Below are 144,179 nucleotides of genomic sequence, written 5' to 3' on the forward strand. Positions count from 1 at the left end.
ACTCACATATGGTTGTCAATTTTTTTAAAAAAATCAGGAGTTAACAACCTGGATTTTCTGAAGGAAAAAAATCCTAGCTGCCTGTCCCAAAGATCGACTAACTCAAAAACTGGCCTGTTCTAGAAAAAGCTTTCAATGTACAAATATTCAATTAAAATGACGTCGATATTGTTTTTGTTATTTTTCCCGGTTGTGGGAGACTTAACTCTATCCAGGTTGTCAACAGAACGAACTCCAGAATTATTCATAATTTATAGTAATTTATATGTTACGCTATTACCGATTATTTTTGTTTTCACGTATACAAGATATACATATTATACTATTCAACTTGTATAATTCAATGTACAATATTTTACAATACAATTCAATGTACAGTGCAGTATTATAGAATAAAAATGCAAGTATTACTATCCTATTCTATTAGTATTAACACTTACTATTGGCTATTATTTTATTATAGTTAATAAAACGTTTTCTCATATGCAAGTAGAGTATAATATATTTCGAATGGTTTAGTAGTTTATAATAAGTTACTGGTTTTAGTGATAAAGTAAGTTAGTTTTATGCATTTATGTATAATCAAGGGCCGTAGCCATACTGTTTACTAGAGAAGTGATTAACTCAAAAACAGTTACTGAGAGTCCAGGGAGCGGATCTATGAGGGCTACCTTACCGGTTATAACGATGTACATGTTAATATATTAATACCTAACTGAATGAACTAATTAGTATATCATATGAGTTATGATATATGAGTTATAATGATCTCTTATATAATACGTTTAAAGTAAATGTCAACGTCTCTAGATACTCGAAGGATTTATGAAAAATTTCTTTGTTTGCCTTGAGTACTATCAACATGTTTCGACCTCAGCGTAATCCATAGTCTACATTATATACCAAGAAACTTTCAGTGTTTCTTTTTACATATAACAGACAACCATAGAGATATAGTTTCTGAAATGGTAGAATATTATGAACGATATACAGATCATTGGTTGAATGTGCGAAGGGTAGTAGTTATGGCTCTAATTATTCTGTTTTGTATTCTTATTAATGGAAGCAAATTGTTATAACAGTCTCCGCCCCAACAGGTAATGCCATATTGTAGTGAGGAATAGCATAAACATCTTAAGAATGCTGCATTTACAAATTTTTTAACGTAATATATTCTGTTAATTATGAACCTAAACTTATTTGTTAAGAAAGTGATGTGGGAGTTCCACTTCTGATTGCTATCGATATGGAGGCCCAAATACCTGACCGATTTTTTTTTTCTTTTTTGATTAAGCTACATTTACAATTTAGAATGTCACTACATTTCCTTTCATGCCATTTTATAGTTATATTGTGATCTAACTTGTCTGTTAACGTGAAGTACATATATCTCGTTTTATCTGTATTAATTTTAAGCCCATTGTTGCTAAACCATGTACTTAGTTTTAATATATCACTGTTAATCCGATTTTTTAGATCTTCAAGGGTTGTTTCGGTGTATACTAGTGCAGTATCGTCAGTAAAGGATATTATTTTGCCCAAAAGTTTGTACTCACATAGATCATTTATATATATTATAAATAGGATAGGTCCTAATATCCACCCTTGCTGGACTCCGTATTTTATTGTTTGTTGCGCTTTTAAATATATCATAGCTGCTATACTGTTTTCTATTATTCAGATAGGATCTGAACCAGTCATTAGTAATTCCTCTGATGCCGTATTTTGGACAAATATATTTATTAGTTTATTTATATTTGATCATCAACAATCCTATACAATTCTCTTATTTTGTAAAAAAAATAAAAATAAAAATAAAAATCCATCTTCATAGCCAATCTTGCTTTGCTTCGGCTTTAATTCCTAAGTGACATATGCATTGATTATCTTCTTCCTCTTCTGCATTTTCCCCACATATATACTAATTTTAGGGGCATTTTAATCGCATATCACTTTTGGAGATTACGGGAACAGTTAATTATGCATATATTTTTTTCCTTTTTTTTTTTTTTTTTTATCTCGCTGCTTCTAGAGCTTCGTATCAAACCATGAGATAAATACTCCTATCTACAAAGTCCGTAAATCCATTTGCATAGTTTATCATGTTCTCTTTTCTTGAAAGAAAAAGTATTAAAAAAACATCTACTTAAAATTCAATTAAATTACATTAATGTAATGATTGACATTACATTTAAAACTCTGATTTTAAATAGAAATTTAAAAAATTATGATTTATAAAGGTTTAGTATTTCAAAATTATTTTTGCATCTATCAAACAGGAAACGAGCATCGCCACTGCTTTACAGTACACGAATTAATAATATTTCGACATAGGAATATTATTCACAGTAAATGATTCACCTTTGTTTTAAAACTGCAAGCATCCTAGACAATAATAATTATTAAATGCAGATTCCTTAGTATGAATTTATCTCTGCTACCCACTTCCGGTTGTGCGACTAGACTATTGACTTATTTATGACTCACGGACATTCATTTCCTTCAGAAGTGAGTCATAAAGGTAGGCTTTCCTTCCAGCCAAAGACTTCCACTTCAACCTACTTTTCTCCCCCCCCCCCCCCCACTCAATCTCCCATAATTCCAATAACTGGGAGAGCTGGTGTCCGCTCTACCAGTTACTGGTAAATGACCTTGAACACTTTGAATGTCAACACCTTTATGTTGACATTCAAAGATACAGCAGTAACTTTTACTTTCCTTTACTGAATATTTTATCGACCCATTATTTCGTTTGTTAATTTAAATAGGACATTATTTTAAAGTTTGAACTTTATTCTTGCATATTAGCTTGCTTTAATTATTTTTTATGCTTTTCTTTTACTAATTATCTAGTGCGTTATCTTGCTAAGTTTTTTTGTTTTTAATTTCTTATTTCAACGTTTTATCAAAAACTTGAAGATAATTGAGGGCAAACGTATACTGATAAGTGTGTGCGCGCGCGTGCTTGCTCATCTTGTATGTAACATGAATTAATGTGATTAATAATCCTCTCTACAAAGTCCGTATATCTGTCTGCATAGTTTATCAATGCTGAAAAGACATAATTGAAAAGCTATAACAAAAATTCCTCGTGTCCTGGCGGCATTTGCATCTAAATCTTTCCAGCCGGTCCGAGAGTATCTGATGCCCCTAGGCAAAGAAAACTTAGGCGCCCCTATACATTGTCTCTCTCTATATATTTGGTCATACTTACACAAGCATACGTACACCTACACATGTGAATATTTATAAAAATAATATCATTATGAACATTAAAAAAAATTATTAATCAAAACCAATACATTTGCATACATTATATGATTACTCCTAATATCTGTATAGCAAGAAAATTATTACATCTTAAATAAGTCTTAGCGTCCCTAGGCGATGGCCTAGTTTCGCCTAATGATAAAATCGGCCCTGTCAAAGAGAGAACCAAGTTCATTTCGTATGGCCGCTGTTGGTCATGAGAGAGTCTGTCTCATGCAATTCAAACAGACTGAGCTACAGACACTCGTCAGTTCAGTACACCCACCTACCGAGCTCATGCATTCTCATTTTCATTGGTTGGTAAGGTCAGCAGAAGCCGTCGAAATATTACATGAATCAACAGGCTTTGGTTTAATTTAGTTAAAATTTCCGAAGTAAAAAGACTATGAGGAGCCAGTATTATGCCTGTTCAGTGTGCGCATGCTCTGTCTAGTTTTCTGTACAGTACACAGATCGAACCTGTTCGAAGGGCAAAAAGTGGCAATTATTAAAAGTTGATTTATTTGAAAAGTCAATAATTTTATTGCTCCAAAATTCATTACTATCACAAATACTATCAACATAACCAAAAAAATATTGTTTTTTTAAAAACCATGAAAAATCCACGAACATAGAAAAAAGTATAGCAATTTGCGGTACGATTATAGTTTATAAAAAATCGGATTTGACTTGCTAAAAAACACTACAAATTAGGAATGCCTTGCGCGATCTTTTTTAAAAGTTTTTCGTAGGGTTTTCATGATAATTAGGCGCCGTTTGCACAGTTCTCACAAGAAATGATTTGAATTGCGTGCAATTATATTTTATTTGCTTCGCATACAACATTATTTTCATAAAAAATGGAAAACATCATTGATCATTAGATTCCTTTATAATAATAATTATTATGTGACACCTCCAGGAAGTCCAAAGACTCATCAAGGGAGAGTGCGCCAACAGCATCGAACGATTGTTCCCATTCAACTACTAACTGCGCACAAACTTCCTGAACTTTTTGCGTGAGCCCAGTGCCGCACCCAGGGGAAAGGGTGCCCAGGCTCCCCCCCCCCCCCCAAAAAAAAAGGAAAAGGAAAAAACACTAAAAAATTTCTAAAAATCTTTTCCTAATTAAAATATTTTTATTTATTTATGTTGTGTCGTGTCTTCTATTTCTATACCACTTATGAATTAGCAGTCACATAAGGTGGGAATTCCCTATAGTTTTCTGGAATCACGGCCGCTGTGAATGCAAGGCGAACGAAGTATGCTCGGGCGGACCGAGCGCTACTTCGTTTGTCAGAGCCGGGCCAGAGGAGATCATGGGTTTCACGTATTGGCGATCTCTGCAGATGCTCAGTCATAGGTCGTATGCAATGCGTAGTGTTAATTCTCAAATCGTCTACTAAACTCCCCCCCCCCCCCCGAAGATTAAATCCCGAGTGCGCCACTGCGCGAGCCATTAGTAGCAGAGGCTCTACCAATCGACCAACCTTTGCTGGCTAAGAGAAACATATTTTTTAATTTTTACTTATATATATATATATATATATATATATATATATATATATATAATCTCTCTCTCTCTCTCTCTATATATATATATATAGATTTTAGAACACGTGTCATGTCTTAACATAAGCTAAATTACATTTTCACTGCTAAAATGTAAACCTACGAAACTTTTATTGCTTTCATATTCACAAAATCAAATAAGACCAGTGTACTCTAATTTCTGACCGATTTCATGTTCGATTGAAATCATGGTAAGACTTTCCAATCGAGTTTCGGCCATTGTAGAACATAAATAAGTTTTAATAAGCTTTAGTTTTGAAAGACTACGCTAGCCGCATGGGAAAAGACAGCGTTTGCAAATGGAAGAGAATAATGACCATTGTCACGTCGTAGAAAATTCCAAATTAATAAAGTCATTCTGAAATTTTATAAATATAATCTAATCTTGTAATTCTATATTCATTAAGAATATGTTACTGTACCCTCATTAAGCAATTTTGATAAATATGCATTCATTTTAACCTCAGATCAAGGTCAACAATGGAATCGGAAATAAATACAAGATAGAAGATTATTATTATTTTTATTTGACACCTCCAGGGAGTTCAAGGACTCATCGAAGGAGGGCACCTACTCTACAACTCTGTCTCCACCACTCAATCCACCAACCATAACGAACCTCCACCACACCAACGCCATCTACCGCTCACCACCGCTACTAGTATTTTCACAGACAATCACAAACATCCATGCCCACCGCAGGATTCGAACCCACAGCCTTTTGGCTGGAGAGCGGTATAACCATTCGGCTAACCAGGCCAGCAGCCTGGTTCGCCGAGTGGTTCTGTTATTGCCACGTCATCTGATATTAACACTAACAGTGCGATATTAAATTCAACACAATACTACATTATTTTAATGATTATGATTTAAAAAAAAAATATACAGTACAGCGAAATTTTATTATATAAAAATTTAACTATCGACATCCTGAAGTCTGGTTTCAACAGAGAAGGAATAAATAACTTTTTTTATGATTTATTTTTCGTATAGTTTAGGCCAATTTTGCCGCCCTAAAAAACTTGTCCTCCCGTGCAAATGCACGTGTTGCACTGTCGGTAGAGCCGGCCCTGCCTGTTCTTAGAGATGAATCAAGACCACGAAATATAAATGCCTTTATTTTGTTGAGAAAGTTTTTCCTCTTGTAATTTTATGTGATACTAAAATAAAAATGTCAAAATTCTGAAAACCTTTGAATTACTCATAAGAAATACGAGTGACTAAACTACTAATTGCAGAGCCAATGGGATGGGGAATAGAGACGGATCCTTCCCTCAGTAAATCAGAGGACAAAACCATCTATAAGATATTTTAATTCTAATGCAAATTAAAAATTTTAAATAAAGGTTACTATTCAAAAATAAAGTATTTTATATTATATTAATAAAACAAGTAATGCTAACAAGGAAATATTTCTCAATACGTCCTATTTACCCTTCCTAATCTCTCTCTTGAAACCATCCTGGTCGGTAACGACAATGCCCTTTGGTTGGAAAGACCAGTGTTGGTATCCGGTCGGACCTGAATAACCATTATAAGACTTTTCATCTGAAGGTGACTTAGTCAGTCTCATATGGAGATGTAAGAATTTTTTCCTTCTGGAGAACAGGCAAACCTGCTTGAAGAATATCATCATTATCGCCATCATCAGAGTTCTACCAGGCACTTAGGCGCCCAAGACCTTCCATGTAGCCTTGGATTTCGTAACCCAGGATAAGGTGGTTGGTTAGCCCTATGTCTATAAGTATTCTTTGTCTGTAAATTGCGTGTGTTCTACTGTCCCATCTTCTTAGTTTGCTAGACAAGAACCCCCCCCCCCTCTACTTTCGTGTGAGACCGGCTAACTCACCTCCAGTTGAAAAAAGCCCTGATAAACATTCTTCGCCTCCTAGACGGGATTCGGACCCAGGTTTTTTCCAAAGGACTTCGTTTATATCGACTGAGCTCTTCAGCCTGAGAAACACATTCAGTTAACAGACATAATACACTAGCTTCATAGCCTTATTTGGTCAGCTATAATTCAAGTCAATCCAATTCCTGAAACCAAATATAATCCATCACTTACACCAGCACGCAGAGACATTAATTTTAAGAACATTCTGTGTGTTTCATCGAATGTACAAACACTCTGTAGTCTGTCTGTATTGATTGATATATAAATAACAGACCAACGCAGTAACTAAGAACTTGTGCGTCTGAGGAAAAGAAAAAAAAAATTCACTATTCTCCCTTTTTACTTTTTATTTAGAAATCGATTTCTTCAAAAACCAATGCATTAATAAACATTTATTTGTAAAAGAGCAAAATAGCTTTACTGTATATCTGTATTAATTGGTGAACGCCTTAGTTTACTACTCTTGGAATCAGGGCCGGCTCTACCGACGGTGTAACACGTGCATTTGCACGGGGCGACAAGTTTTTTGGGGTGGCAAAATTGACATAAATTATACGAGAAATGAATCATAAAAAATCATTTATTCTTTCTCTGTTGAAACCAAACTTCAGGATGTCGTTAGTTAAATTTTTACATAAATAAACTTAATTGTACTTTATATTTTTTAATAAATCATAATAATTTAAAATAATGTAGTATCGCACTGTTAATACCGCACTGTCATATCAGACGTAACGGTAGCAGAACACCTTCTATCTTGCATTTATTTTCGATTCCACTGTTGGCCATGAGTTGACCAACAATGGAATTTAACTTGACCTAAGGTTAAATCTCATTTAATCAATGAAACCAAACGATCATTATGAGATAATTGGTTAGGAGTAAACCAATTAAAGAAGTAGAATCAAAATACATAAATACAGTTGTATAGTGATTGTTAATAATGCTTTATTTGATACAGTTATTATGATTTGACTTTTAAAATAATTTTAACATTCCAATATGTCTGATAAAAGAAAAAAAAACTATCAGGCGCAGAATATCGCAAACGAAAATCGGAAGAAGAACGCGATATTCAGAAACAAAGAGGGGCTTTGCATAAATATCTAAAAACTGAAACAGCTGATGTAGTACAAGAGAAAGTAAGCGAAAGGCAAGTTCTTCTAATTGCGATCCCAGTAATATCTATATTAGTAACAATGAGGGCGCCAAAATATGTTACTGTACGTGGTTGCAAAATTCCTAGGTTCGGCCCTGCTTAAGATGAAGATTTCTTCCAATCCCCCGCCTTTATTACGGACTGAAGCTGCTATGAAAATAACAGCATCATGATATAACATCTTATATTATTTAGTGAATCTCATATATTTTATTCTTGGTATTTTTCTAATTCCTTGCCACTTACACTTCTTTTCCATCGACACATCTTATGTTGATGGTACCTGTCTTCTTTTCTGCTGTTGTTAAATTTCAGCTTCTTCCAGTAGCTGTCTTTTCAATGTTCATCCTAGTTACCACCTGACGAAAATAACACGGATATGGTATAAATGAGTGATATCCCAGCAGTCATGATAATTCATTCCATGATAAAGGTTTAATGGAGTGAAATAGCACTAGGAAAGGACAAGAAATGGTATTTTAATTCTTCCGACATTTCATATCAGTTACAGAAACATCGTCAGGTAGTACAAAAATTATACTTGTCACACACACACACACACGCACACGCGCGCGCGCGCGACAGCACAAACTTTAACGAAACACGTGAACGAATGACTCGAGTCCTGACTAGGTGGAGCGCCCTCTATGGGCACCTGTCGTCGGCCTAGGATGTAAACTGGGATCTCGAAGTATTAGTCTTTCCCATATTTTGAGAAGTTTTATGCAACTGTATTTATTCAAATTAGGCTGATTTATAAGAGCAGCAGCAGGAGATTCTAAAAACATTCTGTTCTAAATTTACTGATGGAGATGATGATCTTTTCCAATTGATTCTGTAAGGTGTATTCAAAGCATTGTCGACAAAGCTAGATTTATCCTAGTCATGACTGCTGATGTATTTTTTATGTTCTTCCACGCAGATGGTAGCTGATCTTCCTGTCTGTCCAAAGCAGGCTAATATGCAGGAACAAGGAACTCTGTATACACCTGGAACTGAGAGATGAGGGAGTTTGTCTTTAGTGGAGGGGATAAGGGTAGCTAGTTTTAAGTGGGGGTTGAAGGTGGTGAAAAGATTGTATTTCTTTAAGATTCTGGATATTTTGTCTAATGTGCCTGGGACATAAGGGATAGTAATTGCATTACAAAAATCTTTCTGAAGAGAATGTCGTGGATTGGAGTGAATTATTATTATTATTATTATTTTGACACCTCCAGGGAGTCCAAAGACTCATCGAGGGAGAGTGTGCCGACAGCATCGAACGATTGGCCTCCTTCCAACTACTAACCGCGCTCAAACTTACTTAACTGAGCCATTAGTAGCAGAAGCTCTACCAATCGACCAACCTTCGCCGGCTAATTGATTGATTATTTTTTTATACTGAGGGAACTGTTATAAAAAGTGTGATGTATATGGTTAAGTTTTTCAGCAAGAGAGGGCTCATTGGGACAAAGGCGACTTTGAGTTTTTATGACACTATATTGTTGAGAGGGGTGATGGGAAAGTTTGTGAATGTCTCTGCCTGTGTGAGTGAATTTCCCATATAATGAAAAGAATAAGTTACCAATAAGTAGGTAGGCGACCAAACTGTCTAGAAAAGTTGGACCATTATTAGTCTAATCTTTCCAGATTTTCTGCTTCTAGATCTCAATTTACATTCTAGGCCGCCTACAGGTGTCCATAGAGGGCGCCTCACCTAATTAGGACTAATCTTTCATTGACATATTTCACTACTTTGTACTGCCTTTGTATGTTTCACAAGTCTCATTTTGTACTCCTTGACGATGTCTCTGTAAAGAAGATGAAATATTGGAAGAATTAAATATATTTTATAATCCTCTCCTAGTGCTGTTTCACTCTATTAAATTTTTAACATCAGTTTTTCTCAGCACTTCAGCCTTAACACATGGATGATAATTCATCATAGCATATCAATATTCGCGTTTAGTTTAAGCCGGTACAGAATACAAATTAGTCGGCTAAATCCAAAATTGCCAGCCTATTCTCAAGAATAGGCTGGCAATTTTGAAGAGAATACCTAATAATGGGATGCACGAGAATATGTGAATAGAATACTGGTCAGAAGATCGGTCATTATCTAATTTTGATCATTAAGCTTATCCCGTATTATTAGTACTAGTAGTAGTATGCACTGACCTCCAAGAAGAAAAATGTTTCAACTCCTAAGGTCTACACTATTCGCATAACAACTATTCTACTTCGTACTGAACTTTATTATTCAGCATTCACGACAGTCTCTAGCAGTTCCTTTCACTCATTCGCTACTCTTAAGTAAAGAATTTTTGCCTAAACCTTTGACCACATTCTTGGACAACTCCGGTGATCCTGATCTTATCTTGTCCTGTCATATATTCGAAAATATTTTTCAGCATTCACTCTTATAAAACCCATTTATTAAGTTATTTCTTTCTTTCATATTTACTCGTTTTCACCTCTCAACTAAACTTTATAAATCACGAATATTCATCCTCATAGGAGCAATCCACAGACTACTCATTATTTGAACCACTCTCTTCTGAATCCTCTCTAATACTTCCACATCTCCAAGAAACCCAGCCAATCAAATCTGCACAGGACTTCGATGCAGCCGCACCATATTCTTAGGACTAATAACTTCCATATTTCTAATTGTCAGTGTGCTCTTCAGCATTCAACTGATTCTTTGAAGTATTTGGTCCATTTTTCCAATATTTCCGATGTGGCCGTGATAGCCTTATAGAAAGAAAGAAAGAAACAGTAAATTCCATATCTTTATATATCGTATGTTTTTCAACTTCCAAGTTATCTTTGAGTTATTCCATTTACGTTCGCAATATTTCATCTGATTTCAATTCCTTGTCCACCATCACTCTAAAATCATTAGTCTTATCATTAGTCCACTTGTCTTCCTAAAGTGCAGACCATATTAAATGGACAACCAGTATCCTTTCCCCCACTTTGTTAGTTCATTTAAATTGTATTTAAGGTTCTCTATACTACAGTTAGTAATTATTGCCTTTCCAGTTGTACGTCATCATCAAATAACGAGATATCCCCTCCCCCTCAAACCAATCAGTATATCAATAATATGTATATCGAATAAGGACTATGTACAGAGCAATAAGACACCACTGGTTGTCTGATTTCAGTTGAATTTTGCTTATTAAATACTACACTTTTATGTATGGCAGTTTTCTTATTCCTACCTCATATCCATTCAAATTTGTTTCAATTTATATAACATGACGCAAAAAAAGTATTGAATAACTACTACGATATATATTATGGAGTAACGGGTGTCGAAGTTCGGTAATTTTTTTTTATATTGGCGCGATATCGTATTATAGAATTTTATGTGTCCTACGAGATATACTGTATTTGCAATGTCCAGTAGTGTCATCGTATAGCCATTTCTGTAATTCAGATGGACTGTCGCTTAATTTGTCAAAAAATTAGTAAATCAATACGGCAAGACCAAACCTTCATAAGCCATGTTTTGTGAAGGTTAGATATTTATCCATACAGTATCGTATTCTTCTCCACCAGCATAGTTCCTTGGCAAACTCAGGGGCGGTCCCTGAGTTTTCCGCCCCTCTATACACACCAAAAATGCTAAAAAAAGTCAAAACCACGTTTAGGGTAAGGTTCAAAGTGCCCCCCTCAGCTACACCACTGCCATACCCAGCTTTTGCGATACCTCAACTACTTCTCTTGAGATTCTGATCGGTCTATAATTTGGTACCTCTGTCTTGGTGCCTCCATTTTCCAATGAAACAATTTTGTCCTCTTTTCACTCCTTGGAACTATGCTAGATTTGAGATTTAAGTTAAACAGCCACATCTGAGACACTAACAATTTCCAATATATATATATATATATATATATATATATATATATATATATATATATATATATATATATATATATATATATATATATATATATATATATATATATATATATATATATATATATATATATATATATATATACAGGGTGTTCGGGATAAATTTGACAGTTTCGTAAGGAAAAAGAAAATCTTCTTTGTATCTATTAAATTTAATGAATTGACAAAAAAACATTACAGGCAGAGTTAATTACAATACTATCAACAAGATTTACTCAAAATAACCACCATTAGCATCGATCACAGCTTCAATTCTGCTTCGGAACCCGAACAAGCTGATGCTACAGTCTCCCTGGGAAGGGCCGCAAAAACTGTTTTTATTTTATCCATTAACTGGGCTTTTGTATTACTGGAAGTGCGATTGGTGTCTTTTTCAACTGCGCCCCATACAAAATAATCCATGGGGTTAAGGTCTGGGGAGTTTGGAGGCCAAACATTTGGACTGGTGAAGTCGTAGAAATTTTCAGACAACCATTTTTGACTTTTCCCAGAGGTGTGGCAAGGGGCCGAATCCTGCTGCCATGCATACGGCCTACCATTGGCTACCCTTGTTATCCAGGGCTTGACTACAGTTAGCAACTCCACGAACAAAGCCCGAATTCGAATGCCAGGGTTCTTCAACACCTGTTCCTGCAGATTTGCGAGGAATTCTGCTGTGCGAACGCAATCAGATCGTCTGCTAGGGATCTTTCTTCTTGCTACATCCTCGTAGTCACCATTGCAAGTCTCTAGTTCATGCCTGATTGTTTTTACTGTATTCAGGGAGCATTGGGCAGCAGTCGTAATATCCTTATTTTGATGGCGGGCACGAATCATCATGATACAAGTTATTCTCTTCCATGATTCAGGTGGGTTCCAGCTATCCATCCTTTCTGACATCTTGTATATGAATGAAGAAGGGTCCAAACTTTTAAATGAAGAGAAGTGTGTGTTAATACATGTAACTTACGGAAAAATATAATTAATTATAAATATGTCAAATTTATCCCGAACACCCTGTATATATATATATATATACAGTATATATAATATCTGATCCGATCGCACTATATACATTGTGAGTTTGTATTATCCTAAGCCGTCTAGTTTCATTATCTCAACCTCAAATACATCTTCGCAAATTGATCATCTGGTAATTCTTCTGTCACTTCTCCACTTTCTGCAGTTCTTACATTTTTCCTATCATAATCAATGTTTTTTTTTTTTTTTTTTTACCTCGCCACACGATGAATAAACTCTTTGGATGGGATTTCTTTGAACCAGCTTAGTTAATTTCCTCTCATAATCCGATGTTGCATTACTTACCATCTTATAACCCTTCTTCCTTCTTTATAATGCTCATGGCTTGCTAGGTACCTGTCTCTTTATATTGCTTCAAGCATTTTGACAGCTCCTGCTAAATGATCATATTACTTATCCATTTAATTCTCACTTGAATTATCTTTCTACTTCTAGGTATGCATGTTGACCATTACACTACCAACATATTTCACTTGCAGTTTATTATGTCATGATAATGCTCCTAGCTGTCTTCTGAGTTGTTGCGATCACAGTTCTGCAATTCGCATACATGTGCCTTTCTTAATTGAAAGGCACATGTATTCGAATGCAAATATATGCTTTCCCATTCGTAATTAATGTGGTTGCCTTGGCTATGGACAGTTCCTCTGGTACTATCATCAGATCTTGGGCCTCGAAAGCCGTGGTCCCGTTCATGCCTTTTCAGGTAATTATCTCTTCGTATGTATATAAATTTCATTGCCTATCTAAAGGTACCTTTCCTCTTTCTCATCTCTGTACCCCTAGTTGAAGCTACCATAACACTAACTTGTCCTGCATTGTTGAGTTAATCTCTTGATGCATATTCCTGCATCTTCGTTGTACCCCTTCCTATACCATCAATCACTATATATTTTGGCTTGTTGGCCTTTATCTCACACTTTTTCCCATGTCTCTGCCTTTCTGGTGATCGTTTACCCTTGTTGGTTGCAATTCTTTTGCTGTTATTAATGGTATGCCTACCCTTCTCCTTCTGTCTATCTTCACCGAGACCACAATGGTCTTGAAATTCTCTCCCTATAACTACATCATCATCTGTCAATAACGTTGTCGGACAAGCAGTACTAAAAAGTGCGAAGAACTATATCCTGTTCCTGATGAATTTTCTCAATTCGCTCCTATAGACCTCAATCTTAGCTCGCTCAATCCACTTTTCGCTTCTTCCAGTAACTTTCATGTCCTCTTTCATCACATTCCTGTCACCCTTGAGATCACTAAAGTTGATTATTTGGTAACATCAAACGATCAACTTGTCTACCTTCTCCTCATAACATTCTAACAACATCAGCATCCTTCATCTTCGCACTTAGAAATCGCGATATCTTTACCATCAATTAAACCACATGTTTTATCGTATACTTTCCTTTTCTTCACTTATCTTGCAAGTTGTGGGAATGCACTCAATCTCTTCGATTGTGAGGACTGGAAACTGATTGTCTGTCATTTTCCAAAAGAAGTTGGAGCGTAAAAAGGTGTATTCATTTCTCTTTTTTAAAAATTAAAATGCATTAGGTTTTATGTGTTTATTTATTTTATACCGTATGCTGAAGAACCGGCATTTAAATGTTTAATTTAATAGTGGAAATAACTGATATCATTATGACGAGAATATGGGCTTTTTCAATTTAAGCTGAATGAACTAATATCATACGGAGATGAAAGAGTTTTTTTTTTTTTTTTCTAGTAAACTCGGATATTTCATCTCGCATGCAAGCAAATCTGCCAAAGAACACACACAATTACAGCCAAAAATGCAACAATTAGTGGGCGGCGATGACGTGTGTGTGTGTGTTTGGCACACTGATATAGGAGGTATCATGTAATAAAAATAATAATCGAAAGGGAACCACTTCATTCGTTAGAAGAGGCGCATGTCTTTCTATATGGTTGTTACTGAAATCATTAAAATATATTTTTTAAAAAAATGTTGTATTTGTTTCAATAATATGCAGTTATTTTCTCAGTGTATTAGTTTTCAACAATCCTTAAACCTGGTCTCGTAGTTATCTGAATTAAAAATTCGTCTGTTCATAAAAGATGGCGCTGTGTCCCTACTCCCCACCTGTTGTACTTAGTATATTGTGTTGTCGCTAAATGATAGCGTGATTTGTCCTTTTATTTTAATTGGCGAGTGATCATTACTTATGGTTATTCTCAATGTGCGTACGCAAAAGGGCGTGTAACAAACACCTTTACTGTGTCCGTGGATATTGGCGAAATATCATGCTTTCTCTTTGAAATATGTAGTTTTTGCTTTTGTTAAATTTCTGCTGGCTCAGGTGAAAGTACGCGGCAAATTTAGTTAGGTATGAAAGAGTGTTTATTACTTAATATTGTATTTAAAGTATTACAAATGCTGTGTAGTCACCAGTAGATACGTCTGTTGTCATGTGTCACGTTTCAAGACAATTGGTGTTTGACTAGAAATTTGCCTCCAGTGGACACTAAATTAGAAATCTAATTGAAATATCTATTTTAAACTGGTGTATTAGCGGAGATATGAAAAATGTTTGGAAGTCATTTTCAGGTAAGATGAAATTTGTTGTCTTTATTAGTTATCCGAAATAACAACCGTTTTGTGTACTCCGCTTCGAGTGGGACATCAAGGAGAGCGACCGATTATATTGCTCACTGTAACAGAAATAAGAAATTATGACTAAGAAACTCAGCCTCTTGTAATATTCTTAACTTTAAAAGCTTTCGTGGTTAGTAATTATTGTGCAATATGAACATAATAACAGCTAAACTCTCCAAACAATATGTGATGTGACCACGACTTTGAACTTGTGGCCAAATGGAAAATCGTGAGATTGCGGGATTTTCCATCTTGTCTCCTCGTCTGCTTTTCTCACAGATGGTAAACACCGATCGTTTAAATGCTCAGATTAACGTATGCAAAAACTTGATGTAGTTGTAATTGCATCAGTGAAGTAATCCAAACTTTGCATTCAGAAATATATGTAGGAGTACACTGTTGGGATTGGTTAATTAAATTGTCTAATATTTCTCAGGTATACTACAGACAGTAATAATAAAACAAGGTGACATTAGCGAAGTTTTTTCTCAAGTTTTTCATTTCAGTGATAAATGAGGAAACTGTTCCTTGATAACCCTATTTTATCAGTGAATAATAAATGCCATGATAAAATCTTGGCGTTTTGCCCTGGTAGAAGCAATAGCAGTGATGATTTTGATATGGAAAGCAATAATAAAAACAAACTGCTATTCACAGTTATCTTATTTGATATTAGTTTTTGTTTTATGACTACTTTGTGAGATTTCTGCTACATTAAATCCATTCATCTATTGATTATGACTTCAGGCATTATATATCAAGTAAGGAATTTTATAATGATGAACTGCTGTCCCCTTGCCAGTAAAATAAATTGGACATGCCCAGTTTGTGTTGTTTTAATTTTTATCATAACATACATGGCTTTCTCTCCTATTTATGTAATATGGGGTCAAAAACTCATCTGTTTTATTGAAATCATAATTACACATCACATTTTGTAGGATATATGTATATATGCAACAGCCATGTTGTGTTATTGGTGAAGTTTTAGCTATCTGCTAAATATCAAATGGCTAATACTTATTTTGCATGATAGTGTGGTTTCAATGAATAAATACCCATTTATTTTGAAAATTCTTAGATTTATAGATACACTAAGTATTGTATTCTACACCTGTACTTTCATTATCTGTACACAAATTAAACATATTTACTGAAAAATTGGCATGTAAGGAGCATACATAACATTCATAGAGAGAGAGGAGGAGCAGAGTTTGTTTACTCAAAAGCATAACTTTTAAGGGATGCTGTATTTTGAACTGTCTTTTTGGAGGAGAAAGATGATGATGGGCTTGGCTGTCCATTATTTTAAAGATAAGAGTTGTAACTACTAGAGAGTTAAGTAAATGCAATTAACAAGTTTGTTGTTTAAGAAAATAATCAGTGGAGCATAAAGTGTGCACACAATGAATTAATGTGGACAAACTTTATCATTCATTGATAGTTGTTGATATCAAGTCACTAAAGAGTGATTTTAGTCAGTCATTATCAACATCTTGATAATAACTGACTTTCTGAGATAGATAATTAGAAGCATTACTTTATCTCCCTGTATTAATTCTTCTATGTCAACTGAAATTGGCAACCGGTCACTTTCTGTACAATGGGCATCATATCCAAGAGTCTTATATTCTTCCTGCATGTTCCTACTGTATGTTTCATCCATTACCAAATGAAAATATATCAGAATGAAACATACAATAAACACAAATAGTGTCACTCTGATTAAAATGCCTCCCTTAAAAACTGTCATCAAAAATGGCAATCAAAATATACAAATCATGACAAAAATCCCTACAAAAAAAAAAAAAAAAAAAATCGCTTTCCCATGTATTTTACCAACATCCATAGCATAAATGGCATAAACAATTGCTTACAGCCATCCAGACCATACCTCCTATTCTTAACAGAAAACCCATTGCAGCTACAATCATGACAGTCTACCTTCACTGTCCAGATTGCACACTGCATCATTCTTCTCACCACATGGGTGACACTTGTGCCTTTGTGAGATCAGATGTTGCTTGCCACAGAATGTCAAATTTAGGCTACTCTGCTTTTAATTCCTCTGGCTTAAGGTTTGCTTTCCCCATACAATTTCATTCCTATGCTTTCATTTATTACTCTTCAAATTCCAAAAACCACTCTGACTTCTTCACTTTCTTATCAGCTTGACTTTCTAAAATCCAACCTTCTTAAGAGACTTTGATATCTATAACTCCAACTGGTTTCCTTTTTCTAACATTGCTGGATAAGATGTGGAAGTATTTGCAGTAAGCAATGGCCTCTACCTGCTTGAATAGCTCTCCACTCTCCTAAAACCCTTGGGGTATTAGGAGGTATTGGGAGTGTTCAGCCACAATGCAAAGGGCAATTGGGGAGACCACAAACTGTTAAACAACGAACCTTCCTGATATACTCTAGAGGTCACCTCTTCTCTCAGTGAAATCACAATCTTGTGCAAGTTTCCTCTTTCAATGGAGTGATCTACCCTTCCTATGGCATTACAAAATTACCAAGTGGGGACAGCCTCCTTAAGGTTTAACAAAATGTGACTTGCAATAAGAATTCAATTTCATAATCAGTCTTTGCTGAAGCATGCAGCAAATGTAAAACAACCTTCAACAAATAGTATTGGTGGTGGATTGAGTGGTGGAGACGAGAACTTGTAGAGTAGGAGCCTTCCCTTGATGAGTCCTTGGACTTCCTGGAGGTGTCACATAATAATAATAATAACAACAAATCCAAATCTGACTTCATAAAAGCCAGTTGAAAATCAGCAATAACAAGACAATGAAAATAGGCAGAAACATTGAAAATATCAACTGCATCGTGAATGGAGAACCTATAGAACAAGTAAAACATTTCAGTTAGTTAGGAACAATTTTTAATGAAGATGGTAAATTAAATATGGAAATATATAACAGAATCAACAAAGCTGGTATGGTAGGAAGTCAACTGAATAAATTTATATGGAATACTAGAGAAATTAGTCAAAATACTAATCAAAACTAGTGTTCAAACCAATTTTAGCTTATGGATCTGAGAGCTGGGTTAAAAATAAAACACTTGACCAAAGACTAGACCACAGATATGAGAGTCTTGAGAAAGATTCAGGGCATGAACAGATAGCATCAATGGTAATATCATATTAAAAATGAGGATATTAGGGAAGAACTTAATGTTGTTAGCATCCAGAAATGTGTTAGCAAAACTAATCTCAGGTGGTATGGTCACTTAAACAGAATGGGAGAAGAAAAATTAGCAAAACAAGTGTTCTCTGCCAGATTGACAGGAAAAAGACCCAGAGGAAGACCAAGATATAGGTGGATTGATACAGTAATAAGTGCCTTAGAAGACAGAAACATAAGATCTGATAACATTGTAGTCTTGACAGATAATAGATTCATTTGGAGGAAAATTGTTGATAGGAAGTGAGTAACGATATAAGTTACATGTAGTACTGTCATAATATCCTGTACACCCCTTGAGCGTATGTGACAAGAATTTTATGATGATGATAAAAGCCAATATCAGAAAACTTGCCTTCTGATCTCTTGCAAAGGATATCAGATGCAATTTCTGGTAAGCTGTGCTCCCACCTCTCTCTCATATCCATATGATGCAGCACCATTGTTCATCACTTAAAGCTGAGATTACTTTTCTAACTCTTACATACAGTATGGTGCAAAAAATACAGTACTGAACTTCAAGCCCCCTCTTCCCTTCAGTACCCTTGCTACGAGATATGCCATTGAATTGCATGCACATTAATAGAAGAGCATGTGTAGAGTTTACGCCATTGCATTTAACTGTGGCAGTGGTGTTGACATTGGAAGAAAAGATGTTTATTGTTGAATATTATTTTCATTCATACAGAGTTGATATTGTTATCATTGTCATAATAGAAATTCCAATGTACTGGGAGTGCTCTGCCACAATGCAAAGGGCATTCAGGGAGACCACAAACTGTTAACACAAATGAGAATCACAGGCACATGTGCTGGAGCAAGTCTACAAAATGCTTCAAAACTACAAGTTTTACCACTGTTCAGCACTGACTGAACAGTGGTAAGACTTGAGATGTTGAAGCAGTCACTACAGAGAATCCTTAAGGAGCTGGGTGCCTTTTTGTACATCATTCAGGTTGGTCAGTGTTTAATAGCAATGGATTATGCTGAATGATGGGAATACTGTGCACATGTGCTAGCTGATGTCTATGAAGATCTGTCCTACCTCCATAATGTCTGGTTTTCAGATGAAGCATATTTCCATCTAAGCAGTCATGTAAACAGATTAACTTACAGGTTTCTTGAGATCTGAATTTGTTCAAGAGAAACCTCTTCATAGCAGGAATGTTACCTCATGGTGTGCAGTTTCAGGCCATGGCATAATTGGGCCCTACTTCATTGAAGAGGGTGGTGTAACTGTGACCTTGAATAGCAAATGCTATATCAAGAAAGTGTTGGTTTTGTTCACCCGGGATTTGCATAGGATGTGTCGTGCAAAAAACATTCCATTTCATGAACAGGCAGGTATTCCAATAGGATGGAGCATCCTGCCACACATCATGTGGTTCTATTGCCTATTTATCAGAACACTTTCCCAGGAGGCTCATTTCTAGGTTCACAGTTCTCCTGATCTCACATCACTTGATGACTTCATTTGGAATATGTTGAAGGAATGGGTATTCCACCATGACCTGCTTTCATACCTTGATGAACTAAGGGATATGTCCATTTCGAGTGCCCATTTCGAGCACATAATCTATCATTGTTAATCCTTTATTTGACCAAGATTCCACCGATAGTTGTTGGATGTACATATCATTATAAACATATTTTAATAAACCTGTTTACTCTGTGAAATATATTGTTGTGGTTATTCAGTACTGTCCCCCCCCCCCCCCCCATTTTACTTTAAATGACAAATGAAAATCACATTTTAACATATCAGAAACAGTGCACCATATGCCTCCTATGTTTTTTTTTTCTTTTTCAAAATGATATCAGAATGATACTTAATAATTTGGTTACTAAACAGTCTTCTAGTTCGATGTCATCTCTCCAATTTTTTTATTATATATTTTTTTATGTTAATCCCACATAAAAGACCGATAACACTACAGTGCCATGTGTGGGCAAGTGATTAATGAGAAAATGTAGCCTGTTAATGTTTCTTAAAGAGTGGGTGGTTTTACTCAGTGGGAACAGCAGTATAGAAAAGCTTATTCCAAAGAACAGAGGTGGATGGAATGAAGGAAGCTGATGAGAAGTTCAGTGTGTTCGAAGCTAAATACCATATGGATGTTGGCCAGTAGCTGCTCTAGTTCTCACATGGTTAAAAGAAAGTGGAGGAATGGTAGCAGCAATTCAGAGGAACAATGCCTGGGAAAATACCTATAGAAAAGACACGGCACTAAAACAGAGCACATATGATAAAGTGACTAAAGGGAGTCTATGAGAGAAGATTCATCTATCCCTCTTCTGAATATCAAGAATTCTTAGGAAGGTCTTGGGTGCTTCCCCCAAAATGTAGGAACTGTACTCCATAGTTGGATGGATCTGAGACTTGGAGTGTTAGGAGAGTTGAGAGGAAGAGAAGTAATGTTTAGAATGGAAAAGAACATCAAGCTTTTTAGAGGCTATGTAAATAATGTCTGCACCAGGAACTGGAACATCATCAAAAATAAGGGGGGGGTGATGTAGGATTTTTCTTGCAGGTAATAAGACAGTTTTGTGTTGTTTTTTTTTGGCATTGAAATTTACTGAGTTGTCTTCACCCCATTTCAGGATATTGAGGAGGTCAGTGTTCAAGTCATCAGTTATGGTAGATATTGAGGCATCTAACATTAGGATACTACATGGAATTTGAAACCAGAGAAAGGAGGTAATTGATATAAAGGAGGAAGAGTGTAGGTAAGAGTACAGAACCCTGAGGCATTGATGGGGAAATCTGATGAGAGGAAGCCATCAACCATAACACACAGCAACCAGGGAGGAAGCTGGCAGTCCAGTCACAGAGTAGAAGGGAGGCCATAAGATAGCAGCTTGTTCAGAGGTTTCAATGCCAGACACAATCAAATGCCTAAATATTGAGAGCGATAACATGAGTTTCTCCAGATCTTTCCATGGCTTAAGTTCAAAGAAGTGTGAGATTAGCTAGGAGGTCGGCTGTAGAACGAGAATGATAGAATCCATGTTGGTGATTGCTAATTAATTGCTGGGTCTCTGAGTAATGAAGTAGCTGGTTAATCAAGCACTGTTTGTTTTGGGGTCATCCAGAATGAACTCCTGTCCTATATCGTCTTTATACTCAACGTCATGATAAAGTAATGCATAAAACCAAGCATGTATATCCAGTCTAGTCCAAAAAAATAGAGAAAAGTGGTCTGCTGACCAATTGCTGTCATCTGAATTCTCACCAGAATAATAGAGAAATTGGAAATATACAAGCAATTATCATAGACTTAAAAAGCAGTTTCCATCAGTAGAAGATGAAATTGAATTGAATTGAGATTGAATTGCATTTGAAGGAAAAGAGAGAGATCAAATAATGCATGGGGATACTTAAGAAAAAAATGTTGGCAGCAGTGGCAGACTGTGTACCTCACCTGAAGAAGATATATAGATTGGAATCAAATAGATGACTAGAGAAATAAAACAGGAATTGCAGATTAGATTATGGAAACTATATGTTAAAGAGATAGGTGGGGAATAGTTGCATGAGGAATATAAGACTCAGGCTAGGGAAATTAGTAGTATTGTAAAGAGAGAAAAATTAGGACACGAGGATTGCCACGGCAATCCAAAAAGAATCCCAAAGAATTTTTTTGCTATGTGACGAGTAGGAGAAAAATGATTGTGGATGGATTACCTTGCTGGGTGAAGATAGAACTCTGATGACTAATGCAGATGACATAGTTGAGCTTTTTAATTATCACTTTATTAGAGTGCCCATCTTTTATAGCAGGCTTTATTCCTAAAGGTAAGGAGTGGATGAAGAAGAGGGATCTGAATACTGAGTATCCTAAATGTCAGTAAGACAGGTGGGCTAGATGGAATTTCACCATATGTTTTAAGAGAATGTGCTGTGGAATTGACCATGCCATTAACTTGACTGTTTAATGAAAATCTTGCAACAGTAGAAGTCCTTGGATAAGATAGTGCCATAAAGGTATGATAGAATGGAGGTATCAGAATATAGGCTGTTTGTATTTCTCCTATAATTGTTAAAATTTGGAAGAAATTGCTAAGAACTCATATACAGAATTGGGCAGATAAAGGTAGTATGCACATCAGCATGAATTTGTTAAGAGTCACTCTTGTTTTAGGAATTGGTTATCATTTTTACAATAGAGGAACAAGAGCAGCAGAGAAGAATAAGGCATATACTTGTCATTCATATGGATTTTGCAAAGGCATTTGACAGGGTGTCACATAACAAGTTGGCTTTTAAGTTGAAACATATGGGTTTGTATATCAGGTTAGTAGATTGGGTTGGTAGTTGGCTTTCTGATAGATATCAGAATTGTTTATGAAGAGTAGAAAGGTTACAAGTGGAGTTTCATGGTCCCAATACTGAACCTATAATAAATTTAGTTTAATCCTTTATCCAAGTGTGAGCAAACAAAGTTTGCGCCTGAAAGTATCTTCAGGACTGGGGTAAGGTGGTACAACACCAGGGCAACTCGTTGCAAAGGTGGAGCAAGATACCAACACTCCTATCTCAGTATCTCCTATAATGCAAAACACATCTCCTTGCTGATATGTCTAATGTTATGCATTAAGGGAAGGGCCACTACCCAGACTAGTTTCGACCTTTATTGAGGTCTCTTCAGTGGGAGCCAGGCCCAAGTGGAAATACCAGGCAGAAGCATTAGCAGGTCATCTCTACCTATAGGAATTGCCAATTGATGTGCCACCCTTTTTTTAATAAATTACTCTGGATTTAGAGAAAGATGTTGAAAGTTTATTTTTCACTTGGTTAGAGTATAATAAATTTAGTTTAATCCTTTAAACTTAAAGTTACTAAACTTTCAACATCTTTCTCTAAATCCAGAGTAATTTATTAAAAAAAAGGGTGGCACACCAATTGGCAATTCCTATAGGTAGAGATGACCTGCTAATGCTTCTGCCTGGTATCTCCACTTGGGCCCGGCTCCCACTGAAGAGACCTCAATAAAGGTCAAAGCTAGTCTGGGTAGTGGCCCTTCTCTTAATGCATAACATTAGACATATCCGCAAGGAGATGTGTTTTGCATTATAGGAGATACTGAGATAGGAGTGTTGGTAGCTTGCTCCACCTTTGCAACGAGATGCCCTGGTGTTGTACCACCTTACTCCAGTCCTGAAGATACTTTCAGCCGCAAACTTTGTTTGCTCACACTTGGATAAAGGATTAAACTAAATTTATTATACTCTAACCAAGTGAAAAATAAACTTTCACCAATACTGAACCATTACTGTAAGTTTTTTTCTGTGGTATTGTTGCTGAACTACAGGAAGATATTCAGTTGTTTGCAGATAATATGAAGGTTGAGAGGATTATTAGTAATAGTGCTGCTGTTTTAGTCTTTTAAGAAGATTTTATAAGTTGGAAAGGTGTTCAAATGAATGGGGATGTCAGTTTGATGTAACCAGATGTAAGGTTTTGATCCACGAATGGGATGCTTCATACTCACTAGTGAAATTATACTGGAAGAAGTGGAGGAGGCAAGGAATCCTGTCGTGGTTGTAGATGGAAATAATTTGAAGTTTCCAAGGACATATTGCAAAGATTGTAAAGACATCTCAGAAAATTGTCCCTGTACTGAACCATTATCGTTGTCTTTTTTTGTGATATTGTCGCTGAACTACATGTTGCTACAGTATTGAGGAAGACATTGACCACAAGAGATAAAGGATGGTAGTCCTATTGTATAAAGTTTTGATCAGACTACATCTCGATTTCTATAATTAGATCTGGTCACCAGGATTTGAAGGAAGTGAAGTAACATTGAAGTAACTTCTATCTACCAAACCAAGCAAGCATGGTTTGGCAGATAGAAGATAAAGGGAGAAGGATATGATTGAGACATTTAGGCTGTTGAAGGGTTATTATTGGGTTAACACTGAGGAGATTTTTCACATGAGAACGAGGGAAGGAAACAAGGGAAGGGGCCATCCCTGAAAGTTGCAAAAGGAAATAGTGGGGATAAAAGGACAAGAAGTAAGGTTTTTGCATGGAGAGTGGTAGGAGCATGAAATGCATTGCCTGAGAGGGCAGTAAAAGTGCAACCAGTGGATAAGTTTAAGGTGTGGTACAGTAGACTTCCTGTTGACTGGTGTGTGATCCCCATGATGTGTCTTGTGACTCCATGGAGGGCAAGCAAATAATAGTCTAGTCTTTAATAGGCAATTTCCCTACTACCAGTTAATCGATGATCCCTTATATAGTTTCTACACTTGCAATGGAAAGATTTGGCGATGTGTTATTATCCTCAACATTTCTGGAGCAGTTGTGAATATGGTTTTCTCCTATAACCTGATTAACTTGTCCCCCCCCCCCCCCCCACCACACACACATTTATCCATCCGTATATTTATCCAGATTTTTCTCCTTCAGATCTTCCTCTACATTATCTTTCTACCTCTTCTTTGGTCTTCTTCTTCCTTCTTGTATTTCCATCATCATGATATTTGATCCATCATATTTTTCATTTCGTCTCCTTACATGTCCATACCATCTTAATCATTCTTCTTGTTTGTTTGTAATTGCAGTCACCTTTACAGTACCTCTGTTCATTACTTACCTAATCTTTCCTCGTTACTCCACACAGCCATCAAAGTATCCTCATTTCTGTAACACTAATCTTGCTTTCGTTGGACTTGTTCATAGGCAGTGTCTCCAATCCGTATAACATTGTGGGTCTCACTACCATTCTGTATATTTTTCCTTTCAATTTCACTGGAACTTTTATGCACAAAATTCCTGACATTTCTTTCCAATTCTTCCATCCTGCCTGAATTCTGTTATTGACTTCCCTATCCACTACCTAGACTTTTGAATTTATCTACTTTCTTAATAACCTCTCCATTCAGCACTACCTCTTTCTCATTGTTGACATTTTGACCACACACCAGATATTCGGTTTTTATTCTGCTAACTCTCAGTCCTCCTTCTAATACTCTGTTCCATTTTATCAGCTTTTGTTCCATTTCCTCTCTTGTTTCCACACACAGTACAATATCATCTGCATAACATACTTCAAAGTGCTCTCTCTCTCTGACTTGCTCTGTCAAAGTATCTATTACTACATTAAAGAGAAAAGGACTGAGTGCTGATTCCTGATGTAAACCAACTGTTACTTCAAACATCTGTTATTCCCAAACAGCTCCTAACTGTTGCCTGCACATTTCTGTACATTTCCTGTATCAGTCTAACATATTTTTCTGGTACTTTTTCTCTTAGACTTCTCCAAATCTCTTTTCTAGGTACCGTGTCATATGCCTTCTCTAGATCTATAAAAACAACATGTGGGACATGTTGGACATTAAAGGATAAAGTGGCCTTTGTTCTTCCATGTATTTTTCAATCATCTGCCTCAGAATAAATACCGCATCCATAGTTCTTCAGAGAGGAACTATGGATGCAGTAAAACAAAAAAAAAACCTGTTCTTTTGCACATTAACTTTTTCTCAACACCTTTCATCTATAATTCTTTCAAATAACTTTATTGTATGAGACATAAGTTTAATTCCTCTATAATTACTACAGTCCTGTATATCTCCCTTTCATGTATTTAGGTACCACCACACTCTTTTACTATTCCTCAGGGATTATAGATTTCCTTCAACAGATTCCATATTAATTCAATGACTCATCTCCCTAACACTTCCCAGACCTCCACCAGTATTTTATCTGGTCCAGCGGCCTTTCCATCATTCTTCATTGGGAACATTTCTTACAAAAAATAAATAAATTGTCCTTGAGATATACTAGTGTTTTTTTCCTCCTTTATTCAGAAAGAGACCCCCCCCACCTTAAAAAAATCGGATCTAATATATACCTCAACATACGTGCAAAAGTTAGACTTTATTGCCTTGGCATCATTTTAACACGAAAAACTGCTTGCTTGAAATTCCATACCCATCTATTTATGAAATGCTATTTCAGTAATTAAATCATTACCCGCCTCATCATCCTTTATCTTTCTGTCTTAAGAGAGCACTTAGATTTGATCATTGACTCTCTTTATCCATCTCTGCCCACTTCATCTACACAGACTGATCTTTAGTAGCTCGTATCAGTAAATCTACACTCTCCTCAGAAACCTGTGAAGAACTGGTAGCAATCAGTCACTGTTATTCCTATTCATTTCTGCTATCCATATCCTGTTGAACAGATAGCAGAGGTGAAAATGAACAAAGTTTAATAGCTTTATTTCTTTCATGCCTCTTTATTCTTGATCCACTAGTTATTTGCATACTATAGGTTTCAACCTTTTGTGAATGCACTTTCTGTGTGTATGTCAATAAATCTCACCCCAAAAAATTGTAATTTACAACCACATTAATAACATTAGTGGGTTAAAGGTTATATAATATAACCAGGTTATAAAGGTTATATAATATAATAATATAATAGAACCATATGAGAACAGGTTGAAGATTTGTAGGTTGCAGAAACTGGTTGATAGGCAGAAAAAGGGAGATATGATTGAGACATTCAAATTGCTAAAAGGTGGGAGAACTAGGGGACACCTATGGAAGCTGGGCAAGAGTGTGGTTAGCAGTGGTGTTAGAGCTGGGTTCTTTACTTTTAGAGTGGTAAATGAGTGGAATAAGCTGCCAGAGTCCGTTGTGGGTGCTATGACAGTGAGCGAGTTCAAGGCAAGGTATGATAGATACTGTGAGAATGTTGTATAGTTGTGTGGACATGATGTTTAGGGCCTCCCTCGATGAGTCTAAGGACTCCCTGGAGTAGCCCGAAAATAATAATAATAATAATAATAATCTAGAGACCAAACATTGTTTATCAAATGTCTCCAGTAATCAAGGCATTGGATTCATACCAGGGTGAATATCAAGATTAGTAGATTTATTCACAGAAATTGAAAAATACTTGCCTGTAGGTTGAAGAAAAGTGATGCTTTGTGCTTAGCAAACAATGTCAGCAGTATATACACACAAACTCAATAGCCAAAATATTAGACATCCTCATGCATAAATGGAATCAACTAATAACATTGACATGCTACAATTGGACAAATGACATACACAATACAATCGTAGGCTGCAAGAGAGTATGTCTGTTTTTTTGCGAATCCTCACCATTTTAGGTTATAAACCTCTTGCGCATTTTGTAGTATAGGTGGGCTAAGTTAGATAAATCTGTTCCCCAACTGGAGAAACCAGACAGAACTTTTTAAAGCCACTTTGGGTCTTTAGTAAGCAGGGTGATGGTGGTGGTCTCATTACTAGACACTGAAAATCATCCACCTGAAGACTTTTACAAACATCCACGTCATGTGGGATTTAATGCAGAATGATGTTCAGCATAACAGCAGGTGTCTGTTGCAGCTGCCACATCTGTCTAACAAATGCAAGCAACTATGGCTGACTTGAGCAAAGGAACTACAGCATTAGTCACTAGAGTACCAGAAAAATGCATATAGTAATGAATCCCAGACAAAATGACACTGGCATAGCAGTACAATTCCATGGACTCCATCATGCTTACTCACAACAGTAGCAAGCAGAGTTATTAGCTGAAGTGTGTTCCTGGCACTCCTTAGATCCTAAACAGTATTAATGATGAAGTATACACTTATTGGTGATCATTTCCACTGCATATGATAATTGTTTCCATTAAGATGACATGCTATGTTATTACAGGACACATGTCAACCATGCATGGTTATAGAAACATGATAGTAGCTATCCTAATGAGTATGGAACCTCTCTCACTCCTACTCCCATTGATTATCTTTGGAATGTTTTGGAGCCAAATGTTCAGGTCATGGATATATTGCTTGATGACCCGATACATGATGGAATTTATCACATTCGCCTAAAGTTGCATATAATGTTTACAGAACTTCAGAGTTGATACCCTGGCACAGTGATTCACCACACTTAGGTTGGTATTTCTGACTCCTTAGAGGATGAGGTGGTTGTATCATTGTACAAAGATTTGATCAGACCACACATGGGCTATTATGTTCAGATTTGATCAGCTGGCTTTCATTGTCATGAAAACACTGGAAGAGGGTTCAGACACGACTTAGCCTGTAAATGATGCTGTGGGGGAAGATTAAGAAAATATAAATAGTGGAGTTTAGTGAATAGGTGGAAAAGAGGTGATGTGACAGACATTTAAATTGGCATATGTTTATTCAGGATTAGTTATGGAAGCAATCATACATAGTGAATGACAAGGGAACAATGAATGAGGCTCTCTTCTTCAACTCATTCATTCCTTAGGACAGGTAGAGTCCCCTGCTTAGATCATGACGAATTAATGTGGATCTGTGTCTTCATGGTGCCAGTTTGCCTGTTCTGAGGGAGATGAAAATCTCAAATTTTCTGGAGAAAAAAACCCTCTACTTCTGTATGAGACTAGCTAACTCGCCATTTGATTGAAAATACCTGATAAAGGTTTCTCACATCATAGACAGGATTCAAGCCCGAGTCTTTCCAACCAAAGGGATCATCAATAGCAACTGAGCTACAGAGGCTCTGGAATTGAATAAGAGTGCATGAAAAAAAAGAGTTAGAATTTTTACATTGGATGAAGTAGGTGAGTGAAATGCATTTGAATGCACGTTTAAACTGGACTTTAAAATGTGACTTTAGCTTTTCAAATCAGTATTGGTGTTTCTCCTCTGCTTCCTCTATTCTTGAAGAATGCTTTAGCCTACATCTTCCATTCCAGTTAAAATATACTGCCTTTTTATTACCCATTTTCATCATAAAAATAAAATTCTAGTTTATCGATATTTGAGGTTAGAGATTTGATCAAAGAAAAATTTGATCCAAGTTTTAATTCATTGTAAAATAAGTAGCAGTTATCACAAATATTGTGAATGAAATTGTATATCACTGCATGATTATTAAAATGATATGTGAACTCTGATATTTAGTATTTAAATAACTGAATAACATAAGATATACCTTAAACAGATAAAAAAATAATTCAAATTAAGTATTTTATTATTTTGGGTAGGTGCTACATATACAAAATAATAAAATTACATATTGTTATAATTGTATTTCATTTAGAGCTTGAGTTATTTGTAAATTAATTATATCCTGTTGCTGATGCTTGCTTCTTATCATTAGTGAGTCAGGGGTAATGTCATATCCTTAAGATTTAACTGATATTCATAAATGTTATGCACATACACCCACGTAGACCTATCTTCTGGTATCTAAATGTATTTCATATGTATGCTATTCAGTTTGAGAAAACTCTTAAAGAACATTGCAATAACTGATCTGCTCATTTCCATAAATTGCAAGCAGATTTCAAATTCTGTGGCTTCTGATGTCATTAAAATTTTTGGACTGTATATGTATACAGCATATTTAGATTTTTATGTTAAAACAAAATCCAGTGGTAATTTGGTAATATTAATAACCATTTTCTGAAATTAATTGTCACAGCTTGCCAAGTCTCATTTTGAATTATTTAACTATTTACACATTTGCTCCTTGAAGCATGTTTGCATATAGGTAGCAATAATATTTAATGAATAATATTTATCACTTTTAATTGATGGTTAAAACGTTAGTACATTAATTACCAAGTGGTTCATTTCTGTTGCAAGAAAGGGAGTTGAGGAATTGTAAATCTTCAGCATGGATAGAAATTTATAGTTTTATTCATATTAGATCATTTGGTTAAATTATAACAGTTAATGATGTATCATTAATTTAGCATCTTCAGAATGATTAAACATGTTATTCCATTCTGTATTAAGATAAATTATTTTTTATTTTCAAAGTATAGCATCACAATATTTACATTATGACTCTAGCCTACATCTTCCATTCCAGTCAAACTATACTGCCTTTTATTGCCCATTTTCATCATAAAAATAAAATCCTAGTTTATTGATTTTTTTTAGGTTTGAGATTGAAGATATTTTATTTTAATGAATAAATATTTGATCAAAGTTTTAATTCATTGTAAAATAGATAGCAGTTATTACAAATATTGTGAATGAACTTGTATATCACTGCATGATTATTAAAATGTTATGTGTAAACTCTGATTGGGGTAATCTGTAATGGCAGCTGATAATTTTTAGAAGGTGTACATTAATCCCCATGTTTTTTGTTTTGTTTGTCTAAATACTACTTTCAGAAAGGGATACTGAGTTATGTAATTTCTCCATTATTATTATTATTATGTGACACCTCCAAGGAGTAGGAGGATTCATCACGGGAGGGCATATCTACCCATCTCTCCTACTACACACAATTACCATCAATATCATCTACCAGCCATCATCACCGATAGTATTTTCTATCTGTAAATTGTGTGTGCTCTGAAGGTCAATTTGCCTCTATGTGGGATGAAAAACCTGAGTGTCTGGGAGGAAAAAACCCTGCTACATCCATATGAGATCAGCTAATTCACCTTCAAATGAAAAAGCCAATATAAAGATTCCTCTCATATCGACAAGAATCAAACTTATCCTTTTCCAATTGAAGAGTGCAGCATACCATCATTCTTCCAATTGCGCTATGCTTTTATAATCATTCAGCCAAAATACTAAGTAATAGATTTTGATATTTCAGAAATAGTTGGATACGTTTTTTATTTGATTATGTTTTTAGTTTGTAATGTGGTATATGATCAGGTATAAAAACTTATTGAAGATCTGCACAAAAGGATCTACATTATTTCTAAGGGTAACCCTTATTTCAATGACCCTTTATAGCAAAGAATAATAAAGCATGAATTCACTATGTGTATAAACAAAAAAAAAAAAAATTCAAACTAGTTGTAATAGTTGTACCCAATTAAACATATCTGTTAGTACATCCCAAGGGATAGCTTTCAGTTTGTGTCCATTGGTTTACAAGGTCAGAGTTACACAGCATGTATAACAGTAACTGCACAACTAAGTGCATTTCCATCACTTGACATCTTATGTCAAGTGATGTCATCTAATAAATACAAACATATTGGAGATGCAATTATCTTGTTTATAGAAATAGATGAATGAATTAAAGAAGTCATGTTTTATGACAGTCAATCAAATGCATGCATAGTAGTCTGCATGTTGCCATACCAAAGCCTTGCAGACTGAATAATAACCTCCTTTTCTTTGGCAGTATGTTTTTCAATGGCCAAGTATTCCTTTGACATAGCTATTTTGCACACTTTTGCTGTATGCTCTCTCTCTAAACTGCAGACCATCATAACTAGTTATACATTCAATCAGGTATTTCTCTATTCAGTGATTATTAGTTGTTGCCTTCTAGAAAAATCACTCATAGAATTAGATCTATGATTAAATAAATTAGATGTGGTACATGTGAATGTCAGTAATTGTAATAGTAGAGAAAGGGATGAGAAAGTGAGATATCATTCATCAGAAGCTAGCTGCTTGACTGGTGATGTTTTATTGTGTGAGCACCTATAAACTTACTGTTTATTGTCGTGAATTTTACCAACACCAGCTATAAAGGAGGAGTATTTAATATTGGTATATACAAATTGACCAAAAATTGACATGTGACCTGGTTGGCAGAGTAGAATGCTTTGGAAGAATGTAGATAATACAGTATACTTAAGGACTGAGAGAATGGGAAAGGAAGGGAAGAGATTGTTTTGCTTAGAATTATAGTTAAAGCCTTTGGTCTGCTTTGCTGCTGCTTCTCATCCAGTGTTACCTTCCTTTCATCTTTCTTGCCTGTGCCATGTGCTGTTCATAAGCTTTCTGATCACATTTCTCTTTGTATTCTCTACATAGCTTTTTCCCCCATTTCCTATTTTTAATGATGCTACCATTCTCAATAACTCTTACCAGATTTATCCTTCTTATCCTTGGTGTGCTGACTAGCATCGCTTCCTTTACACCCCACCCTCTTGATCATTTCACAGATGTTTAATAATTTTCAGTGGAGAACTATAAATTACTTGATCTCAAGCATGTCTTATTTCAGCCAGACTGGTTAGTCTTTAATTTTTAGTCATAGAAAAATTGAAATGCTATACATTGCTTTTTTAAAAAAAAAAAAAAAAAAAAAAGTAATTTAAAACAATTTCATACTTTCTGTTGCACGAATTGTATCGCAAATCTGTTGATTAGTCTGTTTCCTGCTTCCTCCATTTTCTTGGAATTTTACTACCTTTATATATCCTGTGAAAATTGAAGTATATAATTTTACAGGATACTTAAGTGAGCATTTGGATGTAGTTTTGTAATGATATCATCTACATTTTGTTAACTTTATCTTAGTGCTTACAAGAACAGATTTTTTTTAAATTTATTATTTAGTTAAGTATTTTATATTTCAGAATCAGATTGATAAAGGTATGCAAACTTATGAAATTTGTAATTGAACGTTTCCTTAAAAAATGAATCACATTAAGCTTTAAATCTGTATGTATGTGCCAAAATTCATTCTTGATATTGCAATGTGTTCTCATAGGCGACTTACCTTCATTTAAGAAATTATGAACATTCCAAAATTTCCAACTAAAATAATTGCATCATATTTGGGGATGGCAATGCTAGTCCAAAAATAATTTCATTATTCATTATAGTAACATTTCATTAAATTTTACAAAGATTTGCTAAATTTAATATATTTTATACATTGATAGTTTTGCTAAAATTTTGTTGTCGAAATTTCTTTTTAAGATTATATGTGTGGGATGGCATATCTAAGTTTTATTTAAGAAATAATTTTATTTAAAATGTGAAAAACTAAATTCTAATGTAGTAAAATATTAAAATTATTTAAGTTTTTTTTTTTTTAATCAGTGTCCTCTACTACTTATGCTTTGTAGCTAATTCCTTTGCAGTATAGTTTTCTGTGTTAAAGACAAATGATGCTGAAATAACTGACATGAGCAGTAAAAAAAGATTAATAGGTTTTTTTTCCTTCTTGCAAAACTGCCCAATGAACATGTGTAATTAACAGACATGATGTACTGGTGGTGATATCTTAGAGGAGATGAAAGATATGGGAGTGATGGTGGATAGGAACCACCATCACTTCCATATAAAATTTTGGGGACATTTTGCTAAAATTGTGCAAACAGAACAGTGGATTATGGCAATGATGTAGAGAACACTCACATGTAGAAGTAAGGGTGTTGTGATTCCATTGTACAAGGCTTTGATCAGACTTTAAATGGATTACTGTGCACAGAGAGAGAGAGTAATCCATATGCGGTCTGATCAAAGCGTTGTACAATGGAATCATAACACCCGTCTACATGTGAATGTTCTCTACATCATTGCCATAATCCAATGTTCTGTTCTCACAATTTTAGCAAAATGTACCCAGAATTTTAGGTTTTTTCCCTCTTGCAAAACTGCCCTTAGTATGAGGACAAATTAAGAGAATGCAAATTGCAGAGCTTGGATAGGAGCAGGATGAGAGACATGATCGAAAGTTGGTAAGAGGTAATTACCAGATTAAAAATCTACTGAGGAGTGGATTATTTGCATGAAAAGTGGAGATTGGAATACATTGCCTGAAAGTGTAGTGAGTCTAAAGACATTGAATGCATTTAAGTCAAGGTACGATGAGCTGTACATGTGAGACCGGAGATGAGTCTCTTGACTCCATGAAGATCTGATAATAATACTTGCCTCATAATTTTAATTGCTTTAGCCATAATTCTAACTAGATTAGTCAGATGCAAGAATTTATTAAACTTACATGACATCAGTATCAGAACATAGAACAAAATCCTGAAATGCAAAATATTCATGCAGTAGAAAACACACCAAAAATAATAAATTGAGTAATACATTTGTGTGTTTGTGTAGTTTCATCCTGAGATTTAATAGTAAAGAGATGACTTATAACTGATGTATCAGTTAATAGAAATGTAATTCATACTGCAAAATATATTTTCACAACAGCATTTTCAGGTGACACATCCTTTGGCATCATACACATATTAGAAAGAATGAAGTAAGAAAGTAACCATGTACATTGTCAAAGTACATGACATAGATACTATATCAGGATAGTTGAAAAGGAGCAAAACAATTGTACAAAAAACTGTCTTCCTAATTAGGTATCCTCTTTGCCCTTAAAGATTACCTTAGCTGTAGAACTAATGGTATTATAGTTGAAGTTTTTCAAAATTTGGAGTACTGTCAAGATTTGGCTTGCATATTAAGATCACTGTTGATGTTAAGAATGTTTTACATCTGCTTTTTTGCAGAATACTGATTTTATTTTATCTAATTGTGTGTGAAGTATCCAGAACATTGTCTGCTATTCCTAATTCTCTGTAGTAATGGGAGTAGGCTTATATATATACACTTTTCAACAGTTCAGTGGTCTTTCTAGCCAAAATAGAACAATATGTTACATGCATGACACTGCACTCACTTCAGAAGTGAATGAATAAGGTTCTAATTACTAAATCACTTTAGGCTAGGGGATGAAGAGATGCTTCAGAATGCAAATAAAGGTTGCCAGCATTAAAAGAGGTAATAAATATCCATTATTTTTTAAATTATAGCCTTTTGGGCATTTTTCTTCAGTAATTAAGGATTGGTAGCCTCATGTGAAATCTGAATGTGAGTTTTTAAGTTTAGGAGTAATAAATATTAAAGATCATGGTTCATAAAATTAATCCTCTCCAAGTATTTCTTTAGGTCTTCTTCAGAAGTAAGTTCCATTAATTTACTATCTTTTGCTCAGTTTTTAAAAAAAAAATTTTTTCTTATTTTAATGTTTGGCATAATCTACATTGTCATTAAAGAATATTCCCTCTTGAATCAGAGAGAATGATTTAAGTGTGTGTGTGTGGGAGGGTGGGGTGTTCTTTAATTTAATTTTACTAGTAATATGCAGTTCTTTAATGAAAATAAAATACCCCTGTCCATTAGATTCACTTTATGTTAATAGTTTATAGATTTGAAAACTTCACTCAAATACTCCTAGTAAATGTCTTTTCTCTTATATATGCCTGATGAACTGCACATGAAAGTTTTGTATTATTATTATATGAAACCTCCAGGGAGTCCAAAGACTTATCGAGGGAGGGCACCTACTCTACAACTCTGTCTTCACCACTCAATCCACCAATTACAATGAATCCCAACTACCATCATCATTTACACCAACACCATCTACCGCCCACCACCACTATTATTTTCACAGACAATCACAAACATCCATGCGCAGCCTTTTGGCTGGAGAGCAGATACACTAACCACTCAGCCAACCAGGCCAGCAAAAGATTCCTCTCATCACGACGAGAACCGAACTTAGGCCTTTTCCTACCAAAGAGCACAACATACCAACGTTCTTCTAATTGCGCTACAGAGGCGCTCAAAAATTCAGTTTTCCCCAGGTTTTGGAGTTAGTTTGGAGAAAGTTGCTCAGTGAGAAATTGGAATGTTGGGTAGGGGAGATGCAGTCAAGCATGTATCTGACCACCTCTGGGACAACTGAGCATGAGTGGAATGAACTGCTAGGTACCTGAGGGTACCTGTGATCCCAAGGCAGGGGGAGGGGATGCTGAAATGCATACAAATGGCAGAAGCATTAGAAATAATGGGTGAGAAGTAAGCTAAAAGATCAGAAGGTTGGTAGTTTACAGCTTGTTAAGATTTTGTGTTTTATATAATATTATCCTAATGGAAGATTTTAATTGTAGCAATGTGGATTGGAAAGAAGAAATAGTGTATAGTAACAAGGAGAGTGAATTTGTTGAATTTCAGCATGATAACTATCTAAAGCAACATGTAATGGAAGCAACACAAGCTTTATCTTGTTAGATTTGGTAATATTCTCACAGGATGTGGTTGTGAATGAGGTATGAACATTACAACCTTGTTGGTGAAAGTGATCATGAGGTATTGGTTTGGAAAGTAGTCAAACAGGGAAAAGTATAAAACAGGATAAATGGGAAAAAAAAGGGACACTCCTAAAAGAAAGTAGGCTATATTAGCCATAAAAATAATAAAACAGGAAAAAGTTATCAAGAAGGTCTATGTGGAACGATAAGGTGGATGCAGAGTTGACTACGGAGCTTCTGATAAGAAGCTCCATAGTCAACTAGCATCAATACATTGGGTTGATGAATTATGTAGAAATGATGTTGACAGTGCATGGGAAATGATAAGGTAGTATCTAACACAAGCAATACAAGGTTCTTTGCTGTATTGCATGTCATTATTTTCACATGGTGGGACATATTGTGGCATCTAGTGTTGTCATTTCGTAATAAAGTTATATGACCAAAAATCGATGTGTTTCACTACATTATGACACTCACTTAATTTTGTACGTCTTCCAAATTATTCTCTGTTCTCCTGCAAAGTTGTATACACCTTTTTGAAACACCCTATATATATATCTGCAGTTGTGATCAAAGTGTTGGAAAAATTGGTTAGAAATAGAGTGCAGGATTAGATTAATCTACATAAGATTCTCTATGATGGTCTGCATGGATTTCTGAAGAGCAGGTCTTGTTTTAGCAATCTGCTTATGTTTTATGATAGTTGATGAATGTGTTGGATATAGGAGAATTATACAGTGATATTCTTGGACTTTGCAAAAGCATTTGGTTACCACATGATATGTTGGTGTATAAGCTGCAGAGGATAGGAATAAATAATATATTGGTTAGATGGATCGGAGATTGGCTCTGAACAATAGGTTGTGTATGATGGAGCCATGTGTCAGAAAAAGAAGATGACCAGTGGCATGCCTCAGGATTCTGTTCTTGGGTCTCTACTGTTTTAACTTATTTGTTAACGATATTTCATGTGAATTGACTGGGAATCTTCAAATGTTTGCTGATGATTCAAAGTTAGGTAGAATTATCAGGAGTAGTGCTGATCTACAAGAAGATTTGAATAGACTTTTAGCTTGGACGGATGAGTGGGATTGCAGTTTTAATATTAATACATACAAGGTGGAGGTGCTTAAGGGTCAAAGCTGTATAACTGAGAGGAAACCTCCACATAGCCTTTAAAGGAATGTGGAGAACCAACCAGGGCTTCTGACCTAATGTCCAATCCTCACCTTCTCATGGTGCACCCTGTTGGGTATCTACCTGGATGCTGAACGAATGAGGATGGGCTGGCAATTTGGGATTTAGCAGACCAAATTGTATTCTTATTGGATTAAACCAATATAGAAAATGATGGTACAACATGACAAAATTTCATGCCGGCTGGGGCGTCACCTTGTTAAACAAGGGCCCCGTTGTTTTCTCCAGGGAACCAGGGCGAACAGCGAAAAGTCAGCTACTGGAACAAATCTCAAAGCACACCCCAACTCAACATCACCAGAGTTAAAGATCGGTACTATCAACATAAGAAGCCTGAATGGCAAAGAAATGGAGCTAGCTGAAGAATTAGATAAGTACCAGATCGACATAATAGGGGTGACTGAAACAAAAAAGACCAAAACTGGTGAGATCTTTCTGAGCAATAAATACAACATTTTATATTCAGGCAATGACAATCAAGGAAAAAAAGGAGTAGCCATAGTTTTCAACACAAAATACGAGGCTAATCTTCTTGAATGGCAGTCAGTCTCAAGTAGAGTAATGTGGGCAAATATGAGAATGGGGAACTGGACAATGAGACTTATTTGTGCCTATGGTTTCACAGAAGGTTCTACTAGGGTAGAAGTGGAGGAATTTTTTGACGCTCTAGAAAAAGAAACTGACACAATGAAAAAGGAAAAGTTGGTCCTTGTTGGGGATCTAAATAGCAGAGTAGGAAATGATTGTGACATACAAAAATATTTTGGGAAAATTTGGAGAAAAGAGCAAAGCTAATAATAATGACAAATGCCTGTGGATTTCTGCTCAGGACATGGACTGGTTATTATTAACACCATGTTCCAACATAAAAATGTGCACAAATTCACATGGAGAGAAGAGGCAAGGAATAAGAAAAGTCTCATTGACTATGTTATTGTTGATAGTGATGTTTTCTTCCTGGTGCAGGACACCAGAGTGTACAGAGGATTTGAAATTGGAAGTGATCACTATTTAGTCTTGAGCAGGATAAAATTGAATTTCATATCGAAAAGAATAACATGTAAGAAAGTTTTAAAGCAAATAAAAGTTGAACAGCTCTCAGTTGTGAACTGTAGACTAAAATGCACAAAGATTATTGAAAAAAAAATGAAAGAGGTTGAGAACAGGAAACAAACCTTGGAGATTCAGTGGCAAGCCTTGAAGAAAACCCTGATTGATTCAGCCAGAGAGGCATGTGGTGAGGCTGTCTGCAAGGATAGAAAAATCAGAACTCCATGGTGGACACAGGAAGTTAAAGAGGCAGTGAAGGAAAAGAAGAAAGCATATCAAAAGTTCCTGGCAAATAAGTCAGCTTTTGCTCTTAGAGAATACAGAGATGAATGTAAGAAAGCAAAACACTGTGTGAAACTAGCTAAACAAAAGTCATGGGAGGACTTTGGCAAGAACTAGAAAATAAATATCAAGAAGGTGGTAAGATATTCTGGAGGTTGCTTGAAGGAGCTTAGAAATGGAGGAAAGAGTGCTGTAAAAGGAGTTAGAGATGATAAAGGTGACATGAAAACGGAAGAAAAAGATATCCTTGAAGTATGCAGTAATTACTTTGAAAAATTGCTAAATGAAACAAGCAGTGATAGCACAGTGGTAAAAAAATACTCTACAAGCATTCAGTCAGGAATACATATCCATGCTTGAAATGTGGAAAGGCAGCAGGAATAGATGATATTCGACTAGAAATGCTGAAGTATGGTGTTATAAAAGTCTTATAGTGTCTGCACTGCATAGTTCAGAAAGCCTGGACAGAGGGGCAAATTCCTGATGATTGGAGTAAAGGGGAAATAAAGCTGAATGTAAGAATTGCAGAGTATTTCCCTACTGAGTGTTCCTAGCAAGATCTATGCAAGTATACTTGAGAAATGGTTCAGAAGGATTGTGGAAGAAAAGCTTAGTGAAGAACAAGCTGGATTCAGGCCAAATAGAGGCTGTCAGGATCAGATCTTCACTTTACGACAAATAGTTGAGAAATTATGGGAATATAACAAAGGTCTATATTTAAGTTTTGTAGATCTGGAAAAGATGTATGACAGGGTGGCAAGAGAGAGAGAGAAGCTGTTTAAATTGGTACAGTTGTATGGTGTTAATGGGACATTATATCAAGCAATACTTAGTCTTTAATTGATATGTAAGTCAGCAGTTAGAATTGAAGGAAGTACAGGAAGATGGTTTAATGTTAAATCTGGTGTGAGACAGGATGTACATTAACCCCTCTGTTATTCATTATCTATATGGATCACATTATGAAGGAAAGTGGCATTAAACATGATATCAGAATTGGAGATGTTAATGTCAGCTCTTTGCTTTTTGCGGACGATGTTATACTTCTAAATAAATCAGCTACAAGTTTGCAAGATTCCCTGACTAAATTGAATAACTGTTGTAATAGATATGGTATGAAGGTCAGCATTACAAAGACAATGAAAATAGGTAGAATTGTTGAAAATGTCAACTGTGTTGTGAACGGGGAACCTGTGGAACAAGTAAAACATTTCAGCTAATTAGGCAAGATTTTTAATGAAGATGGTAAATTAAATATAGAAATAGACAACAGAATCAACAAAGCTGGTATGGTAGGCAGTCAATTGAATAAATTCATATGGAATAAGAGAGAAATTAGTCAGAACACTAAATTAGCTGTATACAAGACAGTGTTCAAACCAGGTTTAACTTATGGATCTGAGAGCTGGGTCAGAAGTAAAACACTTGACCAAAGACTAGAGACCACAGATATGAAAGTCCTGAGAAAGATTAGAGGCGTGAACAGATGGTATCAATATCATATTAAAAACGAGGATATTAGGAAAGAACTTAACATTGTCAGCATCCAGGAATGTGTTAGCTGAGCTAATCTCAGGTGGTATGGTCACTTAAACAGAATGGGTGAGGGAAAGATTAGCAAAACAAGTGTTCTCTGCCAGGTTGGCAGGAAAACGACCCAGAGGAAGACCAAGATATAGGTGGATTGATACGGTACAAAGTTCCTTAGACGATAGAAATATAGGGTCTGATAATGTTGGAGTCTCGACAAGTAACAGACTGATTTTGAGGAAAATTGTAGATAGGAAGTTAGTAATGATGTAAATTTTTCATGTAGTACTATCATATCCTGTACACACCTTGAGGGTACATGTCAGGAATTTGATGATGATGATATACAAGGTGTTACACTTTGGGATAAAGCGATATAAGACTACATACTGGATTGGTAGAGCCGTACTTCAGGAACCGGATGAGATCTGGGATCTTAGAGTGGTGATAGACAGTGGACTGAAGTTCCAAGCACATCACACGTGTTGCAAAGACTGCACATCGTATTGCTGATATGATAAAAAGTGCATTGACATATACAGATAAGGAGGTGGTGCCTCTATATAAGGTATTGATCACCTAGTTTTCATTGTTATGTGGAAACACTACAGGATGTCCAAAAACGAATAACCAAAGTGATGTCAGGACTCTGGAGTGTTGTTGGTTATGAAGAGCATGTGAGAGAATGTGAATTACAGAGATTGGTGGATAGGAAGAAAAGAGGAGATATGATAGAGACCTTCAAGTTAGTTAAGGGATTCTATCATAATACAGAAGAAATAAAAAGAGTGGGTGTTAAGATGGGAAGAACAACCAGTCATTCCTGGAAGTTGTATGATGTGGTGAAGAAGAGTATGAGGAGTAGATTTTTTTACGTGGTGAGTTGTAGTGAGTGGAGTGCATTGTGCCTGCAGATAGTGTAAATAACTTCAAAGCTCATTATGATATGTTGCTGGTTGAGTGGACCTCCCACGATGAGTTTGTCGACTCCATGGAAGTTACCAAATAATAATAAGAGAAATTTCAGCCAGACATATTGAAATGTGAATGATGTCCCTCCTGTATTATTATTGAATCAACTTGACCTATCATGCAGTGATATTGTGGTATATTTTGTTCTATATGACAAGCTGAGAAGTCAGTTTTCAAAAGTGCTATGGCATGAGAATTTAAAGGGGAGAGATGTTGATGGTGCATGGGAGATTATCGAGGAGTATTTAATGAAAGCTGTATCTGACTGTATTCCCAGAGTCAGGAGGAGGAATCAAGTAGGAGTAAGATGGATGAATGATATTATTAAGCGAGAGTTGCAGATAAAGAGAAAGTCGTGGTATAAGTATAAAGAAAAAGGTGATGAGCATTCCCATGAGCAGTACAAGATACAGGCAAGAAGGGTAACTGGTAACCTGCATGGTAAGGAAGGCCAAAGCTAATTATTAAAGGAAACTAGCTGATGAATCCAAAAATTATCCTGAGGCATTCTTCGCTATGTGGCAAGTAAAAGGAGGAATAACTTTGGAAAGATGACTTTAAAGTGTTGATGGTAAGGAAATTACAGAAACTAATCAAATAGTTGGTGATCATTTTGCAAAAGTGTACCATCTTGGTTGCGATATTGCAGTGCTGAATGTGTCATTGACTGATGAGAGTCTAGCGATAGAAGAATTTGAGGTGCTTAGTATATTACAGAACCTTAATGCTAACACTGCCATTGGGTTAGATGGCATATCAACCTCTGTTTTAAGGGAATGTGCAAGAGAATTAGCACCTCCTCTAACTTGGCTGTTTAATTTAAGCCTCAGTTCTGGTAAAGTCTCAATTGAGTGGAAAGAGGGGAAAATTGTTTCACTACATAAGGAGGAGATTCCAGGACTGAGGTAGCAAATTATAGACCAATCAGTATATCAGGAGTGGTGGTTAAGGTTCTGGAAAAATTGATAAAAATTAAAATTCAGGACTGGGTGGACAACAATATGATAATTTACAAGGGACAACATGGTTTTGTGAAGGGTAGATCTTGCCTTGGCAATTTACTCACTTTCTATAATGATGGAGTTGGATAAAGGAAATCCTTTTTCAGTGATCCTGCTGGACTTTGCAAAGGCATTTGACAAGATCCTGCATGGAACTCTGTTGCATAAATTGGAGCAAATGGGTATGGATCTGAGGCTAGTGATTTGGATTAGAGGGTGGCTAGTGGATAGATATCAAAGAGTGGTTTATTGTGGAGCAGAGTCCAATAGAAGGCAAGTGAGTAGTGGGGTGCCTCAGGGCTCAGTGCTTGGTCCTCTATTATTTAATTAGTACATCAGTGATATTCGGAATACTTTGAAACGAGATATCCACTTGCAAAACTGATGATGCAAAACTGGGAAGAGCGATAGTTAATTCAGATAATGTGGATATCTTGCAGGATGACTCAAATAGGCTGACGGTTTGGGCTAAACTAAATGGCTGCCCATTTAATGTGGCCAAATGTAAGGTGATGCACTTTGGAAGGATGAGATCACATGCTGTTTACCATATTAATGGAACTGAACTGAACTGCAAGAAGTTGATGAGACTTGGGAGTTATTGTGGACAGAAAACTTAAATTTAGGGCATATTGCAGAGGTTGCCAAAAAAAGGAAGTGATTGTCCCACTTTATAAGGCATTAATAAGACCTCATTTGGACTATTGTGCACTGGTCACCTGGATTTCTAGGTGATGTGGAAATGATGGAGAGGATTCAGAGGTAGGTTACAAAAATTGTTGCAGGCCTGTGGGATGTCTCATACGAGAATAGATTGAAGGTCTGCTCTTGTCTTCAAAAACTAGTTGATAGACGTAGGCGAGGAGATATGATAGAGGCATATAAATTATTAAAAGGGTTTTATAGGATTGATACTGATAACTTTTTTAAGACCAGTGCAAGAAGGGAGAGGACGAGTGGTCATCCCTGGAGATTGTGTAAGAGTGTGGTTAACAAGAGTGTTAGGACTAGATTTTTTGTAAATGGGTGGAATGAGTTGCCAGAGGTGGTTGTGAATGAGTTTAAGGGGAAGTATGACGGGTATTGTGCGAATAACGGTTAGCATGTCAATGTTGGGTCTCCTACGATGAGTCTTTTGACTCCATGGAGGCACCTTATATATAATTATAATAATATAATATTTTCATGATGTATGCACTTGCATTATATATAACTAGTAAGATAAGTTTTATAGTAAAATAATTTTCATTTTATTTATAGAATTTTTGAAACATTAAGGATTTCATTTAACCATGCCACTCCCACCACCGCCACCTCCTGCTCCACCACCACCACCCGCAGTATTTGGAAAAGCAAATACAGAAAAACCAAAATTGACCAAGTCAGAACATGTTGATAGAAATGCACTTCTTAAAGAGATCCATAAAGGTACTAAATTAAAGAAATCTGTAACAAATGACAGAAGTTCACCACTGGTAACTAGTGAGTATCCATATTGGTAAATGCTATTAAAGCTAGCTAGATAAATCAAACTGCATATTATACAGAATAATATTATGTAATACTATAACTGCACTTCATTTTAGTATAAATATGTATATTCTATTAAAAATTAGTCTGCAATCTAAATAATTCAAATTGAATTATTACAGTATTTTTCTGTGTAATGCTTTATTCTTCTTAAGCAAAAATATATTAAGCATATCATATACAAGATTGAGTTTTAAAGTGAACGTGGCTGTGGTTATTAACAGCCATGATGAACAGTATATTTATAACCATGTTATAACCTGTTTGATCACAAAAGAAACAAAGAAATTACGAAAGAATTAAACCAAGAACCAGTAATAGAAAAAATTTAAAAATATAAACATAAATGGATGGAACATGTTCAAAGAATGAAAATAGAAAGATTACCAAAACAAGCCTTGAAGTACAAGCCATTAGGAAAAAGAAAACCAGGACGACCTCTTAAATGATTCAATGATGACTTCTAAGGCCAGAACAGGCCATACTAGGCCTAAATCCTTGATATGCATGATGATGATGATGATGTTATAACCTACTGTGACAATTTCATACACCCCTTATTAAGCAGGAAGACATCCTAAAATTTTGGTTGTATAAAATAAGTCTTTACTAAATTGATAGTAGAATACTACCCCCCCCCAACATGGGGAAAAGAGGAGATCAAACAGATGTAATAAGGCCCAATGCTCCACACGCACATGGAAGATTAAATAAGCACAATGAATCGTATCACTTGCCATCAATTTAGTAAAGACTTATTTTATACAACCAAAATTTTAGGATGTCTTCCTGCTTAATAAGGGGTGTATGAAATTGTCACACCTCCCTGTTAAAATTATCTGATTACGGAAACTGCAAATATAGATGAACAAATGCTTCTGGCAACAGACGTGACTTGCGAGACCCCAGAATCCTGATGTGGATAATGTATATATGACACATCAAGAGGAAAGCCTTTCACAACCATGGAATCCAAAATGGAGACAAGATGGGCGAATTAGGTAGAAGCAAGAGCAGCTGCGAGGGACAGATGGAAAACCAGCATTGCAGCCTTATGTGCCAGTAGGCACAGAAAGACTACGATGATCTCTTTTGTATTCTTTCATCTTCATCCAGACTTTAAGGTCACCTCTCATTTTTTCTGAAGATTTTAATCATAGTGCTTGTTTAATAGCAGAACATCTTGAGTACTAGATTCAGTTTTTTTTTTTTATTTAATCCCATACATGAGAGGTCAAAGTACCTCTAGCATAGTGCAGTATGTGGGATGCAGGTGAAGATTGAGATTGAAGTTTATCTGTTTTGAAATGCTGGGAAGTTGTTGCTTTTGTTGTAACAGGCCCAACAGAAAGTGGAGGAATGATGATTGCCCCAGTTCTGTGCAACAGTGATCATTACAGGTATTTCAATGATCACTGCGCAACAGTGATCATTGAGGTACTAAAACATTGCTTCTGCGAGAAAGAGGTTGAAGTGAATCTGTAAGAGAGGAATCATCTATGAGCAAGATTGCTCCTGGACAGTATTCAGAATTTCTTGTTTTAGGTACACACCCCAAATGTGAGCAGTATTCTAAGGATGGGTGAATTTGTATGGAGTTAGAGTTCGGTGGATGTAAACAAAATTGAACAAAAGAGTGCCCAGTTTTTTGGATGCTGAGGAAGCTATTGATGTGATGTATTTATGACAGAAGAGACATGTAAACGTTAGTCCAAGCAGTTAATCCCAAATGAATACTAAATTTTTCATAAGTTACTTTTACTATAAATGAGCTAATTAATAATATAGCAGATACCATGTATTTCATAGTCGTCTTCAGTATGAAATGAGTAAAAGCACATATACATATCATATGAAGCATAGGTATTATTATTACATACACAGTAAACCAAAATTTTAATGGTACCAAGTTTTTGACATATGAATGATGGTGAGACTATGCTTGGGTGTGATGACCGGCATATATATATATATATATATATATATATATATATATTTTTTAATGAAAGATTGAAAATTGGAGTCCTCCATCAGGTTGATGAAGAATCAGAAGATCTAAGATTAGCAGATGGAGGTTTTCCTTTGTTTTAAAGTGAAGTATATCATTTGATGAATAATATCAGTCTTTGTAATAGGAATAGATTACTTATAGTAATACTTTATAAGGAAAGTTGTGAGGCATTATTAAATCATCCAAATTATTAAACAGATTACTTTGATAAATTTTTTTCATATCTTTGATATCTTTTTTTTCTTTTCATTAATTATTTTATATCCTTTTTAGAATAATCATAATATTTGAGACACATGATTCTTTTTCTTGATAAATTACAGCTTGGTTTAAACTTTGGAAAATAATTCATAAATAGTCCAAAGAATATTCATTTCTTTGGAATACAGTAAACCCTCGATTTAATGGACAAAATTTCCGATCTATATGTCACATGTGAAAATTAACACCCTGTTAATTTTAAAATGCTTTTAACCAAGATTTGCTTATAATTAAATTAGCAAGTTATATTTTGTTATTAATTTTCTGTTATTTTTAACAAATTTTGGCATATAGGCCATCATGTGTTGGAAAAACACTGTAGTAATTTAGCCGACATAAATGAGTCAGCTCATAAAACATATTCAGCGAATGATTAGGACATGATCACGCCAATATTGTGCATTGTAATTGGTTCTTTTGTCATGTGGCATGACTTTCTGTGGCAGTTTTATTACACACATTTTCGTAATTTTAGGGAGATAATTATAAAAAAACAGTAGAATTCAAAAGTTCAAAAAACTTGATAGTTTTTTCAAAACAGGATTACCTCAACATCGACTTATTTAACACATTAACTTATCTAAAAGTTTGAAAATTGTGCGTAAAACAAATTTTTGTTATTACAGTGCTAATATTGATAAAATTGCAGTATAATGTTACAGATATTTTTATTTTAAAAAATTTGCAATTTAACTTACTTTCGATTTAACAGACACCCCTTAGCCCCTATTAGTCTGTTAAATCGAGGGTTTACTGTATTTATAAATGAGTTTTTTTTTTTTTTTTTTTTTCCACTCGTTTGTGAATTAAATATGCCTAGAAATTATATTCTGTTTAATCATTTACCAAGGTATGAACATACAAGAGTTTGTACATGAAAGAATATTATTTCTTATCAATTATAATTTGCTTTATAATCAACCTAAAAAAACTTGCTACAGTAAAATTTTTATGGATTGTTTTCAGGATCTATTCTTTCAAACACTCACAATTTTTTTTAAAAAATATGCTTGCAGTATATAGAAGAATAGAAATGACCTGTTTATTAGGGTTCTGTTTATTTTTCTGTTTGAGAGATCCTGCATCTTTTATGTCACTTTTGTTGTTTCTATATTTAAAATTTCAGAAATTCTTGAAATATAAAAGTTAATTTCAATTAAAAATATAACATGCTTATTTGATTTCCTATATTTTTAACATATATTAGTTATATTTTTTAAAATGACATAATATAATTATTTTCAGTAAAATCTGCACAGAATGATCAAAGAGGAATAGAAAATACAAAACCTCTTAGTGGCAAAGAATCAAGTCCTGTTGGACTGGGAAATTTATTTCCTAATGGTATTCCAAAGTTGCGTCCAACTGGAAATAACTTTCAAGGATCTGGTAAGGTTGTATTGATAAGTTTGTAATGCTTAATATATGCTTTGAGCAATCTTCTTGGTTGTTGTATGTAATTTGTATTTGATTTCTGTTATAACTTTTAATGTAACTCCTGCCTGTGATTAAACATAACCATGTAAAATGTTTGGCAATAATATGGTGCATTATGGTCAGAATAAATGGGAAGAAATTTATTTAAATAAAGCTGCCATGATTATTTAAGTCATTTTTTCACTATTTCTTAATCCATATCATTCAAGTTAAATTTCAAATAGAGAAAAAGATACAACTCTGTGACTTAAAGCAATTAATTGGACATAGTGCTCAATCATGAGGGGCATTTCAAAACTAATGCCTTCATTGCAGCAGTTACCCACTAGTATGTTAGCCTCACTCAGAAATAAAAACCAAAAGATAGCCTGAAGTTTGTGCTTCATTTTCACACTGTTTCTTAACACAACAATATGCCTCCCTGCCTTTCAGTACATTTTCTCAACCATGCATCAGGCAGACCCTTCAAGTTGTTTTTCAGAACTATTTTCTCACCTTGGCTTTGATCTGTTTGGTTTCAGAATTTGAATACCTATTGAGATGTTTTCAGTTTAGAAAAGAACCAAAATATGGAGTCAAGTCCAGTCTGTAGGACGGTCCACAACTTCAAATCTGATCTCTTCAATAGCCATTGAAGTGAATTCATGTATGGTCTCATGTTCATCCACTGTTCAGAGTGATCTATGATTTACGTGTCAGTTTTCACAACTTTCTGCTAAGGAAAATCATCTATTGCAGTTTTTGGCTACCTGCTTTGTGAACCACCATTAATGTTAACACTGCCGTTAGTGTGTTTCTTGTTCTTCATGCCTCTTGACATAAAATATATCTCCCTTTGCTTTACAACAACAACAGTTAAATTAAATATTAAATTCTTTCTTAATATCCTCATTTTTAATATGACATTGCCACTGATACCATCTGTTCACCCCTCTAATCTTTCTCAGGACTTTCATATCTGTGGTCTCTAGTCTTTGGTTAAGTGTTTTATTTCTAACCCAGCTCTCAGATTCATAAGTTAAAATTGGTTTGAACACTGTCTTGTATACAGCTAATTTAGTGTTTTGATTAATTTCTCTCTTATTCCATATAAATTTATTCAGTTGACTTCCTACCATACCAGCGTTATTGATTCTGTAATCTATTTCCATATTTAATCTACCATCTCCACTAAAAATCGTGCCTAAGTAGCCGAGATGTTTTACTTGTTCTATAGGTTCTCCATTCAATGCAGTTAATATTTTCAATGCTTTGGCCTATTTTCATTGTCTTTGTCTTGTTATTGCTAATCATCATACAAAATCTATTACATGAGTTATTCGATTTAGTCACAGAATCTTGCGGACTCTTGTAGCAGTTTATTTAGAAGTATAACATCATCTGCATAGAGTAAAGAGCTGAGATTAACATCTCCAATTTTGATATCAGGTTTAATACCACTTTCCTTCATAATGTGATTCATATAGATAATAAATAACAGAGGGTTAATGTACATCCTGTCTCACACCAGATTTAACATAAAACCATCTTCCTGTACTTCCTTCAATTCTAACTGCTGACTTACATATCAATTAAAGACTAAGTATTGCTTGATATAATGCCCCATTAACACCATACAACTGTAGCAATTTAAACAGCTTCTCTCTTTTTCTTGCCACCCTGTCATATGTCTTTTCCAGATCTACAAAACTTAAATATAGACCTTTGTTATATTCCCATGATTTCTCAACTATTTGTCGTAAAGTGAAAATTTGATCCTGACAGACCATATTTTGCCTGAGTCCAGCTTGTTCTTCTCCACACAATCCTTTTCAATTTGCATATATCTTACCAGGAACACTCAGTAGAGAAATAACTCTGTCATTCTCACATTCAGTTTTATTTCCCTTTTTATATATGGGTACTATGTTAGAGCTCTACTCCAATCATCTGGAATTCGTCTTTCTGAACTATGCAGTGCAGCCACTGTAATAACACTTTTATACCTCCATACTTGAGCCTTTCTGGTCGAATATCATCTACTCCTGTTGCCTTTCCACATTTCAAACTTTTGGTGGCTTTTACTGCTTTAAGTATGGATATATATTCCTGATTTTTTTGGTCAACCTATAGTACATTAGTACCATGTATGGGTAGTGGGTTGGGAAAGGAGGAATTTCTTTACATTTGATTTGAATGACTAAATTGTATTCCTTGGGAGACTGTTCCACAGTGCAGCAGTTGCAGGGATGAAGGAAGAGGAAAAGAAATTTGTTCTGTTTGTTTTTAGGTGTACTGTGAAGGGATGTTGTGCAGCAACTGCATGTGTTCCAATGAGTTTAGTATTGAATGGAGGAATTATTGATGTTATTTCGGATGAGCATTTCCCATGGAAATATTTGTAGAATATACATACTGCAGAGACCATATGTCTGTATGAAAGTGGGGCAGAGAGAGTTGCTAAGGGATGGATCATTGATAAGTCTGATTGCTCTCCTCTGTATTGAGTTGAGCATTTTGAGAATGCTTTCGGGGCCCCACCCCATATGTGGGAGCAGTATTCAATAGTTGGGCAGATTTGTGACTTGTATAATGTTAATAGCTGTTCGGGAGTGAAGTAACGTCTTGAGCGAAAGAGAAATCCTAATTTTTTTGAGGCTGAGGATGCAATGTTTGAGATATGTTTGTGCCAGCAGAGGTTTGATGTGAGGGTGATTCCAAGGAGCAAGATCTCAAATTGCCTAGAAATTTGGGTACCATCAAAAAGGATACTGGGAAAAAATGGTTCTTTTTTTATGGAAAATAGTACAGAACTGGGTTTTATTGGTGAAATTTATGAGGTTATCCGAACCCCATTGTAGGATGGCTTCGCGATCGAAGTTGAGGGTGGTAGTGGTTGATATTCTGTAGGTTGAGGTGAGTTGTGTAGGGTAAGGCATTATCAAATGCAAGTGAGGAGTGTAGTGTGCCGTCATCTACAAAACTGTGTATTGGGTTGGAGGTCAATTGCAGTAGGTCATTGATATATAGCAGGAAGAGTGTTGGTGAGAGAACAGAACCTTGTGGGACCCCAGCATTAATTGGGTGGTGAGAGGATAGGGAGCCATCCACCATCACACACAGGGTGCGTCCAGACAGAAAACTGGCAATCCACCTATGGAAGTCCTGGGTCAGGCCGAATGATGGTAGTTTGCCTAGTATGCCTTTGTGCCAGACCCAGTCAAAGGCTTTGTAGATATCTAGTGCAACCACTTGAGATTCGCCAAACCTCTCCATTGTATTTGTCCAGAGATGGGTGACGTATGCGAGTAGATCTCCTGTTGATTGGCAGTGGCGGAATCCATACTGGCGGTCATCATTTGGTGAGCGTCTTCAAGATAGTGAAGGAGTTGGGAATTGATGATTTTTCCCATTACCTTTGACAAGACTGAGGTGAGTGAGATAGGGCAGTAATTGGATGGCAGTGACTTGTCATTCTTCTTGGGAATGGACTGAATATAGGCCAATTTCCAGTTTGTAGGATAGATTCCAGTGGAATAGGAGAGTATATAGGTGACATAGGATATGGTCAGTTCTGGAGCACAAACTTTCAGAACAACTGTGGGAATGCCATCAGGGCCAGGAGACTTTTTTTGATCCCCTATATCCTTTTGCCAGGATGATCTCATCCTGGCAAAAGGATATAGGGGACATTGTATGTTAGGTGTCTGGAATGGTTGTCATTTACCGTCGTCAGTTATGCATGCATTTGAAGCAAAGTATGAGGCCAGAAGGTTGGCTTTTTCTGTGGGTGATGGTGCAGTAGAGCCATCCGGGTGTGATAGGGGTGGGAATAGTGTTGGACAGATGTTATAGCCAATTGCTTTGGCAAGAGACCAAAAGGCTCAGCTAGTTTAGGGAAATGCTAGTTTCCTGCTTGTTGCTCTTTCAAACTCTGTTTTGGAAGCGTTGATTGTTTTTTTTGCATCTATTACAGGCTTTGGTGTAAGCTTTGAGGGAGGATGGAGTTCTTGATTTTTTAGCCAGTTGTGGTTTGTCTGGTGTTTCATCTCTATAGCCTTGGCACATCTTTTGGAGAACAACCAGGGTTTTGTTAGGGAATGGCAGTTCAGAGTGCTGTGTGGAATGTATGTATTCATGCCGGTGAGGATTACTTTGGTAATAAGCTCAGTGCATATGTTTGGGTTGGAAGGCCAAAAGCAATAGTCCAACTATGGGAATGCGGCATAGAAGTTGTGGAGGCTGTCCCACTTGGCACTGTTATAGTTCCAAACTACTCTTGTATGGGAGTGTCTGTGTGTAAATGTTGTTGCATGGGGGAGGAGATGAACACTAGGTTATGGTCAGAATTGCCTAGGGGGCTCACTGATTGCATGCCTTTTACTACTGTGCTGTCACTGATTGTTTTGTTTAGCAATTTTTCAAAGCAGTTACTCCATACATCAAGGATATCTTTTTCACCAGTTTTCATGTCACCTTTATCATCTCTAATTACTTTTACAACACTCTTTCCTCCATTTTTGAGCTTTTTCAACAGCCTCCAGAATATTTTGCCACCTTCTTGATATTTATTTTTTCTATGTTCTTGCTAAAGTCTTCTCATGACTTTTGTTTAGTTTTACACTAGCTAAACAAAAGTCAGCATGTGCTCTAAGAGCACAAGCTGATTTATTTGACAGGAACTTTTGATATGCTTTCTTTTTTGTTGTACACTGCCTCTTTAACTTCCTGTGTCCACCATGGAGTTCTGATTTCTCTGTTCTTGCAGACAATCTCACCACATGCCTCTCTGGCTGAATCAATCAATGTTTTCTTTAGGATTTGCCACTGCCTCTCCGAGGTTTGGTTCCTGTTCTCAAACGCTTTAACTTTTTCTTGAATAATGTTTGTGTATTTTAGTCTACAGTTTACATTTGAGAGCTGCTCAACTTTTATTTGCTTTAAAGTCCCATGGCAGAATATATTGCAGGGGAAAGATGTTAGCAGTGCATGGGATAAAATCAGCAGATATCTGAGGAAGGCAATATCAGATTGTGTCCCCATGGTCAGGAAGACAAACAAGGTTGGCGTTAGATGGATGAGTAGTAGTATCAAGTTTGATCTGCAAAAAAAGAAAATGTTATGGAGAATTTACAAGGAGAAAGGAAATGAGTACACCTATGAGCAGTACAAGGTAGGAAGCTAGGAAGATTATCAGCATAGTAAGAAAAGCTAAATCAGATTATGAGAAGACCTTAGCCAAGGAGATCAAAGCCAAGGAGATCAAAGAGTTCTTCTGCTATGTGGCAAGTAAAAGGAAGAATGATTTTGGAAGGATAACCTTAGTGGGTGCTGATGGTATCAAGGTGACCAATTCAGATGCAATAGTAGAGTTACTGAGTGATCACTTTTCAAAAGTCTATCACCCAAGTGAAAATATCTCTGTACCTGTAGCAATAACTAATGTGAGAATTGAAGTTAAGAAATCAGAAGTACTTAGTATATTGCAAAATTTAAATGTGAACACTGCTGTAGGTTTAGATGGGATATCAGCTTGGGTGTTGCATGAATATGCAAAGGAATGGTCAACACCTCTTACTTGGTTATTTAACTTAAGTTTGAACTCTGGTTTGGTCCCTAGGGAGTGGAAGGAAAGCAAAGTAGTTCTTTTGCATAAAGGTGGCTCTAAAACTGCAGTAGTTAATTACAGACCAATCACCATCTCGGGAGTGGTGGTAAACGTATTGGAAAAGTTGGTTAAAGACAAAATTCAAGAATGGGTTGATCAGGATATGATACTCTATAGGGGCCAACATTGTTTTGTTAAAGGTCGATCCTGCCTTAGCGAATTATTAGTTTTTTATTAGAATGACATCTGACTTGGACAAAGGAAATGGCTACACAGTGGTACTTCTGGATTTTTAAGGCTTTTGACAGGATACCCTATGGAATACTGTTGTGCAAATTGGAGCAGATAGGGATGGATACAAAACTGGTGATATGGATAGGAGAATGGCTCAGGGAGAGATATCAGAAGGTGGTGTATGGAGGAGCAGAGTCCAGGATGAGGCAGGTGACCAGTGGTGTGCATCAGGGCTCTGTGCTTGGGCCATTGTTGTTTAATTTGTACATAAATGATATAGGAAATGGCTTAAAGGGAGATATTCAGTTGTTTGCTGATGATGCAAAGTTGGATAGTGCAATAAAAATCAAGCTGATGTTGAGAGTTTGCAGGATGATTTAAATAAGCTGGTAAAATGGGCAAAAGGAAATGGATGTCAGTTCAATGTGGGAAAAGTGTAAAGTTATGCATTTTGGGATTAAAAGATTACCGGCTGTGTACTACATTGATGGAATGGTACTCTAAGAGATTGATGAGGCTAGGGATTTAGGGGTGTTGGTAGATAGGGAGATGAAGTTCAGGGGACACATTGCTAAGGTGTCTAAGATTGCACATAGGATTACTTGGTTATTGAGGAACACACTAACATCCAGAGGTAAAAAGGTTGATACTTCTACACTTGGAGTACTGTGCTCAGGTCTGGTCACCTGGATTCCTTGGAGATGAGGAGGCTGTGGAAAGGGTTCAAAGAAGAGACTAAGTTGGTGAGTGATGTAAAAAATGCTCCCTACATTGATAGATTGAGAGTTTTTGGATTGCAGAGATTGGTTGATAGGTGCAGAAGAGGGGATATGATAGAAACATTTAAATTACTAAAAGATTTTTATAAGATTGATGCAGGGGTAATGTTTCAGCTGTGATAGTGATGGAAGAACAAGAGTAATCCCTCGAAATTAAGGAAAAGTGTAGTTAACAAGGGTGTGAGAACAAGGTTTTCGCCTGGAGGGTGGTGAATGAGTGGAATGCATTGCCTGACTCAGTTGTGAGTTTTTTGTTTGTAAATGAATTTAAGAACAGATGTGATAGATATTGTTTTGATAGTTTGGGTCTCGCCCGATGAGTCTTCTAACTCCATGGAGATACCCGTAATAATAAATCTTTCTTACATGTTCTTTTCAGTATGAAATTCAGTTTTATCCTACACAAGACTAAATCGTGATCACTTCCAATTTCAAATCCTCTGTAATAGTGTCCTGCACCCAAGTTTGGATTAAGACCCCATAGAGGCCCTAAGCACTTAAAAGATTTTGGTGCCCCACATATATGCAATTCAAAATATAAACAATAATAAACCATAAAATAAATTATTTTTCAAAATGAAACAAAACTTATAGTAAGATGGAAAATGATGTTTATTTTTGTATATACTTCAACTTTATTTAGATTTGAAAAGTTTCTCCTACTTTTTTTAATTGCAAAGTCTTTGATCAGATCCTCAAAATTAATCTTACTTTAACACATCTGCTTCTATACTTAGTAGAGATAAGGCATTCAACCTGCTTTGTTGCATAGTTGTTCTGATGGTATTTTTAATATACTTCAACTGAGAAAATGAACGCTCAGCTGAGCAATTTGTGACCATTAATGTTAAAAATATACGAAAGGCAATGTCTACATTTGGAAAGGCACACTCAATATTGTCTTCTACAATTATTTTATAAAGTTCAGCATGACTGAATCTTGATTTTACATTTTTTGTTGCACTGAACTTATAGTGCACATATGAGTGAAATTGAATTTTATCCTGCTCAAGACTAAATAGTGATCACTTCCAATTTCAAATCCTCGTACTCTCTGGTGTCCTGCACCAGGGAGAAAACATCACTTTCAACAATAACGTAGTCAGTGAGACTTTTCTTATTCCTTCCTTCTTTTCTCCATGTAAATTTATGCACAATTTTATGTTGGAACATTGTGTTAATAATAAACAGTCCATGTCCTGAGCAGAAATATAACAGGTATTTGCCATTATTATTAGCTTTGCTCTTTTCTCCAAATTTTCCAAAAATATTTTTGTATGTCTGACAATCATTTTCTACTGTGCTATTCGATCCCCAACAAGGACTAACTTTTCCTTTTTTGTTGTATCAGTTGCTCTCTCTAAAGCCTCAAAAATTCCTTCATTTCTACTTTAGTAGTGGGACCATAGGCACAAATAAGTCTCATTCCAATTCCCCACTCTGATATTTGTCCACATCACTATTTGATATTGCTTGCCATTCAAGAAGATTAGCCTTGTATTTTGTGTTCAATACTATAGCTATTTCTTCCTTTCCCTGATCATCATTGCCTGAATATAACATTTTATATTTATTGCTCAGAAAAATCTCGCCGTATTTTGTCTTTTTTGTTTGTCACCCCTATTATGTCGATCTGGTACTTATCCAGTTCCTCAGGTAGCTCCATTTCTTTGCCATTCAGGCTTCTTATGTTGATAGTACCGATCTTGAATCTGGTGATGCATTGGGATGTGTTTATGTATTTGTTCCAGTAGCTGACTTTTTGCTGGTTCCCTAGCAAAAACAATGGGACCTTGTTTAACTGGGTAATCCTCTGGCATGAAATTCTGTCATGTTATACCATCATTTTATATTTTGGTTTATGCCAATAAGAATACAATTTGGTCAGCTAAATCCCAACTACAGTTTACCATACACAATAACTGAAGGGGTAATAAACGCTATTACTCAAAAATTCAAATTGTCTTACCAAAGTTTACATTTTAATGATTTTTCAAACTCAAAAAGCGCCGACAGAGTATTATCCCACTGGAAAAGCATACTTAAAAAATACTCTAAAGTTCAAAAACTTTAACATGAACACTCAAACATCAACTGCTTTGCCTTTAGCAACTAATACTGTCAAATTTTGCGTGACAGCGAAACAACTGATAGCGACATCTGTTATGTTCAAAAATTAAAAATGAACGATTTTAAGTAAAAAATATATATATATGTCCTGGAATCCTTAAGTGACAAATCTTGACAGAATTGCTGAAGGCCTCTTCAAGAAATGTTATAAACTTCATTATATCCAAATACTGTAAACTGTAATTGCAACAGCTTCCTCTCAATTCTACTTTGAATTAAAATTTGGTTTTTCCTCTCTCCTGAAAATATGTATATTTGAGTTGTGACAGCATTCTTCTAGGGGTGCAATATCACATTACTAGCCTCAAATTTGTTCAAATTACTTCTCCTGCTCAAGTCGTAACATTTTTGTAAATCCCCAATCTGACCAAATTGCCAGCCCATCCTCATTCATTCAGTATCCAGGTAGATACCTGACAAGGTGCACCACGAGGAGGTGAGGATTGGACATTAGGTCAGAAGCCCTGGTCAGTTCTCTACATTCCTTTTAAAGGCTATGTGGAGGTCTCCTCTCAGTTATACAGCTTTGACCCTTAAACACCACCATTGTAGAGATAACAAGATGATATTATTAATTCTCCTGCTGCTGTAATACAAACTGACATGAATGGAACATGGCAGTAGAGTTAGCCATTCAGTATTGCAAAGAATAAGGTTTTAAGATTTGGAAAACAGTAATAGGATGCACAGTATGTGGTTGACTGGGATATATTGCTTACTGACTGCATGAGTCTTCCACTTCCATGGGGTGTGTGATGATAATAGCTGAGTATTATCCACTCAGAGATTCTGTACATGTTGGAATAAAAGGTCAAAGTACATCCCTTTCCCAGATGTACTAATCATCATCTCAGAATACGAGTCACTAATAATTTAAATGTTTCCATCATATCCCTATTTTTGACCATCAACTAACTTCTGCAGTCAACACACCCTCAATCTATCCTTATAGGGAACATTCCCTATTATAGCCAGCAAAGGTTAGTCGATTGCTAGAGCCTCTGCTACTAATGTCTTACGCAAAATGTTAAGCAAGTTTGAGCGTGGTTAGTAGTTGGAAGGGATCTGTCGTTCGATGCTGTTGGCACACTCTCCATCGATGAGTCTTTGGACTCCCTGGAGGTTTCACAATAATAATAATAATAATAAATAAAATAATTCCAGAGACCACTCACCTTTGAAACTTCTCCACCACTTCCTCATCCCAAAGAAACCGGAGATCAGACCTAAGCACGATATCCAGATGTGTTCATATCGGGGACTTAAAAAGAGGAATAGCAACTTTCTTATCTCTACTTTCAGTGTGTTCTTTAATAACCAAGTAATCTTATGAGCTACCTTAGCAATATATCCTCTAAACATCTACTCTATGTCTAACACTACCCCTAAATCCTTAGCTTCATCCTGAAGTACAGTTACATCAATGTGATACACAGCTTGTAATCTATTTATTCCAAATGTGTAACTTTACATTGCTTTCTCTTCATTAAACTGACACTCATTATCTTTTTTTCCCGTATTGACAGCCTATTTAAATCATCCTGCAAGCTTTCCACATCACCTTGATTCCCTATTACTGTATCTAATTTTCAATCATCAGCAGACAACTTAATTTTTCCTTTCAGGGTAATTCCTGTGTCATTTATGTACAGTTACATAGTAATTGTCTTAGGACAGATCCTTGCAGCACACCACTAGTCACCTGCTTTCTCCTGGATTCTGCTCCTCCATATACTGATTTTGATATCTGTCCAGCTCTCCTCTTCTCCACATAACCAATGTCATATCCATCCCTGTGTTTTCAGTTAAATTAATTTGCAGAATTAATTAAATTAATTAATTAATTCAGTTATGATCCCATGTAAGTTTCTTATGTGGGAACTTAATGATGTCACATCATTAACCTCACTTGTATGATATATCCTTGCAAAATGCTCACTCAGTACCTCAACTATTTTATCTGCTTCTGTCACTTCATAATCATCAACACTCATTAAGGTTATTCTTTCATAGTCACTATTCCTCTTACTTGCCACATAGTGAAAGAACTCTGAGATTACTTTTGGCCTGCTCGCCTAGTTTCTTCTCGTAATCAGAAATAATCTTCTTGTGTTCAGGTCATGTCTGGCTTGTATGATGTGATAATTTTTTAATGGGTGGATAAGAATACGATAGTCTATGAGGTACAACATGGCTTTGTGAAGTATCAGTCATGCCTTAGTAATTTACTTACTTTTTATAATAGTGACAGTTGAGTGGGATAAAGGAAATGGCTACATGATGATTCTGCTGATGATTCTACAGAGCCATTTGACCAAATACCACATGGATACACAAATTAGTATAAATGGAGATCGATATATCTGGTTGTGTGGATAAGAGGGTGCCTGGTGGACAGATATCAAAATTAGTATATAGAGGACAAGGTTTAGTGCTAGACCCACTACTGTTTAATTTGTACATAAATGATATAGGATATAACCTGAAAGAAAATATTCAGTAGTTTGCTGAGTAATAGTGAATCAAGGCAGTGTGGAGAGCTTGCAGGATGATTTAAATAGGCTTCAGTATGTGCAAAAGATAATGGGTGTCAGTTTAATGTGGAGAAAGAAATATAAAGTTATTCATTTTGGAATAAATAGATTACAAGCTGTGCACCACATTGATGGAACTGTACTTCAGGAAATAGATGAAGCTAAGGATTTAGGGATCATGGTAGACAGAGTAGAAGTTTAGAGGACATATTGCTAAGGTAGCTCATAAAATTACTTAGCTGTTAAAGAACACACTGACAAGTAGAGATAAGAAAATAATATATAGACACGTTTACACAAGAATATTATATTTTAATTTGTCAAATATTTCAGTCTGAAAATAACAGACCATCTTCAGTGGCTATATAGGAACAGTTTTTTTTAACAGGGTGGAATACCAACAATTGATCATTCAAAAGTAGAACAAGCCGCATGATGTTATATCGCTAAGTATTAAAGAGAGGGAAACATTTTTATCAGAGTAATGATTAAATTAAAGATATTAATTCACAAATTCATATAATAATCTTAGACTAATGTAAGAATTAAAGTCTTAATTTAAAAAAAAAAGAAATTAAGCTGGAATAGATGATATTCGACCAGAAAACTCAAATATAGGGGTATCAAAATTTTGCAGTGGCTACACTGCATAATTCATAGGATCTGGTCAAAAGATCAAATTCCTGAAAATTGGAGTAGAGCTCTCATAGTTCCCATCTATAAAAAAGAATAAAGCTGAATGTGAGAATTACAGAGAATTTCTCTGCTAAGTGTTCCAGGTAAGATTTATGCAAGCGCACTTGAAAAGAGGCTGAGAAACAATGTAGAAAAGAAACTGGGGGTAGAATAAGTTGGATTCAGACCAAATAGAGGTTTTTGGAATCAGATTTTCACAACAAATAGTTCTAAAATCTGATATAGCCTGCCAGAGAATGGTTAATTTAGGATCTCTGCTTTTGATCTTCTCTGGCTCAAGATTTCCTTTCCCCATTTAATAACTTTCATTTCTTGCATTTACTGCTCTCCAAACATTAGCTGATCAGATCTCTTCACATTCCTTTCCATGGAACTTGACCACTTACAATCCAGCTATCCAAATAGTGAGGTCATCATCCTGGGCAACCTCAATGTTCACAATTCCATCTGGCTCTGCTACTCTAACACCACTAAGGAGGACAAGAAGTCTTTGCTGTAAGTAATAACCTAACACAAATTGTACGTCTACCCACCCAAATCTCTGATAACCCTCGTCACTCTCCAAATAATCTGGATCTCTTTTTGAACAGTTCTCCTTCCAGATACACCATAGAGGTCACCTCTCCTCTCCTCTCGGCTACTCAGACCACAATTTCATACAGTTCTTCTTTATCTTGCACAGTATAACCCTTAATCATTGATCTATATACTATCTTCCAATGGAGTGAGGACAACCTTGTTATGTTCAGTGCCATCAAAATACTATCTTGCCTTTTTTTGTGCAAAAAGAGATCCTGGCTCGCCTTCCATTACGCTCAGTAATACAGAAATCACCAGACAAGATTAGATCTTTGCTTGAACTAATGTTTACCTCCAGTCTTTTCTGGTATTAACACATTAAATCACATCAATAGCCTCCTCAGCATCCAAGAAACTTGGCATTCTCTTTTGTTCAAGAGCCTATTTTACACCAATCAATTCTTCACCATATAGAAATCCTAAATCCATCCATATTTAGAATACTTATATGTTTGGGGTAGTGCACTTAAAACTTCCCTAAAAATCCTTGATGCCAGAAGTGTGCATATAGGCTCATAGATGATCCTTCTCTTGCAGACTCACTTCAACCTCTATCTCACAGGTGCAGTGTTTCAGCACTGTGTCTATTCTATAGGTACTTCCATGGTCACTGCTCCACTAAATTTGGAACCATCATTCCTCCACTTTCTCTTGGATCTGTTAATACAAGAGCTACAGCTGCCCAGCATCCCTTTACTGTGCAACTGCAAACACACCAAACCTGCTTCTGTCTTTCACTTTTATTGCATCCACCTCTGGAATAGCCTTGTTCAAATAACAAAAAAAAAGTATTCCCAAATAACAACTACAATCTGCAACTTTTCAAAAAAAACCCTCAAACTTCTGAGTTCTCATCTGTGTGCTACATGGCACTGATGTGCCTATAGATCCCTTGACCTTTCATGTATAGGATCAATATTAAAAAATAAATAAATAAATAAATAATAGAAAAAAAATTAGTTGAAATCATGGGAATATGACAAGGATCTGTATTTAAGTTTTGTAGATTTGGAAAAGGCATATGATAAGGTGCCCGGGGTAAAGCTTTTCAAAATACTTCAATTGTATGAGATGAATGGAACATTATGCAGAACATTACATAGTCTATATTTAAGTTGTCAGTCAGCAGTTAGAATTGAAGGAAATACAAGAAGATGATTTTATGTAAAATCAGGGATAAGACAAGAATACACATTATCTCCACTCTTATTTATCATTTATATGGATTACATTATGCAAAAAAAAAAGTGGCATTAAACCTGATATTACATTTGGAGATAACAAACTTAGGTTTTTGCTTTATGCAAATACCGTTGTACTCCTAAACACATCCAGTACAAGTCTTTAGGATTCTCTGCTATTCTGGACTTCAGCTGTAACAAATTTGGCATGGAAATTGGCAATAAAAACACCAAAACTACAAAAATAAGCAGGAATATGGAAAACTTCAGCTGCGTTCTCGATGGAGAGCCTATAAAACAATTAAAATATTTTAGCTATTTAGGCACGGTTGTTAGTGAATATTCAAATTAAATTTGGAAATTGACAACAGAATAAGCAAACCTGGTATGGTGAGGAGCCAGCTGAATAAATTTATATGGAATAAGAGAGAAAGCAGCCAAAACACTAAATTAACAGTATACAAGACAATGTTCAAACCAGTTTTAAGTTATGAATCTCAGAGTGGGATCAGAAATAAAGCACTAGATCAAAGATTAGAGACCACAGATATGAGAGTTCTAAGAAAGATTAGAAGTTTGAACAGATGGCATCAGGATTGTATTATAAATGAAAACATTAGGATGGAACTAGACATTGTTTGCATTCAGGAATGTGTCAGCAATGCTAATCTTAGGTAGTATGGTTACTTAAACAGAATGGGAGAGGAAAGGTAAACGGGTGTTTGACGGATTTATCTAGGTGGATTCATTCAGTCAGAAGTGCCTTAGATTAACAAAATGTTAGATATTGGAGTGTAATATCTAACAATATTGCAATACTGACAAGTAATAGACAAATTTGGAAGAAAACTGTTGATAGAAGATTAGCAATAATATAAACTTAACCAAGTAGTGCTGTCATAGTAGCCTGAATACTCCTTGAGGGTGCATATTGGAAAATTGATAGTGATGCTGTCTTAAATTGTACATATTTGGTCTGATGTATTAAAATAAAGAACTTTTATTATTAAAAGACCAGAAGATAAATGATAAAATATACAAAGAGCCAACAAGTTCCACTAGCCACTGTCTAGCATTTTCAAGGTTGAACTGGTGTGAAAACAAATGCATTAAGTTACATTTCAAACATACACTTTAGTACATTTGCTCATTGCATTTGATCATTCTGTTTGAAGGCGTGCATGTGTTCGAAAGCTTCAGTCAGATTCCGGTACGTGACCACGTGTTGTGTAGTTTTTTGCATATTGTAATTCTGTCGAGCTGAGAGAGAGATGATGAGATTTTTCCATATGTCTTTAAGAATAATACCCTGATTTCTATTTAAATTATTGCCTGTGCGTAGTACCACAGCTGCTTCTTTTAAAGTTCTGTATCTGTAGTCATTCTCGATGTAAGGCATAGAACTGTTTTTCCAATCTATAACGTTTGATGTTGAGAAATGATGAGCTAAACCAGATGTGATGATTCTATTATGATTGACATCCCCCACATGTTCCTTCTGTCTTATTTCAAAACTTCTAAAAGTCTGACCAATGTAAGAAAGGCCACACGTGCATGGAATTTCATATACTCCAGGACATTTGAAGAAAGGTACCTCATCTTTAGGTGATCTTAAGATTTGTCAGATCATGGTAGTTGGTTTAAAAACCACTCTGATGTTATGAGCTTTTAACATTCTCGCCAGTTTTGTGGAAACTGAATTAATATATGGAATGACAGCTGTGGACACATATTGGGGCACCGTAACACGTTGGTGGTGGTTGTCTTTAAATAGCCATTTGTTTAAAATGTTAGAAGAGTATCCATTAAGAGATAGAGTGTTAGCTATTAGTGACAGTTCTCTCTGCACATCTGTTTCTTTTGAAATAGACCTTAAGGCTCTATTACGGAGCATGTGAATGATGCTGTGTTTTTGTGATCTATGATGGTTGGACGAATAATGTAGATATCTACCAGTATCTGTGGGTTTCTTGTAAATGGACAGTTGGAAATTGTTATCTTCTCTCCTCACTAGGATGTCAAGAAAAGGAAGTTCTTTGTTCTTCTCTAGTTCTATAATGAATTTGATCTTATTGTGTAGCGAGTTGATTTTGTTCAGAAACACGAGAAGGTTTTCCATGGTATCTTTCCAGATGATGAACACGTCATCGACATATCTCCACCAAATTGATGGTTTTGGTACAATGGTGGAAAGAATATCCTTTTCAAGTTTTTCCATAAAAAGGTCTGCACATGGTGGTGACAGAGGATTACCCATGGCTAGACCTTCCAATTGTTTGTATACAGTGTTGTTAAATTTGAAGAAATTTGATTTCAGGCAATGATGAAACAGCTATGTGATGTCTTGAGGGAAAAGATCTTTCAGAATATTAACCACCTCCACGATCGGTACATTAGTGAATTAGGACACTACATCAAGACTAGCCATAATGTCCATTTCTGATATTTTAATACTCTTGATTTTTTCTACAAATTGTTGAGAGTTTTTAATGTAGGTCTCTGTGTGTCTAATTGTTCCTTTCATTAATTTTGCCAGATGCTTTGCTAGTAGGTATGTAGAGGTACGTTTTCATAAAGAAAACGTACCTCTTTGTCCAATAGTTGATGGAAGATCCTCACCTACATACCTACTAGCAAAGCATCTGGAAAAATTAATGAAAGGAATAATTAGATACACAGAGACCTACATTAAAAACTCTCAACATTTTGTAGAAAAAATCAAGAGTATTAAAATATCAGAAACGGACATTATGGCTAGTCTTGATGTAGTGTCCTAATTCACTAATGTACCGATCGTAGAGGTGGTTAACATTCTGAAAGATCTTTTCCCTCAAGACATCACACAGCTGTTTCATCATTGCCTGAAATCAAATTTCTTCAAATTTAACAACACTGTATACAAACAATTGGAAGGTCTAGCCATGGGTAGTCCTCTGTCACCACCATGTGCAGACCTTTTTTATGGAAAAATTTGAAAAGGATATTCTTTCCACCATTGTACCAAAACCATCAATTTGGCGGAGATATGTCGATGACGTGTTCATCATCTGGAAAGATACCATGGAAAACCTTCTCGTGTTTCTGAACAAAATCAACTCGCTACACAATAAGATCAAATTCATTATAGAACTAGAGAAGAACAAAGAACTTCCTTTTCTTGACATCCTAGTGAGGAGAGAAGATAACAATTTCCAACTGTCCATTTACAAGAAACCCACAGATACTGGTAGATATCTACATTATTCGTCCAACCATCATAGATCACAAAAACACAGCATCATTCACATGCTCCGTAATAGAGCCTTAAGGTCTATTTCAAAAGAAACAGATGTGCAGAGAGAACTGTCACTAATAGCTAACACTCTATCTCTTAATGGATACTCTTCTAACATTTTAAACAAATGGCTATTTAAAGACAACCACCACCAACGTGTTACGGTGCCCCAATATGTGTCCACAGCTGTCATTCCATATATTAATCCAGTTTCCACAAAATTGGCAAGAATGTTAAAAGCTCATAACATCAAAGTGGTTTTTAAACCAACTACCATGATCAGACAAATCTTAAGATCACCTAAAGAATGAGGTACCTTTCTTCAAATGTCCTGGAGTATGTGAAATTCCATGCACGTGTGGCCTTTCTTACATTGGTCAGACTTTTAGAAGTTTTGAAATAAGACAGAAGGAACATGTGGGGGATGTCAATCATAATAGAATCATCACATCTGGTTTAGCTCATCATTTCTCAACATCAAACGTTATAGATTGGAAAAACAGTTCTATGCCTTACATCGAGAATGACTACAGATACAGAACTTTAAAAGAAGCAGCTGTGGTACTACGCACAGGCAATAATTTAAATAGAAATCAGGGTATTATTCTTAAAGACATATGGAAAAATCTCATCATCTCTCTCTCAGCTCGACAGAATTACAATATGCAAAAAACTACACAACACGTGGTCATGTACCGGAATCTGACTGAAGCTTTCGAACACCTGCATGCCTTCAAACAGAATGATCAAATGTAATGAGCAAATGTACTAAAGTGTATGTTTGAAATGTAACTTAATGCATTTGTTTTCACACCAGTTCAGCCTTGAAAGTGCTAGACAGTGGCTAGTGAAACTTGTTGGCTCTTTGTATATTTTATCATTGATCTTCTAGTGATGCTGTCTATCAACAACTTTTTTTCTAAAACTGTCTGTTATTGCCAAAAGATCTGATTTGAAGAGATTTTTTATTTCATAGTGCGCATAACTACATAGTTCTGCCTATATCTCAGTCTTCCTCTGAATTTTGTCTTAGTCAGTTTGACTAAGACATTGGCTTTGCTTACACATTCTTGAATGTTAACTACTTCCTTCTTTTTTATATATATTTCTACTATGAAACCATCTGTTCATTTCTCTACAGAACTCTCAAATTTGAAGTTTGAGTCTTTGATCAAATTCTTTATTTATTTCTAACATAGCTCTCAGATCTGTAATTCAGAACTGGTTTGAACACTATCTTTAAAAACTAAGTGGTGCAAATTTTTTCATTTGTTTTCCAACCGTACCATCTTTGTTTATTTTATTATCTGTTTGCTTATTTAATCTGATGTTGTCATGAACTAGAATATAGAAGAGTGGTCTGAACAGTTCTCGGCCTCGACCATAGATGGCAACACTATTGACAAGATTTTTTTTTTTTCTACGTTGGTACATCTGTCATAAGCATCCATGTGGAATTGCAAGTCAATCTATCAAGTAGTTTGTTTTATACTGTTGCCTAAAGCAAAAGTGTTGTCTGTATCCCTTGAAATGGATAAAATTGAGTATCGTGCGGTTATAAAATTCTTTGTGAAAAAAGTTTAATGCCAAAAGAAATTCATTCGAAGTTCATAAAAGTTTATGGGCACTCTTCTCCTTCGTTTTCGACAATTAAGAAATGGGCTGCTGAGGTTGAACTTGGCCATACCAGCCTTGAAGATGATCCATGTGAAGGACTTCTAAAAAGTGTAACGACACCAGAAATCATTGATCAATGAACAAGTATTGGATGACTGTCGAGTCAAAGTGCGTGAAATTGCTGAGACTGTAGGCATTTCAAAAGAACGTGTAGGATATGTTTTGCATGAAGAATTGCAGATGAAAAGCTTTGTGCAAGATGGATGCTGCGCTTGCTCAAAGCAGATCAAAAATGCACTCGCATGAAAATCTCTGAACAGTGCTTGCAGCATTTTAACAAGAATAAAACTGATTTTGTGCATCAATTTATTACTATGGATGAGACTTGGATTCACCATTACACACCAGAATCCAAACAGCAGTCAAAACAGTGGACAGAAGCTGGTTGTTCAGCGCCCAGGAAGACAAAGTCGGTTCCATCAGCAGGAAAGGTCATGGCATTGGTGTTTTGGGATGCTAAAGGCATTTTGTTTATTAATTATCTTGAAAAGGGTAAAACAATAATCAGGGAATGTTATTCTGATCTTTTAACCAGACTAGATGAAAAAATTTGTGAGAAAAGACCCGGTTTGCAGAAGAAAAAAAATCATCTTTCATGCGGACAATACACCTGCCCACAAAAGTGTTTTGGCAATGGGAAAATTAAGGGATCTACACTATGAATTGTTGGAACATCCACCCTATTCCCCAGATTTGGCTTCCTCTGACTTCTGTCTCTTCCCAAAACTAAAGCTCTTCCTTGCTGGTTAGCGTTTTTCTTCGAATCAAGAGGTGATTGCAGCTGTAGAGGGATACAGATCTTTTTTTTGCAAAGCTTACTGAGAACCACTACAGGGACGGGATAAATGTATTAGTCTTGAGGGAGATTATGTTGAAAACTAAAAATAATTTTGAAATTATAAATTCGTTTTTTCATTGTTAGGCCGAGAACATTTCAGACCATCCTCGTAGATATCTCAAAGTATTTCAGGGTTCTGTATTTTTGCTTGCATTCTTCTTCATATCTGTGGTTGGGAAAACCATGTAGTGCTCAAACATTTGAAGTTTCATGGACTTCCATAATCAATGCCTTAAACACGGAATTCTGTGTCATTCTCTTGTGGAGAATGACACAGAATTCCGTCACAGAACGACCTTGTGGACTTCAATGATTCTAAGGAACGTGGAGAACATCCTTCCCCCCTCCCATTTTGGAATGAACGTTCTCTGTCTGTGTGCATGCCTGCCTTCCTTGCAGACATGGCTTCAGATCAACACAAACAATACATCTAGCAGAATCAATGCTTCAACAGGTACAGGCATTATCCATGTTAAAGGCCAAGTGTAATATCCAATAGGTAGTAATGATTCTTTGTTACATTAATGTTTATGTATCAAAATTAAACAGTAGGTTATGAAGAAATTAACCCCTTTTTAATGTCCTTTTATCATGATACGTATATCTATTTTTTAATGTCATATTAGTATTCAAGTAAAGTTAAAGAAAATATAATTTTGTATTTAAACACCAAAATCAAAACCTTAGTCTCTTACAGTATTTGACTTATCTTTCTGTGGAAGCCATATGTACCATCTCTCCCTATGTAATTGCTATATCATGATATATTATTGTAGTTATGAGATGTAACTGGAGCTGCAAGATGCACTACCAACAAATATTCACAGTGCTGAGTGGTTATTTATGGCTAAAATTTTGCATATGTGTATTGCTTTACATGCTCTATAATTGACAGATGAAACAGCTGGAGGATGTATATAATTAACAGATATAGTATACTGGTTTCAGCCTTAGTCAGCTGTAATTCACATCAAACCAAGCTCTATAATTGAGAAAGGTTTTTACATAATAATAGTTTATCTTCTCTTGTTAGTAGCATGTTTGCTTAGTATAATTTTCTTGCTTTGCTTTATGTTCTGTGTTACTTCCTGTGCTCATTCTAATCTCAAGAAATTTGTTTTATATAAACTTAACAAGTTTATATAAATAAACTTAACAAGTTTAAGTTTACAGATGTTTTGTGATAGTATTATAATGTGTTTTTGTGAAGTTGTTGAGCATTTAAAAATTACAATGGAAGCAAAGATTGTCTCAGTATCAAAGATGAAATCAGTTAAAATATCCAAGTGTAACCAGAAACTGTTATTTTTAGTAACTAACAGTATGTTTTACAGAAATAACTTTAAAGCACATTGATTACTTTACGGAATGTTTATTAACATAAAGATGTCTTTTAAGAGATTCATGCAATTGTAACTGTTTGCATGTCTATAAACAAATGCCTGTGCATGCATATTCTTTTTGCAAAGTCAAAACTAATTTAACTGGTAAAGGCTATGATGGTCAAAGGATCCCACTAAATCTATGAAGGATTTGAGTATAACACCCATGCAGCAGATGAAGGGTCTTGATGGTACGTTGGTGCAGACTGGTATTTTCAAATTGTGTGTGGGAAGTGGTGTCCTGAAAGAAGAACATCACTAGTGGTGTGTCATAAGGGTCTGTTTTGGGATCATTATTGTGTAACTTTTATGTTAATGATATTGGAACAAGTTTAACTGGAGATATGCAGCTGTTTTACAGATGATACAAAGTTGCAAGAACTATAAGGAGTGTAACCTTACAAGAGGATCAAAATAGATTGTATGAGTAGGCATGTAAATGGAACTAGCAGTTGTGTTGCAAAGTGTAAGATTTTGATTGGTAGGCAAGGACAAGATGCAAAGTATAGGAGGGGAAATTTTGAAGGAGGTGATGTAGATGAGAAATCTGGGAGTAGTGGTGGTTGGCAGTGGCGGCTCGTCCATAAGGGCTGCAGTCCCCCCCCCCTCTCCCCCTCCAGTATAAAATGAAAGTTGCTGTTTTATTATTACAGGATATCATTATCCTCATCAATTGACCAAGGTGGTTTTGCATCTCTAGAATATGGTATGAAGACAGATTGAGGAAATGCTATTTGCAGATCCTCTGAATAGGTGAAGGGGGAAGGTATTGTTACCAGATTAATGTGAAAAGAGTTACATAACATAAAAGCAGGAGGATAAAATAAGTGACTATCCCTGGAAGCTGTATAAGAAATATGTGAGGATCAGGTTTTTAGTATTGAGAGTGGTTGATGAGTGTAATGAATATTGTCTGAGTGTGGTGCAGAAATGTTGAATGAGTTAAAGCACATTTGGATTTTTATGTGTGATAGTGAAGACCATCCCACGGTGAGTTTTTTTTTTGACTCCATGTAAGCTTTCCACTTAATGCCAAATAACTTAGCTTCATAGAAACCTAATGAAAGCTGTGCTAGGGTTGTTAAGTCTATTTGCATAATCTTCTATGTCTGTCAGCAAGTGCTCTATGGCTAGCTTGTTTGTCTTGTAAGATGAACTATTCTAGTTTTCAGGAGGAAACAGTTTTACTTTCTCCACATAAGGCTGGCTAAGCTTCAGTCAAAAATTTCTTATAACTGTCAGGGATTATGAAGAAAAGTGATCGGCATGCCCATGAACAGTATAAGGCAAAGTTTTACCACTTGGTTATACTAAATAATTTCTTGGCATCTTTAATTTATAATATAACCAAGTGGGAAAAATTTCAACATCTATCTCTAATCCAGAGTATTTTAGTAATAAGGTTTGACATCTTTTGGCTACTTGTATATGGAAATATGACTTCTGCATTACTTCGACCTTGGTATCACTTCTGGGTCTGGCTCCCAGTGATGAGACCTCAGTAAAGGTCAAAACCAGTCTGTGGTAGTGACCCTTCCCATAATGGATAGCATTATACATGACCATAAGGATATGTGCTTTGCATTATGAGTTACTAAGGCAAGTGATGTATAGTCATTAGCCTCTGTATACGAGTTGCCTAATCTTGAATAAAGGATTAAACCAAGAATATAATTTCTTGGAATCTTTAATTTTTAGGAATATGATACTCTATAAGGAACAACATGGTTTTGTGAAGGGTGGTCTTGCATAAGGAAGTTGCTACCCAGCGATATTGGTAGACTTTGCAAAAGCATTTGACAAGATTCCACATAAAATTATTGCATAATTTGGAGCAAATGGGGAAGAACATGAATCTGGTGCTTTGGATTGGATGGTGGGTGATGGACAGTCAAATTCCTGGCAGTATCAAAGAGCAGTTTATGGAGGGGTTGAGTCTAAGAGAAGGCGAGTGACGTGGTGTGCCCACAGGACTCAGCACTTGGTCCTCTATTGTTTAATTTGAATATTAATGATATGGGAAATGATTTGACAGGAAATATTCAGTTTGCTGAAGATACTAAACTAGGAAGAGCAATGGTAAATGAAGGTGATGTAGAGATTCTGCAGAAAGACTAAAATAAACTAGCAGTATGGGCGAAGGTAAATGGCTGCCAGTTTAATGTGGCGTGATGGACTTTGGGAAGAGATCAGAAGCTGCATACCATATTGATTGAACTGAACTGCAGGAAACTGATGAGGCCAGGGACTTGGATGTGATTATGGACAGGGAGTTGAAATTTGGAGGGCATGTTGTTAAGGTAACCAAAACAGTACATCAGATTACATGGTTGTTGAAGTAACACACTAATAATAATAATAATAATAATAATCGTATGATGATACATGCCTGTGAGTCTCCTTTACTGGGAGATACGGCACCATCTCAGCCCCCCCCCCCCCATTTTATCCAGGCTCCAGAACCAGCATAGCTGACAAATCAGACCTCTGGCTGTGTCAGTATTCCTGACTGTAATCCGTGTGTGTGTGTGTTCACTGGACCAATTTGCCTGCTTGCAGGATGAAAAACCCCAGATAAACTGGTGGAAAAAACTCTGCTGTCCACACCCAAGACCGGCTAACTTGGCTATGGGTGAGGAAGATCCTTAAGTTCCTCGCGTCGTCGACGGGAATCGAACCTAGGACACTCCTTCCCCACGCATATGGTTGCGAAGTGCATAGCCTCTAGGCTAACAGCGTGGTAGTAACACACTAACAAGCAGGGATAGAGAGGTTATTGTTCCCCTATATATAAGGTTTTAATAAGGCCACATCTGGACTACTGCACACAGATCTGGGCTGCAAGATTCCATGTTGATGAAGTCGTGGAGAAGATCCAGAGACAAGTGACAAAGATTGTGGAATGCTCCCTATGAGAATAGATTGGTGGTCTGTAGGCTTCAATAATTAGCTGATAGACAAAAAAGAGTGATATGATAATAGATGCATTTATGTTATAAGAGAGGTTTTATAGGATTGATACTGTAAACTTTTCAGTACATGGCAAGAAGGTAGAGAACAAAGAGTCACCAGTGGAAGTTATATAAGAGTGGTTAGCAAGGGAATTAGAAGTAGGGTTTTTTGCATGGAGGGTGGTCAATGAGTGGAATGGATTGCCAGTGTGGTGATGGGTGCTTCACCTTATTACTAAAATACTCTGGATTAGAGCAAGTTGTAGAAAGTTCTTTTTTTCTCTTGGTTATACATTAAATTAAAAATTCCAAGAAATTATGTTCTTGTTTAATCCTTTATCCAAGTGTAATCAAACAGAGTTTTGTGAAGTTTCTTCACAACTAGGTATGGCTCCCACTGATGAGATCTCACTGAAAGTCAAAAGTCACTTACTAATTGGTGTGTGTCTCAAAGTGGTAAAGAAAGTTTGTTTTTTTATTACCTTCTGCATTATTTCAAGAACTAAGGTGCAGGCAATGGGATGATGGTTTCAAATCTTTTCTTGTGTTATGTTGCGGTGATACCATCTGGTATCCTTCCATAGAAGCATCCAACAAGATGAATTCCACTAGAAGGCTCTGAGTGGTCTTTTGACTTTGTATGGGGAAGAGAGAAATAATTTAAAGTTTATTTTTTTTCTCTAAGATTTCGGCACAGCACATTAAATATAAATTAGGATAGTAATCTCAAGTGATAATTATCTCATGTATTTCTTCCAGATCTGTTGATAAGGGATGTGAAAATAAATTCCAAAATTATCTTATCTATTATGTAGTGAAATTTTTCATGTTTGATCACAAAATAGTGAAATTAAAAAAATGCCTTGATCTTATCTGTAGACAAATTGGTTAACATGTAATGTATGTATCTTAATCACTGCAATTTCATTCATGAATAAAAGTTTGCTTGCATTCTTCTGTTCATTATGTATATGTTATCGCTAAAATGCAGAAATCAGTTATTCTGCAGATTATCTAGGTATTGTACAGATTAACTAGGGTGATCCGTTAACGTGCGGAAAATTGGTTCTTTTCTCAAATTACCTAGGTAATCCGCAAATTACCTAGATAATCTGCACATTACCTACTAGGCACTCGTTAAAGTGAAAATAAGATCTTTGCTGGAACAACAGCAACGTTTCTGTATGCTTAAATTAACATAATGTTATTTATTTTTCGATATCTAAAGAATCAAGTTAATACAATCAAACAATCAACAAATTAGTTGATAGAATCAATCGTCAATCAATTAAAAAACTATAATACAAAGAATCAAACGGTTTAAAATATTATTACAATTATGGAAATTAATTTGCAAAACATATGACACTGGCGAAACCAAACTAAAAGTGGAGGGAGAGGGGGGAAGGAGTAGGGAAAGGAAATGAGAGAAACAAACTTTTGAACTTTAACGATACGGAAGCCGTTAATGTGCACATTACCTAGGTAAAATGCGGAAAACTCTTGATTCTGCACGTTAACGGAGCAAATCAGTTAATCTGCAGATTAGCTAGGTAATGTGCACGTTAACGGCTTTCGAGCTTTAGCGGTAACATATATACTCCAGTTTATTTTATAAATAAAGATTTCTGCTTTAAATTTATTTCTCAACTATGATTATATTGTCATCCAAAGAAAACAGTGTCATAATATGTGTATATTTGCAAATGAAAATTGCAGTTAAATTCTTTCTTATTGTGTTCAATATATTGTTAATCTGTGTGAATCCTTTTTTTTTTATCTTGTTAGGTTATGTGGATAAAACCAAAAATCAGTCCCTTCTTCCAAATGGATACTGTAATAGTGGAGTAAAAACAAACCAGAATAGGTTTGTATCTCATCAGACTATAAGCTCTAAGCCAGCGAACTTAAAAACTATTGACACTTCTACAAAATTTAATACTGTAGGACGAAGGCAAGGACATGTTAGTAACATTGCTAAAGATCTCTCTTCTGTAACACTCAAGCCAACCCTTTTGACTCAGTCTTCTGACAAGCCACCTATACACAGTAATAGATGGGCAGATAAAAAAGTTGTTAATGGTACTTGGACTGGTTCTGCACCAAATCTTGCGGATGACACTACTGACTCTCCAAAATGTTTTTCAAAATTTACAACACAAAATAAAATGCAGAAAAGTCCACAAATAGTAAAGAAAGATCACCCAACATTGCCTGCAAAACCTTCTTTTCTTTTACCAAATAATGTGAATTCCTCAAAAGAAAGTAAATCAACATGTGTGGAACTTAATAATAATAATAATAATAATAATGCCAGCAAAGAGTTAAAATCTAATGTTTCACAAAAGTCTAGTTCTTATAATAGCTTGCTTCAGAAGTTTGAGTCATTACCATGCTCCTCTAAAGCAAATAACAATACCAAAAACAATCAAGCAAAAATACGACCTGTTGGCACATCTCAGCAGACGTCTTTAACTCATTCAACAAATTCCCAAAATTTTTGGGCAGTGCATAGTGCATTGGAAGCAGGATTACAAATACAGGCCAAAACTACTCTAGTACAAGCACCACCTCCTCCATTACCCCCAAGGAATGAAGATCAGTCTTTATCCACATCTGGCATACAAGCAAATACTTCTGTATCTTCTCAACCACCACCTCTCCCTGCAAGAACTGCTCCTGTACCTTTCAAACTGCCTTTATCTCCACCTGTTTCTCAACCACCACCTCCAATGAAGGTTCAAGCTCCTGCTACAGCATCACCACCTGTGAAAATTCAAGTTACAACTCCTGCTCCACCACCACCACCCCCGCCACCTGCTTCTTTGCCTCCACCACCCTCACAAATGTCTCATCAAGTATTTCTGCAAAATAGACCTCTACCACCACCACCACCTAGTTCTTCACCAAAGATTTCAAGAATCAGGACTCCATCTAGTAAGACTCTATTTAACATTTACTTTTTTTTTAGTGAGAAACAGTTGTAATATATTGAAACTTTGTTTGCTCACACTTGGATAAAGGATTAAACTAAATTTATTATACTCTAACCAAGTGAAAAATAAACTTTCAACATCTTTCTCTAAATTCAGAGTAAATTATTAAAAAAGGGTGGCACACCAACTGGCAATTCCTATAGGTAGAGATGACCTGCTAATGCTTCTGCCTGATATCTCCACTTGGGCCTGGCTCCCACTGAAGAGACCTCAATAAAGGTCGAAACTAGTCTGGGTAGTGACCCTTCCCTTTAATGCATAACATTAGACATATCCGCAAGGAGATGTGTTTTGCATTATAGGAGATACTGAGATAGGAATGTTGGTAGCTTGCTCCACCTTTGCAACGAGTTGCCCTGGTGTTGTACCACCTTAACCCAGTCCTGAAGATACTTTCAGGTGCAAACTTTGTTTGCTCACACTTGGATAAAGGATTAAACTAAATTTATTATAGTTGTAATATATAGCTGTTATATATACAACTAATTTTGTGAATTTTTTTTTTCTTTTTTCTATAAACAACAGTCCCATTAACATAGAAATTGGTACTTGCAAGAGGCCTTTCCAGGCATCTCATTTTTGATCTGTTTCATTAGTAACCTTGATATAACCTAATGTATATGTAGCCTCTTGTTGTATTGTGTGAAAAAATTTTATAAGTGTTTTATATTGTTTATTATAATTTTTTTATCTTTCAGATTTTGAATCTAAATATATCGAAAAATTCCATAAACTTAATGAGTTTCCACCTCCAACTGAATGTATCTTTAAGAATAAACGTTATCCAAGCCATGGTAAGTAAATTAAGTCACCCAGTTTCTTCTTCTACTAAGGAATTTTTTTTTGTTTGAGATACCTCGTGTTTATTATGTGAAATTCAGAGCATTTTGTTTACCTTAAAAGTTAATTTATTATAATAATATTTCATTTATACTATCTTAAAATTGCTTGCACAACAGTATCTTATGTAATGTGATTTCTGTTGTAATTATTATAATTACTGATTTAATTTGTGCATATATTTTCTGTATTATGCACTGTATAGAACTATCCTGGTAGGTAGGTGTGGCTGGTGTAATATTTAGTTCTGTGATTAGTAAATTCATTAAAACAAATACTTGAACAAATTGTCCATAGGTTTTCCAGAGTTTCTTTCTGTGTACAGAAAACCCACACACACAGGCAGATACATTCATAAACTCTCCCACCACCACCCCTCTCAACAATATGGCATTATTAAAACTCTTACCAAGAGAGCCCACAATCTTTGTTCCAGTGGAACCGCCATCACTACTGAGCTTAACCACATACACAGCACTTTCCTCTCCAATGGCTACAGCGATCACAGTATCGAAAAAAAATCAATTCCTTCCCCATCCTTCTCGTCAACAAGATTTTAAAAATGCCATCACCATACCCTACATCCGTGGCACATCCGAAAAAATAGCCAAGATACTAAAACAGTACAACCTACACACAGCATATAAGCCCCACCGCAAACTTGCTACCCTTATCCGTTCTGCGAAAGATCAGCTCCCTCCTCTCTCTCTGCCTGGAGTTTACAAAGTACCCTGTTTCTGTAAGCTGGCGTACTTTGGACAGAACAGGCAGATCAGCATCCATCCGTCTAGAGGAACACAAGTCTTACAATCTTCAAACACAACTATGGCCACTCAGGCTTGGCTGACCATGTTTTGGACACCACCCACAGGGTATCATGGAAGAAAACCACCATGCTCCACCACAGCAAATTCAAGAAAGAGAGACTTTTCTTAGAAGCAGCAGCAGCTCTCAAAAACCAACCAAATCTCAATAAATACGGTTGCATTAAGTTTCCGAAGATTTGGGAAACACTCATCACCAGAGTTCCCACCTTACATTCCAGACCACTTACTACTGCCCTTAGAGGGCGCTCTACCTAGATAGGACTTTAGTGTCACCCACGTGGTTGGGCTTAGTATTGTTTGTTATTTGTGTATATGTTACATTAATTGCTTTTGTAATCCCCGTAGATGTCCTAGTGACTAGGACGAAATATAGGAAGTATTAAAGTCTATTTTAATTCTTTCTGAGTGTTGTAAAAAAATCCATTAAGCCTCCAACATGATATTGGTACCATGGGAGGACTAAGTGTTACATAATCCAGAAAGCCTACTCTAGAAACCAAACATGGAAATTTTTTTCAACCCATTTCAGGCCTCTAATAAGTATATACTGGTGGTCCCACACTCTGCTGTGAAATCATCTTCTACCTAAAGACATTCACAAACATCCATTATGCCCAGAGTGGGATTTGAACCCACAACCTGTTGGTTGAGGAGTGTACATAGGATATCTATATACACTAGCCACCCAGGCTGGCAAATGAAGAGAGAGAGAAATTATGCTATTATGGATATAAAGAATGCAATTACTTTTCTTTCAGATTATAATTGAAGTTTGATATCGGTTATCACCAGTATATCATTAAGACATCCTGGCATATTCTTTTAAGTTGTAGGATATTTGCTTTTAGCGATATCAGATTATCTTACATTATTTTTTTAGCAGTGTCTGATTTTGATTAAATAAATAAATAAAAAGGGAAGGATAATTTTCAGTTTTATTCTTTATCATGTATGTAAACATTTCCTAAATGTATAGCAAAAAAAAAAAAAAAAAAGAATTATTTCTCGTAATTAAAAATGTTTATATTAGAAATCTGTACATTTATGACCAGTCAAACTGTTTAATAGCGATATTTATTTGTAAAAAAAGGACTTGCCTCTAATTTAGTCTTTTATTTCTGTAATGTAAATTTGAGAGAATAAAATATTGAACTTTCCTTCAATATTTTCACACCATTAAAAAAATTGTAGTTTCATTTACAACAAACCGCTTTGATTTCACTATCATGTTACCTACTACATCACGTTACTTACTACATCTCAGATAGAATTTGAACCCAGGCCTTTCCATCAGTAATGCACTCGTGCAGAGTTTGTACTTGTACTTCAAAAGAGGAATTTGAATTAATGTGAGAGAATAATGGAACAGCTATTGCCTTGATGAAGAAGACATTCCAAAAAGTTGGAAGTTTAGGGAAAATTGAGTTTAAAGGAATTCTTAAGCCAAAAAGGTGGAAAAGAGCATTATTCTTTTAGTTTTCAAGGATAAGGAAGAAGTTTTCATAAGTAAAAATGAAACCTTAAAATTATCTTATATTTCAAGAAACTTTCAGAAAAGGAACTGATATTGGAGAAGATATAGAAGAAGAAGAAATATGTTCTTTTATAAGAAAAGAAAGGTTGCACACAAATTATCTTTTTGTTTTTCTTTTAAAACAAAAAGATAATTTGTGATATTAACAGGTATGAGCTATTAAAATATAATTACTTAGCCATTATTGAGAGCAAAAGAAACTGTCTTAAGTTTGAAGTCTGTGTATGCTCATCAAATCCTGTGATCTTGAGAAGACAAGGAATTTTATATGATGTTTATATTCTTTGTCTGATGTTATGTTTGTGGGCCCTTTTCTCATTAGGCAATAAGATTTTATTTATAATACAAATTTGTATTGCTTGTGAAACAAACATTTTACATGCACTGATAAAGCAATACCATACTTTACACTGATATTAATTATTTGTAAATAAACATATTATTATTTTTGTATTTTTTTTTTGTCTCTCACTCAATCTTTTAAGTTCACTTATTATAATAATAATATCCCAGATCCAAATCTTTGATATTAACTAAAAAGTTAATGAACCACTCAGGTACAGTCAACCCTCCTATAACGCGATTAATTCTTACCACGTTATATGGAAACCGTGTTATAAGAAACTCAGATTTAACGTGCAAACCAGGTTAATTCGTGCCGCGTTATATGGAAACCGCGCTATAAGAAACTCAGAATTAGTACAAATCAGATTGATTCGTACCGCGTTGAGTGAAACTCGGAAGTAAATAAAATCACTTGTTAATCAGTTTGATTCGTTCTGCGTTGTATGAAAATTGCATTCTCAGAGCGTCAAGTTTATGGTGCATACGGTTGTGGAAAAAATTTTACAAACACAAAAGGCAAGATAATACGTTAAGTATAATAAAATTATCTTTATTGAATCGAAGAGTTCATGCAAGGAAATGATAAAAAAAAAAAATCAAACTAAACTAAACTAAAAAACTGTTTTCCAACAAAACCAAGAAAATTATGTACAATTGCGTAACATAATTTCATGTAAATTGAACGCTTTTAACACTCATCCTCGCTTTCAAATATGAGTGGCCTAACTTTTAGTCTTTTAATGGGCCAAATGTCTTCCTCACTTGACAAATCTTCATGTTGATTTTCAATCGTAGCTTTTTTTTTCTAACTGTACTAAAACCTCTCTATACGGAGCTAAGCAGTTTCTTAACTCTCTTTTAAATTTTGCGCTGCGACATTATGCAAACCTGGGGTTAACAATTATTTTATTATTATTATATTACAACAAATAAAAAATATTATCTACAGTATTGTGTAATGTTGTCCAATTACGATAACACAAATTAAGCAAGCAAAAGGCACTTTATTGAATACTAATCGTGATATATACATCTGCACGGATTTACAGACAGTTCCCTACTAAGTAGCACTTGAAATTGATGATAAAGTGGGTGGTTGCAACGAAAGTTCGGCAGCGCTATTGGATAAAAAAATTCACGCAAATACGCAACAGCCAATCATACGGTCTATTTTAAGCATTAAAACAGAGCACTGTGAACAATCTCGCATCGTTTCTTCGCTTATAGGGGAATTCCCTGATAACTGAAATTGGAAAATGGTGATGTACCTTCACCAAAAAGAAGGGAATTTCCTGTTAATTTCAACTGTAAAAATTTAACACATAGATAAATTCATGCTATAGAGAATCTTCTTAAACCAATTAAGTTGAAATGTTGTTGAACGGAAACTGCGTTATAAGAGTACCACGTTATAGGAGGGCTGTCGCAATTTTGGCTCCGCATTATATGGAAGCCGTGTTATAAGAGTACCGCGTTGTAGGAGGGTTGACTGTATAGGTATACTATGCTGGTATACAATGATACCAGCCAGAGTAAAGACAACACAAAGTGTTACATAGAATATTGTGATAACCCAACACAATCATATTTTAATACTAGTTTCCTCTCAACAGTTTTTCTGTTGAATTAGTCTATTACAGTTCACTTTTACTATAGCTATACTGGTGACTAATGGAATAATTTGTTTTAGTGAATTTCCTTTAAAACAGCACTGTTGCTTTCAGACTTTGGCCAGGACTTCTTGTTACTTTCAATGAGTTTGCTGTAGTAACTGTAGTTTTGGATTCTGATTTCATCACACGCACCCTACTTTTCTGTCTTCTAAAGCAGGTTTTAATTGTCCCAGTCCATCGATGTCTAGTCTTTTTCCATTTATGCTTTCAGTGCCTCTTAAAATAATGTCACTTTTTTTAATATTTACATTTTTTTTTAATATAGCTGTGCCATTTATGCTGGCTTCTAGTTTTATGTGAGCATCTCCACCAACTCCATGAGCTCATCATGAGGGGCTCCACTAACATTTCACCAAACACTAAGAATAATTCGTGTAAGACCTTTTATACTTCACTTTGAACTCATTCACTGACAAAGCATGTGTAATTCTGGCAACTTATTCATGATAACTATCTAAGCAAAAAATCTAGTACTTTCTACACCAGTCATCTACTTAAATATAGGAACCAATCCTATAAAACCCTTATAGTAACTAACATGTCTATCACATCATCTCCTTTTCTGCCTATCAACCGATTTCTATAACCTGTAAATCTTCAGCTTATCTTCATATGGACCATCCCATAAAACCTGCCATTTTCTTGGTCACTTGCCTCTGGGGCCTCTCCACTCCTACATCTCCAATAAACACTTGATCAGATCCCTGCAAGTAGTCCATATGGGTGCTCTATCATGACTTTAATATTAATCTACTTATCTCTGTTTGTCAGTGTGTTCTTCATTAGCCAGGCAATCCTATGAGAATATAGAAATATATTCTCATAGAAGTATTATGAAATATAGAAAATAATTATAAATTTAATAATCAAAATGAATTCACCATTAATTATGATGAAAGAAAATGAATTTTTTAACATTTTTTGGAGGTAGCATATGTCTAATTTTCTCCATAATGTTTCCAACTAATGAAAAAAAAAGTTTCAAGAAATATGCTTGTAGCTAGTACCACAAAATTTTCTGAGATATTGTACTGCAGAATAAGTTTGTTTTAATATTAGTCTACTTATCTCTGTTTGTCAGTGTGTTCTTCATTAGCCAGGCAATCCTACGAGATATATTCATAGAAATATATTCTCATAGAAATATTATGAAATATAGAAAATATTTATAAATTTAATAATCAAAATGAATTCACGATTAATTATGACAAAGTTAAAAGAAACACATTATTTAACATATTAAAAGCAAGACAAATACCAAATAATATCCAAAAAGCTATCACAAGTATATATGACAATAAACAAATACAAATAAGATTAAATCACGAGCTATCATATACGAGAGAGATAAACCAAGGGGTCTGACAGGGATGTCCCCTCTCAGCAACTCTTTTTAGTATCTACTTAAATGAAATAATAATAAAATGGAATAAAAATTTACATCAAGGAATTAAACTTTCTCCTACAGTCAATTTAAACACTCTCCTCTTTGCCGACGACCAAATAATAATTACATATTCTGAAGATAAACTACAGAAAGCTATTTTAGATCTAAATGAGATATCCAAGGATTATGGTATGATAATATCAACAGAAAAATCAAAAACTATGGCCTTTAAAGGACAAGATCCAGCAAGAACTAAAATAGTAATGGATAACAAGATCTTAGAACAGGTGAATTCACTTAACTACCTAGGATGTACGATCACATATGAAAATGAAAAAGATATAAACGTAAAAATTGCAAAATATTTAAAAATAACAGGTGTAATTAACTCTATATTTAAACCAAACCTAGTTCATAAACAAACCAGACTAAAAGTATACAATACATTAGTCCTAGCAGTCTTAATGTATGGAAGCGAAATCTGGACAATAAAACAAAAAGACAAACAAAGATTAACAACAGCAGAAATGAAGTTTATGAGAAAAACTGCAAAGTATACCATATTTGATCACAAAAGAAATGAAGACATTATAAAAGAATTAAACCAAGAACCAGTAAAAGAAAAAATTAAAAAATATAAACATAAATGGATGGAACACGTTCAAAGAATGAAAACAAAAAGATTACCAAAACAAGCCTTAAAGTACAAGCCATTAGGAAAAAGAAAACCAGGACATCCTCTTAAACGATTCAACGATGACTTCTAAGGCTGGAACTGGCCATGCTAGGCCTAAATCCTTGATATACATGATGATGATGATGATGATGATGATGAGAATAAGTTTACTTATTAGCCCAGGGGAAGGAATGATACACATAACAAGAATTCTCTGCTCTTGCTGGCCAGTGCCAAATATTTGAAGAACACATTGAATCAGTCAAATACTAAAGCTAAACCAAACATTTGGTGCATCCGTATTATTAATCTCCTATCAACAGTTTTCGTCCAATTTAGTCTATTACTTGTCTGCACTCCAATATTTTTGTATCTAACATTTCGTTTTTCTAAGACACTTCTGACTGAATCAAGCTATCTAGACCTTGATCTTTCTCTGGGTCTTTTTCCTGCCATCTTGCCATCACTTATTTGGTAATCTTTCTTCTTCCATTCTGTTTAAGTGGCCATACTACATAAATTAAAGATACCAAGAGGTATCTTTAATACTTGATTTAATCCTGTATCCAAGTGAAAGCAAACAAAGTGTGCGCCTGAAGTATTTTCAGGACGTATATAATTTCTTGGTATCTTTAATTTATAGTATAACCAAGTGGGAAAACTTTCAACATCTGACCATACTACATAATATTAGCCCTGCTCACATATTCTTGATTGCAAACAATGTCAAGTTCCTTCCTAATGTCTTCATTTTTAATATGATTCTGTCATTGAGTCCATTGGTTCAGACCCTAATTTTTCTCAGAACTCTAATATCTGTGGTCTCTAATTTTTGATCAACTGTTTTATTTCTAACCCCACTAGCAGATCCATAACATAGAACTGGTTTGAACAGTCTTATATACTTGCTAGCTTGGAGGTTTGTCTAATTTCTCTCCTATTCCATATAAATGTATTTAATTGAGTCCCCACCATACCACTTTGCTTATTCTGTTGTCTATTTCCAAATTTAATTTACTATTGTTATGTTCTTCTTTTGTGTCGTCTAGTGTGCTGTATGACTATGTGACTGCCTTATTGTTATATCTCTAACTGTCTTTACTTTAACTTTACAGTTAACATTGATTTTTGTATCACTTAATATCAGATATTCGTTTGCCGACAAATTTGTATTGATTAAAGACTGCTCCAGCCAGTAACTAAACTCTGATACAATATCCAAGAGTACTTAAAGAAATTGTAGGGATCATGAGGCATGCAGTCATGTTCCCGATTCTTATATCACCATTGGTTCCCCCTTAATGTACGCCCCATAAATTTTCAAACGGTAGCTCAATCCTCAGAAAGCATGACAAACTCATTTTTGATTGTATATAAAGAAACACATTTATTATGGCACAAAGACAAGTATACATGTTAATCATATCCTTAATCTTGAAAGAGTCTGGGTTCCCTTTACTTAATTAATCACATCCAAAACTTCTATATTATAGTCCCTTACTTGACACAAATTTCTTGCTTCTGTATGTAACATCTATTCTCAGACTCTTATAACTAAGTTACCTAATATTATCACACATGTAATATTGCATATATACACAAGACAACTCAATAATTCTGACATAAACTTCTCTAAGGTAATATTTCTTATTCTTACTTAATCCTCCCTCCAAAATTTTAGCTAACATTTAATTACGTTCTGACCATATAACATTACTGTTCCTAAATTACACAAACAGTTCGGACCTCGGCCTCCTATTCGCCTGGTGCCTAATATGCCTTCTTCTCAACTGCAGACAAAAAGTGTCCAAATCGCTGACTGTTCTTATAGCACTACATGGAAGTAGTATACTTCCTTATTCCACAGTTACTTTAATCCAACATTTAACATAAGAAAATCTTACGCTTACTGTTCTTGCTTTGAACTGGATGTTCTGGTCTGCTTACAGTATCTTCACTGATGGCGGCCTTGCTATTCCTTTGTTTCCATACGAACTGAAAACACTCATACACAGATTTGAACACAGCCATTGATTTCATCAGTGGCTCTTTCTTCTTATGGATCTGAATACATTGTAGTTGCAGCCTTGGCCCATGCAGCATACATGGCAAGGGGGAATTCTTGCTACACGTGGCAGCAAGCTCTACACAGCTCTCCGACAGGAAACTAGGTGCCGACGAGACCCGGAGACAAGAGAAAAAGAGAGCGATTCGAATCCCCTCCGAAACCTTTATACCTCAAAACAGCTCCCTCACTTGGCGGTGTCGTCACGCATACGGCGGCTGCTAATTGGACGCCGTGGCCACGGACTGTTTTTTCATGGCTTAAAACATGCTCTAGCTTATACATATTTACTTGGCAATTTATACATGATTTTATATTCTAATTCATTTACAACTATTCTCTATTAAACTCATGGGTTATTTTAACACTGTTCAGAGCTTACACACTTGGATATTTACATGTTCTTGGGACATTAGTCGGTAGATTTCCCATCCGGAGGCATAAGCATGTCCTTATCCACTCCTTCTGAGACAACTTAATGTTGGGTGGGAAAAAAGGTGACTCATCATTTTTTTCCAACACAACACTATTTTCACTAAAGATTGTGCCTAAATAGCTGAAATGTTTTACTTTAGAATACTAGTGACTTGCACAGGATGTATTTAGGAGTACCTTGTCATCTATTTAAAGCAAAGAGCTAAGTTTGACATCTCCACTTCGAAGATTGAGTTTGATGCCACTTTCTTTCATAATGCAATCCATATAGATGATGAATAAGAGTGGAGATGAAGTGCATCTTTGTGTTATCCCCAATTTCACATCAAACCATCTCCCTGCATTTTCTTCAATTCTAACTGCTGCTAATATAGACTATGTATTGCTCTGTATAATGTTCCATTTATCCTATATATAATTGTAGTGTTTTGAAAAGCTTTTCTCTGAGCACCTTGTATTTCCAGATGTATAAAATCTAAGTATGCATCCTTGTTATATTCCTATGATTTCTTATCTATTTGTCGTAAAGTGAAAATCTAATCCTGGCAACTCTGTTTTTCCTGAACCTAGCTTGTTCTTCTCCAGTTTCTCTTCCACAATTTTTCTTAACCTCTTTTGAAATATTCTTGTATAAATTTTACCTGGAACACTTAGTACAGAAATTCCTTTGTAATTCTCACATTCAGCATAAATCCCCTTTTTACAGATGAACTATTTGGGCTCTACTCCATTCTTCAACTATTCGACCTTCTGACCAGGTTCTCTAAATTGTGAAGCCACTATAAAACCTCTTTATCTCCATATTTGAGCATTTCTGATCAAATATCATCTATTCCAGCTGCCTTTCCACATTTCAAGTTTTTGATGGCTTTTTCTCCCTCAGGTCGATACCTGATATGCACTTCACTTTGCATTCCTCTTGAAATTTTTTAATACAGTCATGTCACTGCTTTGTTGTTTAACATCTTTTCAAAGTAATTACTCCTGACATCTAGAATACCCTTATCTTCAGTTTTCACATTACCTTTATCATCAGATTCCTTTTATGTACTCTTTTCTCCATTTGTAAGCTTTTTCAATTGCCTCCAGAACATAGTGCCATGTTCCTGATGTAATTAACTCTATATTTAAACCTAACCTAGTTCAAAAACAAACCAGATTAAAAGTATACAATACATTAGCCCTACCAGTCCTGTTGTATGGAAGTGAAATCTGGACAATAAAACAAAAAGATAAATGAAGATTAATAGCAGCCGAAATGAATGAAGTTTATGAGAAAAACTGCAAAGTATACTCTATTCAATTACAAAAGAAATGAAGAAATTATGAAAGAATTAAACCAGGAATCAGTAGTAGAAAAAATTAAAAAATATAAACATAAGTGGATGGAACATGTTGAAAGAATGAAAACAGAAAGATTACCAAAACAAGCCCTAAATTATAAACCATCAAACATTAGGAAAAAGAAAACCAGGACATCCTCCTAAGAGATTCAATGATGACTTCTATGGCCATAACAGACCACTCTGGGCCAAAACCCTTAAAATATTAAGATGATGATGATGAATATAATATCATGTACTTGTTTAACATGATCTCACCTGGTTTTGTTTTCTCGGTAATGTATTTCTTTGTCTCGGTAATGCCAATTTTGTTCACGTGGTACTTGTGAAAGGAATCAAAAATGATAAAGGTGACTTAAAAACTGAAGGCAGATATTCTGGAGATATTACTTTGAAAAACTGTTAAATGAAATAAGCAGTGAGAGAACAGTGGTAGAAAATATTGAAGAGAAATGCAACGAGGAGTACTTACTAGAAAAAGCCATGATGAACATGAAATATGGAAAGGTAGTGGAGCAGATGATATCTGACCAGAATTGTTGAAATATGTGGGAAGTATAAAAGTTATTTGGTGGCTCAACAGCAAAATTCAGAAATATTGTGAAAGAGTAAAGTAGATTTAGGCTAAATTGGATCATATTTTTATTTTATGATAAATAATTAAACACTGATCCTTATCAAGATTTTTAAGTTTTGGAAAATCTGTATGAGGTGCAGAGAGAGAGAAGAAAAGAAAGAAAGAAAAGCTCTTCAAAGCACTATAGTTATATAGTATAATTAAAACATAGAAGACCAATGTATAGCCTATAGTCGTATGCAATAGAATTGATGAAGGTATAGCAAGATGGTTTCATATAAAATTATTTGAAGATGCATGCTACCTTCACTGCTATCCGTCATCTATATAGATCATGTTATGAAAGAAATTGGTATAAAAGCTGATATCAAATAGATATATTAAACTCAGATCCTTACTTCATACAGAGAGAGTTATACTCGTCAGTGAATCCAGTTGAAGTCTTCAAGAACTAACTAAATTGAATTGTAGTAAATTTGGCATGAAATCCTAGGGAATTTTTTAGCTATGTGGCCAGTAGGAGGAGAAATGACATTGTGAGATAAAAATGGGAATAGAGTGACTGATGCAGAGGACATAGTGGAATTGTTCAATGAACACTTTATTGGAGTATTTCATCATGGAGGAGTCAATTTGAATACTAGAGAGATATGGAAGTTTAGAGGTGCGTGTGTTCCACATACTGAGTACTCTGGATGTTAGTAAAGGCTGTGGGACTGGATGGTATTTCACCATGAGGTTTGAGAAAATGTGCTAAGGAACTGACAGTGCCTTTGACCTGGCTTTTCAATGAAAGTCTGACTGCAGGAAAGGTGCCCATGGAATGGAAGGAAGATAAGATAGTGCCATTGCATAAGGGTGGTAGCAGACTGGAAGTGTCTAATTATAGGCCAGTTTGTGTGTCATCAGTAGCTAGTAAGATCTTGGAGAAAGTAGTGAGGGACCGTATACAGCATTGGGCAGATGAGGGTAATGTTATCTGTGAGAGTCAACATGGATTTGTGAAGGGGTGCTCTTGTTTTAGCAATATGCTAGCCTTTTATGATAAAGTTTCAAGAGCATTGGATGAGGGAAAGGCATATACTGCCATTTTCCTAGACTTAGCAAAGGCATTTGACAGGGTGCCACATGATAAGCTGATATTTAAGTTGCAGCACATGGGTCTGGATGTCCGATTGGTCAACTGGATTCAGGATTGGCTGTCTGATAGGTATCAGAGAGTTGTGTATGGTGGAGCAATATCAAAGAGCCAGAAGGTTACAAGTGGGGTTCCACAGGGCTCAGTGCTGGGACCTATATTGTTTAACCTTTATATCAATGACATTGTCTGTGGATTGCAAGGGGATATTCGGTTGTTTGTGGATGATGCAAAGCTAGGAAGGGTTATTAGTAATAGTGCAGATGTGGTAGCCCTGCAAGAGGATTTGAATAAGCTAGACAGATGGGCAAATGAATGGGGGTGTATGCAGCAAAATGTAAGGTCTTGAGGTTTGGACACATCGATGGGACGCTGCATACTCTATGGGAGGAGTTAAACTGGAGGAAGTAGGAGAGACAAGAGATCTGGGGTTGAAGATTGATAGAAACCTGAAAATTAGGGGACATATTGCAAAGGTAGTGAAGGTAACACAGAGGATTGCTGCAATAATGGGAAGGACACTGACCTGCAGAGATAAAATGGTTATCATTCGTTGTATAAGACTATGATCAGACCACACTTAGACTATTGTTCTCAGATCTGGTCCCCAGGATTTGAAGGGGATAAATTAACTGTGGAAAGGGTACAAAGGCAGATAACAAAGATGGTGTTGGGACTGTACAATGTTAGTTATGAGGATCGGCTGAGGGAGTGTGGACTGCAGAGTTTGGTGGATAGAAGAAGTAGAGGTGATATGATTGAGACTTTTAAACTGTTGAGAGGTGGTTACAGGGTTGACACCGGGTAGTTCTTTCGCTTGGTTGAACAGCGGGAAGGAGTCATGACAAGGGGCCATCCCTGGAAGTTGCAAAAGGAAACTGTGAGAAAGAGGGTGAGGAGTGGTTTCTTTGCTTGGAGGGTGGTTGAACCATGTAATGCATTGCCTGATAGAGTGGTGAGAGCGAGAACTGTCAATGCGTTTAAGGAGTGGTATGATAGACTTTGTGTTTCCTAGGAGGGACCTTCCTCGATGAGTCTTGATAGACTTGTGTTTCTTAGAAAGGACCTCCCACAACGAGTCTTCTGACTCCACTTAATAATAATAATAATAATACTTTGAAAATAGGCCTAAACATTGAAAACATCAACTGCACTCTCAGTGGAGAACCTGTAAAACAATTAAAATATTTCAGGTATTTTGACACAATTTTTAGTGAAGTTGGCAAAGTAAATTTGGAAATAGATAGATCAATAAACATAATTTGCATGGTGTGAAGCCAGTTGAATAAATTTATGTGGAATCGAGATAGAGGTAAGCAAAAACACCAAACTAGCAATATATAATATGGTATTCAAACCAACTTTAGTTTTGAGAATTAAGTTGCACTTCACAAAGGTGCTCAGGATCCCATTGTGGATTTCTTTATGGCCATTTTCTCAAGCTATATCTCCACAGTGCTTGCAATGCAGTATGATGTTTCATCATGCTTATCTATATAATTTCCATCTGAGTAACACTCAACTGATTCATGTAAGTTTCTTGGTTTTTCTTAATCATCATTTCAAGTTAATAATTTTAATAAAGTATACTTGATTTGATTTCTAATAGGAATGTCCATGGTGTAGCATATGTAGTGATTTTTTTGGGATGGAGGAAAATTACTGAATAGTCATATTATGATAGCTAATTTTTGTAAATTTTGAGTAGCCTGTATAACATTATTTAATTAAATATAATTATATTTTTTCATATAGCAGCAATTCAGAGGATGAGATGTCCACCTCCTTTGCCAAGTCTTCCCAGTCATAAAATGGGAGAAAGTTAACCTGTTTGATTATGTGATTAATATGTGATCTTTGCATACATTTGTATAAGGATAAAATACCTAATATCAGTTGCATAGACCTGTGTTGTATGTCATTCAGTTATTTGAATGTGCTGTTCTCAATTTAGAGAGAGTTAAATTTTTAATGGAACTATAATATATTATTTTTCATTTGTTTTATATAGTTCGCTCTCACCATAGCAAGATTAGTTTCAGTTGATTTTTAACAGGAATAGATGCTATAGTGAATTTTCAGAAGTTTGTTATAATAGTGTTTGCTATAGTGAGTGTCAACTATATTCAGAATTTACTCTTAGTTTGAAAGCTGTATAGCTGCTGGTTAAATGTTGTACATATTTTCATTCATAAAGCAGCATATTTTATTAATTCCTTTTATCATGTATTGCTTTTTTTTTTCTGTTGCTTGTTGAGTTTATTTTATGATTTTTTTTTTATTAGTTTCTGTTACAAAGAGTGCCATAAAAAATGTGAATGTATATAATGCCTATGATGTACATAGTTCTTTTTTTTTTTTTTTTTGAAAGAAAAAGCGTTTGTACTGCACCGGCATCCCAACTTTGGAAACAGATCAAAAATTAGGATTTTATGAAAAGTTAATATTAGATTACTATTATTTTTGAAAACTGGTTATAGTGGATTCCATAGTCATTTTCATTTAGTATGTGCTTGAAAAATTATACATGAGTAAGTAAAACTTGTGAATTTTCTATCTGAAAATAATTAATTTGATTATGCTACCGAGCATATGTCTTTCTCGGATCATGCTTACCATTTCTCATATTGTGGGTTTAGACATATATCTTTCTAATCATATTAGTTACTTTTTTTTTTAAATTTTGCCTATTCAATCACACTTGAATGTATCAAGCCAACATAGGTTTCCATATGTTGGAAACAAGTTTTTCACCAGAATTTCAGTTATTTAAATTTAGCTTCACATTTTGAAAGTTCATTGTGATTGCTATTTAAAGAGCAGAGATTTATTTATCTATACAGAATGCTTTATTAAACATAATAATCAAGTTATAAGGTTGTAATAATATCTAACAATCCCAACTGTAAAAGGCTTGCATGACTGCTCCTGTGAACAGGAATGTAGTGAAATTGGTATGTGTTGATATTTTGTTTCAGCATTTTGATTACTGTTAATTGAACAAATTTAGTGTTATTCTTGACTAGTTATATAGTGATAAACCAAGAGCTGTTAAGGATTTATAAGAACTGATTGATTATAGATGTTATATCTCTAAAACCACCAAAGAAATAGTATACAGTCAAACAAACTTGATCAGAGTAGATGCCAAGTTTTTATTCCAAGTGTTGCAAGTTACAGGGATTTCATTATGTGCCCTCTTCTAGCTCAGCAAATAATACCCTGTTTTCCACTTCCTGCCAGGCTCAATGTAAGACATTCACTTATGCAATAACTTTGTGTGGCATTCTTCCAGTTCATTAAGTGTTCTTGGTAGTAGTGGTGAAATGTAAACACTTTTTTTTTTTGTTCAGTTTACTTTTTGTTTGATACAATCTTTGCAGAATAGTCTGATTTTGTAGCATGTACCAGAAGCAGTGTTGAACAGTGTTGTGCAGTGGATATTATTAGTTATCAGATATTTTATTTTCTCTCATTAATAATTGAGCGCTTTCTTTAACTACACAAACAAAATAAATTTAAAAATACCTGATGTGTTTCAAATTCACAAGGAACTGAAAATTTATTACTGTAAAAAATTTGTTTTTGAATTTTATTACTGTTAAAATGCACAGATAGTCTTTGCAGTTTATTAAACTAAATGGTATGATTAGAATTTAAAAAATTGAACTTATATATTTTAATGCTTTCTAAAATAAAAGTGCATTTCTCCAATTTCGGGCTATCAATTTTCCAGAGCTTCATTGGAAACTAGGTGGTTCTGATGGACTGAAATTTGGAACATTTTGAGGTTTAAAAAAAAAAAAAAAAAAAAAAAAAATCTTCTACTTCCAGACATGTTTTTCTCACTTAGCATTCATAATTTTTTCTGGGTTGCGGAAGTATTTGTGTTAATACTAGACTGTATCCTAATTTCTTAATACTTACCAACTTTCTCTCTTTTTTATTGTTTCCAGTCAATCTCACACACTATATCAAACTCATATGGAGTACAGGAATTGTTTGTTATTGTAGATAGTTCACTGCAGTGAATTTCCTTTAGCCAGCCTCACTGGCCGAGTGGTTAGCATATCCGTTCTCCAGCCAAATGGCTGCAGGTTCGAATCCCGCCATGGGCATGGGTGTTTGTCTGTGGAAATACTAGTGGTGGTGGTTGATGGATTAAGTGGTTGAGACAGAGTTGTGGAGTGGGTGCCCTCCCTCAATGAATCTTTGGACTCCCTGGAGGTGTCAAATAATAATAGCAGTTGTGCCTACATAGGATTCGGTCAAGACCTTTCAGTATGTGATTATGGCACATACATGCTGTGTGGTGTTTGTTATTGCAAGATTCAAATGTGATTTTTGAATCTTTCTTTACATATCAAAGTTAGAAAATGTTCTAAGATTCAACACCTGATTCATAAATGACTTTTTTAATACAGTTGAAAATTGTGTAGAAAGGAGTAAATGACAGCAAATCATGTAATTTGCTGCTTGACCCATAATCTGTGGGTATTTTTTACATTTTTGCAGTAAGATGAGAGAGAAAAAGAAACAAACTTTGACAACAGGAATATGAGAAGGATCTGTGACAGATACTTCTTGCAATCATGCCAACTCATGGGTCATCAACTGTTAATGACCTGACCAATAGATGATATTAGGGTTTCCTCTAATAAAGCACTTTTTTCATTCCATTCCCATTTTCCCATTGTTGCATGTTAAAGCTCTTTGGCCTGTCATGGCCAAAAGCTTGTCTTATTTGAAACTTAATTAATGCTCTGATAGGGTGGTTAATGCTATCTACACAGTTCATTATTACTTTGAATTGTGTGTTTCTCTTCTTCAAAAACACATGCTTCAAAGAATTCGAACTCTGCTCTTTTCAAACAAAGGGCAGTGTTAAAAACAACTGAGCTATGGTGGCTTTGTTTTTTTCATTATAGAAATGATTACTGTATATTAGTCAGTTTTAAACTGATAATATATTTAATAAATAGAGAGACAATTTGAGCTACTTATAAAAACTGCTTAATGATATAAATGCTGTAATTCCATTTCATAACTTCTTGAAAAAAATGTAATTATTTTTTGGGAGCAGGAGTAAACATTTTCTATTCTGTAGGTCATAATGTTGTTAATAGGCATTAAACCAGTTTCCAAACTATAAAGTGTGACACTGTCAAAGCAAGAATGTCCAAGTGACATAACAGTATTAACTAAAATTAGTAATAAATTAACTATTAACATTATTAAATAAATACTATTCACTATATATATAATTATTAGTAAATGTTAATATTAAGTTATTAGTATAATGCACAGATGATAAAATCCTTGTTACATCAATTATTGTGAAAATTATTTAATGAAAAACAGCACAGTCATAATATTCCTAACGATAAGAAAAGATTCCCTAAAATGAGAAAGCAGATGACTTTTGTCTTCCACTGTAAAAATCGTCATCTGTTTTATCCCCAAAGTGGTTTTAAAAAAAAAAAAATGTAATGAAATAATCAAGTATAAATTAACGTATTTATTTGGATTTTTTAGTTATGCTTATAGACATAGTTATTAGTGTTTAATTGGACATATATTTCTCCATATATACTATAGCATGTTTATAATTGCAAGATAATTAAAAAATAAGATTAAGGAAATTAAAAAAAGAGAGAAATAAATCGGAATTTATTTAAACTTGGATCTTTATTATAATTGAAATAATTGAAGTTAATATTTTACAAAATGTATTGATAAATGAAGTGATACAAAGGTAATTAGTAATTAATTATTGGTCTTAAATTTGGCATAAAAACATCTATCTATATATATATATATATATATATATATATATATATGTTCATGCTGGTTCTATAAAAATAAGCTTCCTATTGTAACTTTATGTTCACTCTTTGTTGAAAGACACTTTCATAAACAACATATCCACTATATGAAATACCACTGGTTTTGTATTTTTTAATATCCATATATCAGTAAGTAAATTCCAATATTGGCAAAATCAAATCCAATTACATTTGCTACTTTACTGGTTTCTTACCTTATCAAAATACAGCAGTACATATCCTATTCTTCCTAAAACTGGATCTGATAGTATCTTTATTCACTGCAAATAGTACATTGTGTCAGAAGTATGAATGACATTTAAAAGCTAGAAGTGAATTAGAATAACACTTGTCATTCTCCACCATAAATGTTCTATCTTAATGATTTAATGAAAACATGTTTATACCTCCATTCATTACTTCATTGATATTGTTATCAGATAGTAAACTTAATTTTCATATGCTCACAGTTTAAAAAAATGTTTCATTCTTATCATATCATCAAATTAGTTTTAGGCTAATATCTGTGATTGTCTGTACTGAAGAGAAACCCACCAATTACTAGTGTTTTTGATAATAAATAGTATTTATAAATGATTAATTGATAACATTAGATTTCATAATCCCTTAAGTCATGATTTCACATCTAGTGGTCAACTGAATGTTTGTCATCACAAATGTAGACTGCAACTTGCAGAATTGAGGAATAGTAACATTAATGTATATGATATTAAATGTAATAACTTAGTTTTTGTAGCACTTATTCAATATGTCAAAGTCATTATGATGTAACCTAACCCATATTGGTATATGTATGTGTTTTGACTGGGCAGTTGTTCTGTGGGAGAAAACTTTGAAAAATTAGCCATGTGGGTAAGCCTCTGCTTTGCCACTGTTAGGCTGTGTCTGAATAATCCCACAATGATGTGGATATTTGTAAACCAAGCAGTAGATACATTGATTTAATGGAAGATACGACTTGTAGGATTATAATAGACTGTGTTGAATTAAATATAATATTTTACCCAAATTATATCGACTCGTGAGGAATCAAAGCAACACTACTGTCTTAGATGAAGCTTACCATATACATTATGGCTTCCCCATGCTGTAAACTTGATTGTCTTGATTATCTGTCCACTGAGTGTTCTTGTTGTGAGCCTTTGACTGCTGGGTTGGTTGGGCACTGTTAGAAAGTAATCATCTATATAATGTTTTAATATATAATGTCTGAATGAAATATTGGATTTAAATAAAAATAAGTGTGCTGTAGATGGCATAGTACGTGGATGGTAGATTATATAGTGTAGTAGCAGGTAATAGATGGCATAGTTGTTTGGTGTAGAGTGCTCTCCCATAATGATTCCTTTGACTCCATGCAGTCATCACATATTAATAATAATTTATCATAATAATATAACTGTTGTCTTTCATTAAATCAGTGCCATGTCTGATAACCAACATGTAAATATTAGGATATGCTAAATGGTGGCGATTGCAGTGACCTTTAGGGTCTGAAATGACATTTAAAAAAAAATGATTGGTCATCAATTCCTGTCTTATCTGATTCCTTTGATCTGCTTTGTGGCACGATATAGGTTTCCAACATGTTTTAAGCAAGATTTGTGCTTGTGTGTGTACACACACACTATTCATTAAGTATTCATAGAATCAACCTTCAGCATACTGTATAGATTAGTGATGGCGAACCTATGACACGCGTGTCAGCACTGACACACTTGAGGGTTTCAGGTGACACACCTTGGATGTTGAAAAATATTGGTATTCTGATGAAAAAACTAATTTCAATAATTTCAATTTATTAAATTAATTGTATAATATGAATTCATAGATTGTATATCAATGTCCTATTAAATAAATAGCCTAATATGATATGTATAAGTCACCATCTATGATTAAGTAGTTAAATTTATAATGCAAGTGTGCCACTTGCACCAACAACGTCAGTATTTTAAAAAAAAAGATGTTTGACACACCTGGGTAAAAAGGTTCGCCATCACTGGTATAGATAATGGCAAAGTGAAATGCATAAAATGCCTTTTTTCATACTATCTAATATTTAATCATGTTTAACAAATATAAGTTAAATAGCTGTTACCTAAGATGGGGCACCTTAAATTACTTAGACACAATACTATCATATATTCCATACTCAGATCTGGTCACCTGGTTTTCAATGTGATGTTGAGATATTGGGAAGGGTCCAGAGATGAGTGATTAAGACAATATCAGGAGTTTGGAATGCTAGCTATGGAGAGAGATTGAAGAAATGTGAATTACAGAGTTTGGTGAATAGGAGGAAGAGAGGTGATATAATAGAGACGCTTAAGTTAGTGAGAGGATTTTATCAGATTAATCCAGAAGGGATTATAAAAAGAGTAGAAGGTGAGAGGGAGAAGAACCAGAAGTCATTCTTGGAAGTTATGTAAAAGGGTGGTGGTGAAGGGTGTGAGGAGTAGATTTTGTGATGATCAAGTTTCAACTATATTCATTCATCCTGGAATGTCTCTGATAGTTGTTAGCCAACTGGCAATAAATATTGCTATTTTACCTAAATGGGGCTTGCTATCATAGTATAGTTATTAGTCTTCTGTGAAAGAACTATGTAAAGGGTTGCATTCGAAGTGTTCCATTGGATGATAGTTGTCATTGATCATCACAATATGCTGGATCAAATTTTGGCTAATTTATTCATTTTTACCTACATCAGATAACTGAACTTGACCAGGAATGATGAGTTAAAAATGAAATGTGTTTGCTTCTGCTAATTTCTAAGAAATGTCTGTCGTCAAATATTGTCACATCAATAAATTTTTCATTCTTCTTGTATTCATATTTCAATAAAGTTGCAGCACCTTCACTCCACGTAATATATAGTATCTTCAATGTTTTATATAAATATTTTTTATTGGTATTGTTGAATGCATGTGACGCCATGGTTATAAAACCACATTGTTTATTTAAGTGAGATAAATAATTAGTCAAGGTAAACAATTAGTCAAATACCTGGACTCCATCCATCTTCAAGGCCCACCTTTCCTAATTGGGTTGTGGGGGGCAGCAGCTGCAAGAGGGACTTCCAATGGTTTACCTGGACTAATGATTCTTGATTTTCCCAGTAAACATAGTGGTAGTCTGCTGACTATTGAACCAAAGAACATTATGATTATGTAGTATTTCATTTTTTATGGGTTAATGGTGTAGCAATTCAGCCTACAGTACAGTATGGCAATTATGGTTTGTCATAGCAAAGTGTATATAAGGATTTGCCTGTCTAAAAGTAACTGAGTAGCTGTCATTCAAAGATGATCAGGCCACCCATCCATATCAACTGAAATGGATGGGTGGCCTGATCAACATTAAAAAAACCCTCCAAACTGCTTAATCTCTCAAAAGTAAGAGGAAGATGTTGAAGTCAGACAAACTGCAGATTAGTCATGGAGTTTAGCAGAATGGCTGATTTGGAAGTAGTCACTTTGACATTGACAAGCAATAAAAGAGATGGTGCATAAGAGACTTGCTGTCTGGCTGATTTTTTTTTTTTTTTCCTTGTAAGCATACAAAAGCTCATGCACTGCTAGATGAGGTGTATCCAAAACTAAAGGGATAATTATGAGAAGGTATTTACATTTCATATTGCTGTTATGCTGTATTTTTAATAAATACATCTGATTTACCTCTGTACTTCCATAGTTTTTACAAGTAAATGCAGAAGGAATAAATTTAAAGTGAATGTCTAATTATAGTGCTCTTGGTTACTTGCTATACAAGTTCTGCATTCCTGATTGGAATATTTGAAAAAAAAAAATGTTTGTTGTAAAGTTTAGTCAGAGATGTCAGAAGTTTCATAAAGAAAATATTTTATTGCTCTTCCATTATCTCTGAACTAGTTAGAACTTGGAAAATTGAAATTTGTGTGTGTATGTGGGGGGGAAATTGAATAAATTGAAGCAAGTAGTGTGTATGAGTGAAAGATTTTAATTCTCTTGGATAGGGATGAGGGGAAAACATTGCTTTCTTATGAATTGTTTATATATAAATATTATTATTATTATCGAAGACCCCATTGACTTAAAGACTCATCTAGGAGGTCCTTTTTTTTTTTCATACACATAGTTCATCATACCGCACCTTAAGCACACTCAAATTCTCTGAAGATGCCACACTCTCAGGCAAGAAATTCCAATCATTCATAACTTTGCATGCAAAAAACCTGCTTCTCACTCCCCTTGCTCACACTCTCCTTATACAGTTTCCAGGTATGACTTCTGGTTCTCCCCTGATCTCCTATCATTTTCTGTAAAATCTCTCCAACATTGATCCTATAACAACCCCTTACTAACTTGTAGGTCTCTATTATATCTCCCCTCTTCCTCCTGTCCACCAGACTCTGCAAATTATGTCTTCTCAATCTTTCCTCATACTCGACATCCAGAGGTTAGAAACTACCTTAGTCAGTCGCCTTTGGACCCTTTCAAACATCTCTTCATCCTTCTGAAAGCCAGGTGACCAAATCTGGACACAATAGTCCATGTGTGGTCTAATCAAAGCCTTATACAATGGAACAACAATCTCCCTACTTTTAGAAGTCAGTGTCCTCTGCATCATTCTCAGGTCTTTGTGTTGTCCTCACAATTTTGGCAATGTGTCCCCTAAATTTTAGATCCTTATCCACTATCACTCCACGATTTCTTATTTCCTCCACCTCTGACAATACATCCCCACCAAGCATCAATTCTACATTCTATCTTTGTTTCTCAGATTTTAAAACCTTACATTTCACAACATTGAACTCACATCCCCATTCATGTGCCCATTCGCTCAATTTATTCAAGTCTTCTTGAAATAAGTAGGTAGATTTGCGATTATTGTCATAATATTTCTATAAAGTTTTTGTATATGTTGTCTTTAAGCAAGCAGTTAAGTATAACTAGAATGTGATAGTTATGTATTAAATGTGGAAGAAAGAGGGTGATTTTTTAAAGCAGCAAAAATGTGCACTGTATTTTCATAGTGTAAGAAATCCTGCTGTGTTTAATATATGGGTGATATAAACAAATCCTGTCATCTGAAAATCCTATCTGTATTGCATTATGTAATATGCAAAACAAATCAGTAAAGTAATTAGCATATTGACAGCTGCTATAGATGAGGGATTTGTGACTGATGTCAAAATCTGTCCCCTTCTGGGAGGGCGAAAGTCACCATTGTATCACTTTCCAAGTAGAACTGTGCAATGCATTGGGATTCTGAGTTTAGTGGCTTTTGATTGTGCTGTGAATATAGGTAACTGTGCAAATGCATTTAAGAAATCTGTAGTGTAATGCATTGTTTTCTTGTATATGATTAGGCATATTAATACACTTAACTGTATGATGATTATTAGTAAATTGATACCATTAATAAATGGCATAAGTAGATAGCTGATTATATTAGAACTTGAAGTTGTTTGTAGCTCTACATGTATTCATCACAATTTTTGCAAGGGAAATCCCTTGCTAAATTGCAGAAACTCAATATCCAACCATGTTTTTTTGTTTGTACTGCGAACTAGTAATGCTTGCCAGTTGCATGTTTGATTGATTGTCTATGTGTGGTTGGATATTGTCACAATTTCAAAAACTGTGACAATATCCAAATTTTTCAAATGTTCAGTAAAGATAAATTAAAGATTGCTATCTTGAATTCATTTGCAGGAATGACAAGGATTTTTTTTTTTTTTTTTTTTTTTTTTTTTTTTTTTTTTTTTTTTAATTATAAGAATTCATGAAAATGAAGTATAGAAGACTGAAATTTGTTCTGTACCCCCGCCTTCAAATTGTGCATTTTGCCTTTTTCCTAGTCTTGCTAGTTTTAGTTTAGCTGAATGTTATAGAATATTTGCAGAATAGCTGTATATAAATTGGAATCTCATAATTGAGACATAATTATCTCAGAACTTAGCAATTTTAAAAGGTATAGTATATTATGGATTTCATCCATATTATTAAATAATGATGATATCCATATTACCAATGTATATCAGTGATTTACAAGAATGTAATTTCTTCTGTACATTTTAGTGTGTCATGCTCAATGGCCTGTAACAGCCAAATTCTTTAGTATTTTTTTATAATAACTGATGATACACAGTGCACCCATTAAGTAATGAGACAACAATTATATCAAAACAAAACTGTATTTGGAATTGTCAATTACACAGATACAAACTAATTTCCCTCCAACTCCACACAACGTTTACATCTGTCACATAAACGTAAACTTTGAAGGCACTGTGGACATCCTGAATGGGGAAACTGCCTTCAGTCTCTAGATCACACCGCATTGGATGTCCTCAGTGTCACTGAAGCACTTCTCTTTCGCACTTCATTGTGGAGAAAAGAAAACGTCTGCGGGAGCCAAATCTGCTGAATAGGGAGACGTCCGATCATACAGGCTTTGAAGCCAGAAACTACTTCACAGGCAGCATGGTGTGTTGGCACGTTGTCGTGCAACAGAAACCAATTGTTATTGTGGAACAGTTCTTTCCTGACACATTGCATGTGGGTGTACAGACATTGCATTACTCTTAAATAATACTAGTGGTTATTTGCTTGTCGTGGGCAACAATTTCCCTAGCTTTCATCACATTTTCATTTGCAGAAACTGGTTGTCCACAGCCATGGTTCATCTTCCCGGGACTCCCTTCTCTCTTTAAAAGTTGAAAACCAGCTGCACACCATGCCCAGCTCAGACAGTCATCACAGTAAACTTTTTAGGTACAATTCTGTAGCAGTTTTTCCTAATTTACAATAAAATTTTATCACACCTCCTTGTTCTGTGATGCTACTTCTGACATGTTCCACTCACACATTCTTATTTCAGCAATTGCTATATGTAAACTGCTGCGTCACCTGACTTGAAAGTTGCACTTGCAATTCTAGCAGTCAAAAATATATCAACATGTTTGTTACTGTTATTCAACGGACTGTCCTGTAAAAAATCGATTTTGTTACTTAACAGACAACTGTGTATGAGTTGGATAATCCTCTGTATATTTCTATTTTATAAATTAAGTAAATCAAAAGGATATTATAGCAATACAACTGACAAACTTAGACACAAAAATTTATTAGTTATTAACATTTTAACAGCATTAATACTTTTCGGTGTTAGTGCTGTTAAAAATAAGTATAATTAATTTATACAATTTACTTTCAAATATATGTAGGTATATAACCATTACAAACATCCTAAGAACCATACAAGCATTTGTCAATGCTTGCATGGTTCTCTAAAAAACTTACAGAATATATTACATAAATAAACTGGGATAGTAAAATTCTAACATTTTATCAGTGATGTTACTAACATTTTCAAGAAAATTTCCCCTATACAAGGGTAAACTAAGAAATAAAATGCCAATTTTGATATATAATACAGAAAATACCTGTGTACTAGGTAGATCCTGGCTGTTGCTGAGACCCTGCAGACAGATGTTTATACAGTGACTACAATTCAAATTAGAAATGATTTAAAACTGTTACTTAAAGAATCCATTGAAAGCATTATAAATATTTTCATTTAAATTGCAATGACTATTGTATTCTGTACATGCAACCATATCTGCTTACTAAGTAACCAAGGTGCTTAGTGGTATCATGCAATCAAAACTAGCACTTTGCTCATTATCACCTGTGTATTTTTTTTTTTTTTTGGAAAATGTCTGGTTTTGTTAATAACAGAACACTGGAAATTATGTATTTATTATTACTGTAAATGTATCTCTGTTGCACAGTTAGGAGACTCGTGTCCACTGGTTAGCGAAAAGTTCAAATCCTGTCAGAGCATGGTTTCCTCCTTTCCGCCACCAACATGTACAAACTGATCAGAACAAACATGCAACTGATAGACAAAAACAGAAATGTTAAAAGTTGAAAGTTTTTTTCACTTGAATCAAGTATGAACAAGACAGACAAAACATTCCTGTTTTTCTATCGGTTGCATGTTTGCCATTTGGTATATGTTAGTGGGAGGGGAAACCATGCTCTGATAGGATTTGAACTTTTTGTAATAATTTTTATAGTATTAATAAATTAAGGCTCCACTTTTTTTTTTTTAATATAATAAATAATTATTTCCTGTGTTCTGTTATTAACATAACCAGACGTTTTCTTACAGATATTACACAGGATAATAACGAGCATGAGTTCTAGTTGCATGTACAGCATAGTATAGTCATTGCAATTTAAATTGAAATATTTCTTATGGTTTCAACAGATTCTTCAAGTAACAGTTTTAAATAATTCTTAGTTTGAATTGTAGTCACTGTGTGAACTTGTCTGCAAGGTCTCAGCAACAGCCAGGATCTACCTAGAGCACAGGTATTTTCTATACAACCAAAATCATCATTTCTTTTCCTAGTTTACCTTGTACACATTTAACATCGCTGATAAAATGTTAGTATTATACTATCTCAGTTTATTTATATAACATATTGCGCAAGTTTTTTAGAGAACCATGTAAGCATTGACAAATGCTTGCTTGGTTCGTAGGATGTTTATAATACCTAGATGTATTTGAAAGTAAATTGTATAAATTAACTGAAAAGTATTAATGTTCTTAAAATGTTAATAACTAACATATTTTTTTTGTCTTCGTTAACTGTCTGAGTTTGTCAGTTGCATTATGCCACTGATGTCCTTTTTGATTTAAGTAAATTGGAACAATGTAGTTTGAATGACTTGAATCCATCAAAATGCAGATTTGAAAATCTGGAAATGTTTTTCATAATGAAATAATGGTGTAATTGGCCTTACCTATGCAATATGAGCAAGTCTGTTCAGAAGGTCTCTCAGCTTGTGATCTAAAAAATTATTAGAAAAAATGCTTTACAAAAAGAACAGTGCTTAATCCTCCAGAACATCCTTAAGTATAAAAACAGACAATCATGAAAAACTATTTTGTAATAGCTTTCTTCGATATTGTCATTCATTTTTTGTAGCAGTTGACACTAGTGCTGTTTCTGACAATTTGTACTGGAAACAGTTTTGTCACTCCAAGAATCTGAAACTAAAATTGTCAGAATTGCTCAAGTTTTAGTAGTGATTTAAATGTGAGTTCCTTAATTCATCTCACTCGTTATTTATCTTTCAGGGTTGTTACTTTATATCATTTTGAAACATTTTGTTCTTGTGAATGATCCTATTGAAATAAAAATTGAGATACTGATGAACTGTCATAATTCCAAATACCAAATTTCAATAAAAATCTGTCCAGCCAACGTGACTGAAGATTGCACATATGAACACGCAAAACAATTTTAATAGATGCTTATGCATTTTGAAAAATGGGTATTGTGTAGCTGGATATTTCCTTAAAATGACAAACCTCCTAGAATTTATGGATTTCCAAAAATCCATGTCTGTTAACTCTTCAGTCCTATCATAGTTTTTTAAATTCACTTTTTCAATGGAATTAAATTTATTTATTCGCACTAACATTCCTCTATTCACTAAATTTCATTACCCTGTCCATATAATAAGATTGTTAAACATATCTCAACTATTACTGTCAGACACAGGAGACATATGCCATCTAGTAGTGACTGTGAGCATAGGCTCCTCATCTCCTGCAATGAGTTTTTGGACTCCATATAGGCTTGGAAGTAATGATGAAATTACTTCTGCAAGACAAGAGACCAAGATTTCTTATCTTGTTTTTCAGCAGTTAATTTCATATTGATAAGTTCCTTAATATTGTCAGAGCCTCCGTAGCTCAGTTGGTATAGACGAAGCCCTTTGTTCAGAAAGACTGGTTCAATTCCCATCCAAGATGTGAGGGACCTTTATCTGGTCATCTTTTGACTAAAGATGAGCCAGTCTCGCACAGATGTAGGGTTTTTTTTCACCTGGAAACGGGTTTTTTGTCCTCCCAGAACAGGCAAACCGGTGAACACGTGCATTTACAATGCCAGGCTCTGTGATGAGTCGGTTGGGGTTTCCCACAGTCAAATAATCATAGTGGACCCTGCACCAAGTGGGAAAAAACGCTATAAAATAAGAAGACGTTCCTTTATATTGTCAATCCAACTCTTTCAATTTTTCATAATTGTTTTTTATTTTGACATAATTGCTTTTTCCAGTGATTCATCTGCTCACATAATATATCCAAAGTACATTAACCTTTGCCTCCAAGAAGCATTCCATCTGTGTTCTCTAGAACTTTCTAGGTAATCATTCTTGCTGTTCACAGAATTCTTAAATCTCCATGTCCATAATTCAAATTATATTTTCTGGTCCAGCTTTCACATCCATACGGCACTGGAATGGCCTTCTTTAACAATTCTTACTTTTGCTTTCATAGCCTTTGCTGACATGTCTCCCCTCTCTCTCTCTCTCTCTCCATAACTATCCTTGTAATTTCATCTTCAGCAAGTCTAGAATATTCATATTCTTATTCTAGACTTTAGTAAGCATAATTTTCATCATTATCATCACCAAATTCCTCCTCTATTTTATCTCCCTCACTCCTGAGTTCAGCATAATGCATACATATATATAATAGGGATTCTTCAGTACTAAAATAAAAAATGTACATCTTGAAAATAATGAGCCTATAGTAAGCTATGTTGCATTGCTGTTAATGAATATCCCTCTGAACAGCTTCCAAATTTCTATGCTACTATTGTCAGTTTTAGTGTTTAATCAGCATTTTTGCATTGCTCTCTCTTCCAACTGAGCTTCACTATTTTCTTATATAAAATCAGATTCTTCACCACTAAAAGGATGTATGTTTCTCAGAAATAATGAACATATATAGTGAGCTTTGATTCACTTCATAAATGTCCCTTTGATATTCACTAGTGCATTAGATTGACATTTTCAATGGAATCAAGTAAACTACCTGCATTCCTCAGCTGGACTGCCTGGTAGCTTTCTAATCTTCTCTGTGTATAGCAAGCCTATATTTACTAACTGATATGTTCAAACAATTCACTATCCAGATGTTAAAAACTCTAGCCCACCATTTCATTTCTGAAGCTAATTTTAAAGAGATGTATGATCATGGCAGTTTTGATTTTTCTGTCAGTGATTGATTTCTGTTTATAGTGATAATTTTTCATAAGTATATTTCTCTTCTGGGAGATGACTATCTAAGAGCATATAAAGATAAGACAATAGATATTTTGACATATCTTCATCTCTTATAGCAAGGCATCTAAGAAGCAAATAACCGTATAAAGGAGGAGGATGAGGTTGCATTTGTGCTATCACAAATGCATCCTCGACTATTATGGATGAAAAAGATCTGCAGAAGGAAGAGGGGATGTATCAGTTGTATCAATGTCCATAATAAGGATATGCTGAACCATGATTTGGCTTAAGCACCAAATACTCAGCCAAAGTATTCTGAATTAAATTATATAAACAAATGTTTTGAAAGAAAAAATAAATAATATAATCACCCCCATTAAAACTGATAAAAAAATTTTTAATGTGTGTATATTTTTGTTTATAAAATTTAATTCAGTATGCTTTGGTTGAATATTCAGTGCTTCTGCCAAATTGCAGAATGAAGAAAGATTAACATAACCATATAACCACATGAAAATGCAAAAATAAAAAGAACCATCCTTATTTCACAGCCAACTGCTGAATATATATATATATATATATATATATATATATATATATATATATATATATATATATATATATATACACACACACACACACACACAGGAAGAATATATAAAGAGAGAGAGAGAGACTTTGAAAGTTTCAAAATCGACTAGAGAGCTTATGAGAATATAATCCTTAGCATCAGAGTTTCCTGAGCTAACTAAAAACTACAATTGCTTCTCCCCAGGCATTTGCATATTCACCTTTTATTAACGTTTCATTGGCTTGACAGCTATTTTGAACTGTTCTTATCAGAAATTAGGCAAAAAAATAAAACTTTAAAAGGGAAGAACCCTCATTCAGTACCAAAGCAGTTCTGTATCAGGCAGTTGTATGTTTCAAAAGTGAACCGCAGTTGGTGCATAAAAGTAATATATATACATACATAGTGTTTCAAAAAGAATGACCCGATTTCAAATAATTATATTTAATAATGAAAATACATCTAGCGGTTGTCATGTTAAACTCTGGGCCAAGGCCGTTCACATGGTACAAGTCTCATTCATTTGTGGTTCGTGGTTGCAGAGATATACAATTTTCAAATCGGGACATTCTTTTTGAAACACCCTGTATGTATGTATGTATGTATATATATATATATATATATTCGGCTATGAAATAAGCATGGATCTTTAATCTCATATTTCTGTTTATTTTACATTGCCAAAATAAAGTCTTTTAGGCTCTTCTTTTATTAAAAAAAGAAAAGTTTTGCTTTACCTAAATAAAATAAATATTAAATATAAAGCCAAGAGGCTTCAATTTGGGATATTGAAATTCAAGGTATTATGGATCTTTACATATTTTATAGCCAAATATAGCAAGAAACTTAAATTTTGAAAACATCACCTCATAAACTTGCTTATAAATTTTCGAAACTTAAGTTTCTTTCTTGTCTTCTCAGGTGTCATCTTCCAGGAGGTTGACTATCATGATCTTCCACCATGTATGGTTTTGTGTTTCTCTTACATTCTTCATAAGACAAAAAGGTCCAGTTCTTAATATTTCCCATCTAATCTGTTCTTTGTCTTCCTCTTCATCTTTTCCCTTGTATCATTCCTTCTAAAAGTTTCTTTCTTTCTACATTTGGTTATAAAATACGAATAGCTCCATAATATCATCTATTTCAATATCTCTTATGATAAATTAAGCCTTTTAGTTCTATACTTTAATATTTTATTATGCACCCACTGAGAGTTCACTTACAAATTTAATTCTCTGACATAGTTTTGCTAATTGAGTTTTTATCATCATTTCCACATGTAGCTCCCAAGTTTTTCAAACCTGGGGAGTTTGAAGCCTGGTAACATTACAGCTCGAAAGAGCTGTGCAATGTATCACTGTACTAATAAACGGTGAATACATGGGCTCTGGGCAGAGTTCATGTCATTTGGTTTTGTCAACCAAGGCCACTCTGATTCTTTCATAATCAGAGTGGCCTCAGTTTCAATTTTTCAAAACTTAAGTTTCTAACCTTAAATTTTATTTTAAAATTTCTTTGATAATTTTTGGTATAAAATATATGGATCACTACCTCTATATGAGATCAGCTAGCTCACCTTCAGTTGAAAAAGCCCATATAAAGATTTCTCTCCTCACAGTGAGAATCAAACTCAGGTCTTTTCCAATCTAAGAGTGCAATGTTCTGATATTTTTCCAACTGCACTACAGAGGAGCTTCTGAATGACTCTTTCCCACTGTATTCCATAGATGTTTTTTCACCATCTTGGCTTCTGTTCACTTTCTGAGTCTACTGTGAATGACATGGATGATCATCATACTTGGAATTAACATTTAAGATATTTGCATATTTCCTGAATTTGTCCGCCCAACTTTATATAATAGCTTGGAATTCCACACAAAACAGCTCATTTATAGTCATGAACAACTTATACCAGAGAAGTAATTTTTGACAGAGAAAACATTGTTCTAGTTTCCAATTATATGTGCTCTTTGGCATTGTTTCTAGTATATCTACAAACATGATCCGAAAAAAAAATTATTTTTAGAAATACTTGTAAATGGGATATTTTTCTTCAAGACTATTTCTTAACCAGGTGCAAAGTACTTCTTACATATTCCCTTCCCTCTGCCAATAGAGTTGGACAAAATACATATCTATTTACAGAATCTTTCTTTTCAAGCAGTTATGTATAGCTGAGTTTCCTCTACATGAGTATTTCTTATATAACTGACATGCATCTGGATTTCCCACACATTACATGCCAGAAATATTATACCCTACCACCTGCGGCCAGAACAGTTAGTGAATAGTCAGATTATAATCTAGAATAAAAGAAAGCCATATTGATGTGACTCATCAGCTTAAACTTTCATGGATATATTTATCAGCAGCTAAACTATTTAATCTTGTGATTATTGAAGTTTTTTGAAGTGAATAACTTCAGATGGCATGAGGGAGAATATGGAATGAGATGGATTGGATTTACTTAAAAATCCGATACATACCCCATGAATTGTATGAGATGGAGATTGCAAGCAATGTAAGGAATAATTTAATGCTTTTTTGTGTTTTTAATTGGTTAGCATTTTAATAAATTCATCTACAATTTTAGGGAATATCCTCATATTTATGAACAAAATCATCAGATGTTTTCTTTTATTTTAATATTTTAAGATTATATGAGGGTATAAAATTGATTGTGCATGAAAGCTTATATTATAGCAGTTCAGTAATTAGATTAGTTTAATTATCAATGGTACTAAACTCCTCTTCTTAATGCCATGCTGAAGTTTAAAGCATTTTGTCAATCATTCCATTAAAATAAATGCATGTTTCAGTTTCATTTGCTTATAAAATTATTTTTTCCCTTTTCATCGAGTCTTAAACTCGTTAAAAAGACAAAAGGAGAAATAGCATATCCAATAATTTTATCTAAAAAAACTCATAATTTATGCTTATGTGGAATATGAATATTTGTTATCTTGCCTTAGAGAAAAACTTTATTTTTGTGCCTTAATATACAGGGTGTTCGGGATAAATTTGACAGTTTCGTAAGGAAAACGAAAATCTTCTTTGTATCTATTAAATTTAATGAATTGACAAAAAAACATTACAGGCAGAGTTAATTACAATACTATCAACAAGATTTACTCAAAATAACCACCATTAGCATCGATCACAGCTTCAATTCTGCTTCGGAACCTCGAACAAGCTGATGCTACAGTCTCCCTGGGAAGGGCCGCAAAAACTGTTTTAATTTTATCCATTAACTGGGCTTTTGTATTACTGGAAGTGCGATTGGTGTCTTTTTCAACTGCGCCCCATACAAAATAATCCATGGGGTTAAGGTCTGGGGAGTTTGGAGGCCAAACATTTGGACTGGTGAAGTCGTAGAAATTTTCAGACAACCATTTTTGACTTTTCCCAGAGGTGTGGCAAGGGGCCGAATCCTGCTGCCATACATACGGCCTACCATTGGCTACCCTTGTTATCCAGGGCTTGACTACAGTTAGCAACTCCACGAACAAAGCCCGAATTCCAATGCCAGGGTTCTTCAACACCTGTTCCTGCAGATTTGCGAGGAATTCTGCTGTACGAATGCAATCAGATCGTCTGCTAGGGATCTTTCTTCTTGCTACATCCTCGTAGTCACCATTGCAAGTCTCTAGTTCATGCCTGATTGTTTTTACTGTATTCAGGGAGCATTGGGCAGCAGTCGTAATATCCTTATTTTGATGGCGGGCACGAATCATCATGATACAAGTTATTCTCTTCCATGATTCAGGTGGGTTCCAGCTATCCATCCTTTCTGACATCTTGTATATGAATGAAGAAGGGTCCAAACTTTTAAATGAAGAGAAGTGTGTGTTAATACATGTAACTTACGGAAAAATATAATTAATTATAAATATGTCAAATTTATCCCGAACACCCTGTATCTTGAACCTTCCAGTATTAAATGCTTTCATCATATATTGGTTCTTCTCATTTTTGAGATTCTACAAACGTTTATTATATACATTAATTTCAACTTTTCACTTGTTCTTGTTGGCTTATTGGAAGCCATCACATAAGTACTTTTTTTTTAATATTTTCTATATTAAAATAGAGCATAGCAATATTAAAGAGAGCAAGCATTAATACTGCTTCTAGTGGCACTAGTTTATATACAAATAAGTATTGTGCATATGCATTTCACTTTTTTTGATATTTCTAGACATGCTAATAAATAAAGGTGCCATGTAGACTCAGCAAAGGACAATTTTATTTGGTGATATCAAAAATTCTGGTTAGTAGTGAATGCTGGTCATTAAAAATGTTTAAATATAGCTTTTACTATATATATCTATTAGGGTTTGTTAGTCATAAATGTTCTAACACTTTTAATATTTTATTCTTTCAGCTCCACTGTTATTTCAAATCTCCCAGTGAAAATGTCATGAAAGATCATTATTATGCACAATGATGCAAGATTATTATATTTATACACTGGTATTTAATTATGCTTAATTGTTTTATAGTACTTAATATTATTCACTTTTTAATAAGTTAGATTTGTATAGCATTATTTTGAGTATGACTGTGGAGATTGGAAAAACCTTGTTATTGCAAATCTTTTAAGATGTAAAAAATGTCTGTATATATAAAAAAATATAATTGTGTATATTATTCATAATTTCAGTTGATTCTTATGCGAGAACTATGTATTTACATATTTCCTTTAAGTGAATGCTTTTAAGGATTAATAGGAATACTGCAATGGAAAAGTATTATTTCTTTATGTATAATGAAAGTTAGTAATGCATTGCATATTTTCTGTGATGGAACTTAACATATCAGGACTGATGTAATTTGTATTCTTTCCAGTCTCATGTCCATGAGTTTTACCATCCAAAGAATATTAATTTATTTTATGACTACACAATAATTACAAAACTGAGACTGCAATTTGAATTGTAGTCCAATTTTTGTAAGTAGAGACAATGATGAAGATTAGTAATTATTGATATGTTTTATATGACCCTGATAAGTAGATATAGTCAGGATTTGTACTTTGTATACTTCACATTGAAAGGAATATCAGTGTTTAATAAAATTTCTAAACCTCTCCAAAAAACTTGTTTTAGTTCTTGCTATACAGATAACAGAATAAGCCAACTGGTGATGTGTTTATGAAATTAGATGTTCTATATCAGACTTCACAGCATGTCAATATGACAAAATGAAATCCACAAACCCTCCATATCCAAATGTTGAACATTGCATTTATATCTGTGACCAAGGTCATATTTGAATATTCTTGAATAGTTTAGGAATTGTAAAGTGCTTGAAATGTTGAGCAAAAATAGAATTTGAGAAAATGAAATATGCAGCTTTGTATAAGAGTAAATGCATGAATAGTACATTTAGCTTAATCTCATTCATAGGTTCATCACCAGTTGGCTTATTCACAGAATAAGCCAACTGGTGATGTGTTTATGAAATTAGATGTTCTATATCAGACTTCACAGCATGTCAATATGACAAAATGAAATCCACAACCATATCCAAATGTTGAACATTGCATTTATATCTGTGACCAAGGTCATATTTGAATATTCTTGAATAGTTTAGGAATTGCAATTGTAAAGTGCTTGAAATGTTGAGCAAAAATAGAATTTGAGAAAATGAAATATGCAGCTTTGTATAAGAGTAAATGCATGAATAGTACATTTAGCTTAATCTCATTCATAGGTTCTTTTTTTTTTTTTTGCTGAAGAAAGTGTATTTCTTACTATCATGTTGTATGAACGTGTCATGTAAATTTGTTAACATGACATGTCATCCTGCACAGGTAATACTTTGATGGCAAGAAACTCGCATAATGCTCTCTTCAGGTTCAACTTCTTCCAAAGTTTTGTTTATATTTTAGTTTGTTTGGCAGTCATATTTTAAAGAATTCTCCCACCCCTTCCTAAAATGGCTTTTCTGTTTTATTCTTTGTATAAAACAGAAAAGGATAAAGAAAATAATTCAGAGCGTTTTAGTAATGTGGTGTGACACCTTTTGGCTACTTGTATATGGAAATATCACTATTGCATTACTTCAACCTTGGTATCACCTCTGGGTTTGGCTCCCACTGATGACACTGCAATAAAGATCAAAACTGGTCTGGATAGTGACCCTTCCCATAATGCATAGCATTATACATGTCCATAAGGATATGTGCTTTGCGTAATGGGATACTAAGGCAAGTGATGTGAAGTCATTAGCTTATATATATACGAGTTGCCCAGTCTTGAATATACTAAAGGTTCAAAATTTGTTTGCTAACACTGATAAAGGAGTAAACCAAGACTATAATTTCTTGATATCTTAATTTATAATTATTTTGCTCATTCTCCTTCCTGGATAACAGACCTTATGGATTCATTAATCATCATCATCAAATTTCTGATATATGCATACTCTCAAGGGGTGTACAGGATACGATAATACTACATGAAAAATTACATCATTACTATCTTCCTATCTACAATTTTCCTCCAGATCAGTCTGTGACCTGTCAAGACTCCAACATTATCAGATCTTATATTTCTATCTTCTAAGGCACTTTTTACTGTATCAATCCACCTATATCTTGGTTTTAATCTGGGTCTTTTTCCTGGCAGAGAACACTTGTTTTGTTAATCTTTCCTCTTCGATTCTGTTTACGTGACCATACCAGATTAGCTCTGTTAACGCATTCCTGGGTGCTGACGATGTCAAGTTCTATCCTGATGTCCTCGTTTTTAATATATTGCCACTAATATCTATTCATTCCCCTAATCTTTCTCAGAACTCTAGTCTTTGGTCAAGTGTTTTACTTCTAACCTAGCTTTCAGATCCATAAGTTAAAATTGGTTTAAACACTGTCTTGTATACAGCTAATTTAGTGTTTTGATTAATTTCTCTCTTATTCCATATAAATTTATTTAGTTGACTTCCTACCATACCAGTTTTTTTGATTTTGTTGTCTATTTCCATATTTAATTTACCATCTTCACTAAAAATCGTGCTTAAGTAGCTGAAATGTTTTACTTGTTCTATAGGTTCTCCATTCATAATGCAATTGATATTTTAAATGTTTCTGCCTATTTTCATTGTCTTTGTCTTTTTAATGCTGACCTTCATACCATATCTATTACAACAGTTATTCACTTTAGTCAGGGAATCTTGCAGCCTTGTAGCTGATTTATTTAGAAGTATAACACATCTGCTTAAAGCCAAGAGCTGAGATTAATATCTCCAATTTTGATATCAGGTTTAGTACCACTTTCCTTTATAATGTGATCCATATAGATAATGAATGACAGAGGGGATAATGTACATCCTTGTCTCACACCAGATTTAACATTAAACTATCTTCTTGTGCTTCCTTCAATTCTAACTGCTGACTTATAACTCAAATAAAGACCAAGTATTGCTTGATATAATGTCCCATTGACACCATATAACTGTAGGGTTTTGAATAGCTTCTCTCTTGGTGCCTTGTCATATGCTTTTCGTAGATCTACAAAACTCAAATACAGATCTTTGTTATATTCCCATGATTTCACAACTATCTGTCGTAAAGTGAAAATCTGATCATGACAACCTCTATTTGGTCTGAATCCAGCTTGTTCTTCACCAAGCTTCTCTTACACAATCCTTCTCAAGTATACTTGCATATATCTTACTAGAAAGACTCAGTAGAGAAATACCTCTGTAATTCTCACATTCAGTTTTATTTCCCTTTTTATATATGGGTACTATGAGAGCCCTACTGTATCATCTGGAATTTGTCCCTCTGTCCAGACCTTCTGAACAATGCAGTGCAGACACTATAAGACTTTTATACCTCCATACTTGAGCATTTCTGGTTGAAATGCTCAAGTATGGAGTACTACTCCTGCTGCCTTTCCACATTTCAGGCTTTTGATGGCATTTCCACTTCAAGTATGGATATGTATTTCTGACTGCACACCTGGTCAGTGTTTTTTTACCACTGTGCTGTCATTGCTGCTTATTTCATTTAGCAATTTTTCAAAGTAATTACTCCATACTTCAAGGATATCTTTTTCTCCTGTTTTCATGTCACCTTTATCATCTCTAATTCCTTTTACAGCATTCTTTCCTCCATTTCTGAGCTTCAACAACCTTCAGAATATCTTGCGACCTTCTTAATATTTATTTTCTCTGTTCTTGCCAAAGTCTTCCAATGACTTCTGATTAGCTAGTTTTACACAGTGGTTAGCTTTCTTACAATTGTCTCTGTATTCTCTAAGAGAAAGCTGACTTATTTGCCAGGAGCTTTTGATATGCTTTCTTCTTTTCTTTCACTGCCTCTTTAACTTTGTGTCCACCATGGAGTTTTGATTTTTATATCCTTACAGACAACCTCGCCACATGCCTCTTTGGTTGAATCAATCAGTGTTTTCTTCAGCGCTTGCCACTGAATCTCCAAGGTTTGGTTGCTGTTCTTGAACTCTTTCATTTTTTCTTCAATCATGTTTGTGTATTTTAGTCTACAGTTCCTATCTAAGAGCTGCTCAACTTTTATTTGCTTTAAAACTTTCTAACATGTTCTTCTTTTCAATATGAAATTCAATTTTATCCTGCTCAAGACTAAATGGTGATCAATTTCAAATCCTCTGTACACTCTGGTGTCCTGCACCAGGGAGAAAACCACTATCAACAATAACAAAGTCAATGAGACTTTTCTTATTCCTTTGCCTCTTCTCTCCATGTGAATTTGTGCACATTTTTATGTTGGAACATTGTGTTAGTAATAACCAGTCCAGAGCAGAAATCCGTCAGGTATTTGCCATTATTATTAGCTTTGCTCTTTTCTCCAAATTTTCCCAATATATTTCTGTATGTCTGACAGTCATTTCCTACTCTGCTATTTAGATCCCCAACAAGGCACAACTTTTCCTTTTTCATTGTGTCAGTTGCTTTTTCTAAAGCCTCAAAATATTCCTCCCCTTCTACCTTAATAGAACCTTCTGTGAGACTATAGGCACAAATAAGACTCATTGTCCAGTTCCTCATTCTCATATTTGCCCACGTCAATCTGCCTGCCATTCAAGAAGATTAGCCTCATATTTAGTGTTGAATACTATGGCTGCTACTCCTTTTCCTTGATTGTCATTGTTTGAATATATAACATTTTGTATTTATTGCTCAGAAAGAACTCACCAGTTTTTGCCTTTTTTGTTTCAGTCACCCATATTATATCGATCTGGTACTTATCCAATTCCTCAGCTAGCTCCATTTCTTTGCCATTCAGTGTTCTTATGTAGATAGTACCAATCTTGAACTCTGTTGATGTTGAGTTAGGGTGGGTTTTAGGATTTCTTCCAGTAGCTGACTTTTTGCTGTTTGCCCTGGTTCCCTGACAAAAACAACATGGGACTTAGTTTAACCAGGCGATGCCCCAGCTGGCATGAAATTCTGTCATATTGTACCATTTTTTATTTTGGTTTAAGCCAATAAGAATACAATTTGGTTGGCTAAATCCCAAATTGTCAGCCCATCCTCATTCTTTCAGTATCCATGTAGATACCTAACAGGGTGCACCACAAGAAGGTGAGGATTGGACATTAGGTCAGAAGCCCTGATCAGTTCTCTGCATACCTTTAAAGGCTATGTGGAGGTCTCCTCTTAGTTATATAGCTTTGACCCTTATGCAGTTAATGGATTCATTAACTAATCCTCCATACACTGCTAATCGGAGATTCCATAATCATAAATTTTCTTTCTACCTGCCAGGTCATATGGCAGATATGCCAGTTTGGTCAGTAGTATTATAGTGTTCTGTCAGATTAAAATGGATATTCTTCTGTATTGTCTTGAGCTGATCAGGTGGTATATCCCTTCTTGTTGAGGTGAATGAGTTGTTTGTGAATGCCTTTAGTTGGAAGATGAATTTTATCACCTAGAGCCGCATTTCTAGTGAAAGTGGGCTGCTAGTGGGCCACGTAGTTTTCCTGGTGAGCTGCTAGAAAATTTTATTAGTAAATATTTTTCAGCTTAATTTGTAATTCTTCAAATACAGTTTAAAATATGATGTATTAAAATCCTGTTAATTAAATAACATTTTATATAATTCACTTAATTTCAGTATAATATGAACTCAGTTATAAAATTTGCGCTTGTCGAGGGAGTCACCACTTCTAGTTTCCCAGGAGCGAAAATTAAAAATATGACAAATGTAATTGAAAACCAAAAAAGAAATGGTAGTGCTGGTAGGTACTAATAATTTAAGTGGTGATAAACATAGTATGAGAGAAGATATGAAAGGTCTGTTGGAAGAAGTGAGAAAGAAATGTGAAAGAGTAAAAATTGTAAGATTACTACCTAGATATGATAGTACTGAGTTAAGGAGGAGGGCAGTGATAGCAAATGATTTCACATGCAGACAAAAAAGAAATGGTAGTGCTGGTAGGTACTAATAATTTAAGTGGTGATAAACATAGTATGAGAGAAGATATGAAAGGTCTGTTGGAAGAAGTGAGAAAGAAATGTGAAAGAGTAAAAATTGTAAGATTACTACCTAGATATGATAGTACTGAGTTAAGGAGGAGGGCAGTGATAGCAAATGATTTCACGTGCAGACTATGTAGAAGATATGGATGCGAGTTTTTAGATTTGTGGGATGTGTTTGATGTTAGAAAAGATTTGTATAAGAATGATGGCCTGCACTTGAATTCATTTGTCATCAGAAACCTGCAGAAATTACTTTTTGGTATGAGACCCAATGCAGAGAGTCAGGGAAACTAGATCATCAAGGGAGGAATGGGAAAAATGTGTGTGAAAGTTTAGCTATGGTATACAAACATGATAAAGATATGAATGCCTTTGAACATGGTTATGTATGTGGCGAAGTAGTGGGAAAATATGCTTTGGGTTTGGACCTTTTAAGTATGTCTGGGGAGGGAAAAGAGAAAATTCTAGAACAAGACAAAATAGATTGCATATGTAATTATAAGAATAGGCTAGGTCATTTATTATGTTTATTACCTATTTATTATTGGTAATTTATTATGTCTATACACAAATGCCAGGAGCATTAGAAACAAAGGGGGTTGAGTTTGTTGCTTTATTGAATATGATGTGGCCTAGGATTGTTGGCATTAGTGAAACCTGGCTAGCAGAATCAGATATGGTAAGTGGGATCGAGCCCAACGGATATACTATTTTTAGGAATGACAGAAGAGATAGGAGAGGAGGAGGAGTGCTACTAATGATATCAGATGACTTAAGTCCAGTGAGGGTAGAAATACAAGAAAACAATGATGGTAACAATGTCACATGTAGTGATGAGTTTGAGTCAATCTGGTGTGAAGTGGAGGTTAACAGAATGAAATATATGGTGGAGTGTTTCTACAGACCTGGCGGCTCAGTTGTAGGGGACGAAAAAATGCATTGTCAATTTAGCCTTATGGTACCAAGCGAATGATCATTATGAGTGACTTTAATTTTCCAAACATTGATTGGGTAGAAGAGAAATCTCATGATCAGAAAGAACAGGAATTTATTGAATTGTTGCGAGACAACTTTCTCAAGCAGCATATGAAAGAAGGAACTTGAAGTCAAAGAGTGTTGGATTTGCTCATAGCAACAGAAGGGATCTCTGTCAAGAATGGCTATTTTACCACCAATTGGTGAACAGTAATCATGCTGTTCTTTCTTGGGAAGTATCTAATTGTTTTGATGCTCCGATTAAAACAGGTTACATGCTGAACTACAAAGCTGGAAATTATGATCACCTTAGAAGAATACTATTCTTGGTCCCATGATATCAGTTACTGCATGGGAATCTTTGAAAAAGTGCTTGAATGAGGCGGTATCTCAGTGTATCCCTAGTGTTCGAAGAATAAATAATACAAGAGATCCACAAGAAGAAGACTATGTGGAAAGAATATCGTGAGAATAAGAGAGAGAGGAGTTATGAAATATATAAAGCTCGGGCCAGAAAAGTAACGAGTATTGTGAAAAAAGCTAAAACAGAGTATGAAAAGAAATTGGCCGTACAAGCTGAAGGCAATCCAAAAGAATTTTATCATTATGCTGCAAGTGAAAGAATGAATGTGGAAGAATAACTTTATTGAATGCAGATTATACACAAATGTTGGAAGCAAAGGAGATTGTTCAGTTAATGAGTGCTCACTTTGCTAAGATATATCAACCAGGAATATGTAACAGTAGCACTGGTGCACAGTGCTACTGCTATTATTATTATTATTATTATCCCAAGACCTCATGGAGTCAAAGACTCATCTGGGAGGTCTTTTTATCAAACACACATCTCATCGTACACTGTGTCTTAAAACACACTCAAATCCACACTCTCAGGCAAGGCATTCCAATCATTCACAACTCTGCACGAAAAAAACCTGCCTCTCACTCCCCTACTTACACCCTCTTTATACAGTTTCAAGGAATGACCTCTGGTTCTCCCCTGATCTCCCACTATTCTCTGTAGAACTTCTCCACCATTGATCCTATAACAACCCCTTACCAACTTGTAGGTCTCTATCATATCTCCCCTCTTCCTCCTGTCCACCAGACTCTGCAAATTACATCTTCTCAATCATTCCTCATACTTGGGCCATTAGTCAGTCTCCTTTGGACCCTTTCTAACATCTCTTCATCCTTCTGAAAACCTGGTGACCAAATCTGGGCACAATAGTCCATGTGTGGCCTAATCAAAGCCTTATACAATGGAATAAGAATCTCCCTACTTCTACACGTCAGTGTCCTCCGCATCATTCCCAGAAGCCTTTGTGTTGTCTTCACAATTTTGGCGATGTGCCCCCTAAATTTTAGATCATTATCCACTATCACCCCCAGATCTCTTATTTCCTCTACCTCCAACAATATATTCTCACCAAGCATAAATTCTGCATCCCATCTTTGTTTTCCAAATTTTTAAACTTTACATTTTGCAATATTGAACTCACATCCCCATTTCCATGCCCAATCACTCAATTTATTCAAATCTTCTTGTAAGGCCACGACGTCTTCACTACTCTTTATGGTTCTTCCCAACTTTGCATCATCTGCAAACAACTGAATATCTCCATCCAAATCTTTGCCAATATCATTAATATACAAGTTAAACAGTAATGGCCCTAAAACAGACCCCTGAGGCACTCCACTAGTGACTTTCCTTTTCCTGGATGTTGCACCTCCATACACAACTTGTTGATACCTATCAGATAGCCAGTCTCCAATCCAATGCACTAATCAAATATCCAACCCTATCTTCTCTATATGTATCAACAAGTTTTTGCACCACCCTTGTGCAATGGAACTATCATACATTCCTGTGGTATCATTCGAGCTCTTGCATAACCTGGATAAGAATTTGTCAATAGAGACAGATGGAATATCAGCCTGTTTACTAAAGGAATGTTCAGCTAAATTGGCTAGGCCTTTCACACATTTGTATAACAAGTCTCAGCTCGAATGATACCACAGGAATGTATGATAGTTCCATTGCACAAGGGTGGTGCAAAAACTGATGTTTCTAACTACCGACTTATTAGTATCTCTGGTGTGGTAGTGAAGATTTTAGAGAAGTTTGTAAGAACTTGCATACAGAAATAGGTAGACAAGCATTCTATACTTTGCAGAGAACAGCATGGGTTTACTTAAGGAAGGTCATGTTTTAGCAATTTGCTCATATTTTATAACAATGTTATGGCCGAGTTGGATAAAGGGAATGGATACGCTATGAAAATGTTGGATTTTTCTAAGGCATTTGATAGGATACCACATGATAGGCTGTTGCATTAACTGGAGAATATAGGATTGGAATATAATCTATTGAATTGGATCAGGGAATAGTTGACAGACAAATATCAAAAAGTGGTATACAGTGGGTGTGAATCTGCCAGATTTAAGGTAACCAGTGGTGTACCTCAGGGTTCAGTCCTTGGGCCATTATTGTTCGATCTATACATTAATGCCATCAAGCAGAGTATCATCAGATTTGCAATTGTTTCCTGATGATGCAAAGATAGGCAGGGCAATCAGGGATGCTATTGATATTCAGCAATTACAAAATGATTTGAATAGACTGGAAATCTGGGCAAGCAAAAATGGTCAGTTTAATATTGGTAAGTGTAAAGTTATAAACTTTGTCGTAATTAGAGTTCCAGCTGCATATTATATTAGCAGAGTTATGCTACAAGAAACTGAAGAGACAAGTGATCTTGGTCTATTGGATAGGAATTTAAAGTTCAAAAGTCACATAGCAAAAGTTGTAAATTCAACTTAGAGGATAATTGCTATGTTGAAGCGAACTTTGACATGTAAGGATAAGGAAGTAATTTTGCCTCTTTATAAGGTTTTGATAAAGCCACACCTGGATTACTGGCGCAGATTTGACCTCCCAGGTTCCAAGGGGATAAAGAAGCTGTGGAAAGGATGCAAAGAAGAGTTACAATGATTATATCTGGATTATGGGATTTAGGTTATGTGGACAGATTGCAAGTACATGGATTGCAGACTCTGGTTAACAGGAGAAAGAGGGGTGATATGATAGAGGTCTGTAAACTTTTGAATGGGTGTTATAGCATTTCAAATGATGAAATTTTTATTGTATGGAAGGCGGGGAGAGAGAACACGGGGACATCCATGGAAGTTCAGTTTGTTCACAGTCAAGAAAGGGATAAAAGCTAGGTTTTTCTCCCAGAGAGCAGTGAGTGAGTGGAATAATTTGCCCTTAGGGGTAGCGAGTGCATCTAGTGTAAATGAATTTAAGGGAAGGTATGACATCCCTCAATAAGTCCTTTACTCCCTGACGGTCTTAGATAATAATAATAATATGCATAAACTTTTGCCACCTGCTGTATATTTCAGCACACTGTTGTATGCCAAGAAATCTTATCCTCATTTTCCTTTGACTTAATTTTCCATCGAATATAAGGTTGTGTATGTTGCCCACTACAACATAATTTTTCTCTTGGGGAGGAATGTAAGGCTCACCTCTGGTAGTTAAATATCTCCCATCCTTTACTAATAGGTCATATTTAACATCAAAATGACAAAGCGGTCCAACTTTCCACAAAAACTGTCCAAAGTGAGATAAATGCAATATTCACAGTACTGCAATTGCTAAACCACTGATTAATGAAAATAATGCTCAAATTCATAAACGTTGGTATCACAAAAATCAAATCTGGATATAAGAAAACTGGAAACGTGTGATGTGGTTAGATGAGTCAACCTTCAGTGTACATCAGCATGAGTTTCGTTTGGAGAACACCTAAGGAAGCCTACAATTCAGAATGCATGGGGGAAGTTCTGTGATGGTCTGGGCAGCTATATCATGGTATTCTGTCATTATCATTAAATTTCAAATATGTACTTTCAGGGGACATACAGGATAACTGTGATAGTACTACATGACCATTAATAATTTCTGATCAACAATTTTCCTCTAAATTAATCTGTTATCTCTCAAGACTAAAACTTATCAGATCTTTTATTTCCATCTTTTAAGGCACTTTTTACTGTATCAATCCATCTACATCTTGGTCTTCCTCTGGGTCTTTTTCTTTGCTATAAGACCTCTGGGTCTTTGTTTGGACATTTTTGATAATCAAGTGCATCCCATGATCCAAATGTTATTTCCAAACAACAGTCCAGTATTCCAAGACGACAGTGGCCCATTCACACAACTTGGACTGTGTACAGTCATGGTTTGAAGAGCATGAAAGTGAATGTCAACATCTTCCCTAAGCACAATCACTAGATTTGAACATTATTGAACCACTCTGGTTAATTTTGGAGACTAGAATAAGAAACAGATTCCCACCTTGAATGTTTTTAAAACAATTTAAAGATGTTTAAGATGAATGGTATAAAATTCCAACAGAAAATATTCAACCTTGAGTCCATCCCAAGAAGAAATAAGGCTGTACCGAAGACAAAAGTTGGTCCAACACCATATTAATAAAGAAATATACAGGGTGTTCGGGATAAATTTGACAGTTTCGTAAGGAAAAAGAAAATCTTCTTTGTATCTATTAAATTTAATGAATTGACAAAAAAACATTACAGGCAGAGTTAATTACAATACTATCAACAAGATTTACTCAAAATAACCACCATTAGCATCGATCACAGCTTCAATTCTGCTTCGGAACCTCGAACAAGCTGATGCTACAGTCTCCCTGGGAAGGGCCGCAAAAACTGTTTTAATTTTATCCATTAACTGGGCTTTTGTATTACTGGAAGTGCGATTGGTGTCTTTTTCAACTGCGCCCCATACAAAATAATCCATGGGGTTAAGGTCTGGGGAGTTTGGAGGCCAAACATTTGGACTGGTGAAGTCGTAGAAATTTTCAGACAACCATTTTTGACTTTTCCCAGAGGTGTGGCAAGGGGCCGAATCCTGCTGCCATACATACGGCCTACCATTGGCTACCCTTGTTATCCAGGGCTTGACTACAGTTAGCAACTCCACGAACAAAGCCCGAATTCCAATGCCAGGGTTCTTCAACACCTGTTCCTGCAGATTTGCGAGGAATTCTGCTGTACGAACGCAATCAGATCGTCTGCTAGGGATCTTTCTTCTTGCTACATCCTCGTAGTCACCATTGCAAGTCTCTAGTTCATGCCTGATTGTTTTTACTGTATTCAGGGAGCATTGGGCAGCAGTTGTAATATCCTTATTTTGATGGCGGGCACGAATCATCATGATACAAGTTATTCTCTTCCATGATTCAGGTGGGTTCCAGCTATCCATCCTTTCTGACATCTTGTATATGAATGAAGAAGGGTCCAAACTTTTAAATGAAGAGAAGTGTGTGTTAATACATGTAACTTACGGAAAAATATAATTAATTATAAATATGTCAAATTTATCCCGAACACCCTGTATATGTATGACAAGTGTTTCCATTATTTTGTCCAACCCCCTCTGCAACTTAAATATCTCAATCGTATCATTCCTTCCTCTCCTTTTTAAAACTAGTTCTGCAGAGCTGAGTACTGTAATTAAGATGTGGTCTGATATCAAAACTTCATGCATTGAAACTACCACTCCTATCTCTGCTGGTCAACATCATCAGATAACTGAGTTATCTTCAGTTAAGAAGATAACTCAGCAGTCCTCTAAGTTGTCTTCATAACTTTTACAATTTATCCTCAAATTTCTATCTCTACTATTGCTTCAAGAACCCTTACTTCCTCCACTTCTTTTATAGCTCAAGAGAGTTTTCAGCCTCTCATCTGTGAATCCCAAATTTCAAAACTTTAGAGTTAGCTCTATTAACCTGACACCCCATTCGTTTGCATGCCTTTCAGCTTATTCACCTGAAGAGCCACAACATTAGCATTAGTACTTATAACCCTCCTGAGCTGAGCTTCACATTATCTTCAGGCAACTGAATATCCCCATATAATTTAATGACAGTATCATTGACATAAAAGTTGAACAGTAATTGTCCAAAACTTATAACCTTCCTACTCCCTGATATTGCTTCTCCATACACAACCTCTGATATCTATCAGAAAGCCACTTTCCAGTCCACTGATTTGATATCTAAAGGCATACATTGCAACTTAAATATCAACTTATTGTACAGTACAATATCGAATTCCTTTTCCTCGTCCATTACTTTATTATAAAAGCAACTAGGTGACCAAAACAAGTTACTGTACCTTTTATAATAAAATAAGTCCCATTAACAAATTCATGCTCGCCTTTAACCACTTCTGTCGGTCTGTATATGAGTTTTTCCAAAATCTGAACAACCACAGTTAAAATGCAAAGTAATCTATTGTTTGACCTCTTTTCTACCATCAGCCTTATGCAATGTCATCTTGCTCTCCTTCCATTCCTTTGGAACTTGCCCTGTTGTAAGACTTTCATTTAACAGCCAGGTCAGAGGTATGGTCAGTTCCTTAGCACATCCCCTTAAAACATGTGAAAAATCTCATCAGGATGATTTACAGCAGTTCTGTGGATTGTCTCCTTCTGACTTGTAGAGTGCTCAGTATTTAATAACTCTACTGTGTCATCTGCATTGATCACTTGATGACTATTCTCTCTATCCAGTGAGGTCATTTATCCAGTTATCGTGCTGACCACAGTGAAAGTACTTAGAATTCTCCTTTAATATTTCATTTTTCTCTCCTAACTACAAAAGACAAATAACAAAAGTGAAATCAGGACTCTGGAGTGTTTATATTTATTTATGCATTATAGTTATTTACATTTATTTACTAAAAAACATTTACCATTTATTTACAATTTTTATGGGTGTTTCTTTCATCTCATATTTATATTGCTTTTCACCAAATTGCATAGAAGTTCATCATGCACTCTTTGAGTTATGATTTTTCTCTTTGGTTATAATACACCCATAAACCTTCAATCTCTCCCCCCCCCCATAATGAGGCTTCCTTAATGAGGAAACCTGTTACCATATTAGTTACTTGCCTTTGAATACTCTCCACTACATCCTCAAGAAACCTAGGTGAAAAAATTCGTGCACATCAGTCTATATATATGTGGCCATATCAAAGCTCTAAGATGAGGGATAATAACATGTCTGCTTGTTGTCATTATATTAGTCGCCATTCAAACGATGCTTTCAGCTATTCTGCTTTTGCAGTATGCTTCTGAACTTAGCTCCCTGTCCACCATTACTCCTAAATCTAGTTCTGTCAAAAAACACAGCTTGTAATTTCATCCCAATGTGCATAGTTTTACACTTTTCCACATAAAATTGATATCTATCATTTCCCACACTATTGAAGTATCTTAATTTCATATGAAATATCAAAGAAATTGTTTATAATGAAACAACGTAAATATGCATCTGCAAAATGAGAGTACAGTAAAATACACAATTATAAAATAACAAAATGATAATGATATGCTTGGAAGAGAAGTGAAACTGCAAATAGCTCAATGCACATTTTTGTATTCATAGATAAAATTAGGTGCAATGTGTGGATGTCTAGAATAATTTTGATCTAGAATTGGATGTTTGAAGAATTTGGTTATCTTTAAGAGATTGAAATTGAATAAAAGAAATCAGAATTGTTTGTATAGTGTTAGGGTTGGGCATAAGGATGAGTGATTATGGCACAAGATTTATCAAAACAGGAAATTCAAGGGACATGAAAGAAATTAAAAAAGTAATTCTGTGGAGCGGTTAACCTCAGAACTGATGTGTTAGATGTTTCTTTATATAAAGTGATAACTGCAACACTAGGAAAGAGAGAATTGGTGGGAAATAATCATAGGCTACTTTTTGAATCTATAAAAGTAAATCCTCTAATGCTTTCCACCTCCCTGAGGGAAAATAGGTAGCCTTAATTTTAGTCTTATCTTTGGATCAGTAGTTGGCCATTCTCCATCTGAGGTTGAGTGTAGAATAAACATTGTTTAGTTGGATTAAGAACCAAAGTTCTCTATGGAAGAATAATTCCTTTTTGCTTGCACTGAGTCTAACACCAGGCTGAAGAAAGATGCAAAAAAAAAGGTACTCTAGTTAGTAACTACAGCTGAATTCTGTTGTGGCCTTTCTTCTACAGACCCTACCATTTAAGTCAGTGGTTCCCAAAGTTTTTTCCACTTGCATACCCCTTTTAAACCCATTTCTATAAACTGTACTCCTTGTTTTTAAATACTAACACTTTTGTTCAATACCTATCTTAATGTAAAATAGTTTACTTTACTTGTTTTTCCACCATTACTGATTATTTTTCGTGTACCCTTGAACAGCCCAGTACATACCCCAGGGGGTATGCTTACCACCGGTTAGGAACTGATGGTTTAAATTGTTACGAAGCTACCCAGGCTTACTTGGTTCTGAGCAGGGCAAAAAGATTTTGTAATTAATGTCATAAGTATTAAGAAAACAAACCTGAGATGCATTCATATGTGCAGGTAGACTAAATATGATTAGAAGATGTGAAAGCAAGTTTACAGAGGAGGATACCTTTTCATGAATAGAATGAGTATTGCATACTCATATATAATGGTAAGGAATTTTTTTTTATATTGATTCCATTCACAGGAGGTCAACGAATCTATAAGCATGTCAGTGCCGTGTGTGTGGTGCATGTAAGGATCGAGAAAGTAGTTTATGGACATTTTTCTTGTTAAGGAATACTTCATGAGGAGAAGCAGATTTGGTGTGTTTACAGTTGCTGCAATGCTGGACAGCTGCTGCACTTTTTTCTAACTTCCCAACAGAAAGTGGAGGAATGATGGGTGTCAGTTCAATGGAGTAGTGACCATGGAAGTAGCTATAAAAGACAAAGAGCTGAAACTGCATCTGTGATATCGTAATGCGGCAACTGTGTGCACTTGAACACAAGCTACGCAATCCAACAAATTTCTTTGCATTCACCCAAAGTTACTGCCTGATGTGGATTTACAGTTTTGTTTATCATTAGACTATTCTTTGAGGACATTCACCGATTGGGTTCTGCAACCTGCTCAGTTATTGCAGGGAAGTATCCCGATGGGATAAACAATTTTGTTGTGCCACAGCTACATTATTGCCTGTGCATCAATTCAGTAATTTTCATGCAGGATGGGCCCCTCCACACATTGGTCGATCCATACAGAAGGTTCTTTGGGAATATTGCACCGAAGCCAGAAGGATCAGCCATGTGTTTCCACTGCACGACTGCCTCGTTCACCTGATCTATTTCCCCCCCCCCATGACTTCGGGCTCTGGAGATTTCTCGAAGACATGGTTTATCTGGATGGTATCTGATAACTTGTCAGCACTGAAAGACAGCATAACATAGCATGTGCGCAAATCAGTCCCAACCAACTGCATTCTGCCCTTGAACACAGTGCAAAGGATGTAGCTTGTGGCCTATCAGGAAGGGCAGCATATTGAACAGTACAGCCTGTGAATGCATAATGGAAGTGAATAAAAATTTTTTTTATGCTTGTGTCACTTTTCTTCCTCTTACACACACACACATACATACACACACAGAAAAATGAATACATCTACATTCGGTACATCATACAGCGTCCCTTAGTGGTAAATTTTGGAACTACTTTTTTCTCAGATATATCTCTTCTGCAAAGTTTTGTTGCATTTGGATCATTGGGTAACGCTCCACAAGGCATTAAACAGGGATACTTTAATTTTGATCAGCCTGTGTATGTATGTGTGTGTGTGTGTGTATATATATATATATATATATATATATATTAAGATTTTTTTTGCAGCAGGAGATAGTCTCTGAGTTCGCCAGAGTCTCTTTTATGAAAACAGGCAACATGGAAAGGAAAGATTGACTTGACAGGGAAAGCCTGTATTGCGCATTGCCTGCCCAATAGTGGTCCAGTAATTTAATCCTGTGCTGTCATCGATGATTTTTGCTTTGCAAGTTCTGCTTAGCCAAAAAGTATATTTTACCTGACAAGCAAGCATATTCTGTTTTAATCCTCTATCGAAGATTAAGCAAGCAAAAGTTTGAGCATAAGGTATCTTTTCGATTGAGCTACTGGTAAATATACTTTTCAGTATCCTGGTTGGAAAAAAATCTTTTGATCTCTTTATGACAAAAAATCCAAACAGTGAAATGGTAGAAGGATGTTTACTAAAAATCACAAAAATGGACTAGAATTATTCGAGTGCAGAATAGGCGAATTCTAGGCTGAACAAAAATTTGCAAGTAATTTTGATAATAGACCGTTGGGACATGATGCTGGTTGCTTGCTTAGTACCACTTTTGGGTGTGTTGATTTTTTGGAACTATTTTGAACTTGAGTATAAACAGAAATGGCAGAGATTTTGATGAAAGCCAGTTGTAGTATGCTGTATTTTTTTTTTTTTCTATGTAAATCCTTAGCACATCGGAGACTAATGCTTAAAGAAGAGACTAGAACTTATTTAAAGTAGAACGTGGAATGGATGCTTCCATAAGCTCAAAAACTATTTCAATAATTAGTTCAGTGCAAATGTATAGATGAAATGCAAATGAGAGTGGCGATGTGAATGCGAGAAGAAATCGGCACATGTTTATAGACTAAATTGCCTTTGGAACAGCAAACGTAAAGGAGCAGCCACCGGTGATGAATTGATCAAGAGTATTATTGTTTGAAAAGTGGTTATTTGGTATTCTGGTAGGCATGTGAATGTGTGTGAGGTTATTAGCGACAGAAATGCTTTAGCATCACTACCTGCTGAACCAGTACAACCGAGAAAGGAAATTAAATTGCATCTTATGATCGTTAAAATCCAGAAGAAAGAAAATTTTGCTATTAGAATGGCTGGTGGCATTATTGGAGTTCTATAACTCTAAATGCCACCAACCATCTTGAATATTTTGGTTTATAGAAACAGGAAACGAATTTTGATTTGATTTCGCAACAGGTAGACTTTTAGCCAAAGAAGATCAAAAAGAGAAGATTCTAATTTTGTACATCAGAGGGAACGTAATCAATTAAATTTACTTCTGAAAGAAACAATAGGTAAAGCATGCGTAATTGGGAAAACTGAAATGATTAGTACTTGTTAGAGCTATTTTAAGTATTTAGGAAAAAGGTTTACAGGGTTTTTTCACTTAGGTGAGGAAAATAAACATAATCGAAGTTGGAATACGCCGTTTATTTGGTGCAGTGCGCTATCTAGCTGATGGATTACCAAGTAATGTTTTAAAATTGTATCTTCGAAAAGTAGAATGTTGAATCCCTCTATAATGTCTACTGTAATTCTGAACCATCACTCATATTGTATGTTGGAAGAAATAATGAGAGAAAAATTATACTGTGTCTTTGCTCTACAGTCCAAACATTGTTTCTGGCCACTTCAATCTTCCAAAAAGGAAGCTGCTTACCTATATTACCTGATGTTGAGATAGCACTCTTATATCATATTATACTAGATGACATTATTAGCATCCTTTGGTTTAATAGTTCAGTACCTGATGATTGAAAAATAAATATATCCAGGACTAAATCCGGATTCATCAACATGGCTTAATCCTCTTCTATCATGTTTACTAAAAAAGACCTAGATTCATATCTCGTCTAGGACTTAATGAACGTTTATAAGGAATTTCAAATAAAGGTGGGTTAGCTGGCCTCATAAGGAAGGTGAATGGTTTCTGCCTGCACCTCTCAGAAGTAGACAGTGTAATCCACTGTCTTTAGTTGCTTTTTTGTAATTCAACCCATACTGGTATTGTGCAATTTATATTGACTCTAGAGGTCACTATCCCTCTTTTAGGCCTACAATTTTTAGTTCTCTTCAAGTAATTAGCATTCCAAAAATTAGATACCAATTTTTGTGTCATACAGAGTTTGATTCTCATACAGAGGTGAAATAGTAGTATTGTTCTCTTGAAACGAACTGGCTAAAGAACACACTCCCTCACAGCCTTTACTGCTTATACATAATTCCAAACAACACCATGTGTGTCCACTTGGTGGGATGGAAAATGTTTTCTGTACAGTGGTGAATGTGGGAACAACCTCTCTGTCTTCAATCCAAGATTCGCCATTGTATTTAGTTTGCAAACTGTAGTTTTCACCTCAGAAAACCAAGAAATTTCTAAGCAAAAAGATAAAATTAAGTAAATTTCAACATAAAGAATGTTAAAATTTATGTATATTCAAAATAGATTCAGATTTTTAGAGAATTGAAGAAGGGAACAATTAGGAATAAACAATAAGAGTATTTAAATCTGATTTTGTGTAAAAAAAAATTAATATGCACATTTTTTAGGCCGCCTGAAGGGAAATCATTGCAAATTTCATTCTGGTCGCCTAGTTCCTACTAGAAGAACTTTATCTAAGCCTTTCTTCGACTGGTTCTCAGAGTTAACCTCCGGCACGGGCAAGTAGGGCTTTTTCTCCCGGAAATACGTGTTTTTAATCCTGCAAATTAAGAAAATCGAGATATATTATCTTGTTGATGGCGATAGTTTTCGTCATACTCTCTTCACCGCATGCTGTTTGAAGTTAACGACAGTTTGGGCCAGCTTTCTTTGATTGGCTAAGGATAGAGATTGACTATTCCCTCAGACTCCAAAAGTTACAAAGATGAATCTGCCCTCGTCTACTACCTTTGGAAAATAAAAGGCGTTAGCAGATTTATTTCCGCGGTGTCGTTCACTCTGATTCTATGGTCGCTCTTCTCAAGATGCACAGGAAAATTGGCCCTAGAGTTTACCGAAAAACAAATAATATACATGGTGGTTCAAAATTCCACGTACAAACTTTGAGAGGAGGTAGAGAACATCAAAATCAACCCTACATAGGAAAGCATGACCGGAAACGCTGCCGGAAGGTACTAACAGGGACACAAAGATACAGAAATTACACAAGGCAGTAAGTAGTGTAAAAAACTTTATTAGGCGTAACTGAACAGTTCAATAGTAGTTGGATACATAATATGGTTTCATGGTGCATGTCTGCTATCTCAGCGTTCGTAAAATGATGCATATTCCTCGTACGACATCGAAAGCTTGAATGAGGAATCCCAATTGCTCACCTGGAGCGCTGGCGAATAGCGCCACCTATCACCTTCGGGTTGCGTTTCCGGTCATGTGAATAGGGTTGATTTTGATGTTCTCTACCTCCCCTCAAAGTTTGTACGAGGAATTTTGAACCACCCTGTATATATATATATATATATATATATATATATATATATATATATATATATATATATATATATATATATATATATATATTATGTATGTATACACACACATACTATTATGATGTAGTTGGATTGTCACATAGTGTGTAATAGTGGCGTGCGTGTATGTATAGATGGGAATTTACGAGTAAAAGTGGTGGTTATGTGGAGTGCCTCCAGCGATAAATCCTTGGAGGTGTCACGTAATAGTAGTAATAGATACAGTTAATGTCGCAGACTTGGTCTAATCTGTCTTTGCACAATGCCTAGTTTAAGAACAGAATTTATTACTTGTGTTTTTTTTAGGTATTTTATTATCTCATATGATATTCAGTAACTATTAATTTACGTGAAACAAAGGTAAGCTTAAAATTAATGTCATTCATTAAAAAATACAGAAACAGATTTTCGTTCAGAATTATCCTTCGGGAATTAAAAAAATATCATGCCTTAGGCATGACATTTTTTTAATTCCCGAAGGGCGCACCCAGGGAGGAGGCCAAGGGGCCCTGACCTCCCTCTCCCTCCCCCCCCCCCAAAAAAAAAGAAAAAGGAAAAAAAGACTAGAAACATTTTCAAAAATCTTTTTTATTTTATTTATGTTGTGTCTTGTCTTCCATTTCTATACTACTTATGAATTATGAATCACATAAGGTGGGAATACCATCTGACTCTCGGTAATGACAGTCTTCGTTCGCCTTGCGTTCACAACGAACGAAGTAGTGCTCGGGCGATACTTTGTTTGCTCGAGCCGGGCCAGAGATCACGGGTATAATGTATTGGCGATCGCTGCAGACGCTCGGTCATAGGTCGTATGCAAAAATCGTCTACTCAACTCCCCCCCCCCCCCGAAGATTAAATCTTGAGTACTCTCTCCCCTCCAAGATTAAATCCTGGGTGCGCCACTGCTTCACGCAATTGTCACAAAATGTAGCACTGTATTCATTGTTATTTGCCATTGTTGTTGTGTAAACTGGAAAATCAATGTAAAAAACAAAAAAATCCAGTTTGGTTTAGAAATGGGCTATTTAAGATTATAAGATAACCGCAAACTAGTAGCATATTTATATGAAGAAATTGAATGAATAATCTAAACACTTCCCAGAGATTGGCACACCATGCTTTCAGATAGTTAAAGCGACTAGTTTTCCTATCTAGCCGTTATCGTGCCTATTTGACAATCCTACTAAATAAACAGAGGGGGAAGCGAATATTATAGTTCACATCTGCTGATGCTCATCGTATTAGCAAATTTTAGAATCACAATCAAGGATAAATGATTTTGAGTGCTTGAAAAAACTATAGTGCTGCAGTAGTTATCACATTAATACAAATGTTGAAGTTCTATATCTAGTTCTGCTACTATTTTAAGGCCAGTTTCTTAAATTGTTAATTGTCAGCGACTTGTTTGCATCTCTCAACTGCCTTCTCCCCACACCCCCTGCATTACACTCTCCAAAATGCACTTCCACTATTGAAAATAATTTACCTAAACAGCACTTGTTAACACGACAGAAATAAACCTGAAAGAAATAAAATAATAAGGGAAGACAAAAAGAACTCACTAAGGAACTACGAACGAATTTTTCGCAATTCTTAGGTACAACAGCAAGAAAGATCTGATAGTTATTTATTGATTTAATTTTTTTCAGTATTCTATGACTAATATATAACATAACTATTATGATTATAGTAGAATTATCAAAATTAATTACTGCTTATATAAGACGTTTGAGGGTATCCTTATGACTGCCTCGGTAGCGCAGTAGGCAGCGCGTCAGTCTCATAATCTGAAGGTCGCGAGTTCGATCCTCGCCCGGGGCAGGAAAACTTTTTTTCCATTCCTTTTGCTAACTTGCAAATTTTCTAACTTCTGTAAATTCATTAATACTTTAGTGTCAATGAACTATGTGTGAGTACGGAAGAATAATACTCTAAATATCGCTGTTTTAAGCAAAAAGTACGACGAGTGAATTAAATATATAATTAAAATTAAATCAGTATTATATCTTAGCAGTGAATTCAGAAGGTAATTTGCTATTTTTTTTTTCAGAAAAAAATTAATAAACTGTGGGACACCCTCATCCAGTACTGTTATTTCCTCGTTCCTACCTAAATATTGTTTAGGTGTGCCTTCAATTAGTGTTGGCGTTTTGGTCTATTTATTTATTTCTGAATTCAAGTATTTACCAAGCGGGTATGGTTACCGGGATCGAAGGCCACGCAACTGCCACTCACAAAACATTCGTAAACAGTACTTGTTAGGAGTATTCTCGTTGTTCTATCTGTGTGTGTAGAATTAGTTCATTAAATAAAATTTATTATAAAATGTAACAATTACACTATTTTTTTTATCATATTTTCACTAGCCCCTCCCTTCAATCAAACTAAGGGGAACTTATGAGTTCGTCTCTTAGCAACCTATTAGCAGTACTGTACTGATTTTGATAGAAATTTCAAAAATGTCGTTTAGTTTTCAAACTAAGATAAGTGATCCCAATAAGATTGTCTGAGCCATATTTCTTGGTCGTTCCCTGATTAATCTGTTATTACCAAACTATAATGAAATATCAGTTAATCGATACTGTTGGCACACTCTCCCTCGATGAGTCTTTAGACTCCATGGAGGTGTCACATAATAATAATAATAATAATAATAAATGTAGACAACTGGGGAGGGCAATTGTAAAGGCCCTTCAAGTATTATGAGCTTGACGCTCAGACGATCGAAAAACCCTATGACCGACACCTGCTTGAAACCTATATCAAGGATTGAGTATTAGGTTAAGGGTCAGATAAACTGGACATTCTACTCTTTACATCGAACACGGTATTTTTCATCCCACTAAAGGTCTTTAATTCTCTCATATCAGATGATAAAAATTGTCAGCGAACATACGAACTGTAGATGTACATTAATGAACGGTAGATGGCGTCAGCTTAGTCCTGCGCTACTCAGGAGGGTACTTCGCGTAGTGCTGTGTAGTGCTTCGCGTGGGGGAACCTCCTGCGATGAGTCCTTGGACTCCAGGAGGCATTAGGTAATAATATAATAATAATAGGAGCTGCTTCTTTTCGGCATGAAAAGAAAAAATACGTAGTGGATTTCGAAGTAAAAGCTGCATTTTGAAATGAAACAGCAGTTTTATTTTGTAGTGTAAGCTTCCGTTCAGGGTTGACAGACCAGTAAACTTTTAAATATATAATGTCTCTTTTAAATATTTACCTAGTTATATTCTTCTGCACACACACACACACGCGCGCGCGCGCAATCCAATGTAATTTAAAAAAAAAAACATTCATAACTGTAAATGATGATTATTTTTACATCATTAATTATAATTGATTGCAAATTATCAATCTTTTTACGCCTTGACGCGCCCAAAATATCGCAAATATGCAGAAACTGTGTATTATCGCCGAGCTTTTCGTTCAGCTACTGAATGAGGAATCTATGACTGCCTTGAAAATAGTGTGTTTCTGTCAACAAACAAAAGTTTAATAATATGCTAATTTTATTATTATTACTGTATTCGTTTTGGGGAGCATAATCTAAAGAAAATTAGAATTATTCTTACTATTACGTAATGCCTCCAAGGACTAATCACAGGAAGGTACTCCACACTACCCCCCCCCCCCACCGTCTCCAATACTTAATCCTCCATCAACCGTCCTCAAACAGTTTATTATTATTATTTGTTTGTGTATAATTGTGTAGGTTCTCTGTCTGATTTCGTTGTATACAGGATGAAAAATGGAGTTTCCGGTAGGAGGAAAAAAAAAAAAAAAACTGCTGCACGGTATCAGATCGGCTGACCCACCTTCAAGTGAAATCTACTCTATACTATAAAATGAAAAGCTGAAATTGACGTCGGCTTGAAACGAATGTAGGCTGTAAAGTTTTTGTCAAGTTATTTGAAACGTTTTGAAACTCAGGGACTACCCTGAGTGTCGAGTCATCGGAATTCAAGGAGAACCGGCCTACCAGTCCGAAACACGGGGGATTGGGCGCCGTAGGCTCCAGGATGAGGAGCCCCCTGGTATATACAGGGTGTTCGGGATAAATTTGACATATTTATAATTAATTATATTTTTCCGTAAGTTACATGTATTAACACACACTTCTCTTCATTTAAAAGTTTGGACCCTTCTTCATTCATATACAAGATGTCAGAAAGGATGGATAGCTGGAACCCACCTGAATCATGGAAGAGAATAACTTGTATCATGATGATTCGTGCCCGCCATCAAAATAAGGATATTACGACTGCTGCCCAATGCTCCCTGAATACAGTAAAAACAATCAGGCATGAACTAGAGACTTGCAATGGTGACTACGAGGATGTAGCAAGAAGAAAGATCCCTAGCAGACGATCTGATTGCGTTCGTACAGCAGAATTCCTCGCAAATCTGCAGGAACAGGTGTTGAAGAACCCTGGCATTGGAATTCGGGCTTTGTTCGTGGAGTTGCTAACTGTAGTCAAGCCCTGGATAACAAGGGTAGCCAATGGTAGGCCGTATGTATGGCAGCAGGATTCGGCCCCTTGCCACACCTCTGGGAAAAGTCAAAAATGGTTGTCTGAAAATTTCTACGACTTCACCAGTCCAAATGTTTGGCCTCCAAACTCCCCAGACCTTAACCCCATGGATTATTTTGTATGGGGCGCAGTTGAAAAAGACACCAATCGCACTTCCAGTAATACAAAAGCCCAGTTAATGGATAAAATTAAAACAGTTTTTGCGGCCCTTCCCAGGGAGACTGTAGCATCAGCTTGTTCGAGGTTCCGAAGCAGAATTGAAGCTGTGATCGATGCTAATGGTGGTTATTTTGAGTAAATCTTGTTGATAGTATTGTAATTAACTCTGCCTGTAATGTTTTTTTGTCAATTCATTAAATTTAATAGATACAAAGAAGATTTTCTTTTTCCTTACGAAACTGTCAAATTTATCTCGAACACCCTGTATATATATATATATATATATATATATTGAATAACGAAGGGAGGTGAAGAATCTATAACAAATCTGTGACATATACGTGAACCAAAAAAAAAAGCCTCCTGCCCAGGGCGAGGATCGAACTCGCGACCTTCAGATTATGAGACTGACGCGCTGCCTACTGCGCTACCCAGGCAGACAACGGAAGAGGAATTTACTATTGTACTTAGTGATATTTTAAAACGAATGCATATAAATATGTTGTCATGTTTTTTAAACTAACGAAAACATTAAGCATGGATAATGCTGAATATGAAGAAGTGAATCTCATAAAAAATCTCATAAGTGAAACGCATAATAAAAGAGAATTAAATGAACTCAGCCGCTTACCAATATGGAAACGCTAGCTCATATGTTGATTTATAAAATACATTAATTTACTCCAATATTTATCCGAATAATGAGAATTGTTAGACTGAAGTAATAACAACAACAATTTGGTTACCTTTTGATTTTATTTCGAAAAAATTTTAGAAGTTCTTGGTAAATTTATAACATCAATCTAAACTGCATTCATAGGGTTCCCGTATGGATTTTTTTTTTCAACAAGTTTTGAGAATAAATAATTAACAAGAAATAGTTGAAAAAAAAAATCCCAACGGTTAAAGTAATAGAATCATACTACTGTAATTTTTCTTTATCCGTATAGAGAAAAAACTCGCTTCAGGTTGTAGTTCACTAGCTCTCCGCTACTGAATCCAATATGTTAAATGCATCCAAAGCAGTTATAGCGGAAGATATTAAAATGATCTTTTAGTTTCGATAATTGGGACAATTCGGAATAGAATATATATATATATAAACTTTTTAATGCCTTTCTGCAGGAAGAAAGAGACCAATAAAATGAATTATGTCATACACAGCAAGATTAGAAAACAATAAATCACTTTTTTGTTCTTCATGGAAGAAACGAGCACGTGGTATTGAACACGTCATCATTAACTACGTTTACGAATATGATTAACTGTAGAGATTAAATGGGAAAAAATGAAAATAAAATATTTACTTTAAGTAATTGCCAATATGGGGTATTATGGGAGATTTGTTTTTCTCCCGAAGCAAAAAGAGAATTTTTTTGTGTGTTTTAATTATCTGAGGAAGCAAACTCATGCGCTTTGTGGATATTCAGAACTTCTACCTGCATTAACTTCGAGTAATCGCTCGCACGCACACGCACGCACGCACGCACGCACGCGCACACACACACACACACACCGGTTTAATGAAGTTGTTAAAATGATACCAATAAGTATTATTATGCCGTGAAATACATGCTTGTGATTGTCTTTAGACAGATGCATTTTCATTGCCCGGTGTTAGACTATCGTCCTGCTTATTGGAGGACTGAAGTGGCTTGAAAAGTTCCATGTTTGTCTCTAGAGCAAGGCTTCCGGATTTTGTCAAGTCATATTCGGCGCTTCTACATAGTCCAAACAAGTAATGACCCCAGAGCGTAACTCTATCCACAGAATAATTATGAATGAGGACGAATTGATAATTATTTTACGGAGATATTATTATTATTATTTGCCTTGTTGAGTATTTTTTTTTTCGTCTTTTAGTATATTCGAGAACTGTATCAGGAAGATCAGGTCAAAATTAATTCTATTCCCTTTCCCGATTTTAATTTTAGATTTAATTTGTATCTATTGGCATTACTTCTTCATGTCGTTAATTAAATCTACAATTTAAATTAATAGAAATCAGAAATGCTTGTTTAAAAAAAAAAAAAAAAAGGGAAACTACCGATAGGTGGCGTTGTGTAAAAACAACTTTAAAAACAGCTGTAAAAAAGCAGTTTTAGTTCTCGCAAAGGCATCATAGCACAAAAAACTAACAACATTGGATCATACAATAAAAATTTCAAAGATCGCTTCGAAGAATATATAATCAACCCTTCGTTTTCATGATAAGGATTGCTGAGATTAGTTATGCTAGTTGCTTGTTATTTAACACGTCAAATAAATTAAATATTTAGTTTTATTTGACACAATTGCTTATTTGATGCGTGTAGACCAGGGGTGGGGAAACCCTCGCCCGCGGGCGAAATTTCGCCTGCGAGTCTATTTCAATCGCCCCTTTGCTGATGTACTCGTATGTACATCAGCACACTACATACGCTATATATGAGTTAAAATTTTCTAGTCGCCCGCAGATGTTTTTAAATTATCAATTTTCGCCCTTGATACTAAAAAGGTTCCCCACCCCTGGTGTAGACGATGAGACAAAGCTACAGCAATGCCAACTGGTGAAAGAATACAGAAATGAAAAAGGAGAAAATGTGATCTGTAAAGGATTATAATTACGTATTTCTTTTTCTCCAATAAAGTTAGTTCTTCCTAACGCGTAATATTTAAGAATTATGATAAGGTTTAAATTATCATAATCATGATAAGTTAAACGCCTAAACAAGATCAAAGAATACAGTGTTGTCAAAGGCATGAAAACAATTAAGAAATATACTTAAAAGAAGAGAATCTTGGTTTGATTCATCAAGAAAAAATATTAGCCGCCTCCTTTTTTTCCTCCCTGACACCTCCAAGGAGTCCAAAGACTCATCGAGGGATATACCTTCTCTACAACTCTCTATCTCCACCAATCATAATCCACCAACTACAACGAACCGCAACTGCCATCATCATCTACACCATCGCCATCTACCGCCCACCGTTTTTAATTTTTTAAACTTCAAACTTAAAAAAATGCAAATAGAAAATGTATATTCCACGAAATAAAAACTTTTCCTACTAATATAATAATTTTATTTTATTATTTTAATATAATCACAATTACAAAGTTATAGTATTGAAAATTATTTTTTTTGCTGCTGGTTTTTTTTTTTGTGTGTGTGTGTGATGAAATGCCATCCCCTTATATCCTCCCTAATGTGTGCTTTTACTGCTGGTGCCTTTGATCAAAAACATATAGTCAATTATAATATTAATTACTTTAATAAATTACAGACAGATCGGCCCTTCAGAACGCAAGCAATTTACAGACAAAAAATACTACTGGTGGTGGACAGCAGATGGCGTTGATGTAGATGGAGATTTGTAGAGTAGGTGTTCTCCCTCGATGTGTCTTCGGACTTCTTGGAGGTGTCACGAAATAATAAAAAAATAATAAAAATTAAGTTAGTTACTTAATACATTATTATTCAATGTATTCAGATATATAACTAATTTTTGGAAAATTTGCTAAACAAATAACTTAATTATCATGAAGATTAATGAAGTCGAGTCTATAAATAGTCCATATTAGATTTTTATCTTTGTTTTCTCTTCCTCCGATTCAGACATAAATAAATGTACAATATAATCGTTTTCTGTTGAATTATAATGCGACGATGTGTAAATATTAAGTGCAGAACTCAGTTTATAATTTCGAATACTGTGTAGCTCGCTTTACATTCGCTAGATGGCACCACTATAGTATGATGTGATAAATAGGTGTAAAGAATTATCATTCTCATATCCCCTCATCCATCCACCTTAGGACGATTCGAGTTCTCCCACCCTACCGGGGGGGGGGGGGTTACAGCTCATTAATGCAGCCAGGTCGCCTACTCCTTGCTGCTTAAAGAACTATAAACACTATACTGATGTAAGAAATACCATGGATAAGATTCCGAAGTATTTTTGCACCTTTAATCCAAATTACAATGAAATTAGCGAATTCGTTAATATTTGACGGTTCTTCGATGTTGATTATTTGGGTTTATCAACGGAAAATATAGTCCAGTAATAAAAGCATCGTTAGACTCGTAACAGTCAAGTTATTTGTGCACAGCATATGATTCATAGCAAAATTATTAATAACTAAATTCGAATTAGAGGACCCATACCTAGATTTGACTCAAGATATAAAAAATAAATAAATAATAAAATAAACAAACTTATATCTTTTTCGCCCCAGTTAGCCGAATAGATTTCATCCCCAGTCGCCTTTATGGCTTACAAATTTGCATGTGAGGTTTTTTTTTATATATTTTTTAATACGATATCACTCATTAGTGTTATCAGAAATAAATAACCGGGGTCAGTTTTACGATGCCACCTGAACGATGTCTGTTACAATTATATTCTCTCCCTCCTGTTTTCAACTTCTTACGTTTCGGAAGAAGTTCGGCAAAGTCGTACCGAACTTCTCGAAGAAAAGGGATAGTGGGTTGCAACTTAAGGAAAGATGATATTCCGAAATGGGTGGAATCTACCCACCTCCCCACGCAGTCCATCATACCAGTCCGACCCGAATGAATTTCTCGTAGAACCCAGACTTGATCGAAATCGGTTTGAAAGATTCGACTTACTTATAGAGGTGTAATACAGTTTGGATGTTTCGAGCTATTTTCAAAGTGCTATGACATTTATTAACTGGTCCTGAAGCTTGAAATTTGACAGACTTTGTTACGTTGAATATTTTTGACGAATAAAAGCAACAGATCGGTAATATTTTTATTTTTAATGAGTCAGTTTTATTCAATAATTAATTTCATTTTATATTATTATTATTATTATTAAGAAAGACCTCCAGGAAGTCAGGAACTCATCGAGAGAAGCTATACTATTCATTGATATATTTTATTTAATATTTTTTATTTATTATTCATCATACGATTAGTATTAACAGCTTACCACACTAATTAAAATCCGTTCATACTGATTATGGAATCATTGCAGCGACATTTTTAAATTTAATTTATAAGTTCTTATTTAAAAAGAGTTGGAATTTCTGTAAATAACTGCCTTCTAACTCCATATTTAAATTCGAATGCGTAGTTTAAATTTATATCTTTTCCTAATGTTACGTTAGTTTTATATTTAATCAAAAGTGGAGAAAAACTGTGATATTTCTCATAAATATCATTAATTAAATATCTAATTAAATATTATGTTTTCTGGGAATTTTATAGTCATGACGGACTGTTTTTTTTTTTAAGTACTTTCAACGTGTAAATTTCGATTTCTAGAATCATTTGAGGATTTCTCTGACAGGTTAATACTTTCAGTACGTTAAGAACAATATTTATTGGCCAAAAGTGTTCCAACTGATGATGTAGATTTTCGAAAAAGCAAAGCGTTGAAAATTGCCGAGTAAATCCTGATTTGGCAGCCGATTTGTAAATATTACTTTGCTGCGTCACTTTCGCGAGAAATGTCAGTGTTGTTCGAATATCTGAAACCAAATCAGCCGATTTGCAATGTGCGAAACGTAGTTCACTTTTGACAGACCAAACGGTTTTCGATAAATGGCACCGGTATTTATTTCTGTCTAAACAATCGATACACGAGTTGGAATATTGTTCACTTTGTATGCGGCAACCTTTTTTCATTTTTTCGTTTAATATCCAATATCCATTCGGGGAAAAAAATAAAATAAATAATAAATATTCTGCGTCGACTTGGAAAACTGGTACACGCAAAAGGAGGCTGAGCGGTGCGTTGTGTCAGGTTATTCCCCTTCAATGGAGGGTTCTCATCGACTTTTCTCCGATTAGCGACAACACCCTGCATGGTAATCCGCGCCATTTCCCAGGACTCAAAGTATTACTTATCGCGTTTCTAAAAGGCAACCGTCATATTGTTCTGTCACTTTGAAATGCGACCCAGAATACCCTGCCGCTCTTTGATGGAGTGGCTTGTCACTGATCTCTTTTTTGTTACGAGCAAAAATATGTGGGATTGTTTTCTGACCGCCATATGGGTACGATGGTGACAGTTTCACAAACCCGACAGCGAACAGTTTTTTTTTTACTCCAAAATAAAATTGCTTTGTCTTCCTCGCGTGCAATTCTCATTTAGTCTCCTGCCATGTATAATTCGCCAGTTACGCTCAACTTCCTGTATCCCTCTTGTTTTTGTTGTTGAACATTCGACAGTCTCTCTTTTTTTTTTTTTTCATTATTGCTACGAAATATTTAAAAAAAAAAAATGATGATCTGAGCGTGTACACAATATTGCAAATAATTCCAGTTCATCCAATCTTGGACTAATATTGTTTATCGAAATGATAATTATTATTACGTAACACCTCCAGGGAGTCCAAAGACTCATCAAGGGAGAGCATCAAACGATTGAATCCCTTCCAACTACTAACCGCACTCAAACTTGCTTACCTTTTTACGTGAGCAATTAGTAGCAGAAGCTCTACCAATCGACCAAATTTTGCTGGCAAAATATCGCACATCAGTTAAATTCTCCTTCAGTTTCTTCCACTGTTCTGGTTTGGTTCTTGTCATTATACAGATAGTTAATTTCATGAGTTGGCTGCGAATGCTCTTTTCAGTTTATTTATAGAGTAAGCATTTTCGTTAAAAAATTGAAAATGTCATAATTTTCTCCTGAAATCAGTCATTGACCTCCTAGCTTGATTCATTCACTTTCCTTAGTAACTGCCTCCTAACTTAGCTTCACGGGAAGAACTGAACGAATTATTGGAAAGGAGATCACAGTTGGTGTCATTAATTACAAAGGTTTCTTTAGCTACAAAGTATAATGGTAGAACAGTCGGATTTAAAGGATAAAAAAATTGTTCACTGTCAATCTCAAGCGTTCCAGTATTAGTTTAACGTATTAAGAGAAGGAGTAAATAGACATGATGCGTGCACACCACAACACACTCATATTTACTACTTCTTTTTCAAGAGTGGAAAAAGGTTCTTAAATTCTCCTTCAGTTTCTCTGTTCCATAGCGATAAATAATTGGTCGTTGCTTTGTCCGTGTGTGTGAGTGTATCTCCATTTAGAGGCGACGATGTGTACCCACTTCCCAGCCAACAATTTGTGGGTTCGAATCCCAATGTGGGTAGGGATGTTTTATGGTTGTCTTCGGGTAGGAGGTGAATTCCATTGTTCAGTGTGAGACCACTACTTCCGTATTAGAAGTTCATTGTAAGGTGTCGGGATTAATACCTAGCTCGCCCACGATACTAATACACAGTACGTTTGTAACCTGTCATTGGTAGGATTCACATAAGGGTATTCGACGGGATTGCACCCAGTTTTTTTTTTTATTATTTTCTTTATTAAAAAGGTTATTTTCCCCGCCGACTGTGCTACGAAGGCACTTGAAACGAAGTCATTGTGGGTTATATATTTACATTTGCGCAAAACTCGTGATGTCACTTAGCTATTGGAATTGTCTTTTCTTTCGTCTAGAAAAGTGATGGGGGTACCGACAATAGCTCAGACTAGCTACAAGAAAGTTAAAGGATGTCTCAAAAAGCCGTAAAAGAGCTGTCGTAAGAATAACCTGTTCAGAAAGATAGGATGAACTTATCAAACATTTGTCGAATTCAATACTCCCTGTCAAAGCTTTGTGCTGCACAACAACAGACATGCAATAAAATGCAGTTTGTTTCTTGTCTACCATCCTTCAGCGTGTGTTGTCAACTTATGTATACTCGGCGCCTTCTGTTTTGCTACGAACCAGGCGTATGATTACAGTATTTCGAAATAGCCAAACGAGAGGGGGGGGGATCAAAAGAAGGTGTTTAAAATGTGTGTTTTTTACGTGAAAAATTTCATTCTAAATTTTCTTTCCGCAACACGGCAGTGTTGACAAATGTGAACAAGAGCGTTAACTTTTGCATAAACAAAACAGAATAATATAGAAAAAAGTACTTATAAAAATACGGTAATCTTTCCCATCCATGACCTTTTGACCATTGCCGATGCACAGGGACACAGACAGAAACAGGAATCATGCTGTGTTACGTCGCACTGTGATCTGCACGCGAGCTTTCGAAGCTCAGTCAGTATCGACGATGGCCTTTGGTTGGACACCATTATCAGGACTTTTCAATTGAGGGTGAGTTATCCGGTCTCATACGTTAGTCACAGGGTTCCTTCCATGAGGAACGCATGCAATTTTCAGACAACAATACCCTCGTCTCATGACCTTAGTTTACGGCCGGCAATCCAAAGTAAACAAACAAACAGAACGATATTCGTCGTGTAGGATACATTCAACCAGATGTTGATATGTGTATCCAGTAAACCTCGGCCACTCCTTCTTCAAAAATTGTCCACTTACGGAGTATGGCCGACTCTGTTTGGTTTTTATTCTCCTCTTCAAGACATCGTTATTTATTTAGTGGGATTGATATCTGGGATTCTGGAGCTAAGATTACGATGATGGCGTCTCGGGCTTTGGATGTTGTTAATAGGCATTATTATTATTATTATTATTTTTTATTGCCGTACAGTATTATCAGTAGTTGATTTCGAGTGTCTCATTTGCACAGTACGATTAGGTATTTTATTTTTATTTTAAATACATTTCCTATCAGTGGTCCTAACACGCACTTAAACGCCACGACCTTTCCAAGTATTCTTGGACTTCGCAACCGTAACTCCAGGATAAGGTGGTTAGCCCTGTGCCAGTGTGTCTTATGTCTGTCTATGCGTGGGTTCACGGAGCCGGTTTGCTTGTTCTGGGGACGAAAAAACAGAGTTTCTTGGTGGGAAAAAAAAAAAGAAAAACCCTACCTCCGCGTGAGGCCGGCTAACTCACCTTTCGTCGAAAGAGACCTGAACCTGGACCTATTTCGCAGACGTTCACATCAGCGTGCATTTGACTGTCAATAAGTAGAATAACCTTGCATTCAGATATAAAAATTCATAATAAGCGATCATAAATGACATCGTTTTACTTTTGAACTTTCAAATGTTTTAATTTTATTTCTCTCAGCAGCAGATAGTCTAAAAGTATATCCTGGAAATGTTTCCCTGACCTCACCAAACCTGCTCTCACTAACTACCACCAAAAAATGATTAAACAGAGAGTAAAAGTCTCTCGGGCTTACTTCAAAGTCTTCCCTGACGATCGGGATTGTCAGCAGCTGTAGCTGGCAGTGACAGCTGGAGAATCTAAATCGAAATTCCTAATGGCTTCTATTTCCGAAAGAACACACAGAAATTTTGGACACATATTGTAGCACTTTTTGCCGGTGATGATCATATGCCACTAAAACAGTTGAGAGTTTCAAGTAGGTGATTTGTTTTAGTCTTGTGATCCAAGACAGAACTCCTTCCTCGTGTGGAATCTCTACAGTGAAAAAATCTTAAAGAAAGAGGGCAATAAATTATATTTATAATTAAGATTTTACTGATAAATATTATAATTCAAATTACGATTAGTTAAAACGAATATTTTAAGCAATATAAACTTTATACATAATTAAAATTATAACAGTCGATTTCAAAAAATAACTGTAAAGGAATTTGATAAACATGAGAATAATTGCACACAATCATATCAAGTGCATTTCATTATCGCATTCTTGGACAGTGGCGTCATCTATTATCACAATTTAATTGGAGTTACCTAGCGTAGTTTAATTGTTGCGATTTTTAGCGAAGTTTGGAACTGAATATGTACAAATGTTGATAAGCAATTGCTAATATATAAAGACATTTTCCCCCCCAAAAAATAGGAAAGAATAATTGATAAGAAAACTCCACTAAGTTTCCCAAGGCTAAAATTAAGTTGATAATGTTGGCTGTTATCAGGACTTCAGTCCATTACATCGAGAAAAACTGATCAATTTCTAAAAGCTTTCTCACGAGAGTGAAAGTTACATCATTCATCAAATGCTCGCGCTGCGCATGACACGTGACGCATGGCTGAGTTTCGAGTGAAAATTAAGATTATTAATTTGCTTAAAAGCCCGCGTAGATCAGATTTTACTTTTTCACT

The 144,179-nt window shown here is 35.2% G+C and overlaps 1 protein-coding gene and 2 non-coding genes across 3 annotated transcripts; 2 read left to right on the forward strand and 1 right to left on the reverse strand.

The window, feature by feature from the left end:
* Positions 1-15,033: 15,033 nt before the first annotated feature.
* On the forward strand, positions 15,034-92,546 carry LOC150094531 (uncharacterized). The gene is made up of 6 exons (XM_090412084.1): positions 15,034-15,367; positions 43,705-43,926; positions 47,492-47,635; positions 73,314-74,462; positions 75,220-75,315; positions 89,117-92,546. Exons 2-6 carry the CDS (start codon positions 43,737-43,739, stop codon positions 89,185-89,187), a joined length of 1,650 nt encoding a protein of 549 aa, XP_090268210.1. The 5' UTR covers positions 15,034-15,367; positions 43,705-43,736; the 3' UTR covers positions 89,188-92,546.
* A 38,687-nt stretch (positions 92,547-131,233) lies between these two features.
* TRNAM-CAU (transfer RNA methionine (anticodon CAU)) lies at positions 131,234-131,306 on the forward strand. Its single transcript has one exon. It is a non-coding gene; the product is annotated as a tRNA-Met (tRNA).
* Positions 131,307-134,543: 3,237 nt separating this feature from the next.
* TRNAM-CAU (transfer RNA methionine (anticodon CAU)) lies at positions 134,544-134,616 on the reverse strand. Its single transcript has one exon. It is a non-coding gene; the product is annotated as a tRNA-Met (tRNA).
* Positions 134,617-144,179: the final 9,563 nt, after the last annotated feature.

Source organism: Typopeltis vanoorti, chromosome 22 (assembly GCF_054136105.1).
Source record: "Typopeltis vanoorti isolate ZY-2024b chromosome 22, IOZ_Tvanoo_1.0, whole genome shotgun sequence".
NCBI lineage: Eukaryota > Metazoa > Arthropoda > Arachnida > Uropygi > Thelyphonidae > Typopeltis > Typopeltis vanoorti.

What these genes read in the sequence shown, in the direction of transcription:
- LOC150094531 (XM_090412084.1), top strand. Translation starts at nt 43,737, where the DNA reads ATGCCACTCCCACCACCGCCACCTCCTGCTCCACCACCACCACCCGCA. An exon ending in AAATAACTTTCAAGGATCTG is followed by an intron (nt 47,636 to 73,313) that starts GTAAGGTTGTAT and finishes TTATCTTGTTAG; the next exon opens with GTTATGTGGATAAAACCAAA. An exon ending in AAGAATCAGGACTCCATCTA is followed by an intron (nt 74,463 to 75,219) that starts GTAAGACTCTAT and finishes TTTATCTTTCAG; the next exon opens with ATTTTGAATCTAAATATATC.